Raw genomic sequence first — 141,859 nt, 5'->3', positions numbered from 1 at the left:
GTGTCACGACCGTGGACTACACAGGCATCTCGGCAGACAGCCCTGCATTCATCACACACTCCCGGCCATGTCGATAGTCACCAGGCTGAGCAGGCTCATAATGAATTTGAAGAGTTGCACACCTATAGCAAAGTCATTTACTTTATCAGTCTGATAAAAGGAAGTGATAAGATAGTGGCCCGGCACTGTAAGAGTATCAGCCTCACTCCGCTATTCATCTCGCCAAGATCTACAAATGGCAAAGCTCATCCCTCAAGGCAGCCACACAGAGCCTTTATCTATAGAATTTAAAGAAGGGCTAATATCTCATAAGAATGTGTGCTTATGAAAACCATCATTTCCATATCATTATCAGCTTGAATATCTGACTGCCATACTAAGAGGCTTCTCTCTGCATCTATTCTGCTCCTGCAGGAACTGCTGGGAGAATACAGGTGCAAATATGATTTGGGCCTATTCCTCTTATGAAGTTGACCCCCTGTAATTGACACAGACACACTGGCAATTTGATTAGCTCTTCCTGCTGCTTGAGGGCATTTGACCATGGCAACCTAGTCGTCTGTTTAATGTACATAGCTCCACCTATTGGTGAAGTGCGGGAACAACACACAGAGCAGATTAAGCCTGAGTTGCCTGACTCACATTGTGTTTGGAAATCCAAGAATATTTAACCAGCCAGGCCACGGCTGAACCACACACCTAAACCAATTAATGATACAAGATCATCTCTGCACATAATACATTTGGAAATTGTTTAAATGTTTTTTTGGTCATGTGTTTCATTATCAAACAATCAGCAATCATTTTTCTTACATATTTTTTTTTAACATATTCTTTGTCATACTTCTCCAGATGTATGTGGATTTCTGTGTTGTAACATGCAGCTACAATGACTTGCACATTTGAGTGTGTGTGTGTGTGTGTGTGTGTGTGTGAGCAAACTTGTGTGTCCACAGCCAGCCCCTGAGTGTACATGTGTGTGCATGTGCTACTAAAAGTAGTTCATCCCGTTATTACAAAGAGAACTGATAAGAGCCTCTTGAAACACTTGAGATAAGCTCGCCGGCTTAAGTGCACTGACACTGTCACCAAACATGCAAGGCACAGGAATGAAAGTCAAGAAAAATGGTTGGGAAACACACACGCAGTTCAATAGTGGTGTCATTCACAGCACCTGAAAAAAAGAATGTGCTCAATAGCAAAACAGTGTGTCACATGAAGTGAAAATTACTGTACATCGATTCATCAAGATACATCATTAAAGCTGTCAAACATCAAAGGCTCTCTGATCACAGCTCATTCTTGAGAGACACCAATAGCCTCATTTATCATATTTGTTTGAGCAATGAGAGACGGAGTGAGGCAAGACGAGGAAGACAGAGGAAGAGACGGAAGAGACTGAAAGTCAGATAAAGAAAAGGAAATGAATTTTTAAATGAATGAAAGGAGAAAATTTAAAAAGAGTGGAAGACAGGAAACAGCAGGAAGACGAGCAGAAAGTACAGCTAAAGCAAAAACAGAAACAGGAAAGAGAAATACAAGGAAGTGTGTGATAAAATAGTAAAGTCATATGAGAGATAATTAATAGCAAGCAGCAACAGAGCTTTCTAACGCCTCTGTTTGTAGTGGGACGCCACCTGGACTGAGCCCTAACCCCTGAGGCTCTCCAAGCTAAGCATGCTGGTTCAGAGCTTCACACACCTGCACGCACCAAAAATGTGCACAAACCACTATCTCTCCCTTCATCGTATTATTTTTATTATCTGCATCGCTCATGCTCACCTTTATTTGACCTCGCGAGGCTTCCAGCACATCACTCACTTTAGTCCAGATTTATTATCATTTATCATTTTATTAACATGGGAAACATTTCAGGGGGGGAGACTGTATTGCTAATTTCTATCCAAATAATGCTTGTAAGAGGACATTTTTAAAGTTTATGCGGCTCGTGATCAAATGGTTTTTATATATCCCCAGGCTCTTGTATTCTCCAAATTGCTTCAATAAATAACTTGTAAGTCTAATTATGCAGCAATTAATTGCAGCCAACATGGAATGCCCATCAATCTTGTAACTTGAAAAAGTCTTTTCCAGCACAGCCTGGCAGTCCAAATAAGAAATTTGATTAAATTTTGCAAGCACGTATGGGATTGTGCGTGCGTGCCAGTTTGTCATTATGTGTGCATGTGAGTGTGACTGTGTGTGTGAACATGTGCGGGTGCCCATGGAGGTTACAGCCAGATCACAGTAGAGAGAGCTCCATCCCAGCAGCTCTCCGCAGTCTGCTCTCTCTGCCGTCTCGTCCAGTTGCTATGGCAGCAGCAGTGAAGGCTGTATCCATGGCCAAAGGAGGAAGCTGGCATCCCCCAATAACAGACCTTCCACCCCGCCTCTCTCCCCGTCTCCCCCCGCCAGGCTCCTGACCCGCTGGTGAACCTGCCTGGGGGTCGGAGGTCAATGGCTCAGAGCTGCCGAGTGACAGTGAGGGATGACGGGGGAGAGAATGAGAAAGAGAGGAGTTACACCACACAGATGGGGAGGAGAGATGAGAAAATGAAAAGATGAGACCAAATTTGATTACTATCAAGAGGTGGGGGTGTGGGTGGCGATTCCACATTTGAGAAAATGGCTGCTGTTTTGCCCGTTGTCTTTAAAATGGAGGTAGAACGCTGATTTTGTTTTGCTCCATAATTTCAGTATTTGTTCTTTGTGTATTGTCTTGTTTGTGTGTGCGGGTGCATGCTGAGCTGAGGGGGGTTAGGGGGCAGGGGACAAGGGAAGGAGACAAGCAGTTTGAGGCGGGGATGCATACTCAGTCACTTCCACTTTTTTGTTTATTGATTGTGTGTGTTGGGGCCACAAGAGAAAGTGTTTCTCTCCTTGACTGTGTACAAGCTGTCTGGAGAGACTAAAGGTATGTGCGACAGGAGTTATCTGTGTTTAGTATGTAGTCAAAGGGGTTGATATGGTCGGGGGGGGGGGGGTCAAGTGAGTTGACCCCTGACCCCTCTGCCTCTGAGAGGTCAGACGGCCTTAGGTTAGCTCAGAACACAACTTCCTCACCTTGAAGATTTGTGTGCTCTCATACCTAGGGGCCTTTAAAAGTATGCAGTTGTTCATCAGCATATGTCAGCCGCAATTTCCCAAAGCAAAGATTTGACATCCGTCTACATTTTTCCGCTCAACGATGAAATGTGGTTTTAATTTAGCAGAGTTTACCTGAACGTGTGCGTTGAATTATCTTCAAAAAGTATTCTGTTTCAGTGTGCGCGGGCTGACACGATTAGTTTGGTAAAATCTTTAACGGAGTGATCAAGAATGAAAAAAGGACCCAATGGGAGTGTGGAGCCAGGGAGGAGGGGCAGAGGAGATGACCCCCACCTGCAGACACACACACCACCACCTCCTGCAATGTTACAACCTGTGATAATACATTATCATCAACTCTGCTGCCAATATGAACCAGGAAATCACTTCACTACTGCCTGAGATAAGCAGCACAGTCTCACTGGAGAGCACAGTGGCTCCTTTGAATACTGTGAGGATAACATTACCCCCTAGTGGCTAATGTTTGCAACTTCACCCTGGAACTCATGAGTGAATGTCAACAGCCAACCATACAATCAATCTCCATCCCTAACACTCTGTGGTCCATACAGTAGCTATGGAAGAGAGACTCTAACACTGCCTATTCCATCTGATACACACAATATGTCAGCGCTATCAGACAGAACTATATAATTTTCCTCCATCTTTGTCATTAACATGGGCCGGTGTGGGGAGCAGGGGCCAGTCAGTCAGGACTGTCAACCAGAGGGCCACACGGTAGCCAAGAGGGCATGGCAGAGGGTGTATGTTTGTTTCCACACATAAACACAACCACACACACACACAGACAGACAGACACAGACACACACACACACATAAGCTCGAGGCGCTTTTCAGACACTTTACACAGCCTTTTTTTTCTCTCACTCTCTGCTGCATCTTTTTTTTCTGCATGTTCTCCAGATGTCGTGTCCTCTTCGTCACCCCGTTCCTCCGCTCCGCTCCGCTCGGTTCCCCCGCCCGGAGACTTGTCACAGCCCCTAACCGCATCAGGAGCACTGCTAGATTGGATATACATGATCTGTCCATCCATCAATGGAGAGAGGGAGAGAGAGAGGAGAGAGGAGAGGGAGAAGTGGTTGTCTGTCTGTGAGGAGTGAGATAGAGACGTGAGGAGAAGGAGAATAATTGGGATGGAGTGTCATTTACAAGCTGAAACAACACAAAGGGAAGAGCATTTTTAAGGGCAGACATTCAGAGACAGGATTCAAAATCACACAACACATGCAAAGTGTATATAGGACAAATTAATACTCTCTATGCAGTTCTAGTGATCCTCAGGTCCATGTTTCTCAGTTATTATTCTCAGTAATGTGATCAGTAGTGTTGGGGAGTTGCTAGTTACATGCACATGTGATGGAGTTGTATAATTAAATTACAAATAAACATAATTGTAATCAGTTGCAGTTACTTAGGAAATATGTAATTAAATCACAATTATTAATCAAAATGTTCTTCTCAGTAAAAAAAAACGTATCTGTATATGTAGAATATAACAGTCTGTGATCTACAGTATATCAAAGAACTTTTAATAAAAGTTTGACAGTAACCAGTGTTGAGATTAAAGGGGAACTATGCCCATTTTCAAAATTCATACATGCTATTCCTATGGTTTATGACAGTCCATAAATGTTGGTTAACATCAACAATTATCTCCCAAATCCCAAACTAGAGTGCTAAAACTCAATTTAGTGATGTCATCAGGTATAAAGTCTGGAGCTGCTCCATAGCCAACAAATTAGAAAAGATGCTCTAGATGATACTGAGAGCAGCCAGGGGAATGCTCTGAGTGTATGGGTACATTTTCTGTTTCAGAACTGAGAACGCTGCGATAAAACAAAGCTTATTGGGGTATAAAAAAGTAGATGAATATTCTGTGTGTACACAAAATCAGTCTCCAGTTCATTGTGATGGAGCAGCTCCAGACTTTATACTTGATGACATCACAAGTCATGCTCACAGATATTGGTTTAACTCTCCTAGGCCATGGAAATAACATATATGAATTAGTAGTAGTTGTATTGGTAGTATTATTATTAGACTGAGTACTGTTGCGAGATTTACACTACCTGGTTTAAATCTACATTTTTGGGACTTTTCGCATTTTATTGCCCAGTTTTAAACATTTGTCAGAAGAGTAATCTAAAAGCAATCAAATGTAATAAGTTACATTACTTTGACGAAGCAATTTAAATACCTACATTACGTGTTACGTTTATAACAGGATAACTATTAATCTGTAACCCACTACATTTCAGAAGCAACCTTCCCAACACTGGTGATTAGTGATAATGTGCACCAGCTGCCCTTCTCCCTGAAAAGTGAAAGACAGGTTCAGCCTTCATCTGTGTGTCTCTGTCCTCTCATCATCTGTCTCCCTCTGAAGGTGTAGCTGGCGATGCTGAATCACCTCTCCATTTTTCCCCCTCTTACATTCTGTGGGCTGAATGAGCTGAAACACGTGTGCTATGGCCCCTGTAAAATGTGTTACAACGTGGGCACACATTTGAGACCTTTGGGAGCTGAGCTAACAGTTGGCTCTATGCGTGTTTTCTTCTGCAGGTGTTCCAGTCTGCTAAGATGCCTCCCTGTTGCAGACCGTGTTCATCAAGCAAAGTCTGCAAAGAAAAGCTGAAATGTGTGATATTTGTCTCAGAGTTCGCCTTGAGGTTCCATCTGTGTTTTGCATGTGAGCTATGACAATCGTAATCACGTTTGACATATTATATGTTGATGATTTAATTTAAAGTGTAATATTATATGTGATTATAGACTATTAAGGGTTTCGACAGTTAATACCAAGCAGCAAGAGAACAATAACTCTGGAGGTGCTACCGTGCCATCTGTATGAGTGTGCTTGCAAATGACAGCCATTTCTTTTCTTCAGCTGTCAAATAAATGAATCTAAATGCAAAACACAACATCTGACTGCAATAAAAACAACACTGTTCCTCCCATTTCTACAATGTACTGTCATATATTTGTTTGATGTTGAATATACAGTACGAGGAGGGTTCAATCTGAGGTTGCCCTAACACTCCATCGTTTTATCTGGTGATATTCATCTACGTCTACTCCTCTATCTTTTCCATACATTTCCAGGTGATGCAGTATCACGAGCACATCTGCACATCTCCTCCTTCTCCCCTCTGTCTCCATCTTGCTCTCCTTATTCTCTCAGTCTCCTTCCCTCTCTCCTCTCCCTCTGTTTTTCCTCCCACCTGCCTTCTCCTATCTTTCCTTCCATTTTCATACTGACGCCCCCCACGCCTCTCTCTCCCTCCATCCTTCTCTCCCTTTCTCTCTGTCCCCTCTCCGCTCTCTCTCTCTCTCTGCTGTGCTCTGATGAATTGCCTTCCCCTCCCGGTGAACTCGACCGATAATCCTGGGGAAGCAGTAAAAGATCATCGATCAGCCCTGCAGACAGGCCCACAAGCCACAGCACAGGAACAACACGCTAACAACAAGCCTCAGCACTTGGCTCTCAGTGTATACTGTATGTGTATGTATGCACGGGCATGCATGTGTGTGTGTGCATGTGTTTGTATGCATGCAAGCATGTATGCACATTTGCACACTTAATGCACGCATGTAGGAAGTTGGACACACACGATAGATAAGCTCTTGACTCTGTCACTGCTGCTGGTCGTGTTTCATGTGCTATGTTTAGCCGCATGTGTCACCGGCATGCTTAGCATACACTGAAGAGTTTCCTCTGCTCATCCTGCTTCCTCACGTGATCCACCCCCTGCTGTGTGTCATCCACTTAGAATGTGTGCATATATGTGCTAACGTGCATGTTTGTATGTGTTTGTCTCTTTGAGTGTGTGTGCTTGTCAGCATGTGTGTATAGTATTTGTATATGTATGCAGCACACACAGAGGCCATAAATCATCTGGCATTCTCCAGGCTCATCCTGAAGGAGAAGGGTAGAGAATGCACATGATCTTGGGCAAAGCTTGATGGCTATGAAATTGACCAATTGATTGATTGAAACAATTAATTTTGCACCGTGCTTTTATGGCTGAGAAGCCAAACGATCATTAGTTTGCAACAACCAAGTGAAGACAGTCGGATTGTTTTATAATTTCCACTGAAACATAGCAAAGTGCTACTGCTCCAGGCTTAGGATAATGATAAGCTACCAGCTATTTGGTTTAAGTTATATGACATGATATGATAGCTTGGACTGTGCAAAGTCATGTATGAAGTCCATTTGTCTTCATCCTCCATTTTGCACACAAAAATAAGCCATCTTGAGCGATTCAAGCACAAGGCAGCCAATGGTCATTATTCTATCCCCTTAAATATGACAAATGGAGGACTGCTTCTATTGAATCCCATTCTTTACATGCCATATTACAACGCGCTGCTGTTCGCCAGTGTGGAGGAGCTTGACCATAAAAAGCCAGTTGCTTGGAAAATAAATCACCACTTTGACAACCGATGAACTGCTTTTCATTGAAAAGGCTCACCATTCATACTTTATCTCCCTTTTTATTTTGGAACTGTTTGTGAGTTGTCCTTCAGTGCCTTTCTCTCTGCTGCCTTTGTCCCTAATGTACTGGCAAGGCTGACTTCATTAAGCCCTGTATGTGGCAAACACATTTATGTCCTATTTTGATTTTTCCTATTTCATTTTGCCGTGATACACCATAGCACTGCCACCAAAGCGGAAAATAAAGCCTCTATCATGCTTGAAGCCATCTGCTCTTTGTGGGCAAGGTGACACCTTGTGGTCAAAGCAGAGAACCGCGGCTCCACATGAAACCAGCAAACACAAAAGGAAGACCAGCTGACATACTGTACAATGCAACTTGTTCTCACCAGAGAACTAGCCTGCAATTATGAGCAATTTTGAACTGAGAGAATGCGACCCGCGCAGAACAAGAGCAAGGCACGCACACACCACCTCGCAAACCTCAAAGGACACCTGCAACAGGTATCTGAGGTATTTCGCAAGTATGAGAAGGCGGTACGGGCCATGATTCTTGCAATGCTTGGGGAATGACTTAATGTGAGGGTGTGTATGCAAAGGTAGATCTGTCCCTGTGCGTTTTCCTGAGAGTGAAACGCCACCAGGACATTGACAGATCACAGTGGAATGTTCAATTGCAGGTTGTTGCGTCCTGCTGTCATTGGGCTCATCTGTCATAGGGCAAGGCTAGCTGGGAGGCAGGAGGAGGCAGGAGTGAGGGGCGTCACTCCTCCCATAGATGATGATCACACCGGGGCTCCTGCCAAGCAAGCTGCTGGCCCTGTCTTGCTCCTGTGGTCCCTTGGAATTCTTCTCCTCCTCAGTCAGTTCCAGGGCAATAATATCACAGCTTTGATACAACTCACTGTAGACGGCAGTATAAAGCAGACAGGGATTTTCCCACTTGAACACACCACAGCCCTGTGTCTCTATCTCTCTATCTTTTGGCCACAGTGCTGTGTTGACTGCACCGAATCTTTGTTGAGATTAATTTGGCAGCTCGTGGGATTATTTTGGCTGGATGATGAGACATTTCTCTCTACGAATGCCACACACAGATGCTCTGTTTCAGAGATGAGTCAATGCAGAGCTCTGCAGGAACATAACTGATCTGACCTGCTTTTTCTCTCTCTCTCTCTCTCTCTCCCTGCAAGTTTGCCGTACCCATGTTGCACTCCTGTAACCTTTCTTGTGTCTTTCCAACCTAAGCATTACCCCCTCATCCTTCCTTTTTGCTCCTTTGTTTCTTCTTCCTGTAAAAGTCTGTTGCTGTCCCACTGACCCAAGGCCACAATTTTACATGTGCACCCTCTACAGTCCAGGCTGGGAAGTGCCTTTGTTGTTACATGAGAAAAGATACAAACAGGAAGGCCAATTACAGCCCAGCAGTCATCTATCTGTCAACCATTTGACAGGAACATAGCACAGCCAAATATATGACTCCCCCATAAATCACAGCATCTCACTCTAACTAGCCTGTCTTGTGTGAGTAATTAGTAGTATCATGCAGAAGCATTTCGGTGTCCCGAAATACCATTAGATCATTTTACTTTTGATTTTCAGTCACTTTTCTCCAAAACCCACACACTCAAATAGCCAAATGTTCCTGAAAATTATATGCATAAAACTGATTTAGGAGGCACTCAGGAAATCGATCATGCAACAGAATCGTTTAATGTTTAAGGAAGGGCCTTATGATTTGTGGATGTTGAAACAGAGTTCATATTCCACATTTAAAGATTAAAAAGAAGACCTTGTATTTTCATAGTGAGCCCTAACCGCCTTGTACCCCCTTGCAGCAGTCCCACCCCGAGAGCTCCATTGCTATTGCAGATGCTTTATGACGGGCAATTTAGCTTCAGCTGCTATCTGAGCCATCTTAGGAATGGACGCGCTTAGAATCAAGTGCAATAAAGCAGAGAGGGAAGTGGAGAAAAAAAGAAGGGGGAAGAGAGAAAATAAAGAGAGACAACAAGCTCGTCTGGACAGCCCCTCTGGACAAAAGGTTTGGGGGTAGGGTCTCCTGTGGACACACACACACACACACAAACACAAACACTGGTTTCCCAGGCACTCGGCTAGACAAGGAAGAGGATACCTGTTTGTTTTCACAGGAGCTTCCAAACAAGGCCAAGCGTGAGTGAGTGAATGTATGCACACATGCTGGCTTTTTGTATGTATAGTGTGCACACATTTTTTTTTTCCTCTGTGCATGTGGGTGTGTGTGAGTGTGTATGTGCATGTGTGTGTGTGCGTGTGAAACATTTGGTCCTCCACACCGGCTAGGCTTTGTTGAGTCTGCTGAGCTCCAGGAAATCTCCTGAGACGGGGAGACAGATTTACACCCTTCCCCCTGAGAGGGCTTTACAGCCTGGGACCCAGCAGAGCAATGGAAGGGCCAAGAGCGCCAAGTGAAGAGCAGGGTGATGAGACAGAAAAGGAGAGGAGAGGAAAGAAGGGGAGGATAAAGGGAGAGAGGACGGATGAAATATGGCAGAGATTGGGAGGGGGGGGGGGGACTGTGATATCGATGGAATGCAACATGGCCGCTGTTTGCTTGCTGCCCTTCGCTTCCACTCACATACACTCTTTCTCTTGTACCTTGTGTCTCTCACTCTCAATTTATCCCTACTGCTCCTACACACACATGCATAGACACACATGCACAAAGAGAGGCCATAAATCTGCCACTGAGTGCTGCTGGGATAGAGACACCTAAGACAGGCCTATGCTGTGTTTGGAGAGAATGCAGATGTACCTGCCTCCAGCACATCATCCTCTGTCCCTCTTCCTCTCCCTCATTCTCCTCCTCTCCGCCCCTTCATTTTATCCTCTCGATCTCTCTCCAGATTTTTCTGTCTCATGTTCTTAACCCCTTTCAACCTTAACTCAGCTCATCTCTCCACCACTCCCTTTTCCCTTTGGTCTCACTTTAAGGACTGATGCTCTCCCACTTGGGGGGAACAAAACGCTCCAGCCGAGTTCCCCGCCATTGTTGCGTCCCGAGACAAGGCCGAGCCAGAGGACGCACAATAGGGCAAACAGAAGGGGAGATATGGCTCGCCTTATAGGCGGCACCTTGTGAGGGTATAATGGTAACAAATACAGGGACTATGCAACCTGTTTGCTGCAGTTCCTCTGTCTAAGAGCCAGTATCCATCATCCAGTGACAGCTCTAACTACCTGCTGAGTGATACCTGATGTCCTCAGATGGGCTACATTCACAGCTATCCACCTCTACATGATATGTCTGGGATTAAGACAGACAGGGGCATCACAAAAGAAACAGGAAAAGTCTTGAGTAGGTGTCATGTTTGCCCATAATGCAGAATGGTGACGGCAGGTGTAGGTTTTGAGGGGATCTATAAAAAGCATCTTTGTTAGTCAGACAGCATAATAACTATAACTATAGCTAATGTTTCAACCCATCTGCATCGGCCGTGATGGCCTCCAGACAGAACAGACCTACAAACCCGTGCACACGCCCTCACATTCACAGTGAGGCAGCAACACCTATGCCTTGACATTATCACAACCCGACCTTGCGTCGTCTCCCAGCAAAAACAAGGCCTCAAACATAGGCACACACACGTAAACACACAGCGTCCAAACAGATGTGGCCTGTATGACCTGATTTACAGCGAAGTAAACGGTTTAAGCCGCACATCTCACTCCAACACCTAAACACCTGACAGGCCTCTCATAAATAAGGCTGGCCAGCGACTCCCACATAATTTACACCTTGGCTATCTCCTAAGCTAACATGTAACAGGTCTCCACTCCATATTTCACCACCCAGAGCTCACCACTCACTGGAAAAGATAGACGTGCAAAAGTTAGTCCAGAAGAAGGGGGCAGAGAAACTTCAAAAGCTTACGAGAAAGGTCTGGATATGGGGATGTGGTGCGAGGATTGAAGTTCTCTCGGCCTGGAGTCATGTGTGTGCATGCGTGTGAGGGAGTGCATGTGAATGACCCTGGCCCCGGGTGTAGCCTAGCCTAGCTTAGCCACAGCCCTGCTCAGATCAAGGCCCACAGCCAGGAGTTCCACTTCTACGTCTGCCATAAATCGTCCTGCCTTTGTCTGTTCTCTCTTTCACTGGCTGAAACTTATCCTCTTCCATTAAGAGTGATGGATCAGCACCTCTCAGGGCGTAAGAGACTCTGAGGTTACAGGTCCTTGCAAAGATTGTACTTTACACTGCAAATGTGAAAGAAATATACACACAGGCATACTTCTACATACGCCCCTAAACCATTCAGGCAACATGAGACGTAAAATAAATTTCAACACAGAGATGGGAGTTGTTGGAGTTGTTTGATGTTGGAATAATTTCATAGCAGCTGATATGCATCTGCAATGGTAATCCATTGTAGAATGAGTGCGAACAATGATGTATCTTTTTAATGTTTTTAGTTGCAGGCCTTGTGGTTTTTTAATTGTCAGGTACCTCCCTTGGATTTAGCAGCATCTGTGCTCCCTCTGGTGGCTGCTCCCCGCCATGATCACCTCATGTGGCTTCTCTCAGTCCTGCTGTAACTCTGTCTTCATTTGGTCTGAAACAATAATCATTTTAAATTTACTACGAGAGAACTCTCTGTTACTCATACACCGTTAACCACATTAACTATTAAAACAACCGAAAAAATGGCAATCACTGCAGTAATTAGTGTTTATTGTAATTAACATAGATTTAAAATTACAGACTACAGTTAAATAACATGCATTATATCGCTATAAAGACAGGTAAACAGAATACAAACCGAGTTTTTTTGTTCCCAGCCAAAGCTCCTGGCTGTGTGGCTGTAAGGCTGTTTTCCTTGCTGCATGGGAGAGATAATAGTTTGGCAAGAGATTTGACAAAACTTCTCCACATGTTACAACAACGACCTCAGATCAGCAGCTGCGTTGAGTGTGTATATGTGGGTGGGTGTGTTTACTTTAAAATTGTGAAGCTGTAACACCTGATTTGTGTTTTGCTATGTTGTGTTGGATGTGCAATGAGTGCTGGTGACAGGACTATTATCACTGCAGAGTATTTAAAAAATGTCAAAATCTTTACTATAAACTGGACTATTCTATCATGAATATAAAGCAGACCTCACATGTGCATCCAGTAGGATTCATGGAAAACTCAGGAAATTGCAGTATTCCTTATATCTGCAAACAAATGCTAAATGTTGCACGGTGCAGATTCAACCAGCAGAAGCGCATGAATATTCTAATACACAATATTATGTGAGGACTGCGTGTTATTGCTCCAGGCTGCAGCTGCAGGCCGGCTGAGTGATGTTGCCCTCCGGTGGTGAGAGCTGCAAACAGCAGCAGTGAATGTGGAGTCCATCAGCCAGCTGAAAGATTCACTACTGATGCTTTCATCTGCTCGCTTGAATAGCACCCCATTCGTGTTTGAATGAATCGTGTTTTTGATTTAGATTGTGTGTGTGTGTGTGTGTGTGTGTGTGTATTGTGGATGTGTGCTACGCATGCGCAGTGATCGGGTGAGCGGTGGCCTTTGTCTAGGAATGCTGGCCTCGTGCGCTTGCGCGTTGCTCCGCCGGACAGCGGAGGCACATAAAGCCTGGTAAATTGCACCAGGGCAATAAAATGGCAATAAAATGACAACAACAGTGCATTAATCCATCACCAGGGAGCGCTGAAGGTACTGTAAAGAGCTCTGGCTGGAGTCGGGAATGATTTCTAGGGTTTATCAGCTCAGCGGCTGCAGCGCCCATTCAGGATGCCAGGGGGCAGTGAGGGGCTGAGGAGGGGCTGAGGAGGGCTGAGAGCCTCCCTCCCAGTGGACTGGGCTTATATTAATCTCAAGCAGGTAGGAAACAGTAATAAAAAGATGCTGCAACTTTATATTGAATGGTCCGGCTTCTTTTAATTAGAAGACAGAATTAATAAAATGAAGGAATGGAGCTTTGAACTAGCAGGGGGGTTGATTGAAATCCCCAGCTCTCTGCCTCTTTTAGCTTAGCCTCACTAGGAGCAGTATTTTCCACAACATGTTCTCACAAGGAGGCAGAGCTTCTCTGCTGTAGCAGCACCGCCCCTCCAGCATGCAGCCTCCCCTCCGGCTCCCTGTGGCTCCTGGAGAAAGAGCGCTTTATTCAGGAGCACCTGGATTTATGTGGGGGAACCAGAAGCAGCAGGTGATGGAAACTGCCGGCCCAGTAGGTTGGCTGTGGCCAGGGGGTTCTGGCAAGGTGGTAAGTGGACCCAGTGGGTCACACTGCCATTTCCTGTTTCTCCACCCTTTTACTCTCCTTTTTTTTACCGTCCCTCTCTCCCAGCCTGCCTTCATCTGCTGCCCTTGCCTTCCTGCCAGAATCACTTCCTCCAATAGGAAACAGATGAGCTCCAAGTCTGAGGTGGCCGTGCTTTGCCCCTCAAGTCATCAAGGCAACACATCTGACATACATTTTCACATAGTTGGGGCTAAAATATGCCTTTTAAAGATGTCATTTTGAAGTAATGCAGCCACACTAACAAAACTAATCAAGGGTTATTTTTCTTGGCCTGTTAACATCTTCATGAGACTTTCATTTAATTTAACAAGAGATTGTTGCCTAAAGGTGAAACTTTTCAGGTTTCAACTTGGATCGTCAAGCGCTGGTTGCCCGGCTCACCACTGAGTCTTTGATATTGATTTGATGTTGTGCCTGCATCTTAGTGTACTTCGCTGCTGACATGACAGCGAATTTCAGAACACACACACAGAATAACCTTTCAGAGAATCTGTGGTGTAAACATTTAGACCTCCTCTCCGCAGATGAAACCACCAGCCGCTTTGCCGTCAGCTATTCCACAGAAACAGCATTCTAAACTGAACCAGGTGTGTACATGCCACAGCGGAGAGGTCAAAAGTGGAAACACATGATCCACCCTTTCTTCTTCTTCATCCTGCTCTTCTTCCTCTAATAACCGCAGCCTGGTAAAAGTTTAAAAAAAACCTGCTAAAATGGACCATTAAACCCTCCAACAGTGCTTATGTAATGTGCGGTTTGGTTCATGGTGAACAGATTTCAAACCAGGCAACACAAACACACTTACACGAGAAGAGAGAGGGAGTTAGACAAATGGACAGTCAGGTGAAGTGGGGGATAGACAGCAGAGAGCAGGGGGACAGAAGTAGGAGGTGTCTATGTTGTGGAAAGACATCTGTTTGGCCTGCTCTGCCTCCCAGATTCTCTCACGTTTACTGGACCCCTGTCACACTGCTTTGCCTGAGTTTATTTCTGGCCAACATTTGAGATGAAGGACTCAATGTTTAGACATGAGCTGTTTGGATAAATTAGCTCATATGCGTTACAGATCCTGTAAGTAAAGCCCTGTATCACTCTGCGCCCTCTGAAGCATGACACCTAAGTCACTTTATATTTCACCGGGATTCTACCATGAATCAGCGCACAGACCATCCTCCTCTATTTCACTAAGTTTTATTACAAATGTGTTTACTGCTAATCAGTGTAATGGACTAGACTGCGAGCACTTGGATGTGTGTTTAACGTATATATCCTGTGGGCCTGGGGAGATGACAGGGCCCTTACAAGGGTGGTGGTTGTAATATTGAATTATAAAACCTATTCAAGAACCTGTCAAGAGCCCCTTTATCCAGTGTGGAGTAACATCTACGCCTTCTTTTATGTGTTAGATTTGTTATGCAATGTGGCTTTATAAAGTATTTATCAAGGCTTTATAAGCTACTAAAATTATAATCAGTCCAGGAGCCACCTCCAGCAGCAGACCGGCCGTGTTGTTGAAAGCTCTCTATTCTGAGGCCTGGGCAGGCCTCGCAGCATTTTAACTTCTGCCAGAGCTATTCCTTGTGGATCACTTAATATGAACTTCAACATCTCTGTTGAAATAAATACCACCGCAGAAAATCCCAGGGATTTCATGGCCCCTCTGAACTCTAATCCTTGATGGAAATAGAAAGGACTGAAACTTTATGTTCATTTGACATCCTACGATTAAAATGTAAGATGTGTAGAGTTCTGTAGACAGATGTGATTTTTTTCCCCACTATTCCAAAGTGAGGCAGCTGGACTCTTCTCACTCGGTTATAAGCCTTGCATATTGGACCTCAAGCGTATAATACTTCACGTTCATATACAGTGTAACATTAGATACTTTATGGCGCTGTATTATGTCGAGGCTGGCTATGGCTTGGAGCAGGAGCAGGAGAATGTTGTGGTCAGCGGTGGGTCAAAGACTGTCAGGGCTCAGGGCTGGCAGAGAGCCAGGCTCTGTACGTGTCTGCTCTGAATGTTAATGGATTAACGCTTGCCACACATACAGCTAGACTGGGGAAACTCAAGATGACTTTTAACGTGAAAGGCCGCCAATAAGTCGCCATCATAAATTCAGGGACACATGCTGTCTGTAGCTGCGCGGCAGTCAGGCGTGTTTCCTCCCGGAGGCCAGGGCTAAGGGACTGTGTGATGGAGAATGGGGGAGCAGGTGGGCTCTGCGTTGGCTGACCTTGCCTCTCAAGCCCCACAAGATATGATCAGAGTATGCTGGCAGCTGTGGCCTTGCCCGACTAACACCCAAGGTATCATGTAGAGCAGGTACACCAGCGCGCAGACTGCTGTGCTTGTCTCACTGTAACTTCACCCTCATTCACTTTATGACATCTTGCAGTCTGTATACAGTGTTTTAAACTCAGATCCTGCTGATTTAGCATTTTCCGCTACAAGAAGAGCCTATTCTGTTACATAACTTTTCCTCTTAATTGCTTTAACGAGTAACTTAGGCTTGTCTAATGTGAATTTCCACATGGCAAAGAGAGCAACGACAGAAGTGCTCAGACATTGTGCAGCGACAGCCCCAATCACTATGTGTAATTTAGCAGCAGGGGACAATGAGCTAATCTTGCAGGAGAGCATATACTCCCAATTTAAAATCAATCAAGATGCATTTGGTTTTTTAGGACCTCCGCTTGAGCTGTGCTGTAAATAAGAGCTAGGTTTGAAGCGCACAATTGTTGTCTGTCTGCGTGGGGGGTCATTTGAAATCCACTGATGGATTCACAGCACATTTCACTGCAAAGTTTCACACACATTTTGACACTAATATGCCCCATTTTTCCTAATCATTTTGCTGCTGCACTGCAAGTAATTAGGTATAATTATGTCAGTGGATGATTTCTCGCCATTTATTGAAGAACTGACTTACAAGCAATCATTAGCAGCAGCATGGTTTTAAATACTTGAAAGAAAAACAAGTGACACATGCAGCGACAGAAAAGTTATGGTGTTGGAATTTGTAATCCAATTATCTTATTCTAGTGAATAAAACACTGCGCTGTGGTTCCCTATGATTTTCTGTCTCCAACCACCGAGGACTTACTTAATGCCTTCAATCTCTCCTGCTCACTCTCCTCTCTGCAAATTAATTTATGGTCTAATTACAGGACAAGCCTCCAGATATGAAGGCACACAAATCACTGGTCCTTACCAGATGGCAGAAAAACGGCACAGGATAATTGAAAATCTAGAAGTGGATCAATATTTAGCAGCCCAAGGTTACACAAAGTATGACAATACTATTAACATGGAAATATGATGCATTACATCCGCAGGCAAATTGGTGTTATTTGATGGTGAATGGGCACTGATTGAAATGCTACTAGTTCTGGTTTCTCGATACAAAGACACCAGACACTCCAATACACCCCTGGATTATCAAAAATGCACCGTTGCAGTCTCTGTGCATACCATATGTGCACACTTACACGCATGCATACTGTTGGCCGGTGGTGTGTGGATCAAGTCCTTTCTGCCAGAATCTACCATGAAGGCTCAGAGCGCCACCGTGTCACAGACTACCTCTGGCCCACCCCACCCTCCTCTAGCATTTACCTCTGGCCTGTTAAAAATGATATCAGCTCATGGAGGGCAAGCATTAGCATTTGCATTTTATTGGAAGCACGGAGATTTAGAGCAGAGGATATATCAGCTCTGAGCAGACAGAATTAGTTAACAATGCATTACCTGCCTTTTATGGCAGCTATAACTCTTTCCCCTGGTGGGGAGAGGAGATGAAGGGAGGAGTGGGGGGGTGAAGGGGAAACACAGCCAGCAGAGGGTTGGCGGGGAGAGCCATGGCGCAGTAGAGGGGGCATTTAGAACGAAGAAGCTTTGTCTATGAGGCTTTACTGCACATTAAGTGTGATAGCCACCCAAATTAGAGCATCACATCGCAATCACCTTCACACAGATCAGTGCACTGTGCGGAGAAATGATGCAGCAGTTGTCACTGCAGACTTTTTTTTTTTTTTTTTTTTTTTTTAAATCTGGTTACAACAAGAAAATGGAGACACAGCTGTTGGGCAGCTGTGCCTACATGATCACAGCACGAGGAAAGGCCACATCAAATTACATTGGCCTCTGTGATACTCGTGGCTTACAGCACTCTTAGAGACATTTTTCACAGTTTCTCGGGGACACTAACTGAACACCATGACTCTTTTTTTCTGTCATATAGAAAAGATAGTAGCACATTTCGCCCCGCATTTGTGTTATCTGTATGAGTGCACATTTATTTGTTTGCTGTTTTTAGTGCTATCCTTGAACAAGCTGTGGAGCACTGATGAGGCCCACTGCAGCAGTCCCTTCCCTCTGCCACAGCTCCCCCGACACTCATTTGGTGTAATGTGCTGCAAGACGACCCACCTCTGCCGTGGGCAGCGCCCTGAGGATCTCATTTGCACTAGAAGTTACTGGTACAGGGGGGACTTGAAGTGCAGGGAGGCTGCTGCAAATAATAAATAAATAAATTTACACCAAAAATGCAACTACATTAACACATAGTCCCCACAGAGACATTGGACATTCTCTGCAAGACATGGCTAAAAAGTAGTATTATTGTTTCCAATTAAAAATACACTATAGTTACACTAAAATGCATGTTTAATTCATGGGTTTATATTCAAAATAAAAGCTTTTTCAGTGCAATCTCAAAAATCCATTAATGTGTCCTCACATAGGCAGTGGTGGGGGGGGCGCACCCCAGTGTTGAAACAAACCCTGCACCCTTGCCTCCTAAAAAGCAGACACTTCTTAACTAAACAAGGCACATACACATCTCCTTATTGACTCTGCCACACATACAGTACACACTCATCTCTAGCACCAGGCTCAGATCCTCATTTAGACTTTTAGCTTCGCTGAAGCTTCACTCTGCACGCCCGTTGACCACGTACATCTGTATTTGCCACACACATCACAGGCAGAGCTCCCATGAGTGCCACTGTGGCTTTCCCAACCAAACCTACTGGCCTGGGTTTGTCAGCAGACAGCTCCAGGCTCCATAAAACAGCCTGCTGCTCGCTCCCTTTGCCCAGCTTAATGGTCCCAGGGGCTGGAAATTTACTAGTGACCTTTGCATTCCATTTGGAGTGTAAAAGCCTTTTTGCTAGGAAAATTCCATCACTTTAGACGTAGCTGAGCAGCACTTTGAGTGTGTGTGTGTGTGTGTGTGTGTTACAAAGAGAGAGGGAGTCACTATAAAAGGCAGCAAGAAAGAAAAAGAGGGTGGTGAGAGAAGAACAAGGATTAGGCTCAACCTTCACTGCAGTTTATTACTGATAGTGCAGTAGCTCCCCAGAGCAGGTCACTATTCTATTTATCAAGATAAACATCAAATTTCCTGTTTTTGTCACAGGGGCCAGATTGTGACTAAATGTCCTGTGGCTTTGCTCCCTCTTTGTTATATTCATTAAGTCACTTTCTAATTGAGAAAAAATCGCACATAATACAGAGTTACATAAGCAGCGTATTGGATTTGTCATTCAAGCTTTGTGGTGCTTACACTGACCGCATTATTTTATGGCTGCATCATTACATCAAATGGAAGTGGGGGGCCTCAGTGGGGGCCGCAGGCTTTAAGGCGCCTACCATGCATGAACCATAATGTCCTCAGTTTGCATCCGGTTGGGGACCTTTGTTGCATGTCTTGCTTAATTGCTTTCACTCTGCTCCCTAATTTCTATGGATTACTGTTTGATTCTTATAAAAGCATTTAATGCTTTTTTTTAAAAAAAGGGATATTCTGTTTATTTTTCATGTGCTTTATTAACACATTTCCATCTTTGGAAACTCCACTATAATTCAAAATTAATCTGTGTGGGTTTGAGCACTGCATGCTTCACTGCACAACATGACTTTGTGGACCTACAGGTGTGTTCAGCAGATGTTTAGAAGAACCAAAGTGACTCAGAAGCCAATTAACGTCCTGCAGAAAGCTGTGGCGTGAGTCAGTAAACACAGCATGAATCCATGCCCCGCTAAAAGTTTCATAATAATCTATAAAGGCTGCTCAGAGGAGATTATGAGTTGTTCCAGTTTGTGTGTTTGTTTGAACTGTGAATGACTTGCATAAAAATGCAGTTACGACTTAATGCATTGGTGTTGTTCAACAGCGCCATCTGCTGGGTGAGAGCAGCTGATGCTCTGGAAACGTTTCCCTCAACAGAGAAAACATAAAAAATGGTCTCATATCAACAGAGGCCACATTAAACAGCTTTGGTCTCATGATATTTGTGATTTACAGGGTTTTAATAGTCCCTCAGGACATATGTTTGTTTTTTCCTCCTGGTATTAGGAAACGTCCTGATGTCGAGCTAGGGTTTAGTGTAATTTATTTTAATACTTGATTCATCCAAAACAACCCCCATCAATTGAGTCATTTTGACATTTAAAAAAAAATGCCTCTGATAGTTCCTGCTCGTTCACACCCTGAAACAAAGGCCAACTGAGAGCAACTTTAACATTGAAAATGTTTATTAAAGGGTGCTACTGTACACATATTCATAACATTTCGGTGACACAATAGTCTACTTTTTAAAAATTCTGCACCGGCAAAAATTGAGGACAAAGTTAAGGGCGTGAAAGGACAAAATATTTTTAATTAAAGAAAATACACCAAACCATATTCATGATTAATGTACTGTATGTATGAAAGGGGAGAAGGTCACAGGCTTCATTTACAAGATTCAAAAGGAAAGAAAAAAAAACAACAGATCTCAGTCTATTGACGCTTATCATTTGGTCCTAAGAGTCCATGTTGAAGCACCGAAGATCAAACTACAAAACCGGCATCCAACTTCTAAGAATTGACGTCCACTTGCCCAGCAGCAACATCGTCCATCTTGAAATCTGAATACTTACGGCCGAGAATAATCAAAATTACTCATCACAATAAAACCCTGGATATAACAATCCAATCAGAAACTTATTTTAATGATTCAAATTAACATTACCATGATATCAACAACACTATTTTTGGAGTGGGTTTCTCCACTTTACACCATTAAAAAAACAAAACAAAAAAAATAACTATCAAAATATCACTAACCAACAAGTTCAATAACACCATCAAACTGCAGGGTTGTCGTCTTAGACTGGTCACACAGTCCAAAAGATTTTTATCTTTTAGCCACAAGGTGGCAGACACCAATGACTGGTGCTGAATGCTGGTTTCGTTTCATGTGGATACAGTAAAGATTATCTAACCTGTGAACATGAGTGTTACAAAAGTTAAAAACAAACAAAAAAGGGTACAAAACTGAGCAAAATTCATTTTATTGTCCTTTTTGAACTGGTGATAGCATAAAGAAATTAAAAAAACAAACAAACAAACAAACAAAAAAAAAACACAACAACACACAACATTCACGTTAAAACTTGGAAACAAGAAGATAAAATGACTTCTTTTTTTTTTAAAAAAATGAACATGGATATCATCACTACTTATAAAGACATAATTGGCCGGTGTCTGCAAGTTTGCAAATCGAGTAGTTATGTCCTCGTAGGCGGGACAAACTTTAAAAAAAAAATCTACAAGAGATAAAAAGTTTTTAAAAAGGAAGTGATTATGCAGTCAGGAAAGTGCTGCGGTGGTTGCTTCCTGAATATTCATACTACAGTTTTATCCTCAGTGGTGTTAGTGGGTTCTTAAAGCAAAGGGGTGCACTGCCTATAAAGGCTTGATGATGGGGGTTGTGCACCTGTCATGGGACAAGCTCATGGTTAACACAGCTTATACTAACTCTGGCTCTCAAGACTATGTTCTGAGTTTTAGCAGATGGCCATCTGTGCTCATGGATGCAACATACCTTACTGAAATGATGGTATCCCGTAAGCACTAAAACATAATGTGTTAAGACAGTAAAAACGAGGGAAAGAATACAAAGACAGAACAGCAGAAACCCTCCCCAGTAGCATGTCACCCATGTCCGCTACAGCTCCCCCTCGTGTCTGATGGATCCTTCTCAGCAGTCTGGGGCCCTTGTGCTCCAGTGGGGCATGGATGGAGATATTTTTTTGGGGGATTTGGGTGTGAAAATGTCTGACTCAAGGTTGTCCCTGCAGTGGAGGAGGTCCTGTTTCCTCCTGAGGTGATGCACTCACGCACTCACGGCATCCTTCTCCTTCTTGTCACTGTCTTCATGCCAGGTGAGACGCTCCTCATAGAAGGCTATGACAATCTGTGGGCACTTATGATTGGCCTCCTTGGCGAGCACGAGATCAGCCTCTTCAGAGTCTTTCCTGTGAGAGATAAAGACCAAAGTTTGTGGTTAAATTTAACTGCACATCCCTGCACAAGCCAGATATTACACTCCCATATATAAACCATACATGTACCATATATAAATGGTTATTGTTAATAAATTGGAGTGTTTTAATGCGTCGATGGATTGAAAAGTTGTCGGCAACTTTACAAATTACAAAAATATATAAAAATTAAAACAGGGATTATATCATTTAGCTTGTGAATGCCTTTATACAAATTTAACAATAACCCCCCTCCCACATTTAATTATTTGAGTACGGTGCTTCAAGACATTATAAAATCATTCATCTTACAGGCAAAGTGGGCAAGTGGAGCTTGTGAATATGTTAGGGACTGGCCATGTTTGCATTTATTTTCCTTTTAATATTTCTGTGGATTTTACCCCCTTCATAAAAAAAATTAACAGATCACATCTAAGGTACAACTGTTGCCTCATTTGAGCCAGCCAACACCCTGGAATGGAGCTTGACCGGGCATGAGTGACGAGGTACTACACATATATCCATCAGGCTAATACGTAATGACATAAAATTTTACGGTGTGGCTTACTGTTTGTATATGAATGGACAGCGAGGCTATTAGTGCTGCTAATGGGCAATTTGTCAGCAGCAATTTGGCACATTGAAAGCTGCCATTTAAAAGAATCATGCCATGACAAGTCACCAGCAGTAGCTGTGCAGACGGAAACCATTGCAGGCAACAACCGCAGTACCAAAGGGTCGACACCCCGAAACCAGAAGAGCGCCGATACCATTTCTTTTAAAGAGGAAATATGAATACTAAGTACCTGATTAAGTGGAAAGACCAGTGCAGTGTACTTATGAGTCACTCATGCTATCATCATTAGCAGAATGGACTTTTGGGGGTTTCACTAAATAACAGTAGACTATCCTTACCATACACCTGCAACTTAAAAATTGCACCCATACAGTGTACTAAAGCCCGGACCATGAAACATTATATTATTTAAATTTATCATCTTAGTTGTTTGTTAGAAAGAAAAAATAGTTAAAGATTGTCAAAACAACTAAGCTCACGTCATGTATTGTCTGTGGTGTCTGAACCATTTGTAGATGCTGAATACTAAGAAACTGTATCGACATTGATTCCAAAGCTGCAGATGACGTCTGTGCGCATCTACCAGAGAAGTCCCCAACATTCAGAGAATGCAGTGTCTGCATATAGATACATGCCACTAATGTCAGTGATAGAGATGCGCTGATTTTCTCTGCCGATTCCAGTTTCTTATCTGACCTGCTATTGTCAGTACACAAACATTTTTGTAACTTTTGTGATGACAAATCCAACTGTTAGTCATAACAAAACACTGACAGTTGTGTAACGTCTACACTCTTCTCCAAAGCAGGTTGCAGGACCGTCTCTCACTCAAAATCAAAATAAATAGTGCGTTATTGGATGGAGGTTTTGTGTATATATTAAAAATCTAACTCAAAGTTAATGCAATGCTTTTTACTTTGTCTGACATGTTTCTGAACAAATCTATTTCTGAATCAAAGTCTTTTGCAGGAATGTAAAGGTGTATGTTCAGTAAGCCTGTTTACTTGGTGCCACTTGGCAGGCAGCATGCTGCAACCTGCCCCACACTGTGCAATACAAGAGAGAAAGTAAAGGGGAGATCCCATGCTTCTGGCAGAAGAACCGATTATTGCAATTACTCAGAGCAACATGCATGGGAATAAACTGTGACTTTTTCACTCAGGGTCTAATAAACTCCCTAAATTTGTCACTAGTTACTTAATAAGGATCTGAAAAGTTGCTGACGGGCATGTCAAAGCACTGGTATTTGCTACCTGGGAATAATATTATTTAGCTTCTTTTTTAGTCGTCGCAAATTTACCTTCATGTAAAACAATCTGTGATGAAAACAGATGTATAGATAACAAACACGGAAGGCAGCATGACCAGTGTCTGTTTGCTGATCTGACACCTTCAGCTCCAGTGTTGACTATCAGCGTAGTCGACTAACTAACTACCCTGATGCAGATGCTGCAAGCGCACTGAACACATTTATTGGGCTATGATTGTAGTTTTGGTGTACTGAAGAGCGACATAAGCACTATGGCTGCTTGTTAATATGACTGAAAAATATCTGCAGACAAAAAGTATGAACCAGTGAACCACAAGTATATGACAAATTAATACACAGAAGTCAGTGCAATGTTTTAACGTCCAAATCTGGGACAGGCCTGGACTGAATACCAGAGTCAAGTCATCGAAGATCTGTGCGACAATTTCTGATGACAATATTAGAGTGCTGGAATCTTACGAAGTTGTGCCAAAACTAATTTCAACATGCAAATTGTGAGATACACATAAACAAACCTACCACTTCATAAGAAACATTAGTTCTCCACATGAGTCAGTTGCTCCAATGATCTTTTCAGGCTCGAGGCCTCTCTCAAAGCCACGTGCGACTAGAATGTCATCCTGAAAGACAAGAAAGAAAGACAAAAAATATGGTTTTATAGTATACAAAAATTAATTAAATGCTGGAGTATGTTTTAACCAAATGTTAGATTGTAGATTAGTTATGTTTAGATACATTAGCAAATGAATGTATGATTTACACAGTGGGTGTGCAGTTCTGTCACAATTCTACAGAGCATATTTATATGCTTACATTATTTGTTTTGTTTTGTTTTTAAACCAGAAAATTATCTTTTAATAAAGGCTTTCCAATACTAAATAAACTAAAATAAAAATACGACGTTCTGCATCCTTTCGGTATAAAACCCACTGAATTCGTTTACCTAGGTTTACCTAGGTAAACGAATTCCTTTACCTAGGTGAACCTAGGTGAATTCGTTTACCTAGATTTGCGTTTCCACCTCACCTCAAGTTCAAGGAAATGTATTCCAATTAGTGCAATGACATAGATGAGTCGGTGTGTGCCCTGTGTTGGTCTCTGCCAGCTTGGCTGGTTACATGCTAGTGTAGAGAGAGGAGTGGCTGTTTGTCTCAGCCAGCAGCTAAGTTTAAAAGTATTTTAAGATACGTGTCAAATTAAGTTAGTCTTCATACAGACAGCTGTCATTTCAGCTTATTAGTAACAGTTCACTATCAGCTGAACTAGCGCACTGTCCTTGTGTAAGACATAACGTTAGTGTTGGTAGATGAGAGACTGTGGATGGAGCGCATCGATTATAGCTGTCTACATGTTTACATGTTCATGCTTACTGAACACATGTATTGATAAATTATTGGCTTCTTACCCTTTAAGGGTTAATGTCACTTACAGTAACGAGTGTAGCTGCCGTCAGCTCGAGTCTTTTTCAAGTTATTTCACTTTGTTTGCACCGGGGCCGCTCGGCTGTTCACCGGTTATCGTGTCGCATCGGTGTGTGTGTGTGTAGAGGAGATCGGCGTCGGCACAAAAGAACCGATACAGTTAGCGCTTATCAATACTACGGTCTTTAATAATTTAGCTCCGCAGCTAATTTAGTACCGGGTTTCGGTACCCATCCTTAATCAAAACAGAAACGAAGTGAAGCTTATGGAAATTAAATACAGCTTGCGGCAGATGCCCGTACCAGGAAGTGCAGAACGTTGCAAGTGTGTGCTCCACCGATCAGTGTTCTTCAGCAAACAGCCCCACCTCTCAAGAATTACGGGTAATCTGAAAAGTCCTACCTATCAATGAAGAGCTGCCTAAGTGTGCTCTTGGAAATGTAAAGGTTGTCTCTCTCTTCTAAGATGAGACACCCATCAGCTGTTAATTAACATACAAATACAGAGGTTTTAATCTAGAGCTGAGCTATTGTTTCCTCCAAGAGTGGAAAGCTACTTTAAGGTGCAGCACACAAAGCCTGAAAAAAAGATAACCTCACACATGCATATTGAAATGTACTATAACCCTTACACAGACTTCTGATGCCATTTCAAGAACATGATAAAACTACTGCACAGACACATTACATACCTCCTTCTTCTTCTTGGGCTTACTTCCACCCTCCTCATCGTCATCTGAGCTCCTCTTCTTTGAGCCACTGGAGTCTTTGGTGCGTCCCAAGGAGCCAGATTTGCTGGCCCCGCTGCTAGGCGTGGAGCTTCCACCACTGCTGCTGCTGCTTTTCTTGTAGGTCTTCATGAATTCTGAAATAAGCTCAGGGCAGTCCAGGTTCTTCTCAGGCTCCCAGGTGTTGTGTTTTCTGAGGAAGACCACAACACAGTGCAGCACGTCAGTACCACTATAACCAAAACTATTCATCAACAACACTGTTCAGAGATGGATAATCTTTTAAAAGCAGTATTATATTATCAAACTTGATATAATCTGCAATTTCCATAACAATGTAACGTCAGCTTATCTTCTAATCTTCATTTTCTACCATAGCTTGGACTTTAAAGGAGCATTACAGTGCACAGCTACCGCTGTCTGAGTAGGCAGTTTAACAGTGAGTTCTGGTTAGCACACCAGCAGAAAAACAACTTACTCTGAATATCCTTTCCACTTCAGGAAGAACTCGACCCTGCCTTTGACCACCCTCCTGTCCAGCACCTTCTCCACAACATATTCTTCCTCATCTGAGGAGGAGGAGTCCTCTTCGCGAGACTTTTTGCCCATAATAAAGTTTGTTGCTGAACACCACGCTGTCGCAGGCCAATGGCACTTCCCTGTAACGTAAGAAAACGACAATGACGCTAACGTTGCAGAGAATATGGATGATATTCTCTGGCTGATACACCTGGTTCTCTATCGTCAAGCACAAAACGTGATCTGGCTGCATACCGCAGATACTATCGTGTATCAACGAAAGGCATCATTTCATTGTCGTTTACCCAATCTGCAACAGGCACGACAAACAGAAGGAAGCTAAACTAATTAGAGGGCTAAAGATCTCTCGGTAACCGTCCACTCGCTTAAATACTTACGATGTTAAATAACGTGAAGTTACCAGAAAACGTATTACGTGCACATTAGAGTGAAGACATGGTGTTGTGTTTGCTAAGCAACTAGCTAACCAAAGGGCATGAAAGGCAAACTTGCTAAAGCAGGTATCGTTAGCATGCAAGCTAACGCTAGACCAAGCTAACATTAGCTAACGCTGATACCAAAATGCAAATGGAAACCGATACTAGTTGTTGCATGAAGCTCTTTGATGTAACCTAACAGTTTCTCACCCTTGAGATGTGTGGACCGACGGTCTTGGCTCGTTTGCTTCAGCAATAACGGGTGGCTTTTGTGGAACTGCGGGTCTGTGAGGCCAACAGAGGGGCTACTTTAGCATCTAGCCTGGATCACACAAAGCTGCTGTGCGTAAAAAGCGCGGGTTAAAGGCGGCGCACAAAGAATGTGCCCGCCCCTCGGTCAGCTGATGACCTATATTGGTTAGCTAACATCCCTCCTGCCGTGATTATAGCTATATTCTCCAAGTGTTCAGGACATTTTTATTATGATGCTTTTGCATTGTGTGTCTATATGGAAAATACACATTAGATATTTATATGTGTCGATATTGTCGTGTATCGACGTTGCTTCACCGAGAGGCAAAGCTCCACCTCCACCCACACGTCAAAATAATAAACATTAAGAATCGGTTATCTGTCATTTTTAAGTGCTGTCCTGTGTCTTCGGTAATGTTGCATTCATGGCTTTACAGTGGCCATTGTTTTTCTCGTATTTTACACATATCCCTGACACACAACACCCGTAGCCATTTTTTATACACGATTGTGAACTGCACCGCCTGCTGGCAGATGATTGGCCATTAGTAGTGATTTCTTTGAATTTTGACCAATCAAAATTCAACAAATGCTGTCGACAGACTGCAGCGGGAACTACTGACCAATCGCTGCGTGGAAGAGGCGTTTCCTTTGCTATTTATTCTACTGTTGAGGAGCAGCCTGGGCTCGTCTGACGCAGATCACGTCTCTCCGGTCAGTTCTCAAGGAGTCGTCAAGGATTTGTTTGTAGAAATGGCGAACAACGTAAGTGTTGCATTCACAACGACTCTAATGCCCATTCCGTGCTTGCTGGGTGTGTAAAAACTGCCGTTAGTTTTGAAACTACTGCGAATACGCGATGCTAAACAAAGGCTACGTTTTCTAGCAACTGCAGCTATTGGGCATTGTAAAGCCGCCATTTTGTTGCAGCTGGGCCTCGTGTCCTTTTGTTCTCGTGGACCACTACATACGTATTTTAATAATTTCGCTATACTCCTGGCTTCTGCAACAACTTAAAGATGCAGAAACACCATAATAATTACAGACACATTGGTTTTGTGTTTTCGTGTAACCGCTGCCGAAAGCACTCCATAATAGCAGAGCTGTCCGCTAACGTTAATGGCGGCGGCGTCTCCATCCCCCACCCTGTCCTGATTTTTGATATGTGACGCAGGATTAAACTAATAACAGCATTCTCAATTCTGTGGCGGTTCTTGTGAAATTATAGCTATCGAAACTGCACCCAGTGCTTCTGTAAGTGACGGTGCGTGTTTTAATGCTCGTGTCTTTCCCTGTCCATTGTGCAGGTCCCACGTGAGCCGGAGCAGCTTCGCAAGCTGTTCATTGGAGGTTTGAGCTTCGAGACCACAGATGAAAGCCTGCGGGCTCACTTTGAGCAATGGGGGGGGCTTACAGATTGTGTGGTAAGTGCAGCCCTTTGCACTGCTTTAATTAACAATTCTGTGTAATGATAAACAAAAAAACATTGTAGGTAACATTGGTAACCAATATCATCACCTCTAGGTCATGAGGGATCCCAACAGCAAGAGATCCAGGGGCTTTGGATTTGTCACATACTCATCAGTTGATGAAGTTGATGGTGCCATGTCTGCCCGCCCTCATAAGGTTGATGGGAGAGTTGTTGAACCTAAACGAGCCGTTTCCAGGGAGGTATGTTGAATGTTATATTCTACAAAACCTGCATTGAGTAAATGTCATGTGCATGAAGAAGGTATGTGTTAAGTTACAATGGCAAATGTCTTTGATCACAGGACTCAAACAGGCCAGGTGCCCATGTCACAGTGAAAAAGATCTTTGTTGGGGGCATCAAGGAGGATACAGAGGAGTCGCACCTGCGAGACTACTTCACACAATTTGGCAAGATTGAGGTCATTGACATCATGACTGACCGTAATACAGGAAAGAAGAGGGGCTTTGCCTTTGTGACCTTCGATGATCACGATTCAGTCGACAGGATTGTCAGTAAGTGCAAATGTTCACTGATTTTTGCTGCATATAGTCAGATTCACCAACCTAACTGTCTTGAATGGCTGCTAATACCTTTTCCTTCCCCCAGTCCAGAAATATCACACAATCAACTCCCACAACTGTGAAGTCAGGAAGGCCCTCACAAGACAGGAAATGCAGACTGCAGGAATGGGAATGAGAGGTAAGATATAGCTTTTGCAGTTAAACCAGATTAATGTTCATAGTTGACACACTGGCACAGTAAATACTATTCCTGAGCTTATGGTTGTGTTTTGCTCTAGGCCGCAGCACTGGTGGAAGGCCCTATGACTGTGACAGATTCAGTCAGGGTAAGGCTTCTTTGATAATGGGGTTAACATAGTTTTTGTTTACTAACTAGCATAATATACAATGTCTGAAAGCTGATTTGGTGTATTTGCTTGTCTTTCAGGTGGCAGAGGCAGATATGATGATGGTCCTTACAACTGTAATGGGGGTGGTGGTAAGTAACATATTATTGTGAAAATATTTCAGCTGACAAAGAAGCCTGGTAGCATACTAAGTAGGCTATACTTTTGTAGGCTATGGAGGTGGTCCCGGCGGTCCTGGTGGATACAATAATGGCGGTGGTGGCGGCGGCAACCGAGGGTATAACCAGGGTGGCTACAACCAGGGTGGTGGAGGCGGCGGAGGCTATGGTGGAAATGGCTATGACGCCAACGGCTATGGTAAGTACCATCTGAAATCATACAAGGTTCTGCACCTGTTTAATGCAATCGTGGTCTGTGTTCAAAATTTATTGACTAATTTTTTCCCCCCTTGCTGATGAACTTCTAGGCAACTGTGGTGGTGGTGGTGGCGGCGGTGGCAATAACTACAACAACATGGGCCACTACGATCCACAGGCCTCCAACTTTGGCCCAATGAAGAACAACTATGGTGGTGGTGGTGGCGGTGTTGGCAGGAACTTTGGTAAGCTGGATAAAGCATTTTGTATTACGTGTACGTCAGTTGGCATAGTTTCTGTTAGCTGAGACTTCCTCTGTTGCTTCCAGGTGGCGGCTACGGAGGTGGCTCCAACAGTGGTGGATATGGCCGTCAAGCACGGTTTTGAAATGTGAATTGGTAAGTACACGATGGCATGCCTCAACTGATAATTTTGTATCATAAAACCAGAGTTTGTAGTTGCAGGGACTCGTTAAGTGTAGATAAACTTAAAAAAATTCACTCTGGATGTCAGGTCATACGAAGTCAGTGCACAGTTAACAATGTTGTTCCGTATTGTTCAACAGGACTGAGTACTTAGAGGAGAGCAAGGAGAGGAGAGCAAGCGAAGTGACAGGGCAGCTGCAGGTTTACCTCCTAAATCTGCTCAGCCAAACAGTTGTGGCAGGTTACAGCTGCTGCAAGAAGAGATGTACAGTAGATAAATCATGGAGGGTCTTCATTTAAAAGTTTTGTGTTTCATCTAAATGTGTTTCTGGAAAGCAAGCATTCCAATGAGGTTTTTATGTAGTTTTTTTTTCCTGGTTTTTATTTGTAACTGCAACCAATCAAGCTGAAATAAACCATCTTTCAGTTTTTTTAAAGTCGTTAGCCTCTTGAGTGGTTTGGGAAAGGGAGGGTTCACTATTAGGTGAACAACGTGGGATGAGGGACATATTATACACGTGAGGAGCCAAACAAACAATTGTGATGTGAGAAGAGACATACCACATACACAATGAGTCATAAGTTGATGCATTTACAATACCGACTGAGGAATGGGAAGTGGTGCACAAATGCCTCGTCAGAAAGAGCTCACCACTTGGTACAGACTACCCTGAGTTCTGCAAAGATCAACTGGAGGATGCTAGCTTACATGCAAAGTCTTTGAGGCTAGTCATGGAAGCCAGCTGAGGGAGAGAAGTAGCAAAACCACCGCCAGGATCATTGAAGCAGGGGAGAGTGAGAACAGATGCCTGAGGCTAGCAGGCAGCAGCTACCAAAAGGCTTAAGTGCTGTCAGTAGGTAAGACCAGACTTCTCAACTACTGATAGTATGTCTTGCTTTTGTCATGTAGCTGGTAGTAAGTTGTGTAGCCCAGTAATGACGTAACATTTTTGTGAAAACAAGTTTTATTACGATGTACATTGTTGACTGGTAAATTGGCCTCCTAATAGGGCATAGAGGCCCTAAAACATTTTGCATGCTGTGAACAAAATGAACACTTTTCTGCATAAGAGTTGCATTTTACTTATTTGGCATTTCTGCTTTCTAGGAAAGTCCCTACACGGTCTCCAAAGCCTGAGTTCCATTTCAGCATTCCAGTCACAATGGCTCAATCGGTACAAATCCTCATCATTAAAACTGTCCACATCACTTTCTTTTTTGGTATTTATTTAATTTTAACTATTCTCTCTTTTACAGGCTTCCTGAACAATCATGCTGATGGTGAAGACTTTTATACTTTTTTACTGAAGACTGCTGTGCAGTGTTTTTAGTTTTTTAATAAAGTATTTTTTATAAGGCACTCTGGTGTTGTTTCAGTCAATTTAAAAGCATGAAAAGTGTACATTGATAACATGAATGACAAGTTTTACATGTAACAGTTAAGTCAGCCATATGAGAAGTAACTTCCAGACAGTTCACACACTTTCAGTTGGCACAATCAGGCAGTACACCTTCTGTAAGGGTATTAAATATTGAGTATCTATTCAGCAGTGCTCTCTCTTTTGCATAGTTGTGTGAGGTACCAAATAAATTTTACCATCAGGTGTTTGTTGTAGGCCGTATTCATCTATCGAATATGGTTTTCCATCTTCGTCTCTTATGTGAGTAAACACTTCTGAGTAAAGGTCTGTAAGGCGACATTTAATATAAGACAAGCTGCGCTGGAACTCGAGCCTTTCCTGCGTCAGGTGCTCTCTTTGGGCCTGCAGCTGGTTCAGTTCTCTCTCAAGGTGAATTATGCTCTCAAGCTTCCTTTTCCTGCAGTTCTGAGCTGCCACCTTGTTCTTCCCTCTCCGTCTAATGTCCCTGACCAGTGCAAGTTGACTATCTGTCAGGCTATACTGCGTCAGGAGCTCGTTGAAGTCATCCACAGGTAGATTGATAATCTTCTCCATGGGGAAAGGGATCTTCAAAGCCATGGCGCGCCGCTCGTCTCTGCTCAGCGGAGCCGGAGTGGAGATGCTTCCTTGTGGTTTTGTGTACATGTTATGTTGTGAGCTCCCTCTGCTGGACACTCCAGAGTCTATGTACAGGTCGCCAAGAGCAGAGGCCTGGCCCTGCTGTTTCACAGACCGAGGAGTCAGAGCATTAGATAAAGGCTGAGATGAATTAGGGGGTGAATAAAAAGACGGATGTGCACCTGAGTGTAAATATGAGTGAGACTGACCCTGGTAGTCCATTGAGTAACGGACATGTGCTCTTCTGGCTTGCTCTGCCATGCTGTCTGGTTCACCATCACTGTATGTTATGCCCATGTCTACACCCTGGTAACCTGGTGCACCACCGACAGGATTGTCTGGGGAGGCCAAAGGTGGACTGGACCCCAGAGACAGACCTGAGTCAGACTCTAGATCTTCAGCTGGGCGTGCGTGTGAACTTTGTCCATGTGTAGTCCACAGCATGTGCCGACGTAGATCCTGAGAGAGACAAGCGTTGGCCCTCCTGTGCCCTTGAGAAGTACCAGACATGTTCATATGTTCCCTAAGAGCCATGTGCGAGGGCTGCGCGTGAGAAGAGATGGGGAGCATTCTTTGATTGAGTTGAGATTCAGAGGGTGCATACATTGTCTCTGTGTTGTTGTTCAGACGATGACACGCAGGCACCTCTTCAGAGTAACATCCATCGTAAGTGTCCGCAGCGCTGAGCTCACAGGCAGCAGGAGGAGGCTCCGCATGGGACTGAGCCATCCCATATCCTCCAATGGGGACCATGGGCTCCATGGTTTGGTATTGTGTTGTTTCATAGGAGCCTTCACTGGGGACTTCAAACTCCTGCAACAAAAACAAAAAGATGCACTTATGATTGACAGGTACATCAGAGCTCACATGCTCACACACAACTATTAAATTAAAGACCTCTAACTCAATTACTGTCTTTTACACATTTCATCTGGCTCACTACAGACCACAGTTTGCCCCCACTTCAGCATGCCACCCATCGCCTATGAAGGGCTCTCATAGACATGATCGGGTTTCACCTGGAAACAGATGGCTATTGTGCGGTGCAGGGGGCCGCTAGCAACATACAGCACTTGCCCCCTCTCACAATCTCTTCATCCTGCCATCACTCAAATGCCTCATTGTTGCCTCCCTCAGCTGAGTGTGTGTTAGTTTAACAGTTAGCACCACATGAATATAGAAAAATATGTATCTAAAATGCAACATGTATTCTGTTTATACTTTCATTTTCATTCATGAACCACATTTTAACTGCTGTGCTTCATATTCTGCTTTTACCATGACACTGAAAATAACACAGTTTTGTCACTGGTTAAAATTAATTGATGAAATACATGCATATCTGAGTTTTGAGAAGCACAAAAAATGTTATTTACTAAATTATCCTCACAATGCAACATGCACCTCTATGATAACGCAGTATGACGTATTATGACAATGTACAGTAATTGTGCATATCTGGCATAAGACACACCACATAACATAACATATTTGGCAATAAAAAATACATTATTACAGTGCTCTCAGTGTGTCAGTGCAGAAGAGTTACCTGCAGTTCTGTGATGGCCATCAGCTCCTGCCAAGCCACATCCATCTCTATGTCCTGGGCAGCTCCATGAGACCTGGCTCCAGGGAAATTAGCTGACATGGACACTCCCCCGCACAGCCTGCCTGGTGTACCTAATACCTTGTAACAGAAAAGAAAATTGATTACCTTTCATTCATTCATAAATCTATTTGAGTCTTGATTATGTGTTTCTTAGAGAGACTTACCTCGCAGGTTCTCCTCAGAGGGAGAACATAGTTGGCTGTTGAACACATTCAGAACAGGCTCTAGTTACAACACACCAACCTGGCAAAGACACAGAACAGCACGTTATGATCACCCAGCCTCTAAACTTTAACACAAAAAAAGACATAGTATCTGCAAACACACATTTCTAATACATACAGTAAGCTACATATCTGTAGACCTCTCGGTGCTTAATAAATGACTGTCTGGCTGTTGTGTCTATTGGAGCACATGAAGGGTTCAGTTCAGTTGAGCTGACTCCTCCCATCAGCTGTCCCTGGTACAGCTATGCCGACCCCTGATAAGACAATCTGCGGGAAAACAGCGTGCTTTACAAGACACACTGGGGCCTGATGGCTGCTTTGGTGAATTTGGTGTTCGGCTAACATGATGGCAGTTATCTTTCAACTCTTTTGGTTGAGCTCTGACAATAGCCGATAATTTAGAGTATTGGCATCTCCAACTTGTGTTATAAATATTCCAATTTATTTAAAAACAAAATCAAAATATCAAGTTTTCAACACAAATGAAACAGCTGCTTCATTACTGAATAATTCCTAACCAGATCTTGTCACTTGTACAGCTGCGTAATGTACATTTTTGATAATACTCACACATACTCGCACACCCCACAGTATGTCAGGGCATACGTATATGAACAATATGTACACACAGGCATATACGCAAACACATTTAGTTGTTCAGATGTTTTAACCTGAATTTAAAAGCCTAACCACAGAGATGGGGATGCAATTGCCCTCAGCTATAGACACCCTATAGCCTACCTGTTGCATTGTTTCACCTTATGTAACATTTTTTAAATAAGCTAAACAATAAATAGGTGGTGAGAATCTGCCTTATCGCTTTGGGTCAATTAAAACTCATCTTTTGCGTTGGCTAGAATAATGATTTTATCCTTAACTTTTCCATCAGTCAATAGATCACTTTAATAATTTGCAAATGCCATTCCTGACACAATGTTGATTTACTTCATGTTTAAACAAGCAGGATTTCTTCACATCAATAAATCCAAAATGTGATGTCATCAAGTGGCAGCCTCGAGCTACTCCACTGACAATGATGCACAAACTGGCTTTGTGGTTATAACACAGCTAAAGGAGTGGTTGAAGGTACCTTTGAAGTGAGAATTATTTCAAATTAAAAAAGACATAGCTATCAAAGTCAAGCTAATTGGAGCGGGCTATCAAACAAACAGCTGTGTCACATTGAGGTGTCACAGATTACAGCCCTGGTTCGGTGAGTTTAGCTTTTGAAGAGGCTTTAATGGTCTGGATCAAATAAACTGTCTCCGATCTGAGAAAAAAAATTGCAAAATGTTGTACACCTAATTCTTTCTACTTGGTCGTGGTGCAATCCATGAACAAATGTGTTTCCTCTTTTTTAAGATTCTAATTACACATCTAATGTCCTCTCACTGACCTTTAGAATAAACAGTGTACATTAAATTTGTGTATTATATCAGTGAAACTTGTCTGTAAGGCTATTTGCCATCATGTGCCATGTGTGAATTATTTCGTAATGTTTAAAGGTTATGAAACACGGAGTTATAATAACTATATCCTGCTACTACCGGCATTATGTTTCGTGGTAGGTTTCTTAAGGCTGTTTCCTTTATCATAATTCACTGTCAAGACTCAAAACTCACTTGTTCAGTTAGTAAAATGAAGAAGTTGATGAAAAAGTGAGTCAGATTACGTCTGCAGGTTTTATAAGTTCAAATAAAGTAAAATGTATTTGTCTGTGTCATTACTTAACTGTATTATGTATAACTTAAATGCTTGGAGGCTTCAGCAACAATATAAATGTACTGTTCAATAGCTCACTTTGTTACAAAGTGTGGTGTTACATCTACTTGAATATACTGCAATAAAAATTTCATTTAAGCAGCCTCAGCTTTGCAGTTGTAAAACAAAAAGATCTGTTAAATCATAAGAAGTAAGATGTGAATGAACATACCTGAGCAACATGGTCTGCTTCTCCAACAGGTGATGAGTAAAAAAAAGAAACTTCAAATGTGAAGCACAATCCTGGTGGTGAGAAGAAAAAAAATGAGTAAAAGCAGATTCTGTTCTTTTCTCACAGATGTTGTGGTGTTGCTGACTCCAGGCCTCTTGCTCTATCTCTCATTCAACTGTCTGTCTCTGTCTGTTCAGCTACACATACAGTCACCGGCATAAATGGGATGGCTCTGTGCAGACAAACGCAATCTTCCTGTAATGCACCCACACCACAGTTTTTTGCACTCTTGTATCCTTAATAGCACACTTGCACCCCAACCTCCAAATTTCCCTTTTGCCCACATGACAAACCACAAACCAACAGTCTGGCGCACACCACGACAATCATTCTGTCAGGCCACACTGAAGTAGGTAGGTGTTTACGAAAACAGAAAAAAAACTGTAAGCAATTTTGATTCTAATTATGCAGTGACAACAGACATAAAACAATCTCATTAAACAACTAAATGTGAGTGAAAACTAGCCGGATGGTTGTCCCTTTCCTGGCCAAACCGTACAAGAACTGCGTCCTTTCAAATCCTCCCAAGCGAACGGTATGAGGAGTGTGATGTGGAGCACCTGGAGCCGGCATTGCAGTGAGGGCCCTGTTGGAGCAGGGGTGGGTTGGAGGCAGGATTGAGACTTAGTTTAGCAGAGATGGAATGTACACCCTCAGACAGGTAAGAAAGACTACATTGTTCCTCTATCTGGCAGAGCAACCGCCAAGGGAGAGAGAGGAGCAGGGGGAGAATGGAGGGGAGCGTGTCTTACATAGCAAGTGACCATTAAAATCCCTCACAAAAAAATCCCCTCATTGCCCTGATCTGAAGCACTGTGAGTAGGGAGCTCACAAAGGCTGTGTGTTGTGCTGAGCTGCTCTATTGTGCCGCAGCTTTCACACAATTACTGATAGCAGAGATGTTGCATATTAATTGTTCAATAGAGCAATTTATCTTTATGCACAGTGATCGCAGGCTGTCCCACAGCGACAAAGATGATTTTGGGACTAATCGGCCTCACATGAAATATTAAAGACTATTATGCTCTGTGAAAGACCCCCTAATGTGTACATTATGTACAACATAGTGGATAGATTTCACTTTCAATCAATTTGTTAATGAAATCACTTGATGGACACATTGAACCACACATCTGTTAATATAGCCTCTGTGGCTACAACACAAGGCAGCAAGTATAATTTAACTGGGGTGACACATCCACTCCCCACAATATTAAAACCTGCTGCAAATGCCCCCCACATATATTGATTTAAAAAAACAGGCAACCATGCACCGCTGTAAAAACATAAAAAACTGCCATTGTTATTACTACCAGTTCTAGTATTATGATGTATGGCAGTTCAGCGTGTGGTTTGTTCAAGTGGTGCTGCTGTATCACAGCAGAACACAGCTCACCAGCATGTTCAACTAACGTTAATGTCTATATTACATTACATTTGTCAGATAGCCCATGTGAAGTCTACCAACCAATCATTTATGTTGTGCAACATGTGTAATTTTGACAGTAGTAGCTTTCATTTGTTGCATATTCGTATAGTATAGTATACTGTATAGCTGTACTTGCTTATGGTAAGTAATACAGTATAGGAATTCATTTAGCAAATTTGGAATTTTCTGTCAGGGCGGAAGTCCCCCAGGATCCCTGGCAGGTTTGGTCCCCTCAGTACTGACTCTGTGGCTACGGCCTTGCTACAACATGTGCTACAGCCACACAAAGGCGTTTGCCTGCATATAAGGATCCCTATTCCATTTTCTAAAAAGAAAATATGTTTGCCCTCATTTGCGCATAAAAAGGAGTGCAGTGTGCAACAAATGCACTTTGAATATTTAAGGAAGCATTGAACTACATAGAATTTCTTTTTCTCAGAAATCCAAAGCTAATGTCACAACCACTTTCTTCCTTGAATTGCAGCAAGCCAATAAATTTTTTTTTACATTTTTGCTCAGAAAAAAAAAATAATTAGAGTCAGAAAAAAAAAATAATTAGAGTCGAATAAACCTCAAACAAGTATATTAAAATTTTTACAAACAGTGTAACTTAAGTACCAACACACACAAAACATATAGTTTAAATCAATTATTTACACAAAATAATTGATTTAAAGTGTTCCCCCTCTTTACTAATAACACATCATGAATCTAAATGTATAAAAGATACAGGAAGTAAACTTACAGGGGGGTTAAGTATGTTTAAGTGGAGGCATAAAAAACATATGATCTATGTGATTCACAGAGATAAAGCTAACCATAAGGTCTTTTTAATCAGCATTAATTCAAATTAACATTTAGATCTTTAACTATCCTGGAATACAAACGTTGTGTGGACAAATAAGTTCAAAGTACTTCATGTAAATGTGTGTTCTAAAAACTAACCTGAAGCTAGACTTTATTTTTGTGAAACACATACACACTTTAGGGCTCACAATAAACAAAAATGGAGTTCAGGCTTACAGTAAGGCAGTGTATATTCAAAGCCATGAGAACATGGAAGGTTTTGTCTCACCCATTACAATATCACATCCCACGGAGACATAAATCTCAGTGTTTTCTTTGTCATTGTTCTAAGATGGAAAAAAGTAGGTGGCTGACAGAGTCAAGAAAGGTGAATGTCTACCAGGAATCAAAGAAGGGACTTCCCAACCCAAGTTCCTAGCACCCAGCCCCTGACTCAACCACTGCCCCAGCATGCCAAAGAGCACCCTGTTATTACTGTGACCACAGCGGTTTTGAATCTGGACACAGTTCCCAGGTCAACGCCCACTTTCCCTGTTTGTGTTTGTTTGCTTCAATTAGTCTTTGACATCTCTGCTTTTCAGCTTGCCTGAACCTCTCAGGGCTGTCAGGCTTTTCTTGTTCAGCACCTCGCTGCTACGAACAACTCTACATCTAAAATAGACTGGACATGCTGGTTGGGAAGTGCCCACAGTTGACTCATTTAGGCTTAAATGATCTTAATGATCATTGAGTTTTATACAAGGCTGCGTTAAATTTGTATGTGAAATTAATGCTTCACATGTTTCTCCGTTCATTTATTCTCCACTTCCTCCATGTGCCCTGGTGTTTCCGTGGCATTTGATTTGTTCATTAAACATGGAGGAATGTGGCATCCTTGGTTTTGTTTTAACATCCAGAAGGCTGTATCAGACATGAGTGGAAAAACCACCTCACTACTAAACAAAATGAATGTCTGCTTTGGGTTGTGGTATCAAAATGGGAATATTTTTGGAGTCAGCTTCTGGGAAAGGAAGAAAAAATAGAGAGAGCAGATGGAGTTTTATTATTTTTCTTATATTGATAAAGTAACTAGTTGTAATTTTGATCTGAAATGTAAAAAATAAGGACATTTTCTTTATTTTTTCCATATCAAACTTCAATGAAAACAACAATTATAAAAAGTGGTAATGTGCAATCGTTCAATGTGGTACTCAATGAAAGTGTTTGTGAATTTGATCCATCTACAGCATAGGCGCACTGTCTGGCTGATATCCAGTTTCACATATTTGCCTAATCCTATAGTGGGCGATATTAAATATACATATTCTAATTTGGACATTTCTTAACCTATTCTATGTAACCAGGTTGCAAAATGATCTAAGTTGCACACAGTCCTCCTTGAAGCAACTGCAGATGCAGATAGACATGGTACCCAGAGATAACCTTTCCATTGCTGTTCCTTATAATGTCTGTCATGAGAGGTCACCCATTATCGCTACCTGATACAGCACAAATGAGGAACCTGAACATGCAGTATCATTCTTCACACTTCACAGTGTCACTGTGCTTATCTCAAGATGTTTAGATTAAGATAATGTTTTGTAACAGCTGCACTGTATTTCATAATAACTTTCTAATTTTCCCTTTCATTTTGTCTTTTGCATTCACATATCATGTAACTGCTCTTGTAATATAAAACTACAAATAAGTAAATGAAACAGAAATTAGTATTATTTAACATAAGGGGCTTTGTAAGTGTGTGCATGTGTGTGTGTATAGATCATTGCATACGTGCAATTAGGCAATGTGTTCATAACTATGAACGTCAATTCTGGTTGGTATTAAAGATGCAGAGAGGGAAGGTAAGGAAAGGAGGATGTTGGCTGGCGGAAGCTCTGCTAAATGCTGATAAAAAGAACACTTGGTTCTTAGGAAGGGAACTGCTAACTGCTGTGGTTGCTGGCATAAGCTGAGAAGAGGGGAGCAGCTCGTACTATCACTTTACTTCATTCTCTCTATTGATATATTTTTCAGTTATACTTTTTAATCTTTGTGAGCAATAGACAGGAGTATATGGTAAATACCTGCTGTGCTTTTAAGGTGTCATTTACACTGGAGACGCGGGGGACATGTCCCTTAACACTTTTAGAAATGAAGGAATTATTCCCCACTTTTTAAATGCATAATTTGTTAAAAAAATGACTGAGAACACTTAAAAAATGTTAATTTGCATAATAAAAAACATACAATGCAATGTAAATATAGAAGAAACAAATGTGCATTGTCTTAAAAAAAATATAACCTTAAAAAAGGCCCCTGCAGCCTGTTCAATGATGCAAAAATCTGCAACTTTGATACGTTTCTTTTTGTCCAATGTTTCAAGTCTCTCTCTGTGAACATGGCAGCACATACAAATTGTAAAGTCCAAAGTTTGATAAACTAATTAAAATAAATGAATGTGTCATTAACATAATGCACGTTTAAAGACGTGACATCCCCAAACCAAAGAGGATAAAAAGAGTAAATCATACCTATTATGTATTGACTCAGCATAGGTTACATTAAATAAGAAAAGTTGATCTACAGGAGAATAAATACTTGAAAGCAATACAGAATGCCTGAGAGCCTCACTGCATCATATTACACTATATTCTTACATCTTTTAATTGTCACCCACTGCCTGGATTTTGTGTTTTACCTGACATGAATAAAGGCAATTCCACTATAAACTAGTGCATAAAAATTCACCAGAATGCAGAAAATTAGGTAAGTGACGCTCATAATTTTCTCTTGGACACCCAGACACCTCCACTTAAAGGAACACTTCCTCCACAAAATGACCATTTGTATATCAGTTAGACACACTGTGTTACCTTGAATTCATGAGGAAATTTTTTATTTTTTTGTATGTCTCCACGGAAAACGGCAATCACATAGATTTATTGATTGGGGACCATGTGAACAACTGCATAACTATCTTAGAACACCCATTTACAGAATATAACTGAATTTATGCTGTATAATCCAAGTCTCAATTATCCAGTTGTATGTTCAGTGCTTCCTAAAGAAATGCATGTTTGTTTGTATTGAGGAGAGCATAAATAAGTTTCACTTTCAGTTCAGTTTTAAATATTACAGTTTCATGGAAAATTCACGTGTTTGGGAAATACTGACTGTTAATTGAGACTTGGGTTATAGTGCTCGACTTGTGTGAGTGTTTGTTATCGGGTGTTTTGAGATAGTTTTGTTGGTTAACTGTTGTAACCTCTCTCAGTGACAGCTTACAGACTCCGAACCGTAGTTGGGAACACGCTGGGTTATTACTTAATTCTGCTGGCTATCATCACTATTTGCTGCATGCGGACACTATGGACACTTATGGACACCACTATAAGCATTGCTGTCCCCCATGTTGTTATTTGCACATTCAGTATTCACTTGCACTAAATATGTTCACTTTAATCTACTGTTCACTTTTTTATCCACTGCTCATTATTATTATTATTATTTTTATTGTTAGTATTTATTGCTGTTTCTTGTATCTTTTGTACTTTTTTTCTGCATGCCTAGTTTTTTAAGTTTTTAAATATTGAAATCTTTAATTTGACTCTTTCCCCTGGACTGCTGTAACACTGGAATTTCTCAATTGTGGGATTAAAAAAGGTGTATCTTATCTTATCTTATCTTATCTTATCTTATCTTATGCGCCTTCACCATGACACCCCCTGAGAGAGCTGCTTCCCTCCACATGCACTATAAAGTACACATATCCCACACTCACAGGTTACCCACCACCCTTAAAGGGCAAAAAGGGTGACACTGTGGTCCCCGATCAACCAATAAATCAATATGTTTGCCGTTTTCAGTACAGGCATGCCGGCAGAACAAAGTTTTTCTTCATAAATTCAAGATAACACAGCATGACTAACTCATATACAAATAGTCATGTCGTGGATTAGGTTGGTCTATTCCTTTAATATGTGTCCCCCACAATATTGAAATCAAACTTACACCCTTAATAGAACTCTAGGCTATGCCGTTTAATGCACCAGTGTGCATTTTTCCCCAAGACCTACTCTGAACTCATAAAATTCCCCCCATTACATTGTTTTGAATAGCATTATGTTAATGACTGGTTAAAATATGTTTTCTTTTTCATTCAACTCCTAATGTCCCCACTACTTTTTAAAATAAAACTGACGCCCTTGTTTAAGTCACAGTTGCACTGTTAGCTTACATCATGCTTTGAAGATTTTCTAAAGCAGTCATTGTATGTTTCAGTTGAGTATTATACTATAAAGCGTCGCTCTATACATTTTTATACAACTCATTTGAAAGAAATACATAGCAACATCACAAGTAACAGTCCACTGTTGCGTCTGATGATAAAAATGTAATAATCATTATATAGTTTTTGCATGTTGATTCATCATTCAACTTTCACCCATCACCATCTCTGCCAGTCATCATCATCATCACTGTAATGGATTTCTAATACATATAAGGGTATGAATATGTTTGACTTCTAACATGAGCTGACATGCAGTGACAGCTGAGAATAATTTAACCTATAGGCCTGAGTATGAGCTCGTTCAAGGCAGCAAACTGTTTCCTCTCTGGTCGGGGTAATTTTGAAATCTTCGTGGCTGAATTGTGTAAACATAGTGCAGTATTGCAACATTTCATGGTTGCCCACAGCGGTGTTATGAATAGTTTGTATCTTTTTACCATACACTCTCTGCAGTAAATAATAGCTGTGCACCACTCGCCTTCAGAACTGTAGGCTACATATTCCAGTATTATTTCAAACTCTGGCCCAAAAATATCTTACAGTAAGGCCAGGCAGTGATGTCATTTACGGAGTGAGATAGAGGGAAATCCCCATCAGCCTGGGTTTCCAGATGCTTCCCAGAAGTGGGAACTAAGATAATTGGAGTTGGTTAAATGTAGGAGGATCCTGAAAAAAGATGTTGATGAGTACGAGCAAGCTAAAGTGGCTTGTAAATGAGCTTTTTTTTCTCCTTCTTGTTACCATGCAGCCGTAGGCTATTAAAAAACAGCAACAGCCTTCAGTCACTAAATGTATGATGGCTCATAACGATGATTTGGTTTGACCACAGTAGGCTACTCATGGTACATTTGAATCCTGACATTCAATTCAATTGTCCTGTGTAAGAAGAGTCCAAAATTGCACCTGGAAATTACTATTAAATCACCTTTATGTGGTACTTTCCTTATAAAATGAACACCATTGGCACTGCAATGATGTTATTTTACTGTAGAGCAAGACAGTGTATCACAGGAGGTCTATGACGAACATGCAATATTTGACTTTATCCAAGGGACATTATTAAGTTGCAACTTTCCTTACTGAAGGTTCACTGAAGGGACAAATGTGCTACGGCTGCCGGTGAGTCTGAATGTACTTTATAATTGACCATATCAGTTCACTTCCGGCATAAATGAAACGTATTTTCTCGCCTGCCTCCGCGCCCTGCAGTGAATTGCTCTTTGCCCTGCACGCGCAACGTAGAGCCCAGCGTCAGCCAATAGGAAAGAGCCTCATTTACTGTACGTATGACGTAGCTCGCTGCTAGCCTGCTAGCTGGTTTGCTAACAAGAAAGAAGATGGATTCTCCCATACTGGTAATGTTGGCATATGTAACAATATACATGTCATTCAGGCTTTCAGTTATAACCGTTTCTCGTAGCTATATTCTGCTGTTGTTTCTCCAAACGTAACGTTACTGAAATATGGTAATTTAGTTAGCGAGTTAACTCGACACGGAGCTAACTAAAGTAAACGGGTTAGCTGTGTTAGCTAACTAGCTAACGTTAGCCTCAGAGAAGTTAGCTTCGTGTGTGTGTGTTTGTTGGTGATGTGGAAGTGTCATGTCTTCGTTTTGACTTCAGTCATTGTTACCATTTCTATCACACCAGTGACTGTGATATAAATACCTCTATTTATCCCATGTTAACGCATCCTACGCCGCTCTGTTAGTTTGTTGTCACCAGTTAATTCTACGATGATTGACTTCAGTTTGTCTTAATAATTTTACATACTTGTGTAAATTAAGTCAGCGCTTAATTTTTCTACTTTAACAGGAACCGTCCTTGTACACTGTCAAAGCAGTTCTGATTCTGGACAACGATGGAGACAGGCTTTATGCCAAGGTATGATTAAGACAAATATATAACAAAATGGCCCTCATTGATTAACTTCCTCGCCTAACTTCTTGGTCCTGGATCAACTGCATTAAAGGACAAACCTAGTGATATTCTATGATTTTCTTCTCATCAAATCCTGCTTAAACACTAGTCCAAAAGTGAATTTAACCAACTAAAAAGTATTATCCCATTTGCCATAACCCAATACAGCATATTCCGCTTTTCCACAGACCTCAATATTTGTCTTTACTATCATAAATACATCAAAGAGCCACACTGCTGCACTGGGTGACCCATTTAATTAACTTTAACATGGGCACTGCAGTTTAATTTGAGCTACATACACTATCACAATAATGTAAATACTCACTTGTGCGCCAAATTTACAGCTGAAAAATTACTCAATAAATGTAAAACACAGTAAACTATATAGGCTATTTGTGGCCCATACTTAATAGGTTTATTTGTTCAGTAGGAACTAGTGGGCTTTCGGCCGAGTCACAGACCGGCAGGGGAAGTATTACAAAACGAATTCACTGTTGCTTTTGGTCTTTTTATTGGATTTACTGACAATGAGAGGAATATTAAATATCACCAGCTTTATCCTTTGATTAAAAATTCAAATGATAGATTTACATATCACTGTATAACAATGCCTTCACTTTAAATTCATCTACAGTATTATGATGACACATATCCGACAGTGAAGGAGCAGAAGGCATTTGAGAAGAACATATTCAACAAAACACACAGGACGGACAGTAAGACATGTTTAACTACATTAAAGACAGTCACTATTACAGTCTGACTACATGTCTAATAACATGCATGGTTGTTTTTTGTGTTTGTGTGTGTCCTTAGGTGAGATAGCGTTACTCGAGGGCCTTACAGTTGTCTACAAGAGCAACATAGACCTCTTCTTTTATGTGATTGGAAGTTCCCATGAAAATGAGGTAAATCTAATTATAGGATTTTATAATTAACCATTATATAACCACCGTTATAGCCATTATTAATAAGACTTGTAAATGTATTATTGAGCAGTGAGCAATGGTTTGAATCATAGCAGATCAGATAGTAATTTTCAACCACTGTGATATGATATTGTAAAACACCTACAGGCCTGAGCAGTCTTTTATAATGCATCGACACAAAGTCCATGCTGCAGTTTACATTTTGCAGTCTTTTAATCTTTTTTAACTTTTTAGCAACTGCACGTTGCTGTCAAAATCAATTGTGTGGCCTGCTGTCTGAAGTGATGGTGCATTTGCATTTTAACCTTTTTAAAGCATGTTACATCTTACTTCTACATGTCATTCATGGCTTTGTTTTTTTTTTTTCATTTATTGATTTGTTGTTTTTTTCTCAGTAAAGATGACATTTATGTAGACAGCAGATACATGTTCAGATCAGAAACAAGTGAGGGACCCATTGTGCAGATTTTTATTTTTTATATTAATTTCTCAACAACACAATGATCAACAAAATTGAGATGTTTTAGCTTTAACTTAACTGGCAAATTTACTCTCTTCTGAGCTATTTAACAGTGTTGCCCCACAACTTGGCTTTTTGTGTTTTATTTTGGATATCAGTGTTGTGGCATACAGTGCATTTTGCCATAGAAACAAAAAAATTACATGTCAGTGTGACCCAATATGTCTAAATTTGGGTTTTACACATTTATTTATTTTGTGATATTTTATAAAAAATAAATACTTGCAATTAAAGTAACTTCATCCATGATAACATAGGTAACTGTTTTTACACTTCATGTGTCTTTTATTCATAACTACAGTAGTTTGGAGCCTGCACAGACGGATACCAAGTTTGGCTTAGGTATAAAACAAAAAAAACATTATTTGCCTTAAGGTGCAAAAAAATATTGTGAAAATCATAACAAGCCATTACGCACATGTTATTTCCTGAGTGATTATTTTCACCCAGATGATAAAAAACAACATGAACTCATTAGACTTGAACAGATTCTAATATATTCTTTTTTTCTCAACAGCTTATGCTCATGGCTGTTCTTAACTGCCTTTTTGATTCGCTCAGTCAGATGTTGAGGTATGTTTTGGCAGCTGTTATTTATTCTACAACATTTCAGCAACACTTTGTTTTTTACTAATCTTTTTCTGATGTCTGGGGTGTTACGCCTGACATGTATTGTTTTTTGTTACTATGTAGGAAAAATGTTGAGAGGAGGGCTTTGTTGGAGAATATGGAGGGACTCTTCCTGGCTGTGGATGAAATTGTAGATGGAGGGTAAGCACGAATTGGCTTGAATCTTTGGATGCTAAGTCTTGTCAAAAAGACGACAGTGTTAGTACAGCACTAATTGTTGGTGTGTCTCTTTGCTGCCTCCTGCAGGGTGATCCTGGAGAGTGACCCGCAGCAAGTTGTGCATCGTGTGGCCCTTAGAGTAAGCTCCTCTCATATCAGAAATATTTAACATGATAATATTGATGTTGGTTGGGTCAGCTGTAAACATAACATAACTGTTCCTGTAGGGGGATGATGTGCCTTTGACAGAGCAGACAGTCACCCAGGTAAGAAAAACATTCATTGCTCCTCTCTGTGCTATAAAGTTTAAAAGCTCCATTAGTTTATTGACTGTTAAAGCTCATTACTTCAGAACTTATGAATACAAGGGCATTGTTATAGCATCATTCTCCTCTAAGCCTACTTTGTCACGCGCCTCTAGGTTGTCATATATCGCATTACCTTCTATGCATGACGGTGTACATGATTGCTAATTATTCAATGGTAAGGTGGTACGGTAGCCAACTGTGGTTCCTGTCTTTTAGTTCTAACATGAGTCTGCCTGTGTGTGAGCTCCTCTTGATTAATGTTGTCATTTAAGAGGCCTGAGACTGGCTACCGCCATCCCTCCTCTGGCCGTGATTAATGGCTGTCCCCAATCCCCATACTTTATGGTTATGATTCGGCTTTCATTCAGTGAATTAAGATGATTAATTAGATCTCGCATATTTCTCTTCATTTACATTACTCATTCACCCTTCTTTGTTCTGTTCTTTAACAATTATATGTTCATTTTTTAAAATTTGTCCCTTAAAGCTCCTGAACAAGGTGTCTCCCATTTTTCATTTTGTTTTATTTGATACTTTTTTCCTTAAAGGCGAACTTCACCCATTGTGAGAATTAATACATTATTACTATGGTCTATGACAGTCCAAAAATATTTGTAAACATGAAAAACTCTCTCCTAAATCCAAAAGCTGGAGTGCTAAAACTAAAATTTGTGATGTCATCAAGTAGGAGTTCTGTAGCTGCTCCATGGACAATGACTTAGCATGTTTTAGACGACACTGAGAGCACCCAGGGGAACGTTTGGAGTATATAGGTACATTTTCCGTTTCAGAACTAAGACTGACAATTTAGCATTAAGTTCATATGGGTGTAAAAAGACAAATAAACATTTTGTGGGTCCACAAAATAAGTTCCCAATCATTGTTTTTGGAGCAGCTCCAGAATTTATACTTGATGACATCACAAATTTGAGACTTTTATTGTAATTTATTGCAAGACTCTGCAGTCCCAACTTCCGATCCAAATGCATTCCAGTGCATCTGCTCTGGAAAGCATAACGTGTGCAGCGAGTCTCTGAGCTTCACAAGCATTTCCAGAGGACCCACATTAATAACCACAGCGCCTTAAGCGAGGAGGAATGGCGTAAAACATGTCTTGCTCATTTTTGCTCAACTAAAGAACAACAACAGCTCAAAATTGTGCAAATGGGTACCTTGAATATTTATGTGAACCATCACAGCCAATATGCATGAAGTTGTGATGTGTATTTGTTTTGCATGGACAGAGACTGAGAAATGCACGCTCGCAATGACTCTAAACAAGCACAAGTCAACTAAATAAAAATGGCACTTACAACGTAAGAACAGCACGTTTAACAACACCAACACTAAATAAGTATAAGTAAAATAATTGATGAAAATGTCATGGAACTTGCCCGAGTTTCTGACCATGAATTCAAACTTAAATGACTGTTCCATTCCACTTTTCTGTGTCAGAGGTCGTATTTTTTCCAGGTCTAAGTACAGTGGATTAGGGGTGTGACGAACAATTATTTTCATTATTGTCTAATCCGTCGATTTTTTTTTTTCACAATTAATCAACTGTGTAGTCTATAAAATGTCAAAAAAATGGTCATCACAATTTCCTCAGAACCCAAAGTGCCGTTTTCAAAATGTTATAAATGACAAAGATAGGCATCAAGTTTCCACATGTAAGAAGCTGGAACTAGCAAATATTAGACTTTTGTTTTTCTTTGAAAAATGACTGAAACACTTAATTCATTAATAAAATAGTTGGCTACTAATCTCTTTTGATCGACTACTCGATTAATTGACTAGCTGTTGCAGCTCTGTAATGGATTACAGCATTTCATCTCTGGTGTCAGGCTTTGAGAGAGGTTTACACATTCACAAACGCTGATTGAACTTTCCTAGTTTTGTTGTTGGAGTGATCTGCTCAGTCAAACCTAGATTTCCTCCACAGGTTCTCCAGTCTGCCAAAGAACAGATCAAGTGGTCGCTTCTACGATAGAGTCACGCCCGCACCAGTCTGCCAGTGAGCCGCTGTTCAGCCCAGTCTTCGTGGCACTGATCCGTATACTCCTTTTTCCTCTGATTTCCACTCCTTCAATCAAAGCTGTGAGGAGTACCGCTGGGTGATCCAGTCACACTCCCAGGACTACTGCTCGATAACGTTTTATTTTTTGTTTTCTTTATTCTTCTCTTTCGCACTGTATGACATAATCATCACGAGGATAAGATATGGTGTACATTCCAGTATCATTACGTTATCTGGGTGTTTATTAAACCAGTGTATCTGTTTATGAAACATTGATAGACCTCATCACAGCCTGTGGCAACATTCCACGTGTCTCCTCAAACAAGAATTTTGTCGTTTGACAGCACCCCGTCGTCTTACTGTACAAAGTATTGAGACCCTTATCATTTAATACACATGAATATTGTGATTACAAAGTGTACAGCCTGTACTGCAGTCATGCCACTGATCACAGAGGTATGTTTTGAATATATTTTGACCGGAGATCTTCCATTCATCAGACACTTATAATAAATGTTTGTTGACACTGATATGTGATCAGATGTGATATGTTTAACACTGCCTGCTGTGTGTTTATCAATGCATTCTAGACTAGCCTTGTATTGTAGTTATATGATTTGTCATACTTTTTATGTTGGCAAATGTTGCATGCTTTTAAGAGTTAGTGTTTTCTTATTCCAGAGCTGCCATGCTGTGTGTTCTTTGTTCTTCAAGACCTCAGCGAGAGCCGGAGACACTAGAGCGAGGGCTCCATCTCCTGGCGTCTGCAGCAAAGTGCAAAGCTGAGGTACATAAATACTGTAGACACGAAGGTTGCAAGGGGAGGAGACTCACTCATGCCGCTATGATCAGGAGCTTACACTGTACTGTGTCGCTGTTACATGCAGATAAGTTTTATGGAGTCATACTTGATTCATTCCCACCCTGTGGAGAGCCACTGTGTGCAGCATGAATTGTGCGCTTCGACGTTTGCACCCCCACCGTCGCACACTAACCTCGTACTCTCATTGTAATGCAAATGAAGGATACACTCGAGAGAGAAATGGGTAGGAGAAAGGGCACTACATCATGTTGGTACCTGATGCATATTACAGGAGAGGAAATGATCTATCTGCATTCTTCCAGCTAGGTATCCACATATGTTCTCATGATGATCACTTGAAGGTGTTTCTTGCTTGGAGAGATTTCTGTTGGTGGGCAATAAACAGATCCAACCATGCCTAATTTGGAGCACATTAGTTAGCTGGTATTGTTACTGATCATGTCACCTCCCTCCTTATCTGTACAATCAGAAAACACTACCTGCTATACTTGGCAAGCAGTGACATGTCTGTTTGCTGAAGTCAGAGGTCAATAAGCTATTGTTTGTACCCCTTTACACAAACATATGTAACAAGTTTGCCTTTTCCCAGTGTCTCTTATCTACATCTAAATGAGTCACTTGGCTGAGACATCAAAGCGAGGAGCAGCTAAAGTGAATGCTCTTGATGTAGAGATGACTATGGCCTGGAGCAGTTTGTGGAAAGGATGAGACAGAGCGATAATGTCACAATGCAGAATGTAAATTAGAGCATTTCACCCTTTTATTTTCCGGCCGGGAAAATTTCACACCTCTTCCACTGGCAAATAATCAGTTAATTCATGCGTTTATTGCACCCTCAGTGAGATTTGATGGGAGTCGCTAATCTCAATCACGAACATGTTGGACAGAAAACAGCACAAAGGAATGCACTCATGCTATTCTGAGGCACAGAAATGCTGCAGTTTAATATGCGCACACTGGAAGATTAGTGGAGTATTACTTTTATAAGTAAATTATATTTGCATTATTGTGGGCCAGATGACTTAATTGATTTCAGCTCAACATTACGGTACATAAAATAAGTAATAAATAGCTCTCTGCGTGTTGTGTATCAATCACAGTTAACTGCTGGCAGACAGCAGCTGATACAAAACGAGGCAGCAGGATGTGTGTGTGTGTGTGTGTGTGTGTGTGTGTGTGTGTGTGTGTGTGTGTGGTTGCGCCAGGATGCATGCATGTGGGTTGATGTTTTCACATAACAGAGAGGAGTGCAGTCAATGAAACTGTTATTGGCTGTGACCCGTGGACCTATTGTCTTGGCTTAGCTCCAGTTTGATTCAGCCCTTGAATCTGTGGCTCTTTATGGCTGCAGAGATAGCATGAATGGAGGCTATGTTGATGCTACTTTCTAAGTGTTTTACTGGAGAAAGAGCAGTGAGAAAGGGAAAGGGTAATCATTATAAATGGACTCCATTATCGCACCAGTTTACTGTTATCGCACCAGTTTGCTGGTATAATGAGGACAGCTCCTGTCTCAGTGTGTGGTTTCGGCAAGGGAGGGAAAACATGAAGGTTAAAGAGGACGAGGTTAGCAGAAGTAGACAGCAGTAAATGTGATTAGATGAGATCCCGGCGAGGGCACGGCTGGAAAGAGAGAGGGTTAAAACAGATCCCACCCAGGCCGTGTGTCCAGACCCTCACTTTTCATCGAGATAGCCCTGCAGCACCATTGGGGGCGCAGTGACTCGCTTTCATCTGCTAATTACAGTTGCACCATCATAAAAAACCAGCAAGGTAATTTATATTAATTATACAGGCATGAGTATAACAGTTTGAAACGCCATGGCTTGACATGCTGTACATAACATGCAGTAAAATTGTCAGAGACGTGTGGGCTAGAGCCTTGTAATTGATCGATGCATACAGTGAAAGAGTCGCTCTCTTTCTCTCGTGTGTATGTGTGCGAGTGGACTGTGTGAATTAGGGTCAATAAATTATCATCATCTGTAAGCTTACAGAGTCTTTATGTCATAGTCAATGGGCCTGAGCACCCATCCAAACAGCTTGCCCTGCTAAAGAGAAACAACGCTGGGGAAAACAATGACAGCATGCTGGATGCAGCACAGTAAACATATTAAAGGAAGTGTCGTTATATTGTGTGAGCAGGACAAAGGCCAGGACCCACATGATGTTTAATGACCCAGTGTATTAAAATTAACAAGGCCTTTTTACCTCTGCTGCATTCACATTTCCATCCAGTAGATAATGCTTAAGACTTAATGTAATGATATTAACATAATGTCTAGAAGACGACTTAGTTCGGAAATCAGTCCCTCAGTTGTTTATTGTTTGGCTGCATTTACTCAGTTTTTAAAATAAACTAAACCTTCTTCATATCCGCAGAATCATTACAGACATTTTAAAATATGTCATTAAAGGCTGCTCAAAGTGCACATGGTTGTGTGTGCATGCATGCAGAAAGGAGGAGGTATAGGCCCGGGCCTGCTCCCTTTTGCCTCAGCAGCATCTCGGCAGCCTGATGTGGTTTATGGCCCCAGTTGCCCTCTCTGGGTCTGTTTATGGATTCCCATAGAACAGAGAATCATGGCCACTCCAGGAAAAGCCAGCCAAAAACAACACCTCCACCACTGCACTCTTGCCTGCCTACGCTATAACTCAACGTGCTGTTTATGTTTCTGAAGGAGGAAAAAAAAAAGTATTCATAGTAATGACATAAGATGACTGTAAATTCTGATGCTAATGTTTAATTTTTTTTGTTGATGTAAGATAAAAATGTCACCACAAATGTGGCTGGTTTATTGGATGTCGTTACAGGTTGGTGAAAAAATTGTAGGCTTTGTTAAGGGCAAGCTTTTTTCTTTAGTTTGGAGTAGCATTGCCTTTGCAAGACCAGTTATTTTATGATGCCTGTAAGATTTATTACATGAAAATGTTCAACTTTGATAGGATAATGAAAGTGCACCACCAAGGGCATTGTTAATCGAGGAAATATTCTACCTGATGTGTTTTCCCTCTGCTGTTTTCCCCACAGTTTCTCTAGTGCCAGTGCAGTGCATTACTCTTCACTGAAAGCATGCTTTGGAAGAGTGATAGTGGAAATACTCTGGGTGTAAAAAATACTCTGTGGTCAAAGGTGGTGCAGGTTAGATGCAGCAGGACCATGTTTTGTTTCTTTGTGTTCAGATGGCAGAAGTAAATCCTCCGGTGTAGTTTCTCAGGTTTGCTGTGCCGCAGGGGCAACTCCATCATCCTCTGAAGCTGCACAACTGGGGCACATCTGGTTTGTGGATGGGTTTGACTGGATCCTGCCTGGGATCCAGAGGGCAGCGTGTAGCCGGGCGCCTGCAGCTGCTACTGATGGTGTTGTGTCACGGCAGTCAGAGGTTACTGGATTATTGCTGTTATCAAACGGTAAACACTAAGTGTGGGTCTCGCAATGATGCAAAAGAAGCGCTAAAGGAGGGCCATCCGTCATTTTCACTGTAGACAGTCAACATCAGACACAACCATTCTGGCTGTAAAGCTTCATGAGTGTTTCTGCTGGTGTTGTTTAACTCCCACTGCATCCATCAAGGAAACATCCTCTGTTCCCCCCCCTTTTTTTTTTTCTGGCCACGTTTAGTCTTGTTTTGCTGGAGAAAAAAAATCCCTCCGCCAGCCCTCCTCTGTTTTACAACAACATGTGTATGTAGTTTTGTAGCAGCACCAAAGAATGCAAAGAAAGGCATTTTCTGTTGCATAGCTCTGAACCCTCAGTTTGTTCCCTCCTCCCTCTGTCATCCACTCTTTCTCACTTTCTCCCCTCCCTCCCCGTGGATTCCCCAACCACACCACAACACCGTTAACAGACGCGGCCCTGACAGATTTACTGCCATCGTCTTTCCATTGGCCGCCAGCGTGACAGCAGAGATTTAATGCCGCCTTCTCATTGGCCAACGCTTGACAGGTTAATTTATGGGTGCACTGTGATTTGATGCCTCCTGCCTTTGAAGTGAATTACAGCTCTGTCGCTTATAGGACACAGAAACGGTGTCAGGTTGCAATCGTAAAATCTTATCCCTGAAGGGAGGTGGCGCTGGAGTATAATAGTCCTGACGTCATGAGAGGAGAAGAGACCTTCTTGTGAGGAAGAAGAAAGAAATGTGTGATCGGATAAAATGCTAGGTGTCTGTCCAAAAATGTGAATCGATGTACATATGTAGAAAAAAATGTCTTAATCTCATAAAGAGAGATCAAGTTGTGCTGCAAAGAGAGAGGAAAAGGCGCGAGGTTCCAGTCACATCCTGCCTCTAATTTGAGGTTTTCCTACCTGCATGGGAATGTGCATTTGTCTTCTTCTCTTTTTCCCACATCTCTTAAGTTCAGCAGGTTTTTGCTTGACTCTGGGGGTCAGAAGATCCTAAGTGACTGAGTAAATCACGCATATATCTCGTAGCTGATCAACAGCAGCAAACTGCCAAAGTCACTTTGGCGTCTGACTACTGTATCTGCTCACTGCAGCCCCAGCGTTCGTGCAATGCCATCATCTATCTGCGGCCTATCTCTTCATCAGCCTGACAGTCTATCCTGACAAGATCAAGAGGAGCGAGAGCGCGGCCCTGTAACAGCCTTGACCCACGGAAATCTCTTGAGGGTAAAAAGCACGGCTGCCCCTGCCCTGTCTATCAACCCCGGGTGAATTCATGCTCCGTTTCCCTTGGATATCAAATCCCTCTCTTTACTCTTTCACTTCACACTTGAGGTCGTCTGCTCAAGTGGAAAATTGTTGGCAAATAAAGGGTTAGAGGAAAGCCCTGGACTTGCCTTGTCAAGTGGGATTGCATAATTTGATCAGAGACCTTCTTATGAACTTGATAACTTGGGGTTACACAGCGTGCCCTCTGACAGTGTGCCATGTAAGAGAGAGAAAACAGGTTTTACATCTTTAGGAGACATGATCCCTCTGAACTCTGAGGGATGATGGATAGTTTGGCGGTGTGTTAGAAGAGGTTGAGTCAGATATACCTGTATAGAGTTAACCGTTTCACTAAAGTCTTTTCTGTGGAGTCACGCTCTGTCCTTAAACCTCTGCCTCTGCTCTGCTGTTTGTAGTATGACTTTAATGTATAATAACTTTTTTAAACTGACTAAATTACATCATGCTGCATCTGCAGTGTTGAGGTCATGAAAAATTGCAATTCTGATAAATCTATACCAGAGAAGAAATGGGTGGTTTTAATTTCATCTCTCCTGATATTTCTTAAGTGTGTCTCTGGTCTGTAAGACATAAAGGTCATGGCTTCCCAGATTAATATGTCTTTCCACAGTGCAGTGAGCATCCAGCACCTCTGAAGCCCTAATATGGACTCTTGTTGTGGCTGGTTAGTTGTTCCCTGGAGAAGCTGCTCAGTCCGAACGTGTCCCAACAAGCTGTAGATTAATAGTGAGGCGTAAGGCCAAGGCATGTTAATGTATCTGTCGAGGCTAAACGCACCTCAGTTGGAAAGTGATTTTTACACAGTCGGCAGGGCGCCGGGGTGTCCATCCTGTCAAGGGGAATGTGGATTACTCTGTGTGGCCAAATAAATCTCGGCAACAAGGTCCTGCACAACTGAACTTGATCTTTGTAAATATATCTGCATACTGCAGACCTTAAGCTCGGTGTACATGGTAGAGCGTGAGGCCCTCCTACTCATACAGCCTCTCTTTGTGAGAGCTGTGTAGTGCTAATATTTTTAATCGAGGCAGATGATTTAGTGATTGTTTGAATTGAGGACTGGCAGTCAAATGGACATTAGAAGCTCATTGTCATTATTCATTTACTAATCACACTGTGACATGTAGACAGTACTACAGTGGCAGAAAAAGGCAAAAAACCTCCCAAAACATTTGATGCCAATTTATTCAACATACAAAAAAAAAAAAACAAATACAACAGCAGATATGCTGCAAATACACAAACAATGCAAAGTGAAAAACACACAAATTCTTAAAAGAAATGCAGCAGAAGAAGACTGCATATCCAGTCAACACAATGAGAGTTCTCAGTGCCACTAGGGGGCGTGCTCAGTGGAAAGGCTTGAGTTCTGTAATTACATAAATATGTTGCTCTTTCATAATGTTGTAAAAGACTAAGGCCAAATGTAAAAATGAATACGTACAGTTTTATCACCTCTTCCTGTTTCAGAAATACCAAAAACAAATGAAAACGCTGTAGTCTGCTCTCTCTTGGGTAGAAAATCTTACACTAGAGGCCTGGAAAACTTTCGTTGTTGATTTGCTTTTGTCTGTTTGTGTGTTTTTGACTTTCTGTATTTGAGACGTGTTTGCTGATTTTGTAATTGTCTTAGCTTTCTGCAGCATGTTTTTCATTTGTAGCATGTTTCTGTTGTTGGATTACTTTTGGATTTTCATGTTTTTCAGTTGGCATCGTTTATGAAGCTGCAGCACGTTTCTCCTAAAGGAATTTGTTTATACCATTTGCCCTTGTTGGCCACCGTACAAAGGCACCACTGGTCATATATTCAAAAGGTTTCAGCCATTGCCCCAAACCAGTTACCCTTGTTTTATCTTAAATCTTTCACTCCGTATGTGTGATTGAGCCAAATTGCTAAAAAGTTAATTTTGAAGATTCAGGTTGCAAGTTCAGACTTGACTGCTGATTAATTTTCATGTATGAATATTCATGATTTGAATGTATCAAAACACGCAAGTAGGCCAAATGTCACTTCTCCCTTGTTACCAGTTAGATAGGTGACGGCTTTCGCTTCTCTTCTCCTCCGTGATATGGTTTGTAGTACTGGGAATGATACACAGAGGCTCATTAATCTTGTTGAGTTACACTAATTAGCAAAGTAGTGGCAGACATCTTAATATGGGACAGTTTGAAGCATGATGTGACAGAACAGTCCCCATCAGAGGTGTTTGTGAGGCAGGTGGCGCGGTAACTTCCATATATTTACTCAGTTTTGGTAACACCAACAGAAACGCCCTGGCACCCTCTGGACACTGTGTGTACCAACTTTGTTTATACTTTGGAAGCCATTTTGTCCGTCTCAGATTGGTGTGAAATGGCTGCCGTTCGCAAAGACGCCCTTCACTTAACCCAGCTATTCTTTAATTTTGTATCGCTTAAGTTCTCATACTGGTGCAGGATGCCTTTTGGTTATAAGGCAGACCAAGATTCAGCTACATACATAATTTATTTCTGAATAATAGCCCCCAGTGTTAGAGAATATTACAATATTTGGTAATCATTAATAAGTAATGCATTCACACTTTCACTGCTCGTTGTTTGACGAGAACTTTAGATTTATTGCCAATTTTTTTCATATAATATCAAATAGTTATTGAGCAAGTGTGATAAGTCAAATTGATGCTTTTACAGTTGGGTTAACATTAAAATGCATGTAAAAAAAAACCCTGAGTGCCCCAACAGGGTTATATTCACAGCTAATTCATTTAATTTAAGATTCTTTACATTTCTGATTAGAGAGAAACAGCCATTGCGTTCCCATTTATCGCCGTGTCTTGATTGCCACTTGCAGTTAACACTCGGTCTCTGTGTGAATGTTTGAGGATGTGTTCACTGAGGTGTCCAGGAAAATGGGAGTAACCCGGACAGGGGAATTGAAATTTTAATGATGAGCACCACCACCACGCTGACGGCCATGGAACACCTCAGACAGCTTAAATATCACCGCTAATTAACACAGAGAGGTGGGCTGTCACAGGCATGATGGATGTCCGGAGGGGGTGGTGGGGGGGGGGGGGGCACAGATCGCTGCTTTCAACCAACCAGCGATTCCTTTATTAATCAAAGCCTGAGATGAAAAGGCTCTCCCACACCTCGGGGAGAGGGAGATAGCAGGAGCCATTGTTGGGAGGGTTTCAATCATCCGTCGTGAGCCTGTGATGTATTTGATCAGGGGGCATCCTAACATTTGTAGGAGACAGAATGTTTCTGCTTGTTTTTGTAAACCTCTGAACCACCCACATGTTTACAGAACACAGTATGCACAGTCAGCTGAGATTTACTGGTTGTTGGGGAAATTTCTGTTTGGAGGACCTATTTTTTTAATCCCTCTGACAGGAGAGGTGAGCATGCAGAGCGCCGGCTATCACTCTTACACAGAGCTCTCCCCCCTGATGGAGTGAACCAGACTGAGCACAAGGCAGCACTCCTACACTTTACCTCTGGGCTGACTCCACAATCAGTCTGTCTCGCGGAGATGATTTCGAACCTAGATGATTTCAGCACTTTGTGTATGAAGATGGAGTGTTATCTCCCCCTCTCTGGTCTCCTCCCCATCTACCTCACTTAAGGAGGTCCATTGTTAAGTGCCAGGGGCCTGTGGGTGCTGTAAATCAGGCTGCAGAGGGAGGGGATGTCTCCCATGGGGGAAGGCGCACACTCCCAGCAGCCTTCAGGCTGATCTCATACAGCCTATCCTAATGCTTTAATTAAGGAACTGGTCAATAGCAAAGAGGAAGGTGCCAAAGGGTGTGATCTGCACTTCCTAACGTACGACTGATGTGGCAATACCGACGCAGACAGAATGACGGGGCAATGTACTCGAAGAAATTTTTCCCTCCTCTCCGAAGAATGTGGCTATCAGCTATCACCACACAGACGGTTATACCCATTTGATTACCCAGTTTGTCTATAATACCTCTTACCAGCTAATCTAATACCTGTAAACAGGTGTGACTGCTGTGTGTTTGGATTTTCAACTTGTCAACTGCGACTGACTTGAACTACTTTAACCTGAACATTTCTTCGCAAGCTCCAAGTAGTGAAATATCACTTCTAGGTCATGTATTTCCAAGCAGCTCCAGGCCATGATATCAGTGACTGGCTCCTGGAAGAGGTGTATTGATCATCTGTTGTCTCAGCTTTAACGATTACCAAAAAAAGCCCTGAAAACTACAGAGCACTTGGCTTTGCACAGTGGAAGTACCATCTGTTTCTTACTGTCTCAAGGAGAGTTGTGAACAGTGTAGCTTAGGATACACCTCCCTCTTGTGGTGCAGACACGGCTTTGTATAAACCCACAAAAGTGATAAAACACTATTGCAGTGTGCAGTTTTGCAAGTTGATTAATTAATTGGGATTAAAAAAAATTAATCAGTGAAGTAATTACAGTAATTAATTGTTTTAATCCTCTAAAGAGCCTCTACTGATGTCACAATAGGTACAGGACACTTAAATTTAATGCTTTTAAAGACCTTTTTTTTAACCAAATTTAAGACAAATTTTTGCATGAATTATCTTTTTCTTATTCAAGTACTGCAGGTTAGCATAAAGCTAAGTAGTATACGTGTAGTCTTGCGCAGAGGTAGGTTTGATGTAGGATTATGGTTATTAGAGTGAGTTAGATCTACATTTTGCAAGACTGCAGACACTGTACTGGAATTTCTTACTTTGTTACAACACCTTGAAAATATTGATATTAAATACAATTTAAGACATGATTTGCTTTATCCTTGAAAAAGTTAATTAAGCTGAACCAAATTAATATTTATCCAAAACGTGTGCTGATGTTGATTTGGTGTTCAAACTATTTTATTTAAGATATTCTAAATTATTTATTTTAATTTCATCCGACTCAAAAATGTCAGAAACGTTCTTGACTTTGACCAACTCCCTAAAATGAACTGTCAACTGATTAAAACATGTTAATAAAACAAATGATTTTTTTTTTATGCTAAAAAAAAACCCCTTGTTTTAACTGTTATCTACAAATCCCATGAATCATTAACAACAAGGGAGAGCAAGAAATTGAAGCTAGTAACGGGGTATCGATAATGTGGAAAATGAGTATTGAAGCTGTTCACATACTCAGAATAGATACACATCAATAAATTGATATTTTTACAACACTAGCAGTTAATTTGTTGAATTGTTTTTTAATAATGGTCAGAACAAAGGATTATTTATTTCTAAGATGTAGATTAATTAAGTGATTAAAACAGGTTAAAACTGCAGCCTCATACCATGTATGAAGCTCAAATTGGCTTGTAATCTTTACTTAAATTGTGCATAAAATATGATGTTTTTGGTCTCTCTCGTCTCATTGTAGCTCAATGGGATTCCAATGACAACTTTGTATTCATGTCAAAGTAATGTGGAGACAGGAGCTGATTTGCTGAAGAGAAAATTGTTCCTCATGTGGTCATTGATGCCACCTGCTGACTAGACTGGAGCATTACTTATTTTCTGAAATGTTTTGCAGTCTGCTCTGAAAGATTCGGTGAGTAATGTGCCATTTAAAGACAAGTAAATCAATTTCTCATTTTATGTTGACCGAGGCGGAAGACAACTGAACTGAGCCACAATGATTTATGGGTATTTCATGTTGTCCTCTGAATATACTATCGGTCTGACAGAGATTCACTTTTGCTTGCTAGAAAATATGAATAAGGGAAATCTTGATCCTTTAGAAATATAACTTTAGAGCCAGTGTTGCAGAAAATGTGAACAACATGCATCTGTTTAAAAAGTGTAACAGCTTTATTGAGACTTGGGGCCCTAAAACTCCGTTCACTACAGTTTGATTGAGTCAAAATTGATTTCACTTCAACCCTGAAATGACAAAAAAAAGGTGGGGCTCACATTTAAAAAAAGAAATTCTCTTTACCAAAACAAATGTATACAAGATCCTCCAACAAATACATGCAAAATAAAAATGAAAAAATATGCTGTCTAATCATGGCTGCTATGCTAAAAAGGGCAAGAGTGACAGCTTTTATTTGACTCCTAATAGAAAGTTGAAGGACGACCATTTTCAGTTGTCTTAAAAAAAAATCATCAGACTAAGATTATAGCTTTGTAAATACTTTGATTTCTGTTTGAAGTGTAGGTCCCATACATACTATTTTCTACCCCTAATACAATTTAAATATATATTAACTTCATAAAAAGTAGGTGAGTCAGTAACGGGCCCCAGACTCCTTTCACACAATCTAAAAGTCTGACAGAAACAGAAGTACCAGTCTACAATACAATCCTCTACAACAGAGCTAACATCTTCAGTCCAGTGTTTACAGTCTGATTTCATCACACAGAGGCCTGAACATAATATCGTGTAGGTTATCATCGTAGAAAAACACCACGTGGACTTCATATTCTCCCGTCCACTGCTCGTCATCTTCACTGAAGATGCTCACGGTTGAACTGGAGATGAAATGACATGGCACTGTATTCGATCACATTCAGTCGGGTCAAGATGGAGGCGAGCTCTTGAAATCTATGAATTGAAATCTTTAAATCTATCTGGGTGATTATTATCATGAGCACTGAATTTTACTAGTCAAAACCAAATTTCCACAGTGCCTCCACTGAAAATAAATTTAAGGTTTTTGACTAGTTTTAAAGCTACAGTTGGTTAACGTTTATAAAAAATAAATATTTGTTATAAATGCGGAAACTGTCATTACATCCACACAAAAGTACATGAGCAGATTCTTTAAAAAAAATCATGTTCCCCTACTTCTCCTGCTTCTAATAGCATTTGCTAGAATCTGCTGCGGCTAAACGAAAACAACCAATCAGAGCCGAGGAGTGTCTTACGCAGCTGTCAATCACTGTTCTGGAACTGTAGTTCAACTTCAAACTGTTACTGTATTGCCTATTTCCCACCTCAAATGTTGTCAGAAACATATTTTAGTGTACTGTTTAGCTGCATAATGAAAATGTTTGCTCTGTTGGTGGGCGTTGCTTTCTTTCCAGTTGTTTTAGAGTGTTTTCAACATGGCACCTGGGTCACAAACGTCCTTATATTTAATCAGCGTTGCCTAGTTTGATAGTTTAGCTGCAGTTCACAAGCAGTGATTGATGTGACTGACAGCTGCATTCAAGACTCCTCTGCTGCTTGCATATTTCCTTAGAAGCACAACAACAAGAAGGAGGAGGAACATGCTTTCTTTCAAAGATAATTTGTCTCATATCCTACTATGTAGATATAGTGACACATTCAACACATATGACAAAAAGTTTATCACAGTTACCACCTCCAGCTTTAATCGGATTTGTGCTACAGTACTCTCATGAACTGTTGCTAAATGTTGTGATTACAGACAACACGCTAACCCATCCTCACTTACCAAAATACTTTTGAAAGGACGGACATCTTTCAGAGTCAGAAAAATCTATTAACGCTGAGCAGGGGAAAAAAAAAGCCTGACAGTGGTTTCTAGGAACAAAGAGACAATAAACACAATGCCTTTATACTTAAGGGGTTCTTACAGAAGCACCTAACAGGTGGTTCCTACATCCAGTTATTATATAAAAAGAAATCACTATCTTTGTTCAAGAGCGTCAAAGAAAAGAATCCGGGCTCTTGCTACAAAACCTGTCAGCCTTTAACTATATGTCAACAGTGTAACCTATGAAGAGTCAGGACAAGAATCCCTTTAAAACAAGGTAGAAAAGTGAATACGTGAGCCAACAGTCGCTACACAACTTAACTAATGCCAAGATCAGCTTCTAGTTAACTTTTAGTGTTCTTCAACCTGTTTGTACGCATCACCAAACAGGGATGCATCTGTAGTATTTTCAGTTTACAACTAGACGGACAGCAGGTAAGAAATTAGTTTTTAGATCCACTCAAAAATTGTGTGTTTAAAAAAGGCAACCCTCTACATGAAGTGAAAATGGATCACCAGTTTACTCTGCGATAAGCCCCTTTTATGATCAGTGTTGTCAAAAATAACATTAAATTTCAGATGTGTTATGCACACAACACCTACATTATTAGACAGGCGGCAGCATGGACCACAAGTCTGCTGTGACCTTTCACTTCTGAGCAGTAGCTGGTACATTATTAGTAGCACAAGGAACTCAAAATGATAAGAAATCAAACACTAAAAAGCTACACAATTCTGTATGAGTCCTTTAGTGAACTGTCCGTATGTAGTAGAGCGCAGCATTGGGGTTGATGCAGGTCAACTAAGAGGTGCTGTACAATAAATTGACAGTCAATGCAAAAATACTTGCAATCCCTCGGCAGCGATACCAAAAATATACCTGCGACCTTTCAGCTAAAAGGAGTCGTGTTCGTTAGTTTATTCAGTTATTGCCATAATACCAAGACCTGTTGTCCAAGATGTGAATCAGTCCTTCCCCTTTTCTCCTGTATCGTGAGCTGAACAGTAGATAAAAAAAGTACAAAAATCCTTTATCAGCTCTGTGACAGAGCTGGTGAGAGCAAAGTAAAGTTTGGTTGTGTTTAAGCTAGGGTGTTTTCAAGGTACAGTACTGTTGAGCTCCAATGTGCGACGTCACTGAGCCACTGCTGCTGTCTGTAGGGTCTCTCTGGGAAGTGGAGGGTCAGACAGTCAGACGGTTGTTGGAAGGCTGTAGGGGGCTCCAGGAAGCTGGATGGGCAGATGCATCCTGTGAGTACTGGCTTTCCTCTTTGCACATCCCAACTGTACATAGCCGTCTGTGTCTCAGCAGTCTGTCTGTCCGCGAGAAGTTCTGGAGCCAAAGAAAGACGTGTGTTTCAGTCAAAGTGAGAAGAACGGTACTACGGACACAGCTAGGACTGATGGACTTGTTTAATGTCGTGAGATCCAGATTTATGTGCAAACATTTAAAAGTACATGTAAAACACATCAGCTCTACTGAAACAACAGCTTACTGACCTGATGGCAGCGATCACACTGATACGGCTTCTCTCCGCTGTGCACCCTCTTGTGTCTGTCCAGGTGGTAACGCTGAATGAACCGCATGTCACACGCGTCACAAGCGAATGGCTTCTCTCCTGTAAACAACCACAGGTGGATCATTTAGCAGTATTTATCAAGACTCATGGCATATTTCACTGGATTAAAGACACTTAAAAAATGTGTTACTATATTAATTTGGAGTTAAAATTGCTTTTTTGGGCACGGACTAACACAGAACCAGGCAGAAATACATATAAAGCATTACAACAAATTAAAAACATGCCATTTCTGAACAAAAGCAACAGAAAAAAGATACATCATGGTGGAAATGGACTTTTTTTTTTGCTAACCTATAATTATGAAGTAAATGTTGATTCTACAATGTAATGGCAACAGAGTAATTACACCATCTGTGTTTAGATTGGTTCCCTACAAGACTCTGTCACTATGCAATTCTGTCTGCACCTGGTACGATCTACCGGGAAAATGATGGCTCAATTTACAGCACAAAGGAAGTGGATCAACCATTACCAAAACAGGAAGAGGATAGCACTTGACTGATAGCTATCCTCAGTTATCAAAGAACATCAGTATAAGTTCTTAGCAGTTACTATTAGGGCTGCGAAATTAATCAAAATATTACTGAAATCGCAATATGGCTAAGTGCAATATCCAAACTGCAGGAGCTACAATTTTTAGCTGCAAGGTACAATGTGTCACAGCATAGTATTATGAATAAAGCATTGTGTTGCTGCTGATATTCCCATGTCTACAAATCATATTCAGCACAGCCCTTGTTAAGCAGCGGAAATGGTGGACTGTGGAACAACCTAAATAAGAATTGAAAACAAAATGCAGTGTGTCCTGTGTTGTTGGTAGTTGTTAGGCTCTGAGGAAAGTAGAAAGTGATCCAGTTGTTTATTTCGACTTTAAAACAATTGGATCGTTTTGCACCCACTGTAGTCCTTCATATAATAATTTAGTAAAAGTCTAATCCAAGCTGATAGAGCTGTAGAAGGGTGGATGCTCACAAATAGTGGCCTCACTACTCATTACACCACCCTAATTTCCCAAATTTAACCACACATCCAAACAGGCAAAGAAGGCCTCACTGAAGTGAAAACATGAGCTGTGCGTTCTCACCTGTATGTGTAAGTATGTGTCGCTTCAGGTGGTAGCTGCTCCGGAAAGCTCCGTAGCAGTGGTCACAGATGAAGTTTTTCTGGACTTTCAAGGAACTGTCCTCATCGTCCATATCCATCGGTGAAAGTAGATGCTGACAATAATAACATAAAAAATAAAAAATCAGTTGAGTGTTAACTGAACATCAGAGTACATCTCTGCACACAGTGTAGCCTTGTAACAATCCTTACCTCCACTTTCTCTTTGACTTTGCTGGATGACCCTGATTTTTTGTGTTTCTTCTTGGGTTGCATATTCTGGTTCGCCTGCACGTCCTTTCCATCCATCATTCTTGATGAGTGATAATCCCCGTCTTTTCGGATCAGCTTTAGGAGGAGGAATGGTAGTGGGTAAACTGCACTGCAACCATCAGTTTGCCACTGAGACTGTTATTCTGTGGCATATGCTAAAACACGCTAACTTGCAATCAAGCAACAAAAACATATTCACATATACAGAGTAACATTTCACTTAAACACCCCGTTTTTAGTAATTTATAAGCAGTGTATGAATATGAATAAATTGTTTATAGCACACTTTAATGTACTTAAAAGTAGATGTAATTATTTAATAATGTATTTGTCAACAACAATAACTTTACCTCAAAAACTAGAACTTTTGTTAACTAGAAACTAGAAGCTCAAAACTACACCTATACCTCCTGTATGCACCCATAGGTGGAGGCTGATGTAAACAGATGACTGCTGCATTATAGTGTGTTATAGACAATTTATTCAAAGTTGTATAGTGTTTACAAATGCTAAAATGGGCGGTGGTCATAATGTGTAGAGTCAGAGTAATCCCTCTCTTATTTTCCTGTGTTAGGGATGTTTAAGGGCGTGTAGCTTTAGCCAGTAACAGCACACAGGTGACACTGGGACTTAATAAAAAGGTAGCAGCCAGGTAATAGCAGCACGCATACAAGAAGAAGCTATGACAATCGTGTAGACAGTGTTGAAAGACGCAAATATATGAAATGCCAAGCGACTAAGCTTGTTTCAAAATGGGGGAGGATCTGGGATTGGCTTTCACTTCTACTTAAGTTGGGGAGCACTGGAGAAGATAATGAAGAGTGACATGGATTTGGTTAGGTAGGTGCCAGCAGTTAGCTTAGTTAACTCGCTTAAGTATTGGCTTTTCCATTACAACAAATGTAATGTTCCTACAACAGTACAGTAGCTTTGAGTGTATGTACATGTGTAGGGAGGAGGGGCCAAGTTTGAATGTTGTCTTTACAAACAGTAAACAACAGTTCTTCATAGTATACCTTTAAACTACTGCCATGACATCTATAATTAAATTAAAACATTTTCATGACAAGGTTTTAACAGACTTTCTGAGTGATCCCGTCCAGTTTTCTTTCTCACCAGTGGCGGACAGCTCCCGGCTGAAGGCTGGCCCATGTGGCTGTGGTGGGGTTGTCCATGATGGACCTGGTGTCCATGGTGATTGTGGCTGTGCTGCGAGTGGGTTTGGTGGCTCTCAGGACTGGCCCTGTGCCCTTGACCCAAGGGTGACATCATCCTCTTCTGGCCTGGGATGTTGTTGGCTTGCATCAGGGCCATGCTGGACAGCACCGCCTCGCAGCCCAGCAACCCAGCCTAGCAACACAAAAAAACCCACGTCAGAGCAGAGAGAGGGGGCTGAAGGACTCCTCATGGAGACAAGGAGTAAGGGGAAGGAGAGGGAGCTGAGTCATGGGAGTAACAGAGAAATGCACTGGCATCAGAATTGGGAGTACAAACTAAAAACATGAAGGTGATTCTGGAGATGAGGAGACTTCCACTGACCCATTTCATATGGTCTCGAACAGGGTTGTTGGAATGGTGGGTCATCGCCGTGGTTTGAATGCGTGTGTGTTTGGGGGAACAGAGGGGGCTTCACTTAGGATGAGGGGTAACAGAAGAGACCACACCCACCCAAATCATCAGGGGCCAAAGCCTGAAAGTAGAGGCATGACAACATGAAGGCCAACATTTCCACATGCTGGAATCAGGAGCTGGAGAACCAGACTGATCTAATAAATTTCACAAATCAGCAAATCTGAATATATGACCAGAAATTTAGATCCAGCATTAATATGTGCAGTTTATCAGGCAGGGAAGCCCCAATGGTTTGGTGCATGCCATGTTTCCATGGATGAGAGAAGGCACAACAGTCAGATTGAGAAACATAATGACATTCAATGGGAAAATAGAAACAGTCAGTAAGAAAATGTGAGTAGGTATGATACATTAAACAAATGCTTCACATATGAGGTGATACTGAAATACATAAATCTCAAAATGAGCTGCTGTTTTACAGCAGCAAGTGTACTGTAAAACACAATTTGTATATACATACAATTCAAACACTGGTTAGGGACTCTCTTATCTTCCATGTCTGCACTGTTCTGAAGAGAAACGTGAAGTGCTATACCCTGCAGCCAGTGAACTTTTTCAGTTGAACTTTGATTATTTTATAAACAGCTGAACATGCAGTGCACAGAAATGATTTTACAATTCAAGTACATTAAAAAATATCTGCCTTTTTCAGCAGGTAAGATCTACCTTATTCGTGACTGAGAAACCTTCATTACTTCTTTAATCCTTTAGTATATGGAATAGCAATTTTAATGCTTAGTGTGACTGGTTCAACACATTTCGTTAAAATCTGTAACATACAGGAACAGTTGTGTGAGCTATTAGACCTACATACTTAACGATGAATTGTGAAAATAGGAGTAGCACTTCGTTAGAGAATTTAGACTTGGGATCAAAAACTTGCCAAGATTTGTCAACAAAAATGTAACCAAGACTATAGACAAAACTAAAATAAAATGACATCTCACTCTACTACTATAGACAAAACAATTCCTGTTCATTATTGTCACATGGTAGAAAACTGTGGCAGAAAAACAGCTTTCCTCTCATGATGTGGTATTTGGCATATCCTCCTGTCCCTGTGTCCTCATGTAAGGACATTATATTTTGGCTTTACTTGATCTTATACTTCATTCTTCTTAACTTAGACCTGTTGTCCTTGTTCGTGGTTAGAGCACAATACACGAATCCATGTAAAAACAAGATGGCAGCCATCTCTGCAAAGTCAGTCTGCAGCTGATCCTGACACAAAAGTGGACAAGGTACAAAACCTGATCACATTTTACTTGTTTATTTATGATTAGTAAGGTTTGTAGTTTGACTATATCTATGGATATAGCTTTACTATTGTCTTGTTTGAGGACTTTGGGACTTCATGATAGTTGACAATGTTTCGTTTTTTTATACTTATCAAATCCCAAGTAGATGTGAGAAATTAAAAATGCATACCAAACAAAAGTTTGGGTCTTAGGAGGATAATGTACAAGTAGCAGTTTAACCTTTAAGTTAAAGATAATAACCACAAACTCAGTGGAGAAGGCTTATATAACTGGCACTGAAAAGCAAATGATTTAATATGCACATGTTATTCCCTAACAGCGAGGTAACAATGCATGTAAGTCCTAATTAATTAACAGAGAATGTGCCTCAGGGGGCATTAAGAATATTTTAGTTAATGTCTTAAAGCTGAACATCTCCCATTTTCAGAATTCATAAATGTTAATCCTATAGCCTCAATCAAAAATTTTCAAAAATATTTGTAAACACAAACATCTCTCTCCAAAATCCAAAAGCTAGAGCGCTAAAACTCAAATTTGTAATGTCATGGGGTATAAAGTCTGGTATAAAAAAGAAAATAAACATTATGTGAGTCCACAAAATCAGTCTCTCATTAATTGTCTATGGAGCAGCTCTGGTTTCTGTCTTTGAGAGAGAGCAGCTCATGTCCACAAATACTGATTGAACTTTCTTAGACCATGTACTGGAATACATAATGGAATTCCCTATTTAGGTGGTATTTTCCTTTAAGTTCACATCAAATAGAGTGTGAATGCAGATATTTTCCAATACAGACCATAGTAAACAAACACTGCTCTTCATCACTTTAGTGGGACATGTTTGCTTGCATAAATGCATTTCTCTTAAAGCTGAAAATGACACGAGGTCTAATTTATAAAATGATGCATCTAAGCCCAAGTGAGCTCGCTAGCTTCTAATCCTAAAACGTTGTATTCCCGGTTAAAGAAGCGACCATCTCTACACAAATGCTCTTTAAAAATGCAGCGGGGCTCCATCTACAGCAGCCTGGGGAGGCTGTTTGTATTTATACACGATATTTAGACTATAAGTTTAAACGTGTGAAGCATGCTAACAGTCTCTGCTGTATCAAACAGAAAAGGCTAAGCTGCTAGCTAGCCAGTAGTTGGGTTTTGGGACAACTCTTGTATGACTGAACCCCCACCCCCCGCCCCAGACAACACAACAACAGCCAGGCAGGCAGGGCGTGCGGGCTCAGCGCCGACCACCAAACAGCAGCTCCCTGACCGGCTGCAGCCGTTAGACACACACCGGAGGCGGATTATAAAACAAGTAAAGAGCCGCAACTGAAACGCGACGGAAAAGCAGCTGCTTACCTTTCGGTTTTTACAGTTTTGGAGGTTATTATTTCTTGTCGCACTTCCAATTTTTTCTCAGTTTACAAACACTGACAGGAAACGCCACCGGAAGTGCTCCACAGGGAGAGTGGTGATTGGCCGGACGCCACGTCACGTGATTGAAGCGGAGTGACCCCCAATGGCGGCCATATTTGTGAGGGAGTGAGACCTGCTGGCAGATTTCAATAAATAGCCACGTTTTAATGACTTCTTATTTTTTAAGTTTTGATAATTCATTGGATTTAATGATAAACCTCATGATCCTGCTTGATGAATTTCATATACACAAATGTAAATTTGCCAAATCATGCCCTGTTTAGAAGTTTTTGGTATTTTTTAAATTTATTCCAATGCAGTCTCAAGAACTTGTAAATAATATGAAAAGTGTATCTACCATACTTCCCTATAATCAGTTATTTGGTGATCCATCTACTTCATAATTTTAAAATACCATCTACTTAAAAAACCATAATGTTTAATTTCAATCTGTCATTTTTTTTTTGACAATATGTAGCATCTCTGGAATGACTTTGTACAAGGAGCGTAGATAAAGACAGGGCAGGCAGGGCAGTTGCACTGGGGCCTATTCCTACAAAATGTAGAACAGAAAACTGGGCCTTGTGAGTAATTCAATTTGCTACCTTAGATAAATGCCTTTGTTAAATAAAAAACACATTGAATAAAAGGTGGTGTTATTTGCTTTATTTGCCTTTGAAACGGACAACCCATCTCCATCATGGTTTTCTTTGGTCTTTTTGTAAAATTGTCAATCGCAATCTGTAACAAATATGTTATAAAATATCTGCTTATTCTACACAATCTCTAAATAAAATATAATAACTTATTCAATTCAATTAATAATTCCCTATTTCCCTTAAAATTTTTGTCATGCACATATATGCGATGATGATTTCTGGGTAATATATATGTTGGTGTTGACAAATAGGCTATCAAGTCTGTATTTGATCATGTGACGAGACAATAAGATTATATGGTAACTAGTGTAGGCACATAAATAGTTACTTGCATGCACTAGTTCCTGTCATAATAGCGGGACTATTGCAATTACCTTACGCTAATGCTTTATACAGTTTACTTTCTAAAAAAATAGTTCACATGTATAAATGTTGTATAATTTTTTCAATAAAGTTGATTAATAAAATGTGAGACAGAAATGTAATCAACTATTTTTTAAATCAATAAAACATGAAGTCATTTAATTCCAAACAGCTGATTTTGTTGCTTTCTTTGTCTTACATTATAGTTGAAGATAAAGTATGCTGATGTTTTATAGAACAAAATATTAATGAAAATAATGGTTGCATTTCTAGAGTTATGGAAGTAATTAAAGGTGATAAGTTGATCGTAAAGTCTCTGACTGAAAGGTTTCTGTGTTCCACTCAGAGACTTTATGATGGACAAAAAGTAAAATATAACAGGCTACATCTCCAAATGTTAGGATAAAAATTCCCCAACTCTGCACAAATGGTTTCAAAAAACTGTCTAGTGAACTGATTTCAGAACAGCTGTTAGATTCACTGGAAAACAAATGAAGGCCCAGTACTTTATCTAATCATTAATTAATTTATTTATATTTGTATCAATGGTCCTCAGATTTCAGAGTTTAGTATCTCTTGTTACAGTAGCTGTTTTAATGACGCAAGTCGTATCTCCGAGTTAGAACAGCGTTAGAACAGTGTTTTTGTTCACAAGTCGTTTCCCAGTCTTTCAGTTTCATCAAGGAAGAAGTCCATATCTTTCTGCGAAATCAGTGGAGACAAAACAACAACGCGGAAAAAGTTGACCTTGTTTCCCAAAGGTTGGTAGCCCACCATCATAGTGCCTTGTTTCATCATGCGCTCCTTGATTACCGGAGCTACCTGTTACCAAGAACAAAACACACACACACACACAGTCAGCTGTTTGTTTTTTTTTAATTAAGTATGCATACTACAAATAATTAAAAAGTTGAGTCTGAGTGCTTAATGCATGTGTGCAACAGAAGAGTTAAACATTTAATATCTTTATTCTTTATGTTGCCAGTCCGCTGATGTAATACAGAAACTTACTTTTGCCAGTTTGTCCTGGTAATCTGCATCTCCTTCCTTCCCCCTCAGACTGGGTGGTATGAACCAGAAGCATACATTCACAAACTCTGGCTGTACATGGAAACAGAAACACACACAGTACTTTGAAATTAAATTGTTATGGATATCTTAAGGCACTGAACCCCCAAGCTGCTCCTGGGGCGTGGTACCATATCCGACCCTGCGCTACCCCCTTAATTGCATGTGTAGTATGTAAAAAGAGGGATATGTAGAAGTTGCATTTCAGCTACCAATTGCCTGTGGATTGTGTGGATTTAACAAATAAATAATAAATTGAAATTTAATTTGCAGGGAGAAAACAACTCATCTTTCTCAGTATGCTTGAGATGTTTACTTACATCACGCAAAAGATGAAACCCTTCTCTTTTCTTCATCTGCTCCACCAGATACCTGCAGGAGAGATGATAATTTTCACTTTCTGTTGGTCTGGATCACAACTCAGCTAAAAGTTTTCCTAAAATAAATGAAGATTAAAATAATAATATTCCTGCCGTATTATTCAAGATTGGATTAGATGTCAAAAGTAGCCTACAAGTATCCTAACCTATGCAGGACGGCCCAAATGTACCTTCTTTCTGATATTTACCCGCAGGAAAATCAACACCTATATAGCTAACTCACTGATAGACGGTTAAATTATTTTGACGTGCAAAAATTGAGATAGACGAATACATTCGTTCATTTTATTCACATTATCTGTTATCCTGTTGGAGGTTGCTGGAGCCTATCCCAGTTGACACTGGGCGAGAGGCAGGGTACACCCCGAACAGGTCACCAGACTATCACAGGGCTGACAAATAGAGACAGACAACCATTCACGCTGACATTCACACCTACGGGCAATTTAGAGTCACCAATTAATTTGACCTGTGGGAGGAAGCCGGAGTACCTGGAGAAAACCTACGCTGACATGGGGAGAACATGCAAACCCCACCCACGAACCCTCTTGCTGTGAGGCAGCAATGCTAACCACTGTACCACTGTGCTGCTAACAGATAGCAGATAAGTAGCATCACTTTTAAACAACGCCTCTTTAAGATCAGATATGTTTTAATTTATTACCCAACCTATGTCAGGCTCGTGTTGTGCTACAGCTGCATACCTACCTTGCGTGAACAAAAGCTTTGTCCACACGCTCGGCTAAGCCAGTGGAGCCAACAGCTTTCCACATCAACCACAACTTCAGACAGTCGACCTTGCGGCTGCACTGCACCGACTTATCCCCCACGTCTAGGTTCACATCATAGAATTTGTCTTGCTGGAAGAGATATGTGGCGTTGGCACTGTGGCACTTCTTCAACAAGTTCTGAGGAGAAGGAGAACTTAGTGACAAAAAAGTTCAAAAAGTTCAGAGGTACCTTATGATAAACATTATTATGTGTGATGGATAATGCTGTAGCCTCAAACCGTGGTATCCTGAAGCAGCAGGGCAGAACACTGCAGGCCGGCCACCAGCATCTTGTGTGGATTCCAGGCTACTGAATTTGCTCTTGTCACACACAGACACAAAAACACACACACCATAAACAATGTATCATCTGTATTTTCTCTATGACCATATCTGCCCAACTATGTCAGACAAAACGTGCCTTCCTCATAATGAAAACACATTTTTCGGGCATGCATATTAATACCTGTCAACCCCTTTCATCAAATGTCTGTGTTGCTTGGAGAAGAGCACACTCCCTCCCCAGGCAGCCTGAAACACACCATAAAACACACAAATCTATACATGTTCTTACATCTGATAGACATGGACTATTCTTCCACACGAGGACTTACGTCTACGTGCATCCAGAGCTTGTGTTTCTCACAGACATCAGCTATGCGGTCCAGTGGGTCAAATGCACCCTGCACTGTGGTCCCTGATGTGCAGCTTACAAGGAAGGGCACTGCACCCTGGTGGAAACAGACTAAATGTGAACACAGTTGTCTTGTACTTAGTGCTTTCTGCTTTGCAAGACGTACAATACGTTTTACAGCGAGTAATACCTCACTATTAAAACCAATACAAGCAACCCAAAACACAGTGATACTGTAGATCTGAGTGCTTACTAAACATCTGTGAATTTACCTGAGATTTTGACAGTTTTATCTTTTCATCCAGGTCCTCTGGAATCATGCGGCCTCTGACGTGAGCATGGAAAAAGGCAAAGAAAAAGTTATCATTTTTAGTGTTTAGAATAAGCGATGAAAGCCAGTAAATAATGCAATAACACCCTAGGTGACACCTTCAGATTGCTTGTTTCATATGACCAATATCCAAAAATCCAAATATATCCCACTTTGATTACATAAAATAGAGAAAAGCTGTAAATTCTCATATTAAATGGAACCATTTTTCTGAAATGTCAACCTTTTAGAAAGTTGATGGAGTCATCTATTAATCAATTGTCCCTCTTATATTGAACACATTACCCATCATCCACGTTCACCATGACGACATTGTCTGTCCCAATGCCCAGAAAGGCAGCCCCTTTCTTCACAGAGTAATGGCTCTGGAAAGACATCACATACATTACAGTGTGATCCTCTGACACAGTTTCAATCTCATCCTCTCCTCAGTGTCATCAGCCCCCAACCATTCCTGACCTCTGGAGATGTAAAGATGGAAAGTCGTGGGAGACCCCACAGCCCCTGACTTTTGACCTCTGGGAAGAGTCGGTAGCGTGCGAGGTTCATAGCGTACATGTTAGAGGTAGACCCCCCAGGACAGAAAAGACCATCACCTTCTGTCCAGCCAACCAGCTGCCGCAGCCCTCTCAGCACCTCCATCTCCATCAGCACAAACACCGGGGCCACCTCATATGTGAAGCTGTGACACACAAAATGTATTTTTAGGACTGTATTTCATATTGTATAGCTTTTCACTACACATTTTACACAGGCTCACAAATATTACCCCAGCTCTATGTAAAATTAAGAGCGCATGAGTTGTCTGCACATCGTTCTTAAAATGGTGGTGGCTGAGCCAGCAGCTAGCAGCTAACTTTAGCTAACAGTGCTAACTCTATACAATGCTAAACTACGGTAACGGTGCTGACAGAACTAACTTTGTTAACCAGGGTGAAACTGGAGCATGGGCACTATACTTCCACGACAATGTGTTCAATATCAGCAGTACCTGCCGTATGAATGCAGTGGAAAGTGTCAACAATGAGCTAGCCAGTGGGATACAGACATGTACACCACAATAAAGAACAGCGTGACTTCATTCTCTGCTCAGGCCTCCACTACATCTTTACATAGCAATAGTAGTTTGCTTCACTTGAGTGTTACTACAGTACATTTATTTAAAGGCTATAGTGACATGGAACTTTCCAGATTCAGATTTTATGTACAACACATATTGTCCAATATGAGTCTTTCAATAAAAAACATTACATTTAAGGCTTCAGAGGGGTGAACAGGGAGAACTTGTTCGGATGCATGTTCTGGGCACCAACAATGAACTAATGTCCACTTTGTCAGGTTTCTTTGACTGCGGTGACCCATTTATTTTGACACAGGTTAAATACTGCATGCCCATATTTCATCTCAGGTAAGTTTCCACATAACAGTTTCAGAGTCCATCACAGGTAAGTGTCCGTCAAAGGTTAGTTTCCTCTCATCAATTTCAGCTTCAAATCGCTACAAAATCTTCATGATGCCACACTTAACACAGTCAAAAAACTTCCCCAGTCACACGCCTGCTGCTCATCACCTACACCTTACCTATATTACCTGCATTCTTCTGTTCTAGTGCACCCCCCCGTGTACAAACAGCATAACTGCATCTAGTTATTTAAACATGAATCAAAGCAAATACAAAGAATGTTATTGTGGCTCCATCACAATGACTATTATTCTGTGTTGCAGATACGCTTACATTTTGATACTTTCACTACATTTTTCTGTTGTTATACTTTGTCACTTTTATTTTTGAATGTAGGAATATTTTTACAGTGGTTACGTAACGAATCCCTCCAGATCTGTCATTTATTCTGCCTGGTTTTCCATGCAACTAATTGTTCTTTCATTCAGGCCAGGGCACTCCCAGCTGCCCTCTGATAATCCCTTCACTCCAGTTTCACCACCTGCTCCTCCCCCTCACTTACCTGCTTCCAGTTTCTCTGATTATTACCACAGTGATATATACACTGGCCCAGTTCCACAGGGCCTTTGCCAGATTGTGTTCTGCATTATGCAAAGCATGCCAGCCTTTCTTGAGCCTTCTGCTTCTGCCTGCTTTTCCAGACTCTAAATCGCTGCCTCTGTTTACCTACCTGGATTTGATCTCTGCCTGTTTCTTTGATTAAAGATTTTGGACTTGCTCTTAACTTGTTGTCTGGAGTTGTGCTTGTAGATTTACGTCTGTTCTGTCTGTGCCAGCCAACGTTACAGGCTATTGCTACCTTTACTTCTTCAACCACTACCTAACACAGTCATATTACCGTATTTATTGTATTATTTGCATCATATTTTACAGACTTAGTCACCTATTCCCTGTATAATAATGTGCTTAAATGCTCTAGTCGTACATTATGTTAAATTCTTACAGGTTAGTGTTGAGAGCCTCAGTGACGAATCGTCCAGCCAGGGCGTGATAGTCCACTCCTGCAAACTGCTGATTAAAAAAGCGAGGGTGACCTGAAAGAACCAAGAAAAATTTCATTATGAAAAAAGGGTCAGCCTATTTAAATATCTCCACAGTCTCTGGCACCCTTACTTGTCTTGATGCTGTACTTGGCGACATCTTTGACTCTCTGCAGGAGCTGCTGTTGTGGCTCTCCCGTCGGCCTCAGCTCCAGATCCAGCAGCACAGCCAGCTCCTCCGGCTCCTTCCATTCACATACCTGCAACAACACATGGATTCTGAGTTTTGTACAGAATACTCACTTTAATCTGGCACCATTGTGATTTTTTTAATGACCTTTTGCTTGACGTCTGTGCCCTTGCAGAGCACCTCCTCTATAATTATTTTGAAGGCTTCATTCAGGAAGTGTTGGCCCTCCGAGTGGTCGATTAGTGGCTCATTTAGGTCACGGTGATTCACTGGTCCCTGCTCATCTGCTGCTTTTAGAACAATAACACACATAAACACTTCAAAATGTCAAGTGTTACAAAAGAATATATACACTTGTTGCATTGTACTCACCTGAAAATGGACGCATGTCTGCCATATCCACGCCTCTGACAAGTTGGCAAATCTCTGCCCCTTTATTTGGCTGTGCTGACAAGGCAGACAGTAGGAAAATGGCTACAAAGCAAAGGCAGGGTGAGGTACAATAGAAGTGGGAGGGAGTCAACCTTTGTCCCACAGTAAGTTACTTAATGTGTCTGAGCTGAAGAGAAAAAATGGGTGACAGAATATAGTTACCTCTGAGTCATGAGTGTCTGTGACAAAAATAATTGGTTTTTATCAATTTACATGTGTATTTATCATGAATGAAACAAGATCTTCTAACATATACTTCTCCCTTGATGTCAACCTGTTTAAACATGATATTTAAGAGCATCAGATTTACTTGCTATCAAAGTATACAGACAGTAAAACTGAGAGGCAGCAACTGTGATATAATGAGTTCATTTAGCGTAGCTGTGGAATATATGCACAGCTCGTCTGCCCTTCTTTGCATGATGACAAAAGTCGCCAAAATTAACACACACCAAAATGCAAGGTGCATGAAACATAGATTTGATTATGAAAATGAATGCATTTATAGTAGGTGAAACACAGCCACAAATCTTTGACCCATGTATTTCATTCCAGGACTATTAACGGTCCTAACTTTGTCTGTAAGATACAACACAGTAAACACAGTACAACAGAAACATTATATAACTAAGTTGACTTACTTACTTTAGGTAGAAGCACAAAGATCAAGGGGAAATGCCCAATGCAACGAAATCTGCAAGTCCGCACAATGAGGCAGGCAGAACACTTTACTGCTGAAACGCCCTCAGTGGCACCGAGCAGCTGAGGACCGAATGAAACCGGGTCGCAGCCATGGCAACAGGTGTTGAGCCAAGACTGTTTATTAGTCGGTATGTGTCTCCCCCTGCCCTCACCACTGCTCACTGACAGGAGGGAAACACCAACACATTTTGCCCCAGCTTTTGTTTGGTATGCACTTTCAGTTTCTCTGAGCTATTTGGGATTGGTAGGACTTGATAAGTAGGGGAGACTGGGGTTGGTTGTCACAGTGCTTATTACAGTTACGCTAGAGGGCGGTGTGACATCATGTTTGGCCTGCTCATTTCATTTTGTGGAACATACACAAAACATTGAGGTGAGGAGATATTTTGTCATTTTTATGGGTCAGAGTTTTCACATTGGTGTTGTTTGTGTAGCCTATTAAAAGCTTATAGGTTATTAGGCCCTGATCACACATAAAGCGTTTTAGCAGCTGGAGCCAGCTTTTTGTAATTGTTTTAAATAAGAATGAAGCTTTTTGCTTTCGTTTTTTGTGTTGCGATGGGCTCCCAGTTTCTGCGCTCTAGGCACCTGGCGTTTTTGCCTGAGTGCTCTGAACTCCGAGGTGAAAAAATGTCCACTCAAAGCCTAAAAATGCCCCATGTTATCTCTCTTTCTTTCTTTTTTTCATCTTTTTTTACCATTACCAATCAGATGATTTTAGAGGCAGGCCTTCTGTGGTGGTCACAACAACAAGTTTACATTTGGTAAACAATGGAGGAGAAACTTGATGGATACCTGGAGCTATACAGCCCGACGATACACAGCAGGTTGTCAAACTGCCCCTGAGTTCTCCTTAAATATGTCTGGAAATGGCCATCAGCAAGGAGAAGCTCCTGGACCAACTGGTGGTACTCCCCGTGATCCACCCTCTTTTTTAGGGTCACGTGTACCTACACAGATCTCTGTTTCCCTGTGCCCCACAAACTATTTGCTGACAGCCTCTCACCCTCAACCGGAGCTACAACAAGTACCTTTACCTGTTCATTTTAGGGACTATATAGTGATTACTGTCAAATAAATAAAACAAATAAACAGTTTACTGATTACACGGGAAGGTTAAAGTAAGGAGGTAAGTCCATGGTTGCCTGGCAACAATAAAAAGGCACAGCAAGTGTTTTATTTTCACTAGTGGCATTCAATTAAAAAAAAAAAGGCAGTGTGATGCGCTTCATGTTTTGCAACTTGCAAAACGTTTTCTGTGAGAGCGGGGCCTTAGTCATTTAAAGATCAAACATTGTTAAAATAAGTTGTAAAAATGAGAAGGATACCCATTTCAAGCCAAGACCTTAAGCAAGAGTAAAAAGTGTGACAACCAACCCTGGTCTCCAAAAACTAATAATTATATTTGAACAGTACGTACTTTTTGAAAAAAAGAAAGAAAGATGTGGACAGTGGGTTTATTTTTAATAGTCACAATGAAGCAGAAAAATAAAAACAAAATAAAACAGTTTATTTCAATGCCTGAACATTTTGTGCAATGACAAAACTGAAAACAATGCAACATTTTGTAATGCTACGGGTCACTACTACGGGGTCACTGTTCATGTCTAAAACAGTTCATCTCAATACCTGAATATGGCTGTGCAAAAACAAAATTGCAAATATTTCTATTTCTATATATTCTTGCAGACATTTCTTCATCATTTTGTAGCTCTGCATGATTTTTCCTTGCTCCACACTACAAGCTAGGAATGTCCTCTTTGTCTGTAGGAAAAGTCTGTCACACCTTACTGGCCTGTATATAAAATGCTGTGATAATACAGTAATAAAGTCCCCATGTCTTCAAATGAGTACTTTTTAATTAACATCGTCTTAGCATCTAAGCTTGTTACTATTGCTAAAATTAATCAAATCTGTATGCAGTATTAAACTACAGATGTTATTCAGCACAAATAAACAAGTTTCAACCATAACATTTGATCAGGTTTTGTGCCTTGTCTACTTTTGCGTTGGGATCGACTGCAGACTAAGGTAAGCAGAATGAAGTATGAGGTACAGCAAACCTAAAATGTACTGTTTTCATATGACGATGCAGGGTCTCAGGAGGATAGACATACAGCTGCGCCCAATGGAATTGACCCTCCCATCTTCAGAGGGTAAAGGGGGTTAAATCAATTAAAGTAGTGGCATGTTCAGATTCTGCAGCTGCAATAGAAAGTATAAATCAGGTCAAACTGCCTGAGAGGATCTGTTAATTAAGGGTTATATGTGCTAACTGAAACTACAGCAACTGAATACATGTTCGTACATGTTCTGCTGGATACTGGCACATGTTGGAATAGAGGGAAATGAGATTACAGATAAACCTGATAAAAGTGCATAAAATCAGTTATTCATCATGGAGTTGTGACATGGCAGTAAATTTGGAAAAAATGACAATAAGGGCAGAGAGTATTACAAAATTCAAAAGTCTATTAGAGTTATAAGTGTGATAGAGGTAAATGTAGGAAAGAGGATTTTATCTGGGTTAAGGTTAAGACATACAGGACTAAATGCAACCATGGAAAAATCAGTGTCAGATAAATGTGAGATTTGCACCTGGAAGGAATCTGTTGAATATGTGCTGATAGGTTGTAGAAAGTTCAGTGTAGAGGGTGAGAAACTGAAGGACAGGGAGGTAGATATGTCAAAAGAGTGATGCATTAAGGGTCTGTTAGACATAGGAGACAAACACGTACAGATGTAAAGGGCTTTATTTAATTACTTAAACAAAACAGGTTTAATATCCAGAATATAACTTCTTTAGAAAGATTGTTTTTTGCTTTTGTAGTTGAGCTGATTTCCAGAAAACATGTGGCCCCTGCTGGCCGATTAAAAGAAGTACAAAGTCAGCAATGATGGTCAATGATGGTACAAAACAGTCACACTTTGAATCACCCAAACCATGAGAGGTCTTTGACCATACAGTCATAATTATGCTCACAAATTGCCCAATTATTAGGCTGATTGGTCCAGTAGTTTGCAAGATTAGCTGCCAGACAGATACATACACACACACACACACACACACACACACACACACACACACACTTAAAAGCGCCTGGTCCTCTACTGGCTTACGCCTGGCAGAGATAATAAAAATGACCACTTCTCCTTGACTGAAAGAAGAATAAAAATCCTCAGTACAGACACTTTTAACAGAAAACAAAAGGCACCTATTTCAAAGAAATTTCATAAAGCAAAACTCAGTTTTTTGTATTAAAGCTGTCATGGACAAGAAGTGTAATGCCTACCATACACTTACTTACATCTGAAGACACAAAGTCAGAGTTTTTAGTCACAAGACTGGGGATGTTGCAGGGTCACATGAGATATCATTAAACATGTTTGATTTTATCAGAATGTCACCACAAGAAAAAGACTGACTTAAGACAGCCGGACTGAGTTTAAAGACCACCTTAGAACAAACGATCAAGATCAAGGGAGCATGTCACAACTCTAGCAAAACTTTCATGATTTTATGATGATGGACATTTGTCTGCGACAGAGGTTTCACTTTCACTGTCACTGAAATAAGACCAGCACTGTTGATCACTGACACCTCCCACCACCACTTTAAAAACTTTAACAGTAAAAAAAAGAAAAGAAAGAAACCTCAATAAGAGCAACAGAGGCGGGATCCCTCTTCTAGGACAGAGACACATGCAATGCATGTGGTGTGCACAGAAAAAACCAACATAGTAAAATTACAGTACAACAATCAGGGTGCAACATTATAGACGGTTTGTAAACATACATGAAGAACCTTGAACAAAAGGCGTCAGTGGTACTTAATGGCTCTGTGGCGTAATTCTATAAAGTATTCAAGACTTCAAGTGTTATTTATTTCCTGATGTGGAATGACAGTCTCTGTGTTTCAGGGTTCAGTCTCACATAGCACCAGACAGCAAAGGCCTCAGCCAGTCTCCAACAGGAAGTCAATGCTCTCAGGTGGCAGCGCCCAGTCCTCCTGACTGAGCAGCGAGTGCAGGCGAGCAGCAGTGGCTTTCTCCCTCTGGCAGGTGCTCCAGTAGCGCAGCATGGCAAACACTCGCTCTACATGGATTGAATGGTCCTCTTCAATCTGTTCCAGCTTCACATTGGGGATGTCCAGAGCCAGTCTGCCAATCTCCCTCCAGGATCTGCCAATGGTACGAGCCACAGTCATCAGCTGCTTCTCCTTCACTGGGCGAGAGCCTGTGCAATGAGACAGAGGCAGATAAAGCAAGCGGCGGTCTCTATAATGTTTCAAAGGGACAGTTTTGAGTGTAGTGTGACCCACCTTTGGTGCAGATCTGCTTGGCTGGAATGATCTCTTCTAAGTCTGGAGCTGTTTCTCTCTTTCTTGATGTTTCTTTTCTTCCTTATAAATAAAGACAAAAATTATATTTAATATGAAAATTGAACAGTGCTTCATAGTGGAATTGATGAAAATACCAAACGGATTTTGTCCTACCTGTAGCCAGTGTGTTGACCTGCAGATCCTTTAGAAAGTGAAGCAATGGGAAGGTTTCCTGCAGGGCCTGGTCGTTCAGCAGCTCCAGCAGACCCTGCGCTGCTTCAGGACCTCTGTGGATGATGTGATCCAACAGGTCTGTCACCTTCTCACTGGGAACACGGCAGGATTTCACCTGCTGGTACCCATGAACAGACAGCAGACAGCGAGAGTCTGCATGCTGCAGGACAAAGTCAGCGTCTGCGCTCAGAATTTCGATCAGCTTGACCTTCTGGCGTCTGAGTAGCTGGATTTCTGCTGCTGGATCCTCAGCCATGACCAAATGTCACTGGAATGAGAAAATAAATTGATGGTTGATTCTTTTAATGGAAGGATGCATCAAATCTAAAATAACTGCAAAAGCAAAGCAATATATTGTGGCAGTTCAACAAATCTCAGTTATCTTCAGTCCTCAGGTCAGATATTTTACATTTAGATTCTCACAGTGGTGCATAGTTTACTTCTTTAAGTAATGTAAGCTTTACTGTCTTTGGTTAACCCTTGAAAAACCTGGAGCAACATCACTTTTCTTGTGCTGCTTTCAGACTTTCAGATGTCTTTCACAAGTATTCAAACCTTTGAGCACTGAGTAAATTGGTGCAATTTCCTTAAAAAAAAAACATGGGAAAAATGGCATTAAGCAACTTGGTCAAAAAAAATCCACAACTTACAGAAACGAACAAACAAACAAACAAAAAAATAAATTAAAATTAGATTTAGGAAATTATAAAAAAAAAAAAAAAAAAAACTAGGGACAAACTATATGTATAATTACATTTTTTATAATTATGTTACAGACTTATTATAATTTCTATGCACTCTCTTGATCATAATTTTTGTTTTTGTTTTTTACCAGGAAAAAATTTCCACAAATAACAAAAAAATTATTAAAAAAAAAAAACGCTACGGGGATAATTATATTTATAATTATCATTATTATATGTTTAAAATGATATTACATAATTATCTCTTTTTCCAGGTAATTTCCTTGTTTGTTTGTTTTCAACTTTCTTTTCTGTTTTATTTTTTGTTTTTAATACCTTTTTTTTTGTTTGTTTTTCTTTCTCATTTTTGCTTTTTACTTTTGGGCCATTTCATCTTCCGTTGCTTATTGCCTTCTTCCCATGTATTTGAAAGAATCCAAACCAACTTGCTCAGGTTTCAAAGGGTAACAGATATCATTTATAGGTAATAGCAGATTATCTACAGTAATTTTTGCCCATTGATCCCCTAGTTGCTGAGGAGGCACACTGTACTGTGTGGGAATTTTAGGCTACTGAGGCTGACATCTGAATAAAGGTTATGACCTAGCTTTAAAGACAGCTGATGGGGTTTAAATCCTTGAATGATTCAGAATGATTCATTTTGCACATTTAATAACACATACATGTGTAAGTTATTACCAAGCAGACTCTTTTGAAGTTTAACTGATCATGTTAATATGAAAAAGTCAGTTCAATGTTGTGCACAATACCTCCATAAATCCTAAAGACTCCTTTACAATGTTGTTCAGAAAAGAAAAAAAAAAAAAAATATATATATATATATAAAGCGTATGTTTCTGTGTTTACTTCGTTACTACGTCACACCAGTATCTCAGTAGCAGTCCCATGCTGATTATCACTATGTCCGGACTTCCTTGTTTCCTGACACAGCATCTGTTGTCCTCCAGCTCCAGATGCGCCTCACACTAACACAGAGCACGGCTTTATGTCACAGACACCATGTACTCCCATAAGACTCTTACCATTTAATGTATCAGCTGGAGTAATAGGATAAACGCGATTAAACAAAGACAGCTTTCTGCAGACACACGGAAACATTTCCTCTGTTTACATGACTTGGATCACTTGCATCAGACCTCTTTACTCCCGCTGCTTCTTCTTCTTCTTTGTCTGCTTCCACAGACTGCAGCTGAAAATATCTGTTACCACCAGCATTATATTTCTGTGTGCTTCCATCCTGTGGGTGGATGTCTAAACTGCAGGACTCTGCAGTGGCTGTGAGGACTGGATGACATCTGGTGGAAGTGATGACGCATTGCACTCTGTAGTGAGAGAAGCTGTTTAATGGAATAATAACACAATATCTGAATAAAGATAAGATGATACGAGATAATACTGTATTATACAAGCAGCACATAGGACCACGAGTGACTTACGAGTGACTTAAACTATTAGTGAAATACCTCTGAAGCAATATATCACCACACTTACTACTGCTGTTACCATTAGTCATACTTCTGTTATTGCAAACATATGATTATTATTGTCACATAGATACTGTCATATATTAATATATACCTACAACTAAAATTCATGTTATTGTATCTTTTGTCTTTGCTGTGCATCTCTCTCTCTCTGTCTCTCTCTCTGTCTCATTTTGTCGTAGTATTCATTCATTCATCTTCTAACCGCTTCATCCTCTTGAGGGTCGCGGGGGGGCTGGAGCCTATCCCAGCTGACATCGGGCGAAAGGCAGGGTACACCCTGGGACAGGTCGCCAGACTATCGCAGGGCTGACACATAGAGACAAACAACCATTCACACTCACATTCACACCTACGGACAATTTAGAGTTATCAATTAACCTAGCCCCCAATCTGCATGTCTTTGGACTTTGGACCGGAGAGAACCCACGCAGACAAGGGGAGAACATGCAAATTCCGCACAGAAGGGCTCCCACACCCGGGATCGAACCGGCAACCCTCTTGCTGTGAGGGGAGAGTGCTAACCACAACATCACCGTGCCGCCCTATGTCGTATTACCGTAAATTTATTATGTTGTTATGATCTGTTCTGTACGTCATCTATTGCACGTCTGTCCGTCCTGGAAGAGGGATCCCTCCTCAGTTGCTCTTCCTGAGGTTTCTACCGTTTTTTTACCTGTTAAAGGTTTTTTTGGGGAGTTTTTCCTTATTAGTTGTGAGGGATATCTTATGCTGTAAAGCCCTGTGAGGCAAACTATGATTTGTGATATTGGGCTTTATAAATAAAATTGAATACACAACATACCCTGTATACTTAAACAGTGGCCTAAGGAAGCTATACGGGCCATAGTGCACATAATTATGACGGGCCCTTATGCACACTATTGTTTCAAAACATCAACATACATAATATCTCAATGTTCCTTTGTTTAATAACTACTCTATTACATTGGATGGCAAACCTATATCTCTCCCCAGGTGGCCAGGAAAAGGAATCCATGTTCTAGCAGACATTATACAAGGTAATAGACTCAGAGCTTTCCAAGATCTTAAAGATTCCTATAATCTTCCAGGTACCACATTCTTCTTTTATTTACAGCTGAGATCTCAATGCCTGGTGTTCCCTGGGGTACCAATCTGCATACTCTTCCTATCCATAGGCTTTATACCTCCAATGCTCAGTATATGCTCGTATCAAAACTTTATTCGTTACTCATCCAGTTCACCGCACAGCAACTGCCAATTTACAAAATTTTGAAAAAGGATTTAGGTCTATCGAGCATTAACTGGTCTAGAGTTTGGTCCAATATACAACTCTCCTCCAGGAACCCCAATCATCAAATGATTCACTACAATTTCGTCATGAGAACCCACTTCACCCCCCTAAAATTAGCAAAATTTTCAGCTACTCATTCCCCCAATTGCAGTTTTTGTCCTCAGGGTACACCAGGCACATATGTCCATATGATGTGGGACTGTACTAAGGTTAACACCTTTTGGCACTCTGTTGCATCTGCACTCTCTATAATTATTGGAAAAAATATACCTTGTGTACCTGCTTTGTTTTTGTTAAATGATGATTCAGGTTACGTTGTTGTCCTGTCCTTTGTTCTTTGGTTGTTGTTGACTTTTTTGCTTCCTTCTGTTTTATGGTTTATTTGTTATCTTTATTTTAGTTTTGGTGCGTATTGTTATTGTTTTACACACTGGTTCTATGTGTATTGTCTTGTCAGTGGTCGAAACAAAAATAAAAATTAGATCACAAAAAAAACATACATAATACCCAAAAATCATCATTGCATATCTGACAAAAAAACATCAAAGAAAGTAAGAAATTAATCTAATGTCTAAATCTAATTGAAGATTTGATAGCTCATTTATAGATTTTATAGCTGATGGAGAAAAGCATGCCATTTTGTTTTAGATATCTACTCACTACTTAAAAAAATAAAAACTAACACCATGATGCAGATGGGTTTTCTTTTCTAAGGACATATACAGCAAATAGCACTGTTTTTAAATTAATGATATTCTTTTTTTCTTTTTAAATCATTCCACTTTGAACACAGGTCTCTTTCCAAGGCGGCAATCTGAATCACTTACATGGGCCCATTCTCTCTACGGGCCTCTTCACCCAAGGGGCTCCAGTGCAATCACACTGCCTGCACTGTCTATATTTACGCCCCTGTACTACAAATTTAGGTCAGTGATACAGCAGTAATACGTGTAACTGTAACAAGTCAAATATACATTTGTAATATTGAGTATTATAATTCCACAAAATTTGTTTCAGTTATTACCTGACACACTTTGACCTCTGTACTCAACATGTGGAATGTCTGATACTCTGTACCCTTATGTTCACCTCTGGGGGTACCCCACCTATAAAGGGGTGTTTCACGCCTTACGTCTCCCCTTTTGCTGTTGTGCTCCATGGGAGAGGTAAGCAACATTGCTCTTATGGTAACTTCCGTGTTTTAGCGCTGTTAAGCTGTGTTTATATGGTTATTTTATGCCAACATGATCCTGTGTCACTTAATTTGTGTAGGGGCTGGAGTTTGTATGGTTGTGTTTGACGGAGGATTTTGTTTTTGCCATGTGCTGTCAGAAGAGGAATAAACGGAGATCACCTCCAGCGATATCCACGGTCTGGACCTCTTTTTATCACACAACACAGACAACACTAGAGTCCACCAGGTACATATAGGTATAGATATGTGTTTAATATACATTTGAGTGCCATTTTGAAGGTGAAGGCCAGAGGGGCCCCTGATACTTTGGGCCTCTGGGCCTGTGCCCATAAGCCCGTTCAGTAATCTTTTCGGGCATATATAAAAGTACAAAAATAACAATATAGTAGCAATGTAGTACTGTTATATAATGGTACAAATAATAATGCAATGTAAAATAATAATCTGTGTGTATGTCCTTTACAAAGATGTAAAAGCAGAATAGAAGATGGTGTGTGTGTGTGTGTGTGTGTGTGTATGTGTTATGCTGTGTTGCTGAAATGACCTCAAATTCCTGAACCAGGAGACAGACACTTAACTGTTGTTGTTGTTCATCTAAATTGCTAACCTGTAAACTAAATGGCTTCTTTTCTTCTGGGCGCCCTTCCTCAAAACGAGACGCTCAAACATTCATGTCGACTCCGAGAAATGTGTTGTTGCTCATACCGCGGAAGTGGAATGCTGTAAACATGGGAATAAATATTTGATTATTTTGTTTGAGCAGAAAGGATTCACTGACTGAATACCAAACAGGAGATGTGTGTGTGTGTGTGTGCGTGTGTCTGTGTGTGTGTTTACAGGTACATGCACGGCCACGTGAATGATGAAGGATATACAGTACATCTGAGTCTAGAGTATCATTTCCTCCCAAGGCCTTTGACTGTTACCGGACAATAATTATCAGCCTTCCCCGGTCACACGTCTGCTTAGCTTGTTTACTCAGCTTCAGCTCTGGGAAATGACAAATCAATATCTTATTCCTGAAGAGATATTTGCTTTGTGTGAGAGGAAAAGCCTCTCGAGCCCATTTCATCCACACACAGTATACACTCTGAGTCACTGTGTGCATTAGCTGTCTGAATAAATCCAGTTTTCTCTCTGCCTACAGTGGGTGGAAAGAGTGGAGAGAACCATCATTTATTCTTATTGTTTATTATCACCACCCAGGTGAAACTGCTGTATAAGAGAGGAATGCTCAATTCATCTACCTTTATGTACTTCTAACGACTTTATTATGCTATAAATTTGCATTATGCTCAGACTTGATCTCGAGAAGACACATTGTGAAGACTCGCGCGGAGCTGAAACACAGTGATCTACTGATCTAAGGAAATATACACATGTTGACACTCTGGTGAGCTTTCAACTCCAAATGCTGTATAATGTGTCTGTGAGATGTGCACTTAGTCATCTTGCATTAAATCACTGCAACACAAGTGGAGCATATTCTGTACGGAATATGAAAATGAATTTACTCTGCCGCTGATCGAGCACAATCCCACTCATACCCTTGTGCTTTTCAGGCCCCATCGCGCTCCCTGTCAAGTGGTAAACTGCATTTGTATGTGCATGCTAGTGGTGGATGGTATAATAGCTTGGACGCTCCACAGTGCTGATGGAGAATAATGCAGTTTCCTTATGAGTGGCTCTGGCTCCATTCTACAGACCTCTGCACCTGGAAAATTGGGATTTTGTCGAAGAGTGTGTGTGTGTGTGAATGTGTGTGTTTATTTATGCATGTATACAATTCAAGAGTGAGCCAGCGCTGCAGCTTATCCCCTCCACGCCTTAACAGATAAATTAGATTTACATGTAAAGTAACAGACAAGGGAAATCGCTCTTACTGACAGTCTTTAGCACTCTGAACCGCAAGAGACAAAATGGAGTCAGGTCTGCATTTGTATGGATCAAACACTGCTTTGTGCACTTTCACAATACACGAGTGGGGACCTTTATGCAGAGAAACAAACATGCACATAAACAGAACTCCCTATAAGAGAGCGGCAGTGAAATCCTTGATAAAAGAGACTTTTCTCCTTTGAATAAGCACCCACTTTACAAATACCCTCAGATGCAACTCATTTGTTATATTTCCTTGAAACTGACTGACTTCAGCTCCTCTCTTTGAACCAGTATGATTTTATGTGAGTTTCCACCTCTGTGTATAAACAGCCTCTCCCCCTGCAGAGTGTACAGTTTGTGTTTGCTGTAGCCGACTGTAGATCAGCTGGGCCTGGGCCACACACAGGGGCCTTTGGGATGTGACCCCGCACACGCTCACTCGCAGGGTGAATGGAGCAGCAGTGAGGGGACAGCTATGCATTTGAGTGACTCTGACATGTCTGTTTGTTTAACATGCATTATATATGAAAGACCAGGGTGAAGGGAGGAGAGAGCATGAGAGCAGGGCAGCAGAAGAGACAGAGGGAGGAAGACAGAGACAACACTGACGATATTGAAAACAGGAAGCAAGGTTATTATTAACTAAAACAACAAGAGCTAGGTCTAAAGAAGGGCTGTAACAATATATTGGTATTTATGATACTTTTAATGAAATATTGATATAATATTAATAATACACATATGACAATATTGTTTAAATAATCCAGCACCGCTTAAATCATTTACCTTTCTTCCCATTGTTGCTTTAGTTGTCCTCCCCCACCACCATCTGGTTTTCTTTTCACTATTCATTAAGTGTAACTGCTGTTTTTGTCCACTATAGTACCGTTATGGTTACACACTCTATCTCCACCTCCCTACACTCCTATTCTGAGTGTAAGTCATTTTCCAAAGAGGAGACAAAACACACAATAAACAAAGTTAAAGATGAATTTGACTGCAGAATTATCAATGTTATTATTATGGGGGGTAGCAGTAGCCAGTTCAAGTCCCCATACAGACCAAGTATGGAATGGACTGTTGGCTGAAGAGGCGAAGAGACGCCCCCTAGAGCAAGGCACTGAACCCCCAACTGCTCGGGGTGCCCGTCCATGGGCAGCTCCCTTGCTCTGACATCTCTCCTTGTAATGCATGTATAGGTCCTGTTTGTGCATGTGTGTGTATTTGGGGTAACAGTAACAGTACCATGGCAAGCTGCAATTGGGGAAGCTTATGAACGCGAAAGCCTGAAGTACACAGACCCAGCAGAGGCAGAATAACGTGCCTGGCGTACCCAGGTGCTCCCAGTAAAGGTTGTGTGTAGAGGATTTGTAGCCACATCATCAACCAGGCTTCTGAAGAGTATGGAGGTTCGAGGACAGGCCTTCCAACAAGGCTGCTGACCGTAGAAGAAGAGGAGGAAGGACCCCAGCTGGTCTGCAACATGCCCAACATGAGGGGTAAAAGGAGAGGGGGGCACACCCAGGACAGCAGGTGTCCCCGTTGAGCCCTCTGGGGGTGTTTACAGCCTGTCAACAAAACACCAATGAAAGCGGGTGCCCACCTGATGACCCCAGTGACGTGATTACCCCTCTTCCACTCAAGACACAAGACATCTGGTAAGTGTTGATTAGTCTTAGGGATTGTAACAACAAGTCCTATAAGCTCAAGTGGGCCTGTGTGTGTATGGCAACAGAGTGAAAATAAATAAGTTCATACATGTTATTCCTATGTTATAAGACAGTCCAAAAATACTAGTAAACACAAACAACTGCTCCATAGACACTGAACTGGAAAAGATCACCTAGGAAAACAATCTAAAGCCACATTTCCACCAAACATTTACAGCATGGTACATTTGGAACCAAAAGTAACCCCCCTAGACCCTAGGTTTCCACCACAAACAGTACTCTAAAATGTGGGTGGGGTTGTTGTCACTCACTGCTCTGTCCAGCACTCACTGCAGGCCTATTTCATCACCGGTGACACAGATGGCATTTTTGGTCCTCCCCAACAGAGGGGGGACCAAAAATGGGGATGGTACAGAACGGTTCCATTGGTACCATCCACAACTTTTCACAGTGGAAATGGAAAAAATGTGTACTGAACTGAACAGAACCATACTGCACGGTGGAAACAGGGCTTAAGTCTATGGGCACATTTTCTGAACCGAGGACAACGTTCATGCAAAATCTCAAACACTGCCCATGGCAAATACCCCTAATATTATAACAAACAAAGAAACAAAAACCTATAACATTACTGAAACTAATAAAAACTAAACTGAAACAAGCAAACCCACTCTGAGAACAAACTGAAACTAAACTGAATTGAAAACAAGAATCTCAGGGACACAAAAATAAGAAGTAATGAAAAGAATAAAACGGCAATACCTCTGCCAGGAAGACGGTGAGTGAGAGGGCAAAGGGAAATAGCTGTTACCAGCAGAGTGGACACATACCACAGGTCGAAAGCTTCACTTTCCTGCCAAAAGAGGCTAAATTTTGTACAATGATGGAAGAATAGAAGCAAAGTGCAGAAAAGTACAATGGTAGAAAAGGAGATTTCAGCAGGGCTCGAGTCAGAGCACCAAAGTAATGCCATCTGAGATGATATTATCCTTACTTTCAGAGGAAAGGTGGTTGTAATATGATAAAAAAAACCCTGCAGGATGGCCATACATTATCATTCAGCATGTCATATACATTCACTCAGATTAAATATATATGAAGCTGTTGTTCATTAAAGGAAGGAGACAGTTTGCGGAGGACTTATAGGCCGAGCCCGTAATGTAATTGACGGGTCCATTAACGCTGATAGAAGTGTAAATAATTTAAGTGTGTGTGCCTGTGCGTGTGTGTGCGCTCCTCAGCACCCCTGCTTTAGAGAGGAAACTGAAAAATGGCAAACACAAAGGCATTTCCCTTCCTTTAAGTCTAATGAATGGAAAAGACAGTGAGTCTGACTGACAGACACATTCCCAGACTGCATTAAAGTCTCGGAGAAGCTGCAGGAGAAAATGGATGAGTGCACGAGAAAGGGAGACGTTTTGTGTGTGTATGTGTGTGTGTGTGTGGTGAGCAGGAGACTGTGAGATCATCTGCAGCTGAAGTCACTGGACTCAGAGGGAGAAAGGTTGTTACCTGCTGTAATTCAGTGACACCACCAGTGTTGTGTCGAGACCCTGTTTACGGGATTCACCAACCATTCATATCTGCATCATTACATCAACTGCAAAGGAACAAAATTAACAAAAGGGTGGAGAGAGCAAACTGATGTGTGTATGTGTGTGTGTCTACTGCAATGTGAGTCGACCTCTAGAGGGAGCTCTTATCATTCTAAAGCCACATCTTAATGCTTTCAGCTGGCTCCCTAACTCACCTCCTCATTTAAGCACTTTTTTTTGATAATTTCAGCCATGAAGCTCAGACCTCCCTCAACCCGACAGCATCTATGTTTTTGGACACGAGATGATTCATGTAAGTGCGTCAAAAGGGGGCAAGCCAGGTTTCCTAAGCACCCGAAAGAAACCCAGCTGCAAAATGGATCCACCTTCTGCCAGCCTTGTGCTTTGCTCTGGACTGTCCTAAACTCAGCAACCACTGTGCAAGAACTGGAGTGACTCTGGACTGTAATGTTTTCTGAGGCCATCACACCTAACCTTTTGATCCAAGCGAGGGCCTCCGTTACCCTCTGTGACACTGGCTGAACATCAATGAACATCTTCTAAAGCATTCGGGGTCCTTGTGGATTTGCAGCGCTGTGAACAATAATGGCAGCTGGCCTGATTTAAACTTATAGGGCAGAGCTGTCCAGCTTGTCTTCTCCCTGCTGCTCTGTAATGAGATGTTTTAGTAAAGAACTGAAGTCAATGGGGACATCCTCATTCATAGAGATAAACCTGTGTAATCCAGTCTTTCTCTTCTGTGCTTCACCGCTTGTTGCATCAAAAACATTATCCTCTAAACCTGTGTTGCATGTTGTGAATGGCTGTTAAGCATTTTGAATGCTTACCGCTAATTACAGCAGGACAGCATTTTAATCTTTGAGAAGGAACATTCCCAAATTGTGCCCTTTGTGTTCAGACTACTTGACATCACTCAGATTGTTTTCATGGCACAGTTTGCCCACAGTTTGGAGGACACACGTCTCACTAAAGTTACAAAGGCATCTAGTTGATCAGTGTATTTGGCAGTCTTAAAAGTGTCTATAGATTGGTAGCGAGAGGTTTGCAGATGCACTTGCTATTGATCTGTCTGCAGTTATGGTATTGCAAACAGTCATCATATTTTGAGAATGTATTTCCAACCTACCTCTGCCCGTATCCAAAGCTCAATAGTACAGTAACCGATATGTCAAAATGCTCAAGTGCTGGAGGTTATATTCTCTATTTAGGCTTTCTGGTAACTTCAAAGGAATGCTTTGCCCACAAATGACCATCTGCATGTGAATTAGTGTCAAAACGTTTTTTTTCTTGCATGCCTCCATGATGAATGGAGAATCCAAAAACTGAGAAAATTCTTGAGGAATTTAAGTTAATGGAACTATGTTTAACAACAGAAAACTATATAAAAAGACATGATTACACACTCATGCAGTATAATCCGAGTAATTTCCTTCCAGCCGTATGCTCAGCACTTTCTAAACATGCTAAAATCTTAAGATAAGATAAGATAAGATAAAACTTTATTGATCCCACACTGGGGAAATTCACATGTTACAGCAGCTCAAATAGCACAGGTAGAAAAGCAAGTTGAACGGCAATAAAATAAAGATAAAATACAAAAATATAAATATCCGAATTAGAAATATATAAAATATAAAGTCCTAGATTTAGACACAACTATACACTCAATACTATTTACACTATACACCTTTCACTCATGCACATATGAAAAAAAAGAATATGTATATATGAATATATGTATTACTTACTATATATTCATTCATTCATTCATTCATTCATTTTCCTTACCTGCTTATCCTGTTGAGGGTCTCAGGGGGGCTGGAGCCTATCCCAGCTGACAATGGGCGAGAGGCAGGGTACACCCTGGACAGGTCACCAGACTATCACAGGGCTGACACATAGAGACAGACAACCATTCACACCTACAGCCAATTAAGAGTCACCAATTAACCTGCATGTCTTTGGACTGTGGGAGGAAGCTGGAGTACCCAGAGAAAACCCATCCATGTATATACAGTATGAATATATGTATTACTTACTCACTATTTACTTACTATTTAAAGCAGTGGTTCCCAACTAGTCCAGCCACGGGGTCCAGATTTCTTCTTAGTCATTAGTTTGAGGTCCCATAGTTTAATACATTCAGCATGATACTGGCGTTTAGCCATGTTGTCAGGCTAGTTTGCTGTCTCTGTGAAGTAGCTGTCCGTTATTCATTGACTCTACAGCTATACTTCATGATAACGCTTCTTGTCCATGCTTGATATTGTGTGGAATGTGTTTCCATGTTTTAAATTGTAAGATTTCAGCAAAAGAAGCATGTGTTTGGAAAGAACAGAGCATACGACTGGATGAAACTGACCTGGATTGTACTGCACGAGCTGTGTGAAAGTTTGTAAACAGATGTTTTGATATAGTTTTGCTGTTGTTAAATGCGGTTCATCAAGAATGTTTTCCATGTTTTGTATTCTGCGTTCTTCATTGAGGCATGTGAAAAAAAACAATGTTTTCTTCACAAATTCAGTGTAACACAGACCGTGTAGCTTATTTACAAATGGTCATTTTGTGGGTGAAGTATTCCTTGTGGTATTGTGTGTGTGTGTGTTTATAGCTGAACTTAGCTGCATAAATCTTACTGATGATTAATGATGTGAGGTCGGATACAGAGAACTACAACAAACAAGGTTCAGTTGTTTTGTAGTTACACACTGCACACATAAAGCACTCAACATACACATACTTGTTTAAATTAGTAATAATTTTTGCGCTCCAAAAGTTCACAGAAGTATTCATTTTATTTATAGATGTTATGTTGAAGTACTCATAAAATTATTTTGCAGGCATAAAGGGAAATTCAGAGAACAGAAAGGAATGATTATTGAACCAACTGCTTGCATTGCCTTCAGCTATATTTCCTCTTGTTCCATCAAGTGAGTGTACCAACAGTTTTCAAGGCTTAAATTATCCGCAGTGTTCATCATCAGCTGAAAGAATCTCATGAACTTCATTGATCTGATCAATACAGGAAAAACAGCGCTGTTTGTGACAAAATCAAACCCCATGCTGTTTGTTTCTTCGCTGTCATAAAGTTTATATGACCAAGCAAATTGTCTTTCATTCTATCCCGTCAGCTACCACCATTACCAGCAGACACTCATTTCTGTTTCACTTCCTAATAACCCCATTAGTGCTGAAAAACACTGAGTTCTGACCAGGTTAATGAAGTCCACTGGATATACGCTGGGTGTGTTTCTCCCTTATGCTTTTAAACAAACCCTTCTGAGATAATTAAAGCACTCAGAGACAGGGAAGATGACTTTGAGTGATTTGCGTATGTGTGAGTGCTGCATGCGTACGTCCAAAGCTTCGAGGTGGTGTCTCTGTCTGTGTGATTACAAGTGTTTGTGACAGCCGTCACTCTCTCCTGCTGTGTTTTTACAGCATATTGGTGTGAATATGTGTATTTGTGCCTGAGTGTATGTGTGTATAATAATTGGTGGCGGTCCGGATATGGTGGTGATTCATATTTGACTGTTGCATCATACCCTGGGGGGGAGGAAGTCTCCTTACCAATGCAGTAGTAAAAAGCCTTGCTTGAAGGCCTTCAAAAAAGAGTGCTATAATACATTATTTCTAATCAGATATGTCGGAGTATATATTATCTCCATATTTATTTTTGAATGCCCTCAGTTTATAGCAGTATTGATTTTTGACGGCAGATGCTGATGCATATATTTTTAGACCAAGTCGCTGATTGCTGGTGTTTTGTGACAAAATTCAATATCTGTAAATCTGAGAGTGTTTGTCACACTCTGCATGGCTGAAAAATCTGTGAAATATTCTATGAAGTTTCTTTTGTTGGGCTGAAGTTCTTTAAAAACTGTACTATAAATAAATCTGGAAGTATTAAAAACTGTAACAATGAGCCGTAAACTATTAGGACCTACTTAAACAAGTATAAAATGCATCTACAGAGACAGGACAACAAAGAAAGCAAACAACATTATGGGTGTCTAGAGACGCCCCTTATCTCCTGGGCAACAATATTGGCCCCTCACTAAAAATAGATCCAAGTTTCATTTGTTCCACAAGTCATTGAATTTTGAATAGGTAATTCACAAGCACCGTATCCCTTATGCACTGAGGCCACTTCTTACTGGTCAAAAAAGTCCAGCTGGTCTGGTGCGTCCCCCTTCTCCTAGTATATGCATGGGTATATTAATGGGTACATCTATATTTCTGTTAATGACTTTGGTTATTTATGGTGACTTTGTGATGTGTAATGAAATGCAGAATTGATTATGCAGCAAATCAATGGACTTATGGGGACAAATTAATTATCTGTTTATCTTTAACCAGGTCCTAATGTCACCTTGGGTTGCTGGTGCCAAAGGAAACTATAAAAATACTTGAATCCATCTATGTATGACGAATCAACTACTGAATATTAAACCAAATAAGGAGTAAACACAGCTCTTCTGTGAGGGGTGTTGGTGTTTCACAGTTAGAATTTCATGGGCCTTTTTAGGTTTGCTTCTTTTTCAAGCGTCTGAGTCTGAAATGGTCGACACACCCAGTCGACTGTGTACAAGGAGTACAACAGGGGACCCAAAATGCAGCCCTGGGGTGCTCCAGTGTTAAGGATAAAGGTTGAAATGTAATGCATTCACTTGAGGAAAAAAAAGTTCTGTTTTTTCGGAAACAACGAGATCATCTCAGAATTCTTTGCTTTTCTTAATTAACGAGAAGACTTTTCAGAATTCTGAGATAATTATCTTGTTATTTCAGAAAAACAGGACACATATTTTTTTTTCTGTCAAGTGAATACATTATACTTCCGTAGTAGTCCTAGTCAGTGTCTCTTTTCTTAGCTCAGGGCTGGAGATCTGTCCATGGTGGTTTCTTGCTTTCTCCTCAGTACATGCTTGAATATATTCCAGGAACTGAGCAGTGCAGACAATGAATGACTGAAAAACTATGCAGTTACATGAATGAGGAAAAGTTTATAAGTAGTAAAAGCATATTGGACTTTAGCAACTTTGTAGCAGTAACAGTTTCCTTGGCATATGAGAGTGTGTTTTCCTCTGGACCCACACATATCTAACTGAAAAACCGTATCCCTGCCCTCCCAATAGATCTCCATGCTATAACCAGACAATCACTTAGTGTCTGGCTGTGGCCTGCAACCCACAGATTGCACTATTCCTCCCCTGGCCACAGGAATGGAGTATTATGCAACGAGTGGCCTACCTCAGGTCATTAAGATGCCCTCGCTCAGCAAAACTGGCACATTTGCGTGTGCTGATCAGCCCGGCACTGTGGTTGGTGGAGGGATGATAACTGCACGCTAATTAAAAAGCCATTCATTGGAGTGAAAGGCCAATTAAAGGCCTAATATTTGATAAGACTCTCAGTTCACTCAGCAGCAAGCCCACCTGGGAAGTATTTATTAAATGTTAATGGAGACTGTAATTAATATCCAGGGCGGATTAATGTGCCACAGAATATCATTCATATTCACAGAGAGAGGGGGAGGGAGAGAGGAAGAACAAGTACAAATGAGAGACAGATATGTAACTCAGCAGTTTGCTCTGAAGTGAACACAAGAGGCTCTTATACAGGTTTGTCATCAATCCAGAGCGTTGCTGCCCCGGAGCATGACGATTCCTTTTTTCACAGACTGCGAAAAATTGTAGCAGAAATATTCAGGGTCCTTGTCACAGTTCTCATTTTCTAAATATAGCAGCCAGTTAGATCTTGATAATTGGGTGCTTGTGTCTCTGTATATTGATATTGACACTGATGGGCCACACCAACAGAGCACATTCATGTTTGTGTAGTGGTTAATGTGCTTTGTGTGTGTCTGTAGCTGAATTCTAGCACATTCTGCATGGTATTTACGGAACACTGAGCATGCAGGAACTGGAACACAATATGCAACAGGCACTATATAACACATATGAATATAATGTAATGTAATGCAAGTGTAAGAGACCCTTTGCAACTGAGGCAGTATTCATTGTTATTTTCCTTTTCAGCTTTTCCACATGCTGCATGTTTTTTTTTTACATGGAATGAAAATTAAATGTAAATTTTCCAATGTGGGCCACTGCTCCTCTCCTCCCACTAATTAGTCATATTGATTTAAAAAAAAACAACTCATTTTACCATGCTGTGCTAAGGGAACATGTTAGCGAAATGAATTATGGGGCAGTTTTAATGTTTTAGGGACCATCAGCTCCACATCTAAATTAAAGAAGCAGTGTGTAAGATTTAGGGGGATTTCACTAACAAAGACCACGCCAATAGAGTTTTAGATTGCAATTAGTTTATCACATATGGATGATGGGGATGAGAGTTGAGGGATGAAGGGAAGAGGGTCAAGGGATGTGGGATGAAGGGATGAGGGGATGTAGGGACAGGGAAGGAAGGAAGATGGGGGTGAAGGATGGAATCTGGTGGCCAGTCCAGTGTCGGATGAAGGAAGGAGGGCACAACGGAACCAGGGAAGTCGAGACAGAGTGGGGGAGTTCTCTCTTCGCCTGCTCTAGTATGGATGGAGCCCCGGTTGATTCCTGTATCCTGTGGGGACAGAGAGAGAAAAGGGACAGACAACAGCCAAAAGAAAAACAAAGAAAAGTGGTTTTGGGGAGGAGGGATGTGACAACAGAGTTAAAGGGGAGGGAAACAGATAAGGTGTGCTTAAATACTTTTAGTGTGGAAATAGATGAGATTGAGGCTTGGCCATTGTTCCCAAACTTAGGTCTTAAACTTCATTTAGGGGCATAAAGTGGTGAGGGTTGCAGGCTGCAACCAGCTGAAACTTCTCCTGGTTAGACTTCCCTAACTGTTCATTGTTTCAGGAGGGAGCCAAATTATCTCTAGAGGTCTCTTCCTCTCTAAAACAAACGGACCAAGTAATTAAAACCAGTAAAAACACTGAATAAAGCAGTCTCATGTTACAAAGCAGTGTTTCCCTGATAATGTTTGGCATGTTGGAGACAGGCTGTTGGGCCAGCACCTGCTCATGTGTGCTCACCTTTTTCCGTCATAACTTAAGATCCAGACGTTCAGGAGGTTTTCACCGGGTCCCTTCCTCTTCTAAACAAATGGACCTCGTGATTTGAACAGTTGAACACTGGTGTTTTTCCAATCACATATCTTTTCAGCTTCTCCTATTGTGCACAAAATGCTATGTACTGTAAGGTGAGTTTATTAACAGAAAGCATTTCATACACAAAGTGCTTTACATAAAGCATAAAAAGCATAAACATACAAAACAAATAAAACAGAAAATAAGACAATTTATACATAAAAAAAACATAAATTAAAAACAAACAACAGTGAAATGCAACAGATTTAAAAGATGTATGAGGTGCAGAACTATAAGAATGTAACATCTTTAAATGACCTTAGGAAAAGCAAGTTTGCTGCTGCTTTTTTAGGTCTCTATTTCATATATGTTTTCTCCTGATAGAACTGGCATTGCATATTCTACAGAATACAAAATTTCCATTCCAGTATTTGGACACAGCCACTGTTTACCACTCCTTTGCAAAGGTCCCTGCCTGGTTATGTGGCTGTGTCAGTGTGTTCTGTTAGAGTGACTGTCCTTGCCTCTGCCCCTCTGAGGCAGGCCTCCATATAAAAGTTGTACTTTTCTAAAAAAACTGTGTCCTCCTGGTCACTGAGCAGCACAAAGCTTGGGAGAGACACTCGCTGTGTTCCTCGGCCTCTCACCAACAGAGGACAGGCCAAGTTGAACTGTAGATAACATACCTGGCAAAATGATTTCCCCGTAGAACCGGCCTCTTGCTCCCCTTTTCCTTTTACAAATAGCTTTGTTAGTTACTGCTGCTGTGAGTCGAGTTATTGTCTGACCGCAATGATGGTTTTCTTTCATTTTCCTCTCATTGTGATGAGCTGTTTTGCTTTTACTTTCGACCTTGTTTACATCCCTTCCACAAGCCATTAGGAACTATGTAGTGTGTCTTCATTACAGATGGCTGCTCTATTAGCCAAGACTAATAGACATGGTCACAGAGGAAGGACATGCCAATAGCACTAAATATGTTAAAGATAACGATCCATTGGATTGGCGGCAGGATTAAGGTTACAGCCAAAGGTTGAGGGTAGAGTTACAATCTAACATTGGTGAATGGGAAAAGAAATTGATAGTGTTTCTTAAACTGTCAAGAGGTCAGTGTTAACTGTGTACCTGCGGCACAAAGACAGTAAGCCTACGATACAGTGACCACACAAACACACAAGTGATAGTATCTAATCTGGTTGTTAATCTATCCCTAATCTACGTGTTTTGATGTGGCTCACATGTGTGTTTTTGTGTGTCTGCATCTCACGACGGATAACGTTAGCAGGATACGCCGTGTGGGGTGAGAGCTGACATTAATACCATGAATAATACACATGCCTCAACCTGTGTTGTTTAAATGCTCCATTAATAATAAAGAGACACTGAGCATGAGCTTTGCACCAGCGCACCTTCATAGGAGTTACACACACTGGGCTTTTTTGTGTATTTGCATATCTGCACTTGTGTCTGTGTGCAGTGCATTCAAATGGATTGGTGTTTGTAATTGCAGAAAGTCTGATTAAAACTAACATTGTTTGATTCAACTAAATTAGAAAGCAATTAGCTGATTTATTGCCTTTTTATCTGTCAGTCCTTGAAATGTTATTCTGCTCACTGTAAGTCTGTAAACAACAGACTCAGCAGCAGCAGCAAGCCGAGTATTACATGCCTCCGTGTGAGGAGAGTTGGAGGACCCCATAGTAAATACTCATGGTTTCAATAATAGATGTGTGTGTGTGTGTGTGTGTGTGTGTGTGTGATGGAGTGCACTGTGTGAAAAAGCAGGAATGAAGTGTATGTGTGTGTGTGTGTTTATTGGTCAATAAAATAGTCAGGCCTGAGTTTGAATGTAAATTTGTTGTTTCTCTGGTCAGTCAGTTGTATGTTGTCAGTGTTAAGGTCACAATATCCTGTAAATCAGACAGTACTACGTTAAAACTTCACTGTGGAGCAGCTACAGAGCTAAGATGGATAGGTGGGGGATGGAAGGGGAGGACTATTAGAGGATATAAAGTAAGAAAGGGAGGGAGGGTGAACGAGAGGAAATCAGCAGGAAACGGCTGTTGAACGGCGCTCAGATCAATACTAATAACCACACACAGAGAATGACTTCCTCTCATCCCTAATAACTCACACAGAGGAGGAGAAAGATGGAGGCGCACGTCGAGAGGAGAGAGGTGAGAATGTGGAGGCTGTTAGAGGAGAGGAGGAGGACAGGAAAAATGAGTGTGAAGTTTGAATTTGTCGGTTGTGCAATCTCCGTTGGTCTCACGCTTCCTCGTTCTCTTTTCTTTCTGTGTAATAAGAGGGCAGGGCGAACAGACGGCCATGTTTGAGGTGCCACTTTATCACTGAGGAAACGCGGTGCCACCCATCTCCTCCTCCTGCAGCCCTCACTGAGCTCACAGAGCTACAGTCATATTTGGAAGATTAGAGCAGTGTGTGTGTGTCCGTGCGTGTGTGTGTGTGTGTGTGTGTGTGTGTGGAGTGTTGGAGTGTTGGAGTGCCATACAATTTGTGGTGAATTAGATTTTTCTAAAAGCATCTCTCAATAAGAGGCTGCTGAATGCGTTTGCCCTAATGGCCTGCCATTTTATATTTCTTTAATGAAGTTACAGAAGAGGAGAAAATGGTCAACCCCGCTGTGCTCCTCTACACACACGCACAGTACGCTCCATTTTATTTTTAAGCTGAGGTGCAGACATTAACCTCAGCTAATTCTGTGTGCAGGGGAAACTGGAGCTGCACAATGCTTCTCACACTTCAGCACACAGGGAAAGCTTTTTATTTGTGTGTGTGTGTGTGTGTGTGTGTGTGTGTGTGTGTGAGCATATCTGTGCACATGACTACATCGGCTGAACTCACCAACACTGCATCAAAGCATAATAACATGATCCCAGCCTACTTTAGAGTGACAATCCCATTTCACCCAGGCTTCACAGCTTTGGTGAAATTTCAACACCTTGCTCAAACTCAGACATATTCAGGCATTGTTGAGCTGAAACTTCCCCATAAGAGTGTGTGTATGAGAGATAGAAGGGCAGAATAAAGTAAGGGCTTGTCTGATGTCGGATGAGAAAACCATACACATATGCAGAGATTTTAATGTCGCACGTTGCCTGACAAGTGAAACAAGGACTCCAGTTTCTTCTGTTTGGTGCCAACTATGAGAACCAAAGGCAAAAGATCTGTCCGAAGCCCATGCCTTCCCCAGTATGTTGCATGGCTGTTTGAAGAACCTCTTCAGATCATTTCCAACGCAGCGAGTGTGTGCATTGGAAAGCGGACTTGTTGTGATTCCCAGATGGCAGACGGCTCATTGTCTGCTGCAACATACAGAACATAGAGCCAAATTTTAGGACAGAGCTTTCATAAGCCGGTCATTATGGTGGAATTCAAGAGCAGATGGTCCCCCTAAAGCCCTGCGTGGAATTTGCTTCCTACAACCACCACCAGGACATATTTTCTGTAATATTTTTCATGCATTACTTTGCTAGGTAATGACCCTTGGGTATGGGAAAGCAAAAGAGATGATATGAGTCTTCACTTAAAAAGCAATATGTTGCAATTAATTCAAGTAGTGTTTGTAGTTGTGTCTATTATCCAGGCAATCTGCTCATAAAGGGCTCTTGTACTCGTCAACTAAGCCTGAATCTGAGAGAAAAGTTTCGATGCTTTGAGGAATAGTGACTAAATTGGAAACACAGACTTGAATGAGCATGGACCATATCTTTATTTATTTATCTATCTACGATATGTAACTTTGAAAAACTGTAATTTGCAAAAAAATAGATGTGCTTAAGCAGAGCATCCCAGGTGTACTTATGTATTTATGTCTGACTAAACTGTTTCCCTGCACAGAAACGAGAAAACAAACAATAAGACTCGACATAGCTTAAACAAGGCTTTCATGTGCCAGGTAAGTAATTAAGAATTCGATCAGACAGAACGGTGCACATGAGGATTCCCCACTGATTTCATGAACATTTCATTTACACATATTCAGTTGCGACAGAGGAACCCTCTATAAGAGATGTGCTAATCAATAGTCTACCCTTACCTATAGAATTTCTCCTGGGTTATCTTCAGATGGTGCTATAGCTTATCAAACATCAGTGATAGGCTACATATCACCATCGACCCATCCTAATCAATTATGTAATGCTTAGACCTGAGCCATACCTGCATACTTTACAGCCCCTAATGGCCAAATCTATCTATTCCTGCTTGTTTCTGTCCCTCCATCGCTCTCTGATATCGACTGAGACTGAGCTAAGATATGGCTGATAGTAGAACAGTGCCTGACCAAAATGGTACTGATTCGGACAGTAGGTATTCATCAAAGTTCATCACGTTGGTGATGGAAGGTCTTCTAAGGATGAAATATAGATATATAACCAATGAGGACGATGTGAGCCTAAGTCAGACTGATACTAGATATACATATATGTATCATTTGAGTTTAGCAAATAATCATAATATACTGACCAAAATTCCGTTTTTAACCATTAACACATCACATTAAAATTTGATAAGGATTCATTCTGCAATGTCTTGTTACATTGGCTGACATGTACAGATATTTTAGCAGTTGCAAGTTGCCAGGCAGCCATCTCTGCTCAGGTATGTATGCAATATCTATTATATATTATATATCTATCTATATATTAACAGCATAGCTAACTTCCTGTCGCATGACTTGTGTGTTTGTGCATATGACCATACATAATGACTACTGAGGTGGCACAGTGGTGTGGTGGTTAGCACTGTCGCCTCACAGCAAGAGGGTTCCTGGTTCGATTGGTGACTCTAAATTGTCCGTAGGTGTGAATGTGAGTGTGAATGGTTGTCTGTCCCTATGTGTCAGCCCTGTGATAGTCTGGCGATCTGTCCATGGTGTACCCCGCCTCTTGCCCAATGTCAGCTGGGATAGGCTCCAGCCCCCCCACGACCCTCAAGAGGATAAGCGTCTAGAAAATGGAGGGATGGATGGATGGATAATGACTACTGTGTGTGTTATTGAAATTTACTTTCTGTTGCTACTCTGTCTGCATGTCTGCATGTAATGCCAATGTGTGTTGGTGCTCCGTGTTGCTTGCATGTTTGTTTGTGCCAACATGCTGTTGTTGTTGTTGTGTTATTGTATTGCACTGATGCTCTGCTGTTGCTGTTGCTTTGCATGACTTCTGTTCTAGCTTGACCATTTCTAATAGCTGTAGTTAACACTGTCTTTATGTCTTTACGCTGTCTTTGTCCTGTGATCTTTTTCCTTTGATTGTAGTTGAAAATTAGCCAGCTGGCTAACACTGGCACATTTACAGAAATGTTGATTAATGTGCATTGTCCTTTTGAATAAAATAAATTAAACTAATTTTATGGCTACTGCAACAGCTTAGCAATGGACAGAAAAAGTCAAATTCAGTGGTGGACAGTATAATTCTTTGGAAACTTATCACTTTGATTTCACTACTTCACTTCACTTGAAAGTCAAATACTATACTTTTGACTCCACTACATTTCTATGAAGGCTCTTGTTTCTTGTTACATTTGCTTTGAAGTCAGTGGATGACTTTTTTTTTAAAAATTCTCTAAAAAGCAAAAGTCCATGAACTGTGATCATGCAGTTCTGCGTGTGGTTTCTTTGTTGAAGTGGTGCTCCCGTTCCTCTACCTCATGCATGCACTTCTCAGATGGGGCAGCTCATCGATAGAGACAGGTAGAGAGGAGAGGTCATCAGCAGGCGGTTGTATTTGATTATGCAGTGTTACTATGGCTACGGCAGCAGACGGAAATGAAGATTCCCCACCAGACCACCCATGGCCATACCGCCCACCCATGTTTGAAGTTTATGAGATGAAGAACTATTCATATAATAATAATAATAATAATAATCTCAAATGTTTGCTGTGTTTACTGCACCATCCAGAGGTTGAAGCTGTTTTACATCACTGGTAATGCTGTGTAATAGAAGCTGAATTAAACTTCAAGCAAGTCAGTGCATTCAGTGTGTTGTTTTAGAGTCATTAGGTGCTGTAAATATAGTGTGACAATATACAACAATGTGTTGAGATTAAAAAATGAACTTCACCAGAACTTTAACTCAAGTAATTATTACACTCAGCAACTTTTACTTGACCAGGACTATCTATACTTTGACTCAAGTTATAGAGTTGTGTACTTTCTCCACCACTAGTCAAGTTAAATAAGATCATTGTATATCAAGACTAATGTGCAGCACTGATGTCTCTGCAGTCATCTCTCAGTAGTCAGGACATAACCTTTTCTGACTAAAATATGAGCATTTAGTTAAATTCATGAGGAGTCCAGCTTAGATAAGAATTTTAAGTAAATGCAGTTGTGGCTCATATGAAAAAAAGATGATGCTGAGACAGTGAAAGGTTATGGAAATGTTTACTTTCCACCATCTAGAATTTTATCCTGTTTATATGAAGCATTATTTGAGTTGCCAGTGTCAGTGCTCTGCACAAAGAGGCTAAATATGTATAAGATAAATATGGATAGAAATACTTCAGAGTGTAAAAGAGTATTTAATCTTGGGCAGTCAGCACAGTGTTTGTGTTAACCCTTTCATATATAGTGTTCAGTGGACAGCTAGCTATCTAAAAGCCATTGTCTTGTATATGCACGAGTTTTGATGCTATAGTTGCATTTAAGTCACTACAGTGGACCCTCATGCCTCATGTCATACACTGCCACCCACTGGCCAGGTGTTGTCAGTGCGACACAAATCTCTCAAATCCAAGATGGCTGACAGAATGCAAGAAATGCTGTGCCCCTCAAGAATATCTTGCCTCTATAAAAGCAGACCCTGGCAGGTAGATCAAATCTGGGAAAATCAAGTAACATCAAAGGGGTAATAGAGTTGTTAAATTTTCCAAACATTGATTATATGTTGTGAGGAAATTGCAATTAATCATTTGTCCACTAAACTGGGCATCATGCATTGCTGGCTATTTTTCCATTACAATTATACTATTACTGCAACTTTGTTGTTCTTGAAAATGCTTCATCTGCAGCGACTTTTTATTAGAAGGTATTGTACAGTTTTGTAACCGAAACAGTATTTTGACAATATTTTTGTTTTGTTTTTTGCAGAAAATGGTGTTTGGAAAGATGATATAGTTCAACAGGAGGCGGTGGTCTGAGTTTGGTTTGCCTCAAGTCCACGGTGCAGTTCATGTAACCTGTGCACTGTCAACACAAAGCTCTCCAGGTTATTTTTGCTCTTTGCCATTGTATTCAGCCCTCCAGATCGCATGCTATTGACCTGGGATTCTTGAAAAAACAGGCAAAACTACCTCGGCGAGAAGTAGTTTGGTCCACGGACGATACTGCACATCTGCGGAATGTGGAATGTAGAGTACATCAAATGACACCAGTCTGCAGCACAAAAACACTAAGGTTTTCCTCCAATTTTAAGGTCGTGTAAGAGCAAGGGGTTTCATCATCGCACTGCAGTGCCATGTCAAAGTAAAAACAAAACCATGTATATATATAAATAGGTCTATATATATATGTTTAAGATAGGCATTAGTGTGAAAAGAGAGAGGACTGAGGCCTCATCAGAGCTGAAATTGACCAGAAAAAGAGCTAAGTCCTTTTTCAGTTGAACTGACGATGTGAGCACAAAAGGAATTGAGTCCCTTTTCTGTTGGTCCACTTTTTGGTCCACTTTAAGAGGACTGAGTTCGGTTTGTTTAAAATAGACTATGTGAAGGCACCCTAGGAGACAGAAGTTCCAACGCTTTTGCATGGCATTGAACAGAATTAGAATTTGTTAAAAAAAAAACAACACACTAGTTTAACAACATTATAATATTTTTTGTAGTTTCACATTATATATAACATTGTTGATTGGTTTATATGTTTTTTTAGTTAAACACTTAAATGCATGCTGTGTACCTGAGTGGACATGTGAAAAACTCCTTGAATAATCCATGTTTAAAAAAACGAACTTTATGTTTTTTTAATGCCTAAAAAATAAAAACATGTAAGAAAAAAAAATCTTGAATGAGGATATAATTAATGCATGAAAGGGTTAATTTGGTTCACCTCCTGTTTAGTAAGTAGCGGAAATGCACCTTGTTGTCATTTGGCGCAGAAGAAGAAGAGGTTTTTTTTTTCATCCTGCCTTGCAGGTGCCATGGCAGCCGTTTGGTTTGCCAGCTAACTGAAGTAATGGCGATTCCTTTGAAATAAACAAACACTGGAAAAAGTTTTCACTCCCAAAGTTTTAAAGGAAAGGGAAAGATTTTGGAGACGAGAAGACACCACCCCCATACTAGGTCTGCGTCGGAGCATAGGGCAAGATATGTGATTATGCTAATGTAAGTATTTATGCTAACATATAGCGTCAACGTACGTCACGTGCGTACTGTTTATCAGGATGTGGAGGAAACTCAATCCTGTTACCAAAATATTATTCAGTATCCAAGATTTAAACTATTAGCTACAGTTTAAATATGTTAGGACTCATTAAAGACAGCTGTCACCTCTCACAATAAGTTTAATATCCGTTAATTTAGGGCCATATTGGTGAAGCTGTGATGTTTGATGTGGGACTTCTAACGTCACAGCGCCATCATGCTGACGTCACATGAGGTGGGGAAAATACAACTCTACAAACTGTGAGTACTTACTTTCATTATCTGTGTTATTGTGTTTGAGCTGGCCGCCGTGCCTTTTCCGGACCTGTGTCAATGTGTCTGTATGGAAGTTTTCTGCTGAGGAGCTCATTGTGATGAAACCTCTGTCACAGTTGCACTTTTAGTGCTGTGTTCAAAATACTGGCTTTGTATTTGCATGACTGAGGTATGTTGGCCACTTTGTCATCACTAAATGCTTGTGACTTTCTCTGTGTGACACATCGGAGGTTATTGGTGTTTGGGTGTTTAGGCTGTGGAAGCAAATCTAGGGGTGTTTTCACATATTGTCCTTTTTAAATGAATCAATCTCAGTCCTCTGAAAGTGGACCAAAAAGTGGACTGACAGAAAAAGGGACTGTCACCGTTTGATATATTCTACATTCCACATCTGGAGATGTGCAGTATCTTCCATGGACCAAACTACTCCTCGTCCTGCATCCTTGCAAGCGTTACAGGCTGATGTGGTTTTGTCTGTTTTATCAAGTGTCCCAGTGCAATAGCATGTGATTTAGAGGGCTAAATACAATGGCAAAGAGAAAAGTGAACCTGGGGTGCTTTGTGTTCACAAGGCACAGGTTAAGTTGGGTTCGCTTCAGAGGGGTCTGAGCTCTCTTGGACTGTTCACATATGTGCAAAAAAATGCTGATTCACCGCTCTGAGTCTGTTTAGAGAGCTGAAAGGACCAAGTGTGAAAATGCTGTCAGTGTTCATAACAATTTCTTATTAGAGCTTTAGCTTGTTGCCCTGCTTGTATTTGGTGTATGGTCACATTGAACTTGCAAGGGGTACCATCGAGCGTGACATTGTTATACTTTATTTGAGGCTGTTTTTAAGACGTTCTGCCAAGAAAAAAGACTTAATACTTCCTCCCCCTCTTATCTCACTTACCGCAATGAATATCATGTTCACTCATATGTGGAGAGTGGAGTTTTGCTGGTCATCAGAAAGTTGAGGGCCATCAGAGCCTGGTATAAAACTACTGTTATCATCAAGGTTTATCATGAATAATTAAGGCTTCTCTTTAACTACAGTGTAAGAGAATTACTTTAATTTGTAGTGCAAGAAATAATGTAAGAGGTTAAGCTGTGGCCATCATATCTATGATGTGATCTAATATGAAAAGTCTTATTGATTGGAATAGGAAGAAGGACTTTAATGTGGCCATAAAAAAGACGGCTAAATAGGAGTCATTTTCTAAATAATTTAATCGCTCTTTGTTTTATGCTGTGTTTGTGCCACTGCTGAATTTGAGGCTCGGCTTGTGGTTACCTGTTGAATGTGTGGTGCTGATAAGTTATTATGATTAGACCTTGGCAACAGTTGCGCTGCTGCACGGGGCTCTCATTGAGAGAGTGGATGTATTTATAATTCATATAAATAATTCTGTAGGCTCTCAGCTTTGTATTTTCACGTTTGAGTTATGTTGGTGACCCTGCTGTTAGTGGACCTAAATGCTTGTGATTTTCTCGCTGTGACAGATTCATAGAACTACTTAAAAACACACTGTACATGCAGGGGATTTTAATAATATGGAAAGCAAATCAGGATGTATTGCGTAATATTTTGTGCTGTAGTTTTGTCAGATAGTCTAAATATTTGCATTAGGTTTGGTCATAAGACTTGCAAAGTTCCCGCTGTTATGTCAGTACCCTAGACAGCAACACTGTTGTTCATCCTGGTATGACTTTCCTTATTTAATACGTTGATGTGCCGATATGGACTAATGAGTGGGTTATATGCTGGTCGTAAGGAAACTCCATGGTCATCAGGGCTTGCTATCATGCTCTTTCGTGGTAGATGTTTTGACTTGTGATAGCAAGAAAAGCACAGGTATCACTAATGAGATTAATGATGGCTCAGTTCCATTGATTGACCCAGTTAACCATGCCAGGGAGACAGCGTGCCCAAAGCAGGGCCCCTGAAACGGCCTCACCTAAATTAAAATTACAGTTATTGTGAATTGTATTAATTACATGTGCCCTTTTTCTAGTTTACATAGAAAAGGTCTATATAGTTATAAAATTGTATTGCAAAGTGATTTTGTTATGATGAATAATATTGCTTCTGTTTCACCTTTAACCCAAAAGCTAAAATCAATTTAGTTTACGTTTTAAAAGATTTTTGTTGTACAAGAAATAATTTAAAAAGTTAGCAGGGGTGTAATTCACACTATTGTATGATTGCCAGAACAAATGGAAGATTTAGCTGAATGATTTGGGTCGGTGTGTATTAGTGTGTGTGTGTGTGTGTGTGTGTTTGTGTGTGTGTACGTGCATGTGCTCTCACTCACATGTTTGAAGTGGGTGTGGACACGGGAACTAATGGTGACTTATTAACATCATAATTCAGCCAGGCAGGACAACTAATCACTGAGACCTCAGATAGACCAGCCACAGGGGGTGATGGATGAAGCCTCTGTGTGCGTGTGTGTGTGTGTGTGTATGTTTGTGTGTTTACGTGCTTGTGTGGCTACATGTCTGCATGTATGTGTGCGTGTGTGTTCCTGTGTGCGTTGGTGATAGATGGTTGTGTGGGGGTCCTTTCACACTGACATGTCTCCCAATCAGTCTTAATGATTAGGCTCCATTGATGAGGTGCGCTGATGAGAATGGGATCGTGGGTGTAGGGTGTGGCAACAAAACTCTCCAAAACAGGAAATACAACTAACCGATATCCTGTCTAGTTCAGCATTTAAAGTGGGTATATTTAAGACTAAACCACAAATCACTATCAGCCTGTTTAGACTTTGTATGAAGTGTATTTCAGTGATCCGAAAACAAGTGTACAGCAGGGACACATCACCATTCACACCTGTGCCTATCATGTGTCTTTAACTGACCACTTGTGTTTGGATTTTGTTACTGCCTATGTTACTTTCATGAGACCGTCAAAGGGTCAGTTGTTAGGTCTATCACTGTCTTCGCTCTTGCTAGCTGCTTGCTATCATGCTCATCGTAGCAGTTGTGCAGGTACAGCTGTCAGCAGAATTCAACACGTCTCCTTCCACGGGGCAAAACGATAGATGGCTGACAATACTTTGTCCAACTTGTTATAGAAAATGGGCATGTTATAAAGCATTAGTGCTGTCACCAAAACAACCACCATGTCCTGCACTAATGACGTAGTCCTTGTCAGGTATACATTAGGATGTGCAGGTCAAATGCGTCCCAGACCACCATGCCAAGTGGTTTGAGTGATCACATCACAGTGTATCTTGGTGGTTGTTTACCCTTGTATTTAGTGCTGTCCACTTTAAATTGGATCATACAAGATGCATGCATAAGAATTTAATGATACTACTACTCTTACTGATACTGCTTATTGATTTGGTGCTTTAACGGCACTCTAACTGGTTCTTTTGGGGATTTTTAAGAGAAGCAAAATGAAACAAAATAAGAGCGGGATTAGCGTTGCTTCATTTTCTATGTATGTTAGTACAGTATATAAATGATCACTCTGCTACATCATTGATTAGAATTTGATTTCAATTTTCATTTTCATTTATAGAGCCCAATATCACAGATCTCATTTTGCCTTAAAGGGCTTTACAGCGTACAACATCCCTCTGCCTTGGAACCTCACAGCAGATAAGAAAAACCTCACTCCCAAAAACCCTTTAACAGAGGAAGAAATGCCAGAAATATCAACAACCTGAATGAACAACTGTTATAGACTAAAACACACCTGAGGTGGAAGGGAAGATGAACTACAGGCTAGGTGGTCGAAAACGGTGCATTTCTCCACCTGTATGTGATGAACTTTCGCTAGATGTTTCAAAAGATTGCTCGTGCAAAGGAGCTGCTGAATGCGTGGCAACAAGGAGTGTCGACATCAACTCGTGTATAACCATACATCTAAGCGTTTCGCTCTCTCCTCCATTGTCACAGAGAGCAGGGCCTGTGTGTGTGTGTGTGACACAGAATGGCAGAGGTGACCCCGCCTCGCCCCTCACACATGTAGCAGGCTGTGAGGCTCCGACACAAGAGAGCTCTCCTCGGGATTGAACAGCAAAAATGCATCAGTGACGAATGTCTTAATCTTATTGCAAATGAGAAACATTTGGTGGTGACAGAGACGTGCTTTTCTTGAGCGGCCACTGTGTTTGAATAGTTGTTTTTTTATTGTGGATGTTTGTATTATATGTGGTATTTGTTGTATTGTGTTTTGATTGGCTGCTACCTTGGCCAGGTCTCTCTTGTAAAAGAGATTTTCAATCTCAATGGCTTTCTGGTTAAATAGAGGTTAAATAAATAAGTACAAAAAACAGAGTTGGTGAGATAAAAACGCGTAGGTAACCGAAATGAACAAGAAATTTATCCTCTGAATTTCTCTAATACCGATGGCAGAACCTTTAATGTCGGAGCTTATCAATACTACAGTCTTTAATGATCTGGCCCCGGGGCCCGTTTAATATCGGATTTCCTTAGTATCCCTAGTTAGTACTAGGTATGAGCAGGCTTTATGTCTCTGCCTACTTGTGTGTGTGTTTGTGTGCTTCTGGTTGGTATTTTCACATCTGTGTTTTTGTATGTGTTGGGTCTGCTGTCTAGCTTTAGCTCATGGAAGGTTGGGCTGAGGCCATTTATCACGAGGAACTCTATAGAGAGGAGTGTGTGGAAGTCCCTTCCTCTGTCTTCTCCTCCTCTGTCTGTGTCTCCATCCATCTCTCGGCCTCCTCCCTCGGCGATGCCACTCATCCGTCTCTGGCCCAGTCAGGGCTGTTTACACTCATTTAGCTCCAACCGAGGTGCAGCCAGGGCAGGCTTTGAGGTATTTATAGGCAGCAGGTGAATGAGAGCGTAAACAGGAAAGAGGAACATTAGAATAAAAAAGAAATTGTTGATGTCATATTGGCTGCTTTTTTTAGATGAATGATATGTAACAGGCAAAAAACAGCAGGTTCATTTTGGAGTCAAGAAGAGCTGCAGAGAGGCGAATATGATACTTCTTCTCTCTTAAGCTTGCAGTTATTGTAACCAATGTAAGCAATGAAATTACACTGCAGAGATGATTTAGCACATGTCTGATAGGAGTTATTCTTAATACGGACATTTCCCCACCCTTTCTCCTTTCTTCCTCTCCCCATCCCTTAGCAAGCAGTGGGGGCCAGCGGAACAGAGGAAGAGACAAACTGAATTAGTGTTCTTTTCATCATCCGTGACCAGCGAGCCGTCTGATAACCCTGATCTCATTATGAACGCTAATTGTTAAGTTCTCCCTCCTCTCATCCTCTCTTCCCCGCCATACACACATTTAGGACTAAAGGCCCATCTCAGCGAGAGGAAGCTTCTCTCTCTCTCTCTCTCTCTCTCTCTCTCTCGCTCTCTGTGCATGTCTAAGTATTTACTTCCTGCCTGCTAATGGCACCAACTTCAGGGAGAGGTCCAATATCCACTTTTAGCATAATCATTCTGAGCATGGGCAGCAACATGAGAGATTTATGGTCTGCTGAATGCAGTCTGGCAAATCTTCCAGCTTTCACATTTCAACCTCTAAGCTGTCTGTTTTCTCCAACAATCTCCGTCGCGCCTGCCCGCCCTTCCTCATCTTCCTCTCATTTTTGCATTTACCGTGTGCACGTTTGTGTATATATGTGTGTAGCCGCATTGTGCAGCTATTATTGCTGTATTTGTACATATTTTTATGTTAATATGTTTGTGTCTCTTTCTGAAACACGAGCAAAGTCAAATCCCCCCTAGTTTTCCTTTGTAATACTCTGAGATATAAACAGCACAGCAAGTGTCCTTGGCTCAACTGGCTGAAGCCCTGAATATGGGACAAGGGAGCATCAGCCATGTTTTGATTATTGATTTCCTCTATGTTCCTGCTGTGAGTAATGACCATGACTTTTAATGGAGGTCTTACCAATGTCCTGCTATTAATTAAAGCTTGATTGGAAGAATAAATTAATCTAGCTGTGGTCTGCCCGATCAATAACCCATATGAGGGCTCCATTAAGTACCGAGGGTTGAGCGCTCTGCATGTGATATGCGTGTGTTAAAGGAGTTAGGGGAGTCAAATGGGCCTCTTATATTGCAAGTGATTTTCACCTCTATTAATCATAACAACCTCATCAAGTCACGGGAGGTATGTGTGTGTGTGTGTGTGTGTGTTATGTATCCGTCTGACCATGCATGGGTTTTCCGTGCAGCTGTATCGTGTAATTTTATTTTCTAACACAAGTCTTGAATTGATTGTGGAGTTCTTGGTGCAGACAGTGAACAGATGGTATTTCGCACACATAAGTCAGGGGAATCTGACATTTTTCACTTGAATCAGTGAAAACCTCTGCAATGAAACAAAGGCAAATGGCATTTGCACATAAAGTTCACTCAAATGAAATGCTAATCCGGAATCCAGAGTCTGTTTAATATGCAGGCCCAATTTTGGCATAATAATTTTGCTGAGGAGCTTCATAAAGGTGGCAAATATCATATCGACTAGTGCTGAATTCTCAAACACAGGTGAGAGGAGTTATATTTAAAGTGGTATCATGTGCAGGCTTTGATGTTCTAGCAACCTGTATGTGTGTGAGATATTATTGGGTGTTGATGCCATTAAGATTAATTAGACTTGCAAAAGGAGTAGTTAATTGCAAGACTGGTGTATTAACGCACATATATATTTGCATTTTCATTGGGCATGTGTATTACATAAGATAATATTGTCAGATGCCCACTTTTCCCAGAAATACTAATAATAAGTGCAAATACTGATGTACATTTGGACTTAGGAAAAGCCTTGTAGATGTTAAAGCTAAATCGGATTTATGCCCCAGAGAACATGACTTTGCTTTAAAGGTTAATCTGCTAAAAGAACTGTGAAATACAATATCCTCTGCATAATGTTGGCATTTTGGCCTGAGCATGGCAAGCAGTGTCCAAAATGGAAATGGTTCACCCTCGGATAACTTCATGGCGATCCACCCGTTAGATTGTTTTTTTTTTGCGTGTGTATGTCCAATTCAACATTTTGGTCTTGTTTTGATACAAGAGGAAAGGTCAACAGGTCGAAATAAACTGTGATTTATCATCTGGGGGCCATAGGAATCTACAGCCGGTTTATAGAAATACATCTGATAGATCTCAATGCCATGCCATGACTTGAGTGAAATATCTGTACAGCTACTGGATGAATTGGCATAAACCTTCATGGTTTACAGACAATAAATCCTGTTGACTTTGGTGGTCCCCCAACAGCAGTTAAGCATTTTTGGGGTAAGAGTGAAATGTCTCCACAACTATTGGATAGATTGCAATGGATAGATTGGATAGATTGCCGATACCTTAACTTTTCATGTAAGGCCATCATCAGATCAACATTTCAGTTTGACCAGTACTTCAGTTTATGACCAAATACCGGCAAAACAAATGACATTCTCATCTGCCTCAGCTGTGCAATGTTTAGTGCAAATTAGCAAATGTTATTATGTTAAGTTATGATAGTGAACATGGTGCACATCATCCCTGCTATGATTGTCATTATGAGCGTGTTGCCATAGCATTTAGCCTAAGTCATCCTCACAGAGCCACCACCATAGCTGTAGACTCAGTGTGCGTTCAGTACCCATACTACTATACTATAAACCAGAAAAAGATTTAGTATGTCCCAGTACATAGTATGTCAAATGAAGTATGCCAAAAATACAAAGATGTTCTACTACATCTGATCCGATTTTGCAGTATGCAAGCCAGCATTCTTTTCTGGCTATTCAGACCCTCAGTCCTCTGCACAGCGGAAGATTCGTCACATTGACTGAACCACAAAACAGATGACGGCTTGACAGCTGTCAGAAGTCGCAATGACAGCGCATCCAAGTAACTGATGACCAGTCCAATAGTAATAACAGGAATATTGATTGTTTAAGTCAACAAAAATAATCAGAAATATTACAAACAACAAAAGGACATAACTGTAAAAATAACAGTGACAGAGAACTACAGATGTAATTTCACTGTCGCAAATATAATATGTTAGAATCTATAATTTGTGCAGTTATGACTTTAAAGTTAAACTACATACGTTGCAAAGTAACAATCTCTCCACAGTAATGGATATAGAAGAAAGAGGGTCAAAGTTCAGTTTTTAATGTCAATAGAAAGTAGTATGTGCTGATTGTGTGCATACTGGACACAACAGTACGTTCTTTTTAAGGGCAGCTGTGGTACCTACTAAGAGCAAAAAGAAAAAGTATGTGATTTGGAACGCACCCTCAGTCTTTTTTGAGCTTATGGTGGTTAGAGGGTCACCGAAATCATCACCATCAAAAATTTGTGTGCATATTTCTGAGACAAGTAGTACCCAGCAGTTATAGAGCTACATCTTTATCTAAAACAAAGTCTTGTATTGACAAATGACCACCCAGTATCACCATACCTGTCAGAGCAGGGCTACAACTCCACACTTTATGTGCACTACATTATGTTATTATGTATAGGACCCCAAGTAAACACAGTAGATAAAATAGGAAAATATTTGATATGTGCACAGAGAAAAAGTAAAATTTACATTCAGTCAGTCCATTGTATCAGTTCATGCATTTTGAGTAGCTTCAAGGCTGGAATGATACAGGAGATAGAAGCCTAAATGACTCACAGGCTTCCTGTTTCTCCCTGAGTTAGCACTGAATTTTCATTCAGCTTTAATACAGAGTGTTTGATCATTTTCAAAGAAACTGATATTTCCTGTTGCACAGATTTATTCCCCATATCTCCTGTATCTCTTGACTTTTATTTCACCTACAGTGTAAATCATTCTACGCCAGTTTAACATAAAACTGTAAGTTACCCTACTGCCTTACAAATGTGAGTTAACTGAACTTGGGCAAGAGAAACAATAAACTTAATATGTTAAAGTGAATTAACAACTGTTCAATGACAATGACAAACATTACAGATAGTGTAAGGGAAAGGGCCTGGATTCAGTACCTTCATTGTGATTAGCATTGTTTTAATCATGAAAAGAAACAACCATGACTTATCTGAGTACGTGTTAAAGACACACAGCAAATATCCATCATGTACGTCTTCTTCAGTCTTAAAAAGAAGGGCCTGTAGACAGTCTTAACTTGCAAACAATGCATGCTGGGAATCCTGCTAATATGCTGATCATGTGTCTTTAGAAACATAATTAAGTGGGTGAATGAATTGTTAGCAGTACATTAATTCAACTCATCATTTCAAGTCATGTTTATTAAAGCAGTGGTTGGTAACTTTTATGAAGAATAACTTGCCTACTCTAGGGCCTTGTTGCCCTTTTACTTCTACCCTTCTTTTTCTCTACGAAATGTTTTAAGAAAGATATTTTAGTGCACTGTTTAGCTGTAAAATGAAAACCTTGGTCCAATGCTTGGTACTTTAGTCGACTAATACCAACATGGTTGCCGGGTCACAAATGTTCTCATTTTACAGCTAAACAGTACACTAAAATATGTTTCTGAAAACACGTGAGGTGAGAAAAATGTAATGCAGTAACAGAATCTTGATTCATATTTGATCAGTGCTGCCTAGTTTGACAGTTTGACCACAGTTCATGAGCATTATTGACATGATTGACAGCTGTGTTAAGACTCCTCGGCTTTGATTGGTTGTTTTCGGTGTGCTATGGTAATTCTGGCGACTGTTATTAGAAGCATTAGTAGGAGGAGGAGGAGAAGGATTATTATTTTTTCAGTGTCTGATAAGTGGTTGGAAAATAAAAAATAAAAATAGATATTGTATGTTCAATTAATTGAAATCAATTAAACTTGTACTTGCTTGAAGTTAACGAAAAACGATTGGGTGATTCCACAGTGTTCTTCGTGTGCGATTTTACAGTGTGCACGCACGCATACAAGAAAGAACGCACACATACGCAGACACCATGTAGTTCTCATTTGGATATGCATTGGACTGTTTCAGCTTGAGAGCTCGCACAGATTGGGACTAGTCAAATGCACAGAAGTACAAACCCCAAGAAAGCAGCAGTAGGTACTTGTGAATGCACTCTTTCTTATGGAGTGTTGCAGTGTTGCTTGTTAGTCTGGTAATTTTTTTTTACCCTCCTTGCTAATGATTCATTTGTTGTTAGAGATGTTTTCCTTGCAGCCCGAAAAGACTGATAATCAAAATCCCTGTTCTAATTTCATTACAGCATTTTAAATATGCCTCACACTGTTTCCTGATGCAAATAGAGAGGTCCCACTCTCTCCATTCTTCTCCTTTGCTACACATTGAATTCCATTTCAGAATAAAGAAACCAATAAACCCGAGTCCATCTTGGGCCATGCATAAATGAATTTCTTACAGGAAGATGTCAAAAAAACGATTCCCCTCTACTGTTTCCCATTTTGCTTTCCATTTTACTTGCTCTTTTTGTGTCATGTGTGTGTGCATGTGTGTGAAAGTGTGTGTCTGTGTGAACATCTACGCTATTGTGTGTCATTCCACGGTTTAATGGAAAACCTTGCTTGGTTTCCTCTACCTCATTATTTGATAGACCAGATGAGAAATAGATTTATGATTCCGATTAATAACGTTAGCCAGAGTTCATTGTTTCCGCCAGTCAGCCGAACAACTTCATATCAGTCCCACTAATGCGTTTGAAACACCAGTGCTGTGTGTTTAATAATATCGCTGTTAGAAAAGCCATTCGTTCTCATTTGAGCAGCAAGTCTCATTTGGTTGGATGGAGTAGCTCTCCACCCCACCAGTCCTGCAGAGACTATGGGGAATAGCAGGCAAATGAAGGATAGAAATAGCAATATTTCTGCTATCTCGCTGTGCAGATCTTTAAGAGCCTGTGTTGTAATATTGGAATAAAACATACTGAAAGAATATATTGAAGAGTTTATGGAAAACAGATTAAAACAAATTTTACTCCCAGTTTGCACATTTTATCCATGTGTTCTAACGTCTAAGAAATGTGTGTGCATTTTTGAGTTGAGGTTATTAGGGATGGATCAGTTGTGAAGTAGTGGGCTTCTTTGTGTATTTTGTTTTTGTTGTTATTTTTTGTAAAACCTTTTTACTATGTATATCATAAACCCCTCTCTAATGTCTACTTTATATTGCTGTGAAAACATCAACAAAATTCTCCTTCAAACAACTGTATTTATTCATGTTTCTTGCCAAACAAAAAATTCTAAGATATTACAATGAGTACATGATATATGTTAAATACTTATAAATACTACTTTTTTACTGAATAGTGCTTGAACTCATCATAATGTAACTTATTGCAACCTGCGGGCTAACGTTTACTGGCTCTCCTGCTGATTTTAACAAGGATTTTTTTTTCACAGTAGAACATTATCAGAGAAACAAATATGGTACATCCTGATGCATCCTTAAGCCCCGTACCATCAAACGCTTTTGGTATGGTACATTTGGAACCTAAAGTAACTGTTCAGACATGGTACCTAGACCTCCGCTTAGCGTCTCCACCGCAACCAGTACTCTTAAATGTGGGCGGGGTTGTTGTCACTCACTGCTCCGTCCAGCACTCACTGTATTTCCTCATTATCAGTGAGACAGAGGTCAGACATCAGTTTGCACCTCTTTTATCGTCCACAGAACGAGGCTGCATGCCGACATTTTCAGAACAAAATTAAACAGGCTGCAGTGAGAGTCTTTCTCCATGGCATATTTAAAAATAGCAGGTTTGTGCATTTAGTCCTTCTCAGGCAAGCTTGGGGGTTTTAATGTTGCTGGAGCCCACAGGAACAATGCTCTGCAATGCTTTTTGTCTCCAAGTGAGGACTAGAATATATGCAGTTCACATAACTCGATTAAAATTAATATACATAAATGCTTGACGATCCAGTCATTACTAAAAGTGTATGTCATCCAAGAGAGACAATAAAAACTAATGGAATGGTCAAAGTTGAAATGTAAGGTGTGCTGATGGATTCACGTCCTCACCTCATGCATTGGGTAACATTACAAGATAATGTTTCACCTTAAAAGTCGCCGGCAGTCGGCCCAGTGAATAAAGTCATTTTTTTCTTAGACGACAGCTGCTGCAAGAGGCAGCAAAATATCCTTTTATTTTACAGTAACAGTTTATCAGTTAAACTCTCCATGGTATGAACAGTGGTTACATGCGCTTCAAAACCAGCCACAACTCAGCCCTGAGCAGAGTGAACGTCCTCTATTGAGTCAACAGACTGCTGTGTTCACAGCTCCACCTTTTAGTACCAGATCTGTGTGCTAGGTACCCCAACAGCGGGGTTACCAAAAATACGGAGGGTACAGAACGATTCCTTTGGTACCATTCACAACTTTTCACAGTGGAAATGGGAAAAAGGGTACCGAACTAAATTGTAACATACCATACTGCTCAATGGAAACGGGGCTTTAGTGAGTTTACTGCATCCTTTTGTCCCAAGATGTGCTGCAAAGGATCTCCATTAGTCCTAAATATGTCTTTTATTGTCCTTGGGATGACGGGACGCTGTTAGTCTCAAGCTCTGCATTTTAGCCTGCACAAAATCAACATAAGACAACAGAAAAGCATCGACCACTGCCATTGGTGAATGTCATCTTACTCGCAGATAGGCTGATGGCAGTCAACAAGGCGAATATCTTCTGATACTGATGTTCAGCTGCTAAATCAGTTCATCCCTAGAGATTAAGGTTGTGTATTTAATTTCTCATTTGCAGGGTCAGAGTTATGTGTTACATCTGACTGTAGTTAGCCCAAAGTTTTTTTCTTGTTGGGGTCACATGCTTTGGGAGACTGTGGGCCCCAGCTACAGCTGTGAACAGGGGTGTACTCTAACAATAAATGAATGTGGCAGCAAAGAAGCTAATCGGCCAAACAGTGCTGGTCACAACGGGACACCAGCAACCCTTAATCATCAAGCTGCAGCAAATTAATTACCACAATCATCTACCTACGGCAAATTAATTATCACAATCAATCACCGCAAATTAAACTGGGCCTTAAAATAGCCCCGCGGTCAACTGGCAATCAGCACCTCTGGCCTGCACCCAGGGCGGGGCGAACACATGCAAGCAAATATGCCTACACAGCACAGAAGACAAACATGTAGGGGTATGCATACATAGTAAACACATATATACATGCACATATCAAACACACCCACACACGCGCGCGCACGCACACACACACACACACACACACACACACACACACACACACACCAACAGATCTAATAGGAAGAGGACATGAGACTCATTTAACAGCAAATGTCATCTAGACAGCCCACTTAATTAGAGCTGCAGAGCTAAAAGAGGGAGATGGGCAAAGGCATGAGGGTGGATTAAGAAAGGAGATTGGAAAAACATTGTTGAATTGAGAAAATGAAATACGAGAAAAAGTGAACACGGAGTAAACTGGCAGCAGGTGAACTTGAAACAAAAAAAGAAAGCAGTGAAACCAAGTAAAAAGCGCTAAACGAAAAAACAAATGAAATTATATTTCTGCTAATTAATTAGTGACACTTTCCATGAATAAATTTTAGCAGTTGAGACATGTTGTGTCAGCGCGGGGCTTCAGAACTCTATATGTGGTGTTTGTGTGGGAGTGAAACCTGAGGGGAAAACAGTTTTATGGGACTAACTGCGAAATATGTGTGATAATGACAATCTGGTTTTTCTGCCTCCAACTGTCTCTGGTACAACAACCCAGAGAGGTTGTCATTTATTTATTTATTTATTTATTTATTTTTTTTAATTTAGTGTGTATTTTGAAAAAAGCATGCCTGTTAAAAACATACATCTGTCTTTTACATATCAAAACAGCTTGTTAACATTTGAGCATTCTCAGTAATAGGTAGTTAGAGCTTAATGGATCAGTTTGAAATATAAACACATTTAATGTACTGATTTTTTTAAGTTGGTGAGATCAAAGATTCAGATAACTTTGATTTCATTTAGTGGTTAAAAACATACTCAGCGTTGCACTGTCTGTCATCTAGGGCTGCACCTGACTAAGAATTTTCCTAGTCGACCAGTACTCGTCATTTAGGGCCATTAGTTGACTTGTCGCCTGCAGGTTTATGATATTGATGTATTTCTTAAAGTATATATTTTGGGCAACACAATGGTTTGAGTTGAAGGTGTGAGAGAGAATAGTATCAGTAACATTGTTAACACTGTGCTACATTACAGAGAAATACAAAACCGTACTAATGAACCTTCATTAATATAGGCCTATATTTTATCTACAAGTGCACGTCACACACTGAGCGAGCCGCCTGTTAATGACGCTGTTGGCAAAGCAGTAATGATTGTGCTAAGTGGCTAATGGGCATGTAGCTACTTACATGATTCATGTTGGATTTCCTGCCCAACATGTTATTAACTAACCTGTGTAATAACCGCAGGTACCAGCCCTATAAGTTAACGTGGCTCCTGTGGGACTACTGATCGTGGCCACTTCCTGTGTCTGACCTTTCAAATTAAATTCACACATGGTCCAGTCATATAGGTTTTGATTTATTTTGACAAGGCGCAGCTCCTGATAGAATTTCAAGTTTTGTTTAACTTTTTTTTTTTTTTTTGCGACTAAGCGACCAATGAAATCATGCTGACTAATGACCTCTCTGGCCGACTAACGTTTGGTCGACCATTAGGGGGCAGCCCTACTGTCATGCTATTTGTTTTCAAGACCTATTGACAGCTTTTTAAGGAATACCTCACCCCCAAATGACCATTTGTATATCAGTTACTCACTCCATGTTACATTAAATTTGTGAAGTAAACATGTTTCTCTTAGCCCCCATTTAACAAAGAATCCAAAAACTGAGAAAGTTCTTCTTTTTTTTCCCTTCAAATATCAAAACATCTGTTAACTAACTCTCATACAACTCTTGCTGTATAATTGAAGTCTCATTTATCCAAGCTCTGTACTTCCCAAAAAGACACTCTCTCTGATGGGGAACTAAACTAAAAGTGAGACTTATCTATGCCCCGTTCAAAGCCAGACTCCACTGAATTTTACAATGCTGAACATTGTGTTATTGTGTGACTTTGGGGTTAGTTCAGATTCAGCAAAGTTCCACAACACAAACAAACTACCAATCAGGGCAGTGGCAGATCAGTAGCTCCCAAGGTTCAGCGAGATAAAATTTGTGGTTTTGTCAATGGAGTCTGGCTTTGAAGAATGCATGAACAATTTTAACTTTTAGTTCAGTTTCCAGTTGGAAAGGTCTGTCTGTTAAGGAAGTACCGAACATATGATTGGATAAATGAGACTTAAATTATACTGCACGAGTTGTGTGAGAGTTTGTAAACGGATGTTGTGATATAGTTTTGTTGTTGCTGAATCTGGGCCCCTTTTTTAATGAATTCAACGTGTGAGTAGTTGATGTACAAATCATTTGGGGGGTGAAGTATTCCTGCAAGGAGTCATCAGTTCATTAACTTTCGTAGTGTTTAAATTATTGAAGGTGCAGTGTCTCTTTGGGTGTATTTTTCTCACAGTAGGAGGAAGTAAACATCTGTCTCAGCCTCACCTACTGTTTTACACTGACCACATATTCTACCGAGGTATGTCCCGGGCTGGTTTACTGCAATAACAAAGCATATTTAATGTTAAGATATCAGCTACAGGAGAAATAAAGCCAGATCCATTTTCAATCCTTAATTTATAGTTACCAGTTGCTTTCCAGGTAGGCTGAAAAAAAAGCCCCATTGCGCTCTGTTACATCACTGGAACCATTTTCTAATGCACGGTATTAGGAGCTAGTGAACCGCGAAGCAGCACAAACAAGTAAATAGCAGCAAGCAGTCTCAATTAATGATATCTACACTGACAGCTCATGCTGGCAAGTGATGCGAGCAGAGATGCTTTGAGTGGAAAAAACTATTTCAGTACTGCAGGTTGATGAAACTTCTAAAGTGCTGCTGCTGGTTAAAAACTAAATTTGAAATTCAGTGTTTTGTTCATGGTAGGGATGAAGAGATTCTGTCCGAACCTTTCTGCTATAGAAATCTCACAAATTGATATTTTACTCTCCCTCTAGACACTAGAAAATATTAAGTTAATCGTTAAAGAAACACTGTAATGCAGGCTATGTTTTCTAAATGCAGAGCTGTCTAACATATTTACATCGCTTTACTTCTGTCTTTGCTTTTTATATTCAAGAGTTGAGCGATAACTTCTAGTCTCTTTTGTAGGACTCAATAACTTTGTAATCAACTTAAAGTCTTTTAGTTTTTGTCTGATTTTCTTTGCTGTGCTTCATAATATAATTTGTAAAGATTTTTTATTTGAGCTGTGTTAGTCTGGGTCTGGTTGAGACGGGACATAGAGAGAGAGGCTTGTGTCTGTATGTGTGTCATCAGCATTATTAGGGAAAAAAAGTGTACACCAGAGCTGAATCAATATTACAAAAGACAGACAAACTACTGCCTATCAGATGTTGGGTGGATATTTGGTGCATAACATGTGTCTTATATGACTCCCTTGAATTTACTGGTGTGCTGCACTATACTGAAAGATGAATCACTGTGTGTCAAAGCTGAAGGAACCAAGTGTCTATTATTCAGTATACTCCAGGGCTGCATCCTGAAAGTCGAAGATTCGAATCATCAGTCGACTGGGATTCCTTCAGTGCAAGACTTCTGGGGATGTTTCGGCCCCCAAATTTACCAGCGTCATAAGCGCTCCTTGTACAGCAGCAGTGGACCCAGCCCCAGGGTGAGTCTGAGTGACTCAGTCCGGCTCCGAGATATGGTTATCTTCTACCTTCTGTTTAGACGTGGTGAATTTACAACTTACAGCAACCTAATACAATATTGTGTCTGGCTTTGATTTGATATCTAATAGGGCCATGCCCAACTCAGAATTGTGCCAGTCGAATCAGATTTGGCTGTTCAATCCGAATATTTGACTATTTGTTCATTTTTTCCACAGAGTTTGAGAGTTTGAACAGGGTTCGATGTTTAGTTAGTTAAAGTTAACTCTTTTGAGCTAATGCATGCTAACTATGCTAAAGACAGATCGGAAATGTGCAACAACAATTCTGTTGACACTAGATATCAAACAAAAGCCACAGACTGTATCGTATTAAGTTGCTGTGAGCCATAAATTCACCCCCTCTAAGGAGAGAGCAGAAGATAACCTTCATATAGAGTGAATCAGACAAAGCCTCTCTTCATCAGGGCAACCACCTTTGTCTTACTCTGACTCACCTTGGCTCTGGGTCCGCAGCTGCCCGTACCAAAGAGCAGTGTTACAGCAGAGAGTGCTCACTCTGCAGCTAAATCTGGGAACTGAGACATCCCCAGAAGTGCACTGCACAATGACTGACAAAAAGGATGTTGAAGGGTGTCAGATTGACCATGTTTTGTGTCACTTAAACTAGGCTAGTAAGGGGAAGAACTTTCTTATGATCTTTCTTAAGGTGGTCTATGAAGGGTTGCCAGATCTGGTTTTCACACCCTCATAAGGAGAATTAAATCTTTTCCAAATGCAGGTGGTACATCACATCCCTTCACAAGGGAAGAATGGGCAGGAGCCCTTGTTTGTTTGTTAGCTTAGTTAGCATGAATTAGTTCAGAGGGCCAACTTGGATAGTTTGCTGTATTATGTGAACATCACTGTCATGTTGATTATCCGGAAACTCCCCAAATCTAAATGCAGAAAAATGAAACAAAAGTTTACTGCACCAGAATCTAAGAGCTGCCCATGAATGACTGTGTACAGGAGATCCTCCTCCATCCTGTCTAGCCTCCCTTCTCATCAATCCCTTCATGGTGTCTCCACCTGGTTTCCCTTTTCTCTGTTTCCACCGACTCTTTCTCTCTGTCTGTTCCAACAACTCTTCTCTTTTTGTGTCTGTCCCTCTGTCTTTATCTGTGTCACTCACTTTTTGTCCCCGTCACTCTCTGCATCTCTGTCACCCGCCCTCTTTTCTTTCTGCTCTCTGCCTGGCTCTGCTGATCTCTTGGAAACTGAGCAGACACTGTTCAGTTCCTGTGGGACCCAGGCTTAGCCATATTGTGTGACACCCTGATGGCGCCTAAAGGCAACTTAGCACTCATACACACACACACACACACACACACACACACACACACACACACACACGCACTAGGCTTGTCTGCATTCCTCATACATACGCATGCAGGCTCAGTGCATTCAAATTTAATACCACTGGTGGTAAATGTAAATGCAGTTTTATTGAAGTTGACTGTGCATGTGTTTGGGTGCTTTTTTGTGTTTTATGATGTATATGACTTTTGGCATGCATGCATATGGGTGTGTGTGTGTGTGTGTGTGTGCCTGTGCATGTGTGTGTCTAGGATTAAAGGGAATACTTCATTGTGTGTGGGGTCCCTTGATGGCCTTTAGCCCTCATCTGGGCATGCTCCAATACCACAGTCTGATTGGTCTCAAACTGTCCTGACAGGAAATCCATCTGTGTGTGAGTGTGTGTGTGGGTGTGTGTGTGTTTGCAGAGAGGGATGCATCTGGATGACAGCTAAATTGAATGCCAGGGCCAACAAGGCCACAGGATCACAATGAGAGAGATGAGGACAACACTGCGCAAAGAGCGACTAGGAGAGAAATGCTGGCATTAAGCCCAGGGATGACATAGAGAGACAGTTGTCGGGAGGTGTGTGTGTGTGTGTGTGTGTGTGTGTAATTGATTGAGTTTTAATGTGGTCCCTGATGAGGAGTCACTGACATCAGGGGGGGGGGAGAAAAGAGGAAGGAAGGAGAGGAGGAGATGGGAAAACAATGTCTTCTTCAAAGCAAGATAAAAAAGGATCATGCACACTGTTCTGTCCATGGATCTTTTTTTAGCTTTTGTCCTGATGGAGGCTTTTCCATCGCATCTGACACTCAAAACTTTTATACAAGAGTGCAAAAGTGTGTTTCCTCTGTATTCTTCTCCCTTTCGTCATAATAACATGCTATGATTGTATTGTGTCTGTCCTCAGTATGTTGTAGATGAATACACCATATCTGCCGATCATTAAAAAAACTCTGAAATGACTTAATTTCAGTTTTACTGCATTTTCAAAGTCATTGAAATGTTGTGAGCAGTGCTAAATTTGTTAACGAAAACTATGACCAAAATTATTCATCAACCTTCAGTCTTTTCAACCTTTTTTTCCATGAGGAAGATGAGACTTTGATGAGCGAAAAACAGATCTTGATACTAAAAGCTGTGATGAAATCTATGTTTTGTTTTTGTTGACGAGATGAGACTGGATGAAAATGTTTGTGGTGGACTATCAGACATTCAGAGTGAGATGACAAGAGAACTGAATGAATGACTATTTTAATGAGACAAGGAAAATCTTGTAAACTAAAAAGCTGGGTAAGGCCGAGCCTTCAGCTATCTTCTGTTGCTGTTTGAGATCGGAGTGCTGACTGGCTCTAAACTAGTCCAAGTTGTGAGCTGTAGTAGTAAATAAGTAGCTCTGTGTGTCTGGCTGTGGATGGTGGAATGGTAGTTGAATGGTTGTGGAGTTTGTTAGTTGCAGCGGTGGCTGTTAGCAGTTAGCTTCCCTTGGTAGGTAGTGAATGACAGCAGAGCGAGCAGCCACTGGCTGCCGATCTTCACATCTGTTCCTTGTAGGACTCCATTAAGGTCCAGATTGTCTCAAGAAGGTTTATGGTTTGATGCTGTTTGACAGGCAGGTAAGAGTGCTTTCAGACCTAGAGCTGTCTTGCTTTGGTCCGAATCAGGGACTGATTTTGTTACAAAGTTGTATAATTGCCTAGAGTTGGTTCGTGTTCTCACAGCAGCATTTACAAGCGGACAATGTTTTGATGCATTGGATGTGCTGAATGTGCATATTAAGGCAGTACAGGAGGAGGCGCACATTAATAATCCTCCAGGACTGTTACATGCTCGTGTTTAACCCAAACAATGTGTAATGTGACTGCAGTTGGCTTGGATCGAGGTCGGAACATGTTTTCACCACAAATGAACCGCACCAGAGTTAGTTAGTAACCGGACCAAGACCACCTCTCCAAGAAGTTCTCGGCCCCGTGGTTTTGGTGTGCACCTGAGTGCGATTGCTTGTCACACCTGCCCAAACGAACCACACTTAGGAGACAAACAAACTTGAGTTCAATTGAACAGAACTAAACAGGGCAGGTGTGAAAGCACCCCTAAGAGGCTCGGTTATCTGTGAGTGTAGCTGTGCTGTAAGTTAACCGTCTGAACTCAACATACCTTTTTATTTGACAGAGCTGAAAGTTTAGTTTTAATCGCCGACTCTGTGGGAGGACATAAGTTTAAACCTCCAGACTAACATGCTGCAGATTAAGAAAGAAATCAGGCTTTTCTGCTTCTTAACAGTGAGATTGATAAGTCGGACTTTACAAGTTGAACCCGGGTACAAATCCTAGTTCTCTTACTTGTGGTGTCAAAGTTTTTGATACCATAAATGGAGATTTTAAGCTTTCCAGACACTGATCAATGAGTACTTGCTTGTAAATCATCCTTTAAACCTGTCAAAAACTCTAGAGTGTGCAGAAATGTTTTTTTTTGTAGTTGAAGAAACAATTATGTCTAAATGAAATTTTTATACTGACACCATGATTCTAATTTCTGATACCTGTATCAGCCTAATTGGATTAGTTTAAAGAGAGAAAAAACATTTTGACTAAAATGTCATGATTTAAATGTTTTGAGTTGTTGTCAACTAAAAACTATGAAGGATGAAAATTACTAAAATATGACTAAAACTAATGAGCCTTTTTGTCTAAATACAGACTCAATCTAATAGCTGCCAAATTTAACACTGTTTGTTGGGTCTTTTTTTAAACATAACATTTTTTCCCAACTGTATGTCTTTTTAACAATTAGTTGATGTCTTCAGAGGCAAAACCAAAAGTTTTATAATCTTTTAAGCCTGCAGATTAATGCTTACCTCTACACTGACACCTCCTACACTTGCCTGTTGAGCCTATTTTATGCCAGTCAGACTCTCATTATACCATACACACCTTCACTTCTTCCCTGCAAAGAAATGTCAGTAAAATCAGGATTTGTCCATAAATCAAGTAACCGAATCCGACAGTGGTCTGTATTTGTTTCTGTTGATTTTTGTGGTTTTCTTCAAATTGGTATCATTCCTTCTTTATAGCTGATTTAACCCCAATTTTTCCATCTTTATTTGTTGCTTGCACTCTCATATATATTGCACATCACTTTGTGACGGCGTACTCTTGGCTCGTTAGTGTATGCTGTTGCATTATTTATGATTAAGGATTTTTTGTGTGGGTGAGTGCATGTGTTTTCAGTGCATCTGTACATTTTGTAACTATTAACACTAACTCATGCAAAGCTAGGTTTGTGTGTACGTGAGCGCGGTTGGTTGTGTGCGTATTACTTGTTAATGATGCAACACAGATGCAAGCGTACACAGTTTCTTCATCACAGAGTTGTTGACGTGTCAGGTGAAATCCTTGGCTTGTACGCATGAGATTTGGACACGTATGCCAACCAGACCTACCCTGTGAACATTTGCAGAGGTTTGTTTTGACTGTAAGATTTGAGAAGACTTCTTCTGTTGAGCTTTATTTATACACTTTACTTTAATGTTGTAAAACAAGACTTTTTATGGACATTGTTTATTGCAACAAAATTTTTAAGATCTACTCATTTGTATTTGGCCTTCTGCCCTCTGTGGAGAAACACATAGATACAGACAATTACTTGTTATTGTGAGAAGTTATACAGTGTAGCTCACAAAAATTGCTTTCCAGTTCTGGTAGTTTCTTACTCATGTTTCCGGACAAGGTCTTTATTCTATGAGTAAAATCACTACTTGGAATTTTCAAATATTTGCTGCCAAATTGACCGTCAATTTAGCTGATTTGTGTCTTCACTGCATTTCACCACAGTTTACAGTAAACAGCAATGCATGCGAGCCTCAGAGTTCCTCGTCTTAAGCTTGGTTAGTATTCCTGTATGTGTGTGATCTCTCTCTCTCTGTCTCTCCTTCCCTTTCTCCTTTTCATCGTTTCTCTTTTCACTGTCTCTCCCTTTCTCCTGGGTTGTTAGTGAGCATCCAAGGTCAACCACTCCACTGTTGAGCTGAGCTTTGGTACTGACACAGCCCTTTGATGTTCTCAGGGAGAAAGAGGGGGAGAGAAAGAGACTGAGGAAGAGGGGGGAAGAGAGAGGCATGTAAGGTTGGGAGGAAACAGAAGAGAGAGGGAGAGAGATATCTTGGGAATGGGAGAGGAGAGAGGGGGGAGGAATACAGAAAGATGAGAGAGGATGAAAATGAAATAAAAAAGAGGTGGAGGTAAGAAAAGAGGGATGGTTTTAGGGCAGTATAAAATATTGCATGCGCAAATTTGTATTATTTTTTACTCACCTGCACAGACACACAGCAAAGGCTTATGTTTATTTGATACAGGGCTGTGGATGGTTTGAAATAATATGATGCTAGTGCCAGTATTATACAAAAGTGATACCAGAACAATACTTCTATGTGTTCTGAGAAATATGAACATGTTTTCCCTTTGTATTTAACAAAAGATTTCAGTCATCAAACATTAAATCGATGCTATGTAATTTCTAAAGGAAGAAATAAACATTATTTCTTTCACTTGGGGGAAAAAAGTCATGAACAATAGAATAAACACTGCCTTGCTCAGTCCAATAGACTCAATAGTTTTACTGCTTCAGCCTTATATGGATGGACTGGAATGACCAATAGCATATGATGGCTAATGTTGGCAAACTGAGGGTGCTTTCAGACCTAGAGTTGTCTTGCTTTGGTCTGTTATAAAGTTGCATAATTGCCTAGAGTTGGTTTGTGTTTTCACAGCAGCTTTTACAAGCGGACCAGATAAAATGTCTTGCGTAAGAAGGCTGCTCTTGATTGGTCAGAATTTCCATGTGGGAAAAATCCAGGAAGTAAATAAAACGTTGAAGAAGAGTACACTTGCAAGATAAATGTGACACTTTCTAATGTCACAATGGAGGGACAACTACGCAGGTTGATTTTAGTGCTGCTCATCGTGTACTATATTGCTGTCATTATTCATTTTAGTCAAACCATACAGTTTGAGGCACAGCTCCAACTAGAAAACAATGTTTTGATGCACTTGATGTGCTGATTGCACATATTAAGGTAGTAATGAATGCGTAACGTAACGTGACTTTGGTTCGGATTGAGGTCGGAACACGTCCTCACCACTTCTCTCATCGTTCTCATGAACCACACCAGAGTTTGTTTACCAGACTGAGACCACCTCTTCAGGAAGGTCTTGGTCCGGTTGTTTTGGTGTGCACCTGAGTGCGATTGCTGTGTTCACACCTGGCCAAATGAACTGTACTTTGTAGGCAAACGAACTTGAGTTCAACTGAACCGAACTAAACAGGGCAGGTGTGAAAGCACTATGTGAGATATACAGTACAGGCCAAAAGTTTGGACACACCTTCTCATTCAATGCGTTTTCTTTATTTTCATGACTATTTACATTGTAGATTCTCACTGAAGGCATCAAAACTATGAATGAACACATGTGGAGTTATGTACTTAACAAAAAAAGGTGAAATAACTGAAAACATGTTTTATATTCTAGTTTCTTCAAAGTAGCCACCCTTTGCTCTGATTACTGCTTTGCACACTCTTGGCATTCTCTCCATGAGCTTCAAGAGGTAGTCACCTGAAATGGTTTCCACTTCACAGGTGTGCCTTATCAGGGTTAATTAGTGGAATTTCTTGCTTTATCAATGGGGTTGGGACCATCAGTTGTGTTGTGCAGAAGTCAGATTAATACACAGCCGACAGCCCTATTGAACAACTGTTAAAATTCATATTATGGCAAGAACCAATCAGCTAACTAAAGAAAAACGAGTGGCCATCATTACTTTAAGAAATGAAGGTCAGTCAGTCCGGAAAATTGCAAAAACTTTAAATGTGTCCCCAAGTGGAGTTGCAAAAACCATCAAGCGCTACAACGAAACTGGCACACATGAGGACCGACCCAGGAAAGGAAGACCAAGAGTCACCTCTGCTTCTGAGGATAAGTTCATCCGAGTCACCAGCCTCAGAAATCGCAAGTTAACAGCAGCTCAGATCAGAGACCAGATGAATGCCACACAGAGTTCTAGCAGCAGACCCATCTCTAGAACAACTGTTAAGAGGAGACTGCGCGAATCAGGCCTTCATGGTCAAATAGCTGCTAGGAAACCACTGCTAAGGAGAGGCAACAAGCAGAAGAGATTTGTTTGGGCCAAGAAACACAAGGAATGGACATTAGACCAGTGGAAATCTGTGCTTTGGTCTGATGAGTCCAAATTTGAGATCTTTGGTTCCAACTCCTGTGTCTTTATGAGACGCAGAAAAGGTGAACGGATGGATTCCACATGCCTGGTTCCCACTGTGAAGCATGGAGGAGGAGGTGTGATGGTGTGGGGGTGTTTTGCTGGTGACACTGTTGGGGATTTATTCAAAATTGAAGGCACACTGAACCAGCATGGCTACCACAGCATCCTGCAGCGACATGCCATCCCATCCGATTTGCGTTTAGTTGGACGATCATTTATTTTTCAACAGGACAATGACCCCAAACACACCTCCAGGCTGTGTAAGGGCTATTTGACCAAGAAGGAGAGTGATGGAGTGCTGCGGCAGATGACCTGGCCTCCACAGTCACCGGACCTGAACCCAATCGAGATGGTTTGGGGTGAGCTGGACCGCAGAGTGAAGGCAAAGGGGCCAACAAGTGCTAAACACCTCTGGGAACTCCTTCAAGACTGTTGGAAAACCATTTCAGGTGACTACCTCTTGAAGCTCATGGAGAGAATGCCAAGAGTGTGCAAAGCAGTAATCAGAGCAAAGGGTGGCTATTTTGAAGAAACTAGAATATAAAACATGTTTTCAGTTATTTCACCTTTTTTTGTTAAGTACATAACTCCACATGTGTTCATTCATAGTTTTGATGCCTTCAGTGAGAATCTACAATGTCAATAGTCATGAAAATAAAGAAAACGCATTGAATGAGAAGGTGTGTCCAAACTTTTGGCCTGTACTGTATATTGCTGTGGAGCCAGCTCTTTATAGTTGCTTTCTCTGACTGTATGACTTTCTATTATCCTGTAACTGCAGTCCTATTGTTTAGGATCATTTTAAATGTTGCAGCCTTTGCTGAAATATAATAATTTAAAATTGCAAGGTTTATCCTGGCTCAGAATGGGCCTTTAGGGGGTGACTACACACAACTGCATGATTGGTCAATGTACAATAAAAGCTAGGGATGCATAATATGTATTGGGCTGATAAGTTATTGGCCCATAATGGGATATTTTTATCATTTATTATTCCAATAATTTAATTATAGCCAATAAAAAGTGCCAATAATTCCAAGCCAGACTGATCTCATTGATTAAACAAGGGCAGCATGTCCACACACTGACACAGTAAGTGGCGATACACCTTTAAAGTTGGTTTGTGAGCCACCAAGAACTCAGAGAAGGAAAAGAACAGCAGCAACAACTGCAGCATGCTGACTACGGCCTACTAGAGAGCAAAACATAGTCGCTGGTGTGGACCGTCATTCGTAGTCTCAGATGAAGGCAACGCAATTGCATCGAGTCTCTGATCCCTGACTGCCAGACTCCCCACTAGATCAGCAAACTTCCTGCAGCCATTAAACGGATCAGACACAGCACCAAAGGACCTTTCCAGAGTGTTAGCACGGGCTAACAGCAGCAGTAGCTCATATCCAACACCAAGCCTTAAAACGGTCCCAACAAACTCACAACAAATAGGCTCAGCTTTATCATTGAACGTATCAATAACTGCTAGGCATGTGAATCTACAGTTAGCCATTAATTTGTATAATCACCTGGCGACCCAGTCTGGAGCATGTTATCCCTCCGCTTGCTCAGACACTGACAACCTTGTTCTCTCTCGATTCACGTGTGTGTGAGACAGAGCCGCTTGTATGCTCAAGGCGAGTGTTAATGTATGAGGTGTATCATTAGCACATCACTTCTACTTGGTGGTTGTTGTCTATTGTGGGATGGTGAGACAGTGCCTGGAAGCGTTGATAAAAATGCAGCAGGATGATACAGACGTTCCATACATTAGATGTTATGTGGACCTGCCAGTTCAACCTGCGTTGGAGCCATTCATATGAGTCAGCTGTAACTCTGTTTGTCTCTTTTGATGGAGACTTCACTCTGCAGTGTAGTTTATACACTTCACCAAATCAGAGAATTGCACAATAACACTGGGCTTTGTAATCTCGCTCCTTCCCTCTTTCTCTCATCTGTCTCTCTTTCTCTTCCCCTCTCCACACACAGTTATGTAGGGTAATACACATGTAGCCTACATCCAGTAACAAAGGGGAAAGACTGTAGCCTAATTTTGACACTAGGGGCTCTAGTTTCCCTGCACAGCGCAGGGTGGCGCAGGGTAGCGAACCCCGCGCAGAGCTATTTTCGAGCAGTGCAACCTGAGGCGCGCTCAGTTTGGTAGTTTGGCAGACCGAGGTGCGCTGAGGTGGGTGTGACGGCGCAGCAGGGGGAGGTGTCGACAGATCCAGCTTGGCGCAGTGACAGTTCCGTGCCAAAAGGCTTCGTCGAAGGTGCACTAAAAGCCGAAGTTTGGCTGACCAGCAGACAGTGCGCACACGTCATCAAAACCTCACAGGCAGGTTTCCAGAATATCAGGCACATTAATAATGCAATAAATACCCAAAAAAAAAACACTATTCAATGCAACTATCTGCAATCAGCACATAAATGTATCTCTTTATCAACTGTCCCATCACATCCGATGTCAGATCAAAGGGGATTGGCACCGTTTGGCACATTTGGCACGCGTAATGGAAACCCAACCTGATTTGATTAACACAGCTGCAAACTAATGAGTTCACATCTCTCTCAGCCAACCACAAACAGCCACAGTATCAGATAGGGAGTATATATTCAGCATCTGTCATCTTAGAAAAGTCAAAAGAAAAGAAACAGAGTGAGACTGCGAGAGAGAATGAGAGAGCGCACGTGCGCATGAGAGAAACGCAACATTGATTTACAATTGTGGTGACCTCCTCCCAGGCTACCTTTGCATCACCAGCCCGTGGAGGTCTGCTCGCAGTTCCGTATATTCAGACACGGCGAGCAGACCTCCCGGACCAAAACATCAGTTTCCTCCTGGGAGAAGTTTGGCCGTCTGACGCTGCTGCTCTCTTCCGCCATGGTGAATTGAGTAAACTCTCATTAAGCCCCTTTCACACATTTTCGCGGCGCCCACCACGCGGTAGGGCGCAGAGCAAGCGGTGAGCAAGGCGCACAAGACAGGATTTGGGGGAGTACAGGCTTGTTCAGGAGCTACAGCTCTTCTCTGCTATTGGATGTGCCGAGGTGTCGTCACAGCGCGTTGTGGTGAAATTAAAAAAATTTCAGTTTGAGCGCAGCCTGGTGGTGCGCAGACGCCGCGGCATGCGCCCTCTCTTGCGCCGGTCAGCTCACCGGCAGAGCGGTGCGCTCTTGCGCCGCGGTAGCACATACACAATGAATGGGTTCTTCGGCGAAGGTCTGCGCACTCTGTGTGAAAAGGGCTTTACACCTTTGCGCGGCACATTTAAGGGCGAGGAGAGGGGCTCATTTGATTGGTGTGATTTGTGTAAAACAAACTCCACGCCTTCTCTCCTCCCTCTTTCCGACTTGCGCAGGTAGGAGGGACGGAGGTGGGAAAAAGGAGTAGCTGCGCCAGCACGCACGGTGTGCCAAACTTGCAAAATCCGCCTGGCCACACCCAATTGGCGAAGCACAGGTGCACTACGCTTCCGCCTCGCCAGTCTGCGAAACTAGAGGCCTAGGTTTGAACTTTTTTATACACTTTTTTTTGTTCATTTCAGACCCTCTGATAAACAACATTGTCTATTGTACTTGAGTAAATGAAACCCTAATTAACAAAACGGGTTAAAAAGTAATTTTATTATGACATTTGAAGGGGGTGAGGGGAGCGAGTTGGAGTGAGGGGGATGTGGGGTTGGGGGAGAGGAGGCAGTCAGTTGTAGAGGTCACATCCTGCTTCAGAGCATTTCACCCTCCTCTTTTTATCGACTAGATAAAAGGATCTGACAAGGCCGCGGTAGTCAGTGTACTCATAATACATAAAAGATAAGCTGAATTTTATTGGAAACTTAACTCACAGTTGATCTGATTTGAAGGCTGTTTTCCAAAAAGCTCCACTAGCTGTGTCTGTTTTCACATATGAACTCCTTACAGTGTCTGAACAATCAGGTCCTGACATTTTCCTGAGTTGCCCTTTCAGATATGTAGCACACAAAAGAAGATTGTTCTGTCAGACATGTTTTCACCTACTGGAAATACTCAGTTTGGTTTAAGTGAAGGGTGCTGGAGGCAGGGCATGACTCAAATAGTGTGCTGTGGTTGTAATTCAGCATTTTTAAGATTTCCCCCAGAAATACAGCTTTTATTTTATGATAAATCACAGGGAGTCCTTTGTCCCGTAAGTGCTAGCCTCACAGCAGAGTGTTCAGGCCGTAGTCAATACAATGCAGCATAGGTGGCTAATCCAGGACTGGTTGTATGTGTACAATATAGTGGCTGTGGATGAGAGGGGACTTGACTGCTAGAAGTCAAAGCATCGTAAGTGCTGGATGAAAGAAATATCTAGCAAAGTAGAAACAAATAGACTTGCACTCAGGCTACTAAAATCTCAGGAAGAACTGCTGGCTGGAAACGTTACACAGCATTACTTGGTGTGCCGATCGATTTGTTTCTACTTTGGCAAAACTTCAATGTGGAACTATCTGACAAAATACTACATGAATGAGATCCTGCAGGTGTTTATTTCGCTTTAAGGACATGGCAGTTTTTGATACCATGTGCTATGGACGCATTTTGGTCAGTAAATGTATTGAGGTTTGATTCCCAAAAAGTGATAAAAGGACATGGTTTGATTTGTCTGAGTATACTGTAGGTGAGACAGTGACAGAAGAAACACAGATGAGAAAGCAACCCTTTTCGGAGAGAAGCATCCACTTATCATTACTCGTTCTCTGTAGTTTATTATTACAGTACAATGACAACAGCAAAACAGTGAGTGATAGAGGAACAGCAATGGATAAAAGGGAGGTGCGGTGGGAGAGAGCAACAGGGAGTGAACTGAAGTGGCAGAGATAAGAAGTGAGCAAACTGAATAAATGGAGATGACAAGTGAAACAAAAATGAAAGAAAAATGAAAGACACAAAGGCCTACAGAAAGTGTGAGAAGTACAAGCAGGAATAGTAAAGCAAAGGCAAACAAATGGTAGCCATTGTGAGTGAGAAAGAGAGACAGGTCATATGGTACATCTGTGGGTGAGGCCCCTGCCTATTAGAGTGTATTAGCCTGTGGCTGATGTATGGAGTGTTGTCAGGGATATGAGGTTTAGATAGGCCGCGGTCTGGGTTAGATAGAGTTTCTGTAATGGAATCCAGTCCCATATCACTCGCCGTGGGCCAGAGAGGGTGGAGGTAATTCAATTGCCCCCTTCCACACCTCGGAGAATGGTGTGAGGCTTGGCGATAAAGGATGGACTCTTTTACAGGTGAGTGCACAAGGCAAATCTATCAGTCAATCCAAATGCTGTTTTCATTCTGATAATTTGTGGTCCAATACAGTGCGATCGGCGTCTTAAATGACACAGCAATCGATTTCCGTTGTGTGAGACCTTCAGAGGACCCCACATCGACTAAGTTCTGATTCAGATATAATCTCTGCATTTTATATACAATTTAATCCCTGTCTTAGTTCAGGTGCTATTTTCTGGACTGGAGTTTACCCTTGGGGGCTCAAGATACTTCATCCACAAACAAGCGTAAATTCGTAACAGTTTGCACCACATATGTGCATGCATCCATGTGTCCTTGTGCAGTCATACACACACACACACACAGCCTCACAAGCAATTGTCACTAGTACAATGATGCCTTTCTACAACCATGTGGCACGTGAACGTAGCAAAATGGTGTGTGTGTATATATATATATATATATATATGTGTGTGTGTGTGTGTGTATGTATATGTGCATGTCTTTTTCCCTTTTGTCAACTGGCATGAGCAGTTCATTAGCTGGCCTTTGGCTCATGAGCAGTCTCTCCACAGAATCTGTGAATCTCTGTGAATCCATTTGGAAGTTACGCTGACAGCCACAGCATTAAAACCACTGAAGTGGTGGAAGTGAACAACATTGATTGTCTTGTTACAATGCAATGTTCTGCTGGGAAACCTTGGGTTGTGGCATTCATGTGGATGCCACTTGACACACACCACCCACCCAAACTCTGCTGTAGACTAAGTACACCCCCTCATGGCAATAGCGCTTCCTGATGGCAGTGGCCCCCTCAGTAGCACACTGTGCCGGACCACATTGCAAAAATTGCTCAAGAATGACCCAAGGAATGTGTCAAGGAGATCAAGACATCAACCTCCAGATTCCACAGATCCCAATCCGATTGAGCATCCTTGGGATTTTACAGAACCACACCTTGCCATCCACAGGATTTTAAGGATTCACTGGCAAGGTCCTGGTGCCAGACACCACAGGACACCCCCAGAGGTTTTGCATCCATGCTTTGACAGGTCAGAGACAGACTTGGCTCTGATCTGGGGTATTGGCACACCCTAGGAATGCTTGATCGGATTGGTTTCTGTGGACTTTTGAGATCAGTTTGACGCCTTGAGCTCTTTGTCACATTCCATGGGCCACTCCTGAGCAATGTAACATGTAACATGGTGCACTGTCCTTCTGGGGAGCCCAGTGCCATTGGGGAGTGCCATTGCCATGAGTGGGTGGCCTGCAACAGTATTTGGGTGGGTGGTGCAGGTCAAGTCCACCTGAATGCCAGGACCTAAGATTTTTCAGCAGAACATTGCATTATAACTTCATCTGTCAGTGACGTCAATGCCGATAGGTTTATGTGCCTGTTTGTTATCGGCCACCACCCGCCTCCTTAGCAAACTGGCATGACCACGAACACACCTTCATACATGCCAAATTTCAGCCTCCTGTGGCAAAAACGGCCAAAGCATGGCGAAATTTTTCTGGACCAAACGACACACCAACCAACAGTGACCTAAAGAACTGCTTCACTCTGGACCTCTGCAGGTGTATCAGACATGCAAGACATAGAGAGTCTTGTTAGTGCAGATGCACCCAAAGTGTTCACTCAAAGTTCCAACAGTAAGCTTATGTTTATTTTCATTTGCTCTTCAAGCTCTGAATTGCAATAAGTAAGTGGCTATGTTCACACAGGTTACCCTTTTTGCAGTCCTGTGACAAATCAATAAAAACATTATTTTCAAAAGTCAAGTGTTGATGTAAAACAAGAATGTAATCGTTCAGTGACCGTTACATTTGACATAAGGGCACAGGTAGAATTTAACAGAGGAAAGGCCTTAACATTTTGTGATAGATTTGGAACTTTTTAGCTTTGTATAAATATCTGTCTGCAGACATGATGAACAAATTAAATAGCAGGCATCTATCTAATTAACTCTGCTTGCTTCTTCACAGGATAAAAACCTGCAGGTTTAATTAATTGGTGCAGTCTCAGGTTTTCCTGTTTTCTATTATTCTTCAAATTGAGATGCTGAAAAAGGGGGCTGCATGGCAGAAATTGTCAGAATGGATGGTGGATAAAGAGAGAGCATTATTTCTGAGTATTGGTTTCAATGTTGGGTGAAACTGACCCAATTTTTCTGGCAATACAAATTGTAATTATATTGTTGCTCTAATTATAAACAATTGTAATATTGAAACCTATTAATCAGCATTGGCAATTGAAAGCAGGCCTAAAGCTGCTCATTGTTTGGCTGGAAGTATGTACTGTTGGCTGTTGGTGGTCAAACTGTTTTCCTGTTTGATGTAAAAGCTTTTCTTGAAGTACACACTATCATGGACAAAACAGTTGCTTCTACTGACAGGTTTGTGTTTTCAGATCTCAGAAAAAGGCGGAAGCAGTAGCAGGAAGCTGCTTTGGTCATGGATGCAAAACCCTTTCAAGATGCACTTGTTGAGTGTCAAAACAATTTGGCAGTAACACACCCTTGTGACAGATGGATAGACTGACAAACAGTTGTAGCGTGGGCTTCATTTGGTCAATTCACTTTCATAATCATACTTGTTTCTGAGAATTGGCACAAGACATTTCAGAGAATTATATTCCTGTTAATGGGATGCCAGATTAGGCTTTGGAAGGCTTTTTATAAGCCCATTCAATTTGTATTTCATAGCACAAGGTTAAACTACATGAATATGTTGATATTAACAAGGATTAAAGCTCCATACATTTTATGAAAAGAACACAGGGAAGATGAATGCTATTCTTTGAAGCTCAATTAGCAAAGAGAAACCCAAAATATAACTGTGTTACATCTTTCTACTCCAAGCATGTTCTACATTGCTCTGAAACACATTCACTTGGCTTGTCACATAAAGATACAGTGTGACATTTTGGGAAAATGCTTATTTATATTTGACCTACCGGCACTTCTAAAGCTCACTAATGAAAATATTATGTCTCTTTTGTTTAATCCGTCCAAAAGCCAAAGTGTAAAAATAAGTTGTGCTTTTATGGAGGGTTTATGTGGCAGACTCTGTTTTGGATCCGTGACTTCCCAGGCTGGTTGCCTGGAAACCACACAGTGACAACAAGACTGTAGGATTTTGTTGCCTTGGGACGGAGTTTAGCTTTAAGACTGGTATAAGGCTGTTTCCACTCTTTGTGCTAAGCTAAGCTAACCAGCTTCTGGCTGTAGCTTTATATTTACCTAAGAGATAGGGATCTTCTCATCTAATTCTCGGCAAGAAAACAAACAAGTGTAGTTCCCAAAATGTTGGAGTATTCCTTTAACAATGCCACACAGGGGACCCCACAGAGTTGTTTGTTTGTTTATTTTTCACAAAAAAAGGAGTTTTGAGCAGTTTTTGTGCTTTTGCCTAGACTTCTAATTCAAAAAAATATTTTCGTCGAACAAGAAAAACTAGTATCAGCCTTAAAGGGACAGTTCACTGCAAAATCAAAAGTACATATCTTTTCTCTTACCTGTAATGCTATTTATCTAGATTGTTTCAATGTGAGTTGCAGAGTGTTGGAGATGTCTGCCGTCTCTCAAACATAATAGAACTAGATGGCACTCAGCTTGTGGTGATCAAGGGGCCAAATTGTTAAGAAGAAATACATCTGAAAAACTCAACAGCAATATCTCTTTACAGAAATCATGACCTGGTTACTAAAGATGATTCACAGACTTTGTTCTGAGCAGTTTTATTTAGAAGCTATTTTCTGTCTACCAAACTGCACCCACCAACTGTATCACCGTGCATAAGGAAGGGTACATCTTCTGCTAGCTCACTTAGCACCACTTAGCTAGCTAAAGTCAGCCAGTCATCAGTGTTCTTCTGCGCAGTGTTTTTCTTTCTTTCTTTCCCTCGTAATACTTTTTAAAAAATTCTGCATCCCTTCCCATCATCCCCTTGCCCTCCGCTCTCCTTTTTCCCTCCTCCATCCTCTTCTCTGCTTTCTGCCCTCATCAGCTCAGTGAAGGAGAAATCACTTTATGATGAGGGCTAGGGGACTATCTGCTTCCACAATAACTAGGCTTTATTGTAACCCCATAAAACTCTAAGAAAATGGGTTGTGGATGATATACAGTGCTGTATAGTGCAGCTTACTCTGCATTTCCCCCCCCGGCTTCTGTGCGTGTAAATGGGTGTTTCTGCATGTGTGATTACTAGGTGTCAGAGTGAAGCAGCTACTATTGATGTTGAAAAAGAGCTGAGAAAGATCAGAGAGGCAAAGGGGCAACAGAAAGATGGAGTGAGCTTTAGGGAGGAAGATGGCTGAGTATGGCAGGAAGGGAGCCATTAACCCTTACTGCCCATAGCCCCCTGTCTCCCTCCATTTTCTCCCCCCTCTTCTCCCTCTAATCAATGAAACTCTGAGGGATCATTGGGTCCTTACTGGAGCTGCAGATTCAGCTTCCAAATACCCCTTAAGGATCCCCTATCTACATGGACACACATACACACACACGCTCATATATACACAGAAATCCAACTCCTTTAAATGCCATCTGCCTTTGTAGTGGCATATTGGCAGATTGCAGTGTGACAGAGCTTTGCGAGAGCATAAAAGGTATCTGCTTGAACACTTGAACCCCTTTCATGGTCAAACAGAACTGAAAAGTGATCCACTCACACTCAGAGAACAAGTGCCTGGTGGGTGCTCTCCAGTGTATTGTGTAGTGATTCAAGAGAAAGGGCAGCCAGACATCACAGAAAGATCTTACAGTGGGTGGCATGTGTGTGAATGGCAGAGAGAGAGAGGGG

The 141,859-nt window shown here is 41.1% G+C and overlaps 7 protein-coding genes across 18 annotated transcripts; 2 read left to right on the top strand and 5 right to left on the bottom strand.

Annotated features, from left to right (window-relative positions):
* Positions 1-20,361: 20,361 nt before the first annotated feature.
* cbx5 (chromobox homolog 5 (HP1 alpha homolog, Drosophila)) lies at positions 20,362-27,469 on the bottom strand. Its single transcript, XM_033628638.2, has 5 exons — positions 27,314-27,469; positions 26,626-26,806; positions 26,112-26,340; positions 24,519-24,619; positions 20,362-22,146 (listed from the first exon to the last, which is right to left on the bottom strand). The coding sequence occupies exons 2-5, from the start codon at positions 26,754-26,756 to the stop codon at positions 22,005-22,007; spliced, it is 603 nt and encodes a 200-aa protein (XP_033484529.1). The 5' UTR covers positions 26,757-26,806; positions 27,314-27,469; the 3' UTR covers positions 20,362-22,004.
* Positions 27,470-27,967: 498 nt separating this feature from the next.
* On the top strand, positions 27,968-31,835 carry hnrnpa1b (heterogeneous nuclear ribonucleoprotein A1b). 2 transcript variants are annotated; one of them, XM_033628636.2, is made up of 13 exons: positions 27,968-28,120; positions 28,663-28,779; positions 28,880-29,026; positions 29,128-29,338; positions 29,433-29,525; positions 29,626-29,673; positions 29,775-29,825; positions 29,905-30,051; positions 30,161-30,295; positions 30,379-30,448; positions 30,616-31,333; positions 31,584-31,650; positions 31,733-31,835. In XM_033628636.2, the coding sequence occupies exons 1-10, from the start codon at positions 28,109-28,111 to the stop codon at positions 30,435-30,437; spliced, it is 1,020 nt and encodes a 339-aa protein (XP_033484527.1). In that variant the 5' UTR covers positions 27,968-28,108; the 3' UTR covers positions 30,438-30,448; positions 30,616-31,333; positions 31,584-31,650; positions 31,733-31,835. The 2 variants fall into 2 exon arrangements, with proteins under 2 accessions (XP_033484527.1, XP_033484528.1); XM_033628637.2 differs by lacking the exon at positions 30,616-31,333.
* nfe2 (nuclear factor, erythroid 2) lies at positions 30,786-36,555 on the bottom strand. 3 transcript variants are annotated; one of them, XM_078170028.1, is made up of 5 exons: positions 34,445-34,527; positions 34,267-34,345; positions 34,043-34,180; positions 32,703-33,306; positions 32,378-32,595 (listed from the first exon to the last, which is right to left on the bottom strand). In XM_078170028.1, exons 2-5 carry the CDS (start codon positions 34,312-34,314, stop codon positions 32,522-32,524), a joined length of 864 nt encoding a protein of 287 aa, XP_078026154.1. In that variant the 5' UTR covers positions 34,315-34,345; positions 34,445-34,527; the 3' UTR covers positions 32,378-32,521. The 3 variants fall into 3 exon arrangements, with proteins under 3 accessions (XP_033484525.1, XP_033484526.1, XP_078026154.1); XM_033628634.2 differs by lacking the exon at positions 34,445-34,527 and adding an exon at positions 36,263-36,555 and having other exon boundaries at positions 30,786-33,306; XM_033628635.2 differs by having other exon boundaries at positions 30,786-33,306; positions 34,445-34,526.
* Positions 36,556-44,045: 7,490 nt separating this feature from the next.
* copz1 (COPI coat complex subunit zeta 1) lies at positions 44,046-49,843 on the top strand. The gene is made up of 9 exons (XM_033630018.2): positions 44,046-44,183; positions 44,643-44,711; positions 45,385-45,466; positions 45,567-45,658; positions 46,717-46,772; positions 46,893-46,970; positions 47,076-47,127; positions 47,216-47,254; positions 49,239-49,843. Exons 1-9 carry the CDS (start codon positions 44,166-44,168, stop codon positions 49,284-49,286), a joined length of 534 nt encoding a protein of 177 aa, XP_033485909.1. The 5' UTR covers positions 44,046-44,165; the 3' UTR covers positions 49,287-49,843.
* A 5,806-nt stretch (positions 49,844-55,649) lies between these two features.
* znf740b (zinc finger protein 740b) lies at positions 55,650-69,564 on the bottom strand. Of its 2 annotated transcripts, XM_033630015.2 has the most exons (7): positions 69,464-69,564; positions 66,759-66,909; positions 66,336-66,569; positions 65,160-65,294; positions 64,930-65,062; positions 63,763-63,881; positions 55,650-63,595 (listed from the first exon to the last, which is right to left on the bottom strand). In XM_033630015.2, exons 2-7 carry the CDS (start codon positions 66,801-66,803, stop codon positions 63,446-63,448), a joined length of 816 nt encoding a protein of 271 aa, XP_033485906.1. In that variant the 5' UTR covers positions 66,804-66,909; positions 69,464-69,564; the 3' UTR covers positions 55,650-63,445. The 2 variants fall into 2 exon arrangements, with proteins under 2 accessions (XP_033485906.1, XP_033485907.1); XM_033630016.2 differs by lacking the exon at positions 66,759-66,909 and having other exon boundaries at positions 69,464-69,562.
* Positions 69,565-70,171: 607 nt separating this feature from the next.
* csad (cysteine sulfinic acid decarboxylase) lies at positions 70,172-77,696 on the bottom strand. Of its 7 annotated transcripts, none has more exons than XM_033630008.2 (15): positions 77,431-77,696; positions 76,730-76,831; positions 76,505-76,647; positions 76,301-76,427; positions 76,131-76,221; positions 74,185-74,407; positions 74,011-74,090; positions 73,667-73,721; positions 73,375-73,491; positions 73,227-73,291; positions 73,000-73,081; positions 72,699-72,898; positions 71,931-71,982; positions 71,554-71,643; positions 70,172-71,364 (listed from the first exon to the last, which is right to left on the bottom strand). In XM_033630008.2, exons 2-15 carry the CDS (start codon positions 76,752-76,754, stop codon positions 71,191-71,193), a joined length of 1,524 nt encoding a protein of 507 aa, XP_033485899.1. In that variant the 5' UTR covers positions 76,755-76,831; positions 77,431-77,696; the 3' UTR covers positions 70,172-71,190. The 7 variants fall into 7 exon arrangements, with proteins under 7 accessions (XP_033485899.1, XP_033485898.1, XP_033485900.1 ...); XM_033630007.2 differs by having other exon boundaries at positions 77,435-77,696; XM_033630009.2 differs by having other exon boundaries at positions 76,730-76,804; positions 77,435-77,696.
* Positions 77,697-80,226: 2,530 nt separating this feature from the next.
* On the bottom strand, positions 80,227-83,919 carry LOC117258069 (uncharacterized). 2 transcript variants are annotated; one of them, XM_033628539.2, is made up of 4 exons: positions 83,773-83,919; positions 81,987-82,314; positions 81,813-81,893; positions 80,227-81,727 (listed from the first exon to the last, which is right to left on the bottom strand). In XM_033628539.2, exons 2-4 carry the CDS (start codon positions 82,300-82,302, stop codon positions 81,447-81,449), a joined length of 678 nt encoding a protein of 225 aa, XP_033484430.2. In that variant the 5' UTR covers positions 82,303-82,314; positions 83,773-83,919; the 3' UTR covers positions 80,227-81,446. The 2 variants fall into 2 exon arrangements, with proteins under 2 accessions (XP_033484430.2, XP_078026151.1); XM_078170025.1 differs by lacking the exon at positions 83,773-83,919 and adding an exon at positions 83,500-83,519.
* Between the last annotated feature and the right edge of the window lie 57,940 nt (positions 83,920-141,859).

This window comes from Epinephelus lanceolatus, chromosome 8 (genome assembly GCF_041903045.1).
Source record: "Epinephelus lanceolatus isolate andai-2023 chromosome 8, ASM4190304v1, whole genome shotgun sequence".
Classification (NCBI taxonomy): Eukaryota; Metazoa; Chordata; class Actinopteri; order Perciformes; family Serranidae; genus Epinephelus; species Epinephelus lanceolatus.
Note: the sequence above shows the minus strand (reverse complement) of the source record. Positions and strands in the feature narration are given on the sequence as shown.

What these genes read in the sequence shown, in the direction of transcription:
- cbx5 (XM_033628638.2), bottom strand. Translation starts at nt 26,756, where the DNA reads ATGGGCAAAAAGTCTCGCGAAGAGGACTCCTCCTCCTCAGATGAGGAA. An exon ending in AAGTGGAAAGGATATTCAGA is followed by an intron (nt 26,341 to 26,625) that starts GTAAGTTGTTTT and finishes GGTCTTCCTCAG; the next exon opens with AAAACACAACACCTGGGAGC. An exon ending in CTAATGTTTCTTATGAAGTG is followed by an intron (nt 22,147 to 24,518) that starts GTAGGTTTGTTT and finishes TATCTCTCACAG; the next exon opens with GAAAGACTCTGAAGAGGCTG.
- LOC117258069 (XM_033628539.2), bottom strand. Translation starts at nt 82,302, where the DNA reads ATGGCTGAGGATCCAGCAGCAGAAATCCAGCTACTCAGACGCCAGAAG. An exon ending in GGTCAACACACTGGCTACAG is followed by an intron (nt 81,894 to 81,986) that starts GTAGGACAAAAT and finishes TTTATTTATAAG; the next exon opens with GAAGAAAAGAAACATCAAGA. An exon ending in CAAGCAGATCTGCACCAAAG is followed by an intron (nt 81,728 to 81,812) that starts GTGGGTCACACT and finishes CTCATTGCACAG; the next exon opens with GCTCTCGCCCAGTGAAGGAG.
- copz1 (XM_033630018.2), top strand. An exon ending in GAGACAGGCTTTATGCCAAG is followed by an intron (nt 44,712 to 45,384) that starts GTATGATTAAGA and finishes ATTCATCTACAG; the next exon opens with TATTATGATGACACATATCC. An exon ending in TGCATCGTGTGGCCCTTAGA is followed by an intron (nt 47,128 to 47,215) that starts GTAAGCTCCTCT and finishes CTGTTCCTGTAG; the next exon opens with GGGGATGATGTGCCTTTGAC.
- znf740b (XM_033630015.2), bottom strand. Translation starts at nt 66,803, where the DNA reads ATGACCCACCATTCCAACAACCCTGTTCGAGACCATATGAAATGG. An exon ending in CCGGGAGCTGTCCGCCACTG is followed by an intron (nt 65,295 to 66,335) that starts GTGAGAAAGAAA and finishes CTCCTCCTAAAG; the next exon opens with CTGATCCGAAAAGACGGGGA. An exon ending in AGTGTGATCGCTGCCATCAG is followed by an intron (nt 63,596 to 63,762) that starts GTCAGTAAGCTG and finishes CTTTGGCTCCAG; the next exon opens with AACTTCTCGCGGACAGACAG.
- nfe2 (XM_033628634.2), bottom strand. Translation starts at nt 34,314, where the DNA reads ATGTGTTCAACAGCCAACTATGTTCTCCCTCTGAGGAGAACCTGCGAG. An exon ending in CTCTGAGGAGAACCTGCGAG is followed by an intron (nt 34,181 to 34,266) that starts GTAAGTCTCTCT and finishes TTCTGTTACAAG; the next exon opens with GTATTAGGTACACCAGGCAG. An exon ending in TGGCCATCACAGAACTGCAG is followed by an intron (nt 33,307 to 34,042) that starts GTAACTCTTCTG and finishes TTTTTGTTGCAG; the next exon opens with GAGTTTGAAGTCCCCAGTGA.
- csad (XM_033630008.2), bottom strand. Translation starts at nt 76,754, where the DNA reads ATGGCAGACATGCGTCCATTTTCAG. An exon ending in GAGGCTCTCAACACTAACCT is followed by an intron (nt 74,408 to 76,130) that starts GTAAGAATTTAA and finishes TGTGTGTCACAG; the next exon opens with CTTCACATATGAGGTGGCCC. An exon ending in CCATCTTTACATCTCCAGAG is followed by an intron (nt 74,091 to 74,184) that starts GTCAGGAATGGT and finishes ATGTCTTTCCAG; the next exon opens with AGCCATTACTCTGTGAAGAA.
- hnrnpa1b (XM_033628637.2), top strand. An exon ending in AACGAGCCGTTTCCAGGGAG is followed by an intron (nt 29,027 to 29,127) that starts GTATGTTGAATG and finishes CTTTGATCACAG; the next exon opens with GACTCAAACAGGCCAGGTGC. An exon ending in TGCAGGAATGGGAATGAGAG is followed by an intron (nt 29,526 to 29,625) that starts GTAAGATATAGC and finishes GTTTTGCTCTAG; the next exon opens with GCCGCAGCACTGGTGGAAGG.